This window comes from Ursus arctos, unplaced genomic scaffold (assembly GCF_023065955.2).
Source record: "Ursus arctos isolate Adak ecotype North America unplaced genomic scaffold, UrsArc2.0 scaffold_16, whole genome shotgun sequence".
Taxonomy (NCBI): domain Eukaryota; kingdom Metazoa; phylum Chordata; class Mammalia; order Carnivora; family Ursidae; genus Ursus; species Ursus arctos.
Window position 1 is genome coordinate 30,259,688 of NW_026622830.1, and position 142,489 is coordinate 30,402,176.

The 142,489-nt window shown below is 46.7% G+C and overlaps 3 protein-coding genes and 2 pseudogenes across 4 annotated transcripts; 3 read left to right on the forward strand and 2 right to left on the reverse strand.

Moving 5' to 3' along the window:
- Positions 1 to 1,792: 1,792 nt before the first annotated feature.
- On the reverse strand, positions 1,793 to 7,888 carry PCNA (proliferating cell nuclear antigen). Its single transcript, XM_044385699.3, has 6 exons — positions 7,442 to 7,888; positions 6,534 to 6,631; positions 6,305 to 6,372; positions 5,377 to 5,571; positions 3,159 to 3,282; positions 1,793 to 3,071 (listed from the first exon to the last, which is right to left on the reverse strand). The coding sequence occupies exons 1-6, from the start codon at positions 7,660 to 7,662 to the stop codon at positions 2,992 to 2,994; spliced, it is 786 nt and encodes a 261-aa protein (XP_044241634.2). The 5' UTR covers positions 7,663 to 7,888; the 3' UTR covers positions 1,793 to 2,991.
- Positions 7,889 to 15,369: 7,481 nt separating this feature from the next.
- Positions 15,370 to 77,004, forward strand: CDS2 (CDP-diacylglycerol synthase 2). 2 transcript variants are annotated; one of them, XM_026503060.4, is made up of 13 exons: positions 15,370 to 15,673; positions 55,395 to 55,531; positions 57,213 to 57,309; positions 58,067 to 58,164; positions 60,081 to 60,220; positions 61,721 to 61,779; positions 62,612 to 62,694; positions 64,611 to 64,698; positions 65,225 to 65,293; positions 66,212 to 66,364; positions 67,856 to 67,975; positions 68,952 to 69,055; positions 69,316 to 77,004. In XM_026503060.4, the coding sequence occupies exons 1-13, from the start codon at positions 15,617 to 15,619 to the stop codon at positions 69,446 to 69,448; spliced, it is 1,338 nt and encodes a 445-aa protein (XP_026358845.1). In that variant the 5' UTR covers positions 15,370 to 15,616; the 3' UTR covers positions 69,449 to 77,004. The 2 variants fall into 2 exon arrangements, with proteins under 2 accessions (XP_026358845.1, XP_026358846.1); XM_026503061.4 differs by having other exon boundaries at positions 15,385 to 15,673; positions 66,212 to 66,340.
- On the forward strand, positions 15,701 to 31,179 carry LOC130543787 (ATP synthase F(0) complex subunit C2, mitochondrial-like; annotated as a pseudogene).
- Positions 37,896 to 55,388, forward strand: LOC113258366 (glutathione peroxidase 1-like; annotated as a pseudogene).
- Positions 77,005 to 123,665: 46,661 nt separating the features above from the next.
- On the reverse strand, positions 123,666 to 130,600 carry PROKR2 (prokineticin receptor 2). The gene is made up of 2 exons (XM_026502844.4): positions 130,143 to 130,600; positions 123,666 to 124,587 (listed from the first exon to the last, which is right to left on the reverse strand). Exons 1-2 carry the CDS (start codon positions 130,598 to 130,600, stop codon positions 123,894 to 123,896), a joined length of 1,152 nt encoding a protein of 383 aa, XP_026358629.1. The 3' UTR covers positions 123,666 to 123,893.
- Between the last annotated feature and the right edge of the window lie 11,889 nt (positions 130,601 to 142,489).

Sequence of the window (142,489 nt, forward strand, 5' to 3'; positions counted from 1 at the left end):
ACTAGTTTAAGAGATAGTAGATAAGATTAAAAAACAATTGTAATTTGTGCACTTTTCCTCCATAAAATCACAAAGTTATATGAATAAAACAAGTAAATCTATTTTGATTGTGAAGCTATTTCTAAAGGTGAAGTAGATCTGTAAAAAGAGGAAATTATTCACAAGGGCAACATTAAAGAAAAAAAAACAGAAACCATAAAGACTTTGCCTTCCTCTGTTATGACACGTTGGAAATAACCATCATCATTATAATAATGTCAGTTAATAATTACCCAGTATTGGTTAGATACCAGGTACTATTCTAAGTGCTTTCTATATACTTTATCCCAATTATTAATGAACTAAAATAACTAGCATTTTGAATTGGTGCTAAATGCAAATGTCCTTTTTAAGCAATTATATACCAGTGCAGAAATCAAGTTCTGGATCCAGTACGCTTATTTATATGCTTTTCTGAAGTTAGCTCAAACTGCATCAAATACTAGGTTTTTAATGTTGCGACCCCTATTACATGATAACCTAAATTTAATTCTACAAAATTTAAAGTCCAAACTACCGGTATGTGGGGCTCTGGAGGGCATTTAATCACCTTTGATTTGTATCGTCTTTTTTTAAAAAGTTTACATACTCTGCCATTGCCTATTCATACACCTGCATCAAAACAAAAAAGCGCAGGATGTGAGGGAGAGGGGAGACGAATGCTTACTGGTGGCAAAGAATAATAATTCTGCAACAGAAAGGAAAAACGTAAATCGCGGTTTTCAGAGTACCAGTTCAAGTTCCCGAAAGGCTTTTTTTTTTTAAACGGTTCCACCGCAACCCCCAAACTCCCAGAGCACGCGAGGGTTCCAACACTTTAAAAGCATCAGTAAAACACTTAGCGCAGTGCCTGGCATTATGCGCCTCCACACTATCTTCCTACCCGTCTCCAGACCTAGCCAGGAAGACAAACACCGACGCGAATTTAGACGTAAACTAACAAAACCGGTTTCTGGGAAGAGGCCAGCCGTGGTCCGGACTGGCGAACGCTCGACACCCAGGACGCGAAGCTAGATTTCGGAAGGGAGCGCAGCCTCGGCCCCGCCGGGCGCCTGAGGGGGGCGCTTCTGTTCCCGCCCCGCCGCACGCAGGCCTTACCGGAGCGCCGCGCCAGGCCGCCCGCGCGCCGACAGCTCGCTCACGGTTGGCAGCAGAGGCGCCTGAGGCCTCATAGCACGCCTCACTTAACCGCCACCCAGCCCCACCCGCCCAGCTCGGCGCCGGAAGTAACGCGCCGAACGGCGGCGCGCCGGAAGTGGCGTCACCGGGAGCGGCGACCTCTCGCCACTCTCAACTTCCGGTTTTGGCCCTCCGCTAGTGGGAGCATCCTGCCCGCGGCGTCGATGGAGTCCCGCCCTGTGAGGTTGCGGGACTGGCTGCGGCCTGCGTTTGCTGCGGGACACTTCCGCTGGGTTGTATGGGTGGTCTAGGGTGACCGGCCACCTGGGTCACAGTCAGACTTCGGGTAAACCGGCCACTTGTTTCTTTGCCTGAGTGTTGGGAGCTCAGTGGTACCCACGGGAGACAGAAACCGAAACGGTGAAGCTGCATGACTGGAACGGCCAGGTCTCCTATTCACTGCCCAGGGCTGTAGGCCTTCCCCGCGGGCGCACCGCGGTTTCTGCTGGCCAACACCCCACCACCACTCTCGAGGGGCCCCACATTCTTGTGCTTCAGTTTCCCTCTCCTCACCTTCAGGCCTGACCCAGGTTAAGAGGCCCGCCCACAAGGGACATTTTGCAGCACATGAAGCTTTGTAAATGTCAGATTTATTTAAGTATAATTTACATACAATAAAGTACAATTGGATGAGTTTGACAAGTGCATACAGTCTTGGAACCATCACCAGTCTATATCAAAGTTACATCATTCCCAAAACTTCCACCAGGCCCTTTGCAACCAATATCCCTCCCACCCCCAGGCACACAGAAGGTAATGAACCTACTGGGTACAGTGAGTTCTACCATCTAGTAACTAGAACTCAGTCCAGGTACTGCAACAAAGAAACCAGTCATTTAAACCACCAAGTACAGAATACACCGGGATAAAGGACTTTAATGAAGTGATTCTCAATAGGTACTATGCCAGTTTGTGGCTTTGCAGCACAATTAGTAGGAACATTTGAACAGTCTGTTTCACAACTGCTAGGATTAAGTCCCCCAAAAGGCTACTTATACTAGAGAAGTGTTTACACAAACATATTGCTTGGGCCCTAGCACAGATCTACTAAATCTTTCAAGATTCTTTAAAAAGGCTCCCTAGACTAAAGAAACATTGCCCTATAGCAATGCTAGTCTTCTAAAGCCCAAACAGACTTTGAGTACATAAAGCCTCTCGGGAAAAAAAATGTTAGTTTTTGCTAACAAAATAACAATATATAGGACTTGGTCTAATCTATTCATTTCTTGAACTCAAGTTAGAAGAATACCAAAATAAGTTTCACAAATGAATTCCCAAAAATATCTTGTCATCTACTGTATTTGGGATACTTTTTTATTGCTATATCTAATGTATTTGTATCAGGCTGCTCTACACTAGAAAAATAAGCACATTTACATGAAATGGTAACCTGAACTGAATTTCCTAGGATACTTGCAACAGTCATGGTCCAAATGAAGGCACTGTCTTGTGATGTTTGAAATTCAAATAACTTTTATTTAAATTGAAAAAAAATTCTTAAAACTGCATTTAGAGTCAAAACCCTTTTGTTAGGAAAAATCACAAGTATTTTTAGGTAAGGCAGAAATATTTCTAGGTTAACAAGATCAGATTTGACTTTGGACTTTATTCTTTAAACAAACTGTAAAGAATGAAGGAAAAAATAGGTTATTTACAGAAAATATCTACATATGTACTCGGAGGTACAAATTTGGTGACAGACTTAAGTACTTGCTGGCATCTCAGAAGCAGTTCTTAAAAAGCTAACTTTATTTTCTTGGATTTTAAGAATACCTAAGATCCTTCTTCATCCTCAATCTTGGGAGCCAAGTAGTATTTTAAATGTCCCATGTCAGCAATTTTATACTCTACAACTGAAAGAAGACAGGAACATAATTAATTATTGAGAAGTACCACATATACCATCTACAAAACAAAATTCAACGAACCGATTATCTTACCGAGGGGTACATCTGCAGACATACTGAGTGTTACTGTAGGAGAGAGCGGAGTGGCTTTTGTAAAGAAGTTCAGGTATCTCAGTGCAAAAGTCAGCTGAACTGGCTCATTCATCTCTATGGTTACCTGAGAGAAAACAAAAGGTTAATCATAATGAAAGCCATCAAGTTGCAACTCATTAGTTTAGAATGTTTATTTTTAAAGATTTATTTATTAGAGAGAGTACAGGTGCACGCAAGAGAGTAAACGAGTTGGGGGAGAGGTAGAGGGAAAGAATCTTCAAGCAGACTCCAGGCTGAATGCAGAGCCCAAGCAGGGCTCGTTCCATGAGATCATGACCTGACCCGAAACCAAGAGTCAGACGCTTAACCAACTGAGCCACCCAGGCACCCTTGGAATATACATTTAAAAACAAAACAAAAAAACCCTTTATTGGTTACTTTGGAGAGTGATATGAAACTAATTTTGAGGACTCGTAAATAAAGCAAAAGAATTAAGTATTTAGTCTGCCTTTTCCCATGAGAGAAAATTCTTCATGGAAATGTTTCTAATAAACCAGCTAATATACGAAAAAATGAAATGTATTAATACATTACAACCCTAATGACCTAATGGTTCTAAATGATTATTATGGCTGCTAAGAAAATGTAGACACCTCATACCTATTAGAGGTACACATACCACCATCTGTAAAGTATTCTTGTTCTCTCACTTCCAAACCAAAACACTCTTGAGTATCACCAAGCCTCTAGAGTTGTAGCTACCAGTTTATAGGAAATACAGGTTAGAGGAGCATATTAATTGACATAAGGCATACAATGGGCAAAATCCAGACTTCCGGAAAACTCAACGACAAAGGACTTGCCTCAACAAATTGTAATGGTGGGGTGGGGGGAGAAATTGGAGACCCAAAGGATTAAAAGAATTTGAGGGCCTATCAATGAACTACAATGTATGGAGTTTATTAAAACCTTGATTGAAACAACTTCTGAAATAACCAAGGAAATAGGAAAACAGTGAAAAATTCCTTAACACTAAATAATGTCATAAAGCGCTCATACTTCAGATATAAAAATATTTATAGAAGAACTAATTTAAGATTAAAACAACAAAAAAAATCCAGAATGGCAGGGAAATTACAATGTGATTTAGCAGAGAGACAATACAGAATTAGCCCCTTTTGCTACTCATATTTTTAAGTCTTCATTTAAACTGACGGTTGAGTGCTCATGCAAGGGACTAGAATATCTAATATTTACTATAAACTTAAAATGCCAGACACTATGTTAGGCACTTTGCATGTTATATTTAATCCTAATAATTCTATGAGGTTAGAACCTTCAATTGTCCTTCATTTACAGAGTTAACTGATGTTTGTTCAAAGGCTAGCAAGGCTTTTTTTTACTAAAGATTTTATTTATCCATGTATTTGACAGAGAGAACAAGCAGGGGGGGCAGCAGAGGAAGAGGGAGAAGTGGGCTCCCTGGAAGCCCGATACAGGGCTCGATCCCAGGACCCTGGGATCATGACCTGAGCCGAAGGCCAACGCTTAACCAACTGAGCCACCCAGGCGTAGCAAGGCTTTTTAAAAATACAATTACAAAATATTAGTTTATAAATACTTTTCTAAAACAAAAACAAAAACAAAACCAAAAAGGCACTTGATTATATAGGAAAACCTTAATTTTAGGATATTTAGTAATTAAAGTGTTCTTTATTTTGTCCCTAAATGGGGGTACTCTAGGCCCCCTTTCTACCGTGTAGAAAGTTAATATAAAGATTACATACGAGCTGCTAAAAGGTAAATTTCTACCTCCAACTAGATCCTTCTGTTGAGTTGCAATTACCTTGCTATAGATTGTCTGCGTTCCCACAAAATTCATGTTAAAACCAAATACCCATGTGATGGTACTTGGAGGTAGGGCCTTTGGGAGGTGCTTAGTGCTAGTATCCTTCTAAAAGAGACCCCAAAGAGCTCCTTTCACCCTTCTATCAGGTGAGAAGCCCACTGTCTGTGAACCAAGAAGCAGGTCCTCACCAGACACTGAATCTGCCAGCTTCCCGGCCTCTAGAACTGTGAGAAATAAATTTCAGTTGTTTATAAGTCATTGTCTGTGGTATTTTGCTATAGCAGCCTGAAAAAAACTAAGGCAACCTAATGTTAAGAAGGGTTACAATTTTCTTCAAAGTATTTTCTGTTTACTTAAGAAACTACTTACAGCTTCCTCCTCTTTATCGACATTACTTGTTTGTGACAACTTAATATTTCCATTTCCTAGTTCTCCACTTGCAGAAAATTTCACTCCATCTTTTGCACAGGAAATTACAACAGCATCTCCAATATGGCTGAGATCTCGGCATATACGTGCAAACTCACCAGAAGGCATTTTTACTACACAGCTATACTCTTGTTCCTATTTAAGAAAATAAAATAAAGTTCAACTGCTGGAAATTAAAGATTTGGCATTCTCATTTTCTAAAGACTCTGCATCTAGACAAGAATTCAGAATTTAAGATATCCTGATTACTTTGAAATATCACTGTGTAGTTTCATAACATAATCTAACACTCAAAAAATAAATGTAGATATAAAACAAGTATGTCGTAAGAATAATCATACTAAGAAAACTAAAATTAGAGTTTAAACCTTTAAAAATAGATGCACTATTCAGGGTAAAGAGCCTCCCCCAATCACCCTCCAGGGCTAAATCGAGAGGACATTAGGGCATGGCATACTAACAATGATGGGTGTGCAAGCAGGCCCAACCGCTTACCAAAACAGAACAAGAAAATAAGATACTAAGGATTTTAAACATCTCAACATCTCTCCTTTTACGCTGATAAACCTAACCTTAATGAATTTCTGTTAATAGAGCTTTAAAGTCTACTCTTAAAAAAAAAAAAAAAAGCACGGAGGTTAATGCAAATATACATTTGGCAGCCATGAATTCAACCCGATTCATTTCAGTGTACTGTAGTTTAATGAAATTAACAAATGTCAGTCTAAATACTAAAACCCCACTTTGGAACATATATCAGCAGATATACAGAAGTTCCGTTAGGAATTGGGCTTTAAATTGTATTATTAAAATTATCTTATGTAACTATCATGACTTGTACAGTATACTCAGAAACTTTGATACTCACTGGAATTCCAAGCTGTTCAACATCTAAATCCATTAACTTCATTTCGTAATCTGAAACCTTTTCTTGATCTACCAAAAGAAAGCAGATTGAAGTAAAAGCATTTAAATTTATAACTATGATGTTAAGTTCTATGATCATCACAAACATTTTCTTAAATTTCTCACAACTTTGAGAAATACACTGCATTCAAATTTCCTCCAGTATAACTTAGTAGAAGGGTATGACTTACTTGGAGCTTCGAATACTAGTGCCAGGGTGTCGGCATTATCTTCAGCCCTTAGTGTAATGATGTCTTCATTGCCAGCACATTTTAGTATTTTGGACATGCTAGAACACAGAAGGCACAGGATTGAAAAATCGACACAATGTTCTCAAGATCGATTTCTGACGCAATTAAAACAAGGAGTTGCCATTTTTACCAGGGTCGTCTGAGGAATTGGGTGAGTTAGGGAAACTGATCCGGCCATTTTGTAATGCAATTTAGCAGTATTTATACTTCAAGCACACAGCCTACCACGAGCAATTTCACTTCTGGATAACAAAGGGCAGTATTTTATGAATTGCAAATCCCTTCGGTGGGTGAAGCAAATTATTGGGTTGTGACGATCATGAAAAATGATCTAGGATACTCATTAAAACACACTGCATTTAGTCGGCGTAAGTATTTCTCATAAGCCTTAAGATTTAAACATGTTTATGTACTAGACAAGTAGTGATCAAAAAGTTGAAGGCCACTGCCCTAGAGATATTTTAAGTCCACGAACTTAGGGTGACAGAACTAAGGCACATTATAAAGCGGTTAAAGTCAATCAAGCCAAAGGTTTCTCATCCAAGGCCGCCGACACTTAATGGCTAAAGAGGTGTGCAAGCCTTTTCCTGGCATTGCGAAGAAGCCCGTCATTTTCCCGCCACCACCCGCTTTGTGACTTTGGCGCGGAAAGAGCCGGTTCGCGCGGCTGCCAGCGCGCGCTTTCGGAACCGCGCGCTCTGCTAGATCCCGCCCCTCGGCGTCGCAGGCCAATGAGATGGCGCAGGCCGCCCATGTCAGCCAATGAGGGCCTAGCTCGGAGGCGCTCCCGCCAAGAGCAGGAGGTGGGGGGGCACTAGAGCCCGGCTCTCGACTATCCCAGGGCTCACCTGGTGAGGTTCACACCCATGGCCAAGTTGCGGTCGCAGCGGTACGTGTCAAAGCCCTCGGAACGCAGGGTGAGCTGCACCAGGGAGACGTGGGAGGAGTCCATGCTCTGCAGGTTTACGCCGCTCGAGCTTATGTCCCAGCAGGCCTCGTTGATGAGATCCTTAAGCGCCTCCAGCACCTTCTTCAGGATGGAGCCCTGGACCAGGCGCGCCTCGAACATGGTGGCAGAATCACAACGACGCAGCTACAGGCGGAGATAAAGAGGAAGTTGTAGCCGGCTTGGGCGTCACAGGATAAGAACGAGCCGGCGCACACAGGAGCGAAAGCCCAAGAGCCAGGAAGATCACAACCACCCCGCTGCGCCTGCAACCGTTTTAATAGCGCCGCGTCTGCGAGCGCGCGCTGTCCGCCTCTGCGCCGCGTGTGGATACGTCACCACGCTGCCCCGCCCATTGCCGGGCGGAGAGACTCCAGGGCCAATAGTGTCCCTGATCTGCATGTAGCCCGCCCTCCCTGAACATCCATTGGAGAGTTGGGTACAGGGGCGGGGCGCCTCCGACTCCTGTAGGACTCTGCCTTTTTTGCAGTGCTCTGGGAACCCGGTCGCTAAACAAGTCCGGGCTTGTGAGGGCCAGATCCAGGTTGCGGTTCGCGGAGTTAGAGTTTTGTGCTGCATGCTGAGCCTCCCGCTTCAGGAACAGAAAGATTTTAGCCACGAAAGAGTGAAACACAAATCCAACCTACCAGGAGGAAGACACCTTGTAGGAGTACAGCTGTTTTAAATGTGCGTTTTATTTTTGCTATTATAGAAGCGATGTGCTCCTAAAAGTCAAAACAGTTAAAGAGGTGTACAGTTATGATTACAAAATTATCTCGCCCCCTCCCCGCCCACAGGCACACCAAGCTCGTGTTATTTACTGCATACAACTTTCTAAGCCTTTTTTCTCTATACAAATACATTTTTAAAAAACAAAAATGGGCTCATACCAGAAACACTTCTGCAACGTACTTAATAAGGTATGTTTAATTTTATGTCACATACCACCTCTATATCAGCACTTCTTAAAACGAGGGAATAGTATCCCATGCATGTAACCAAATTTACCAATTTCTTGTAATTACAAACACCTTTGGCCACTTACTTGATTTTTGTGAGATTGACTCCTTGAAGTAGCATACACATTAAAGTTTTGATAAATGTTACTAAATTGACCGCTGAAAGATTGCAATTTACCGAAGACTGTGGTCTGCTCATTTCTCCATATTTTCATAACTATAGATATTAGCAGTCTTGCTTTAAAATCTATGCTTATTTGTGTGAAAATTCCAATTTGCATATTAAAAAATTGTTAGGGGGTCAGCTGGGTGGCTCAGTTGATTAATCGTCTGCCTTCTGCTCAGGTCATGATCTCAGGGTCCTGATATCCAGCCAGGGATTGGCTCCCTGCTCCCCGGGCCTCTCACTCGTTCTCTCTCTCTCTCTCTCTCCCTCTCTCTCTCAAATAAATAAATAAATAAAAATTGTTACAGGTTGGATAGCTTTCATATATTTATTTTCTTTCTTTCTTTTTTTTTTTTTTTAAAGATTCTTGACCATGGTATATTTGTATCTTTTCTATTAAACTTTTTTCCTGTTGATTTCAAGGAGCACTTTGGTAATCATTTCTCTATTACATATATTCTCTCTCCCCCCATTTTATTTTTCTTTTGCTTTGGTTATAGCATTTCCCTTTAGCTGTGTTTGCTATCTTATCTTGGTCTGTAGAATTAGTTTTTCTACTATGTATTTTGATGTGGATTTAGTTTTATTTATGCTGTCCAGGGAGTTCAGTGTTCCTAAATCAGAAGATTTATGTATTGCATCAAGTCTAGAATATTTTCCATTATTATGGTTTCAAATTTTTCCTTTCCATACTCTATTCTCTCCCTTTGGCAATCCTAATGGATGAATGTATTTAATTGAAAGTAAGATAACTTCTTATTAAGATGCACCATTGTTTTATGTAGCACAAGAAAAAAATGTCAAACCATCACACAATGTTTTATCGTTTAAAATTTCTACTTTGTAATTATTGAAAGAACTTTTAGATTATTTAAAATATTTGTATTGTATATTACTCTTTTGCATACATAAAAATATAATCAAAATGAGTTAAGGCATTCTTAATATTTCTCCACATTCAGTCTTTCACAGTTGCTGATACTGCTGTGTTTCCATATGCTAGCGTACTCATCTCAGGTGTTGATGCAGCATTCTCAAAAGTGCTACACTCTTGTCTCTGGAATCTTTTTCAACTCTGTGCCACCCATTTGTAAATTTAAAAAAAATTTTTTTTCAGTTTTTAAAGTCAATTCAAACAAACAAGAAAGCAGTTTCCCCATTTCTCCCACTCCCACCCCCCACCTCTGGTAACCACACTCTGTTCTCAATCCGTAAGCTCAGTTTTTTGTTTTTGTTTTTGTTTTAGGTTCCACATAGAGATCATGTGGTATTTGTCTTTCTCTATCTGATTTGTTCACTTAGCATAATGCCCTCAAGATTCAACCATATTGTTGCAAATGGCAAAATTCCATCCTTTTTTGTGGGTGAATAATATTCTGTGTGTGTATGTGTGTGTGTGTGTGTGTGTATCACAATTTCTGTATCCATTAATTCATTAATGGACACTAAGGTTGTCTGTACCTTGGCTAGTGTCAATAATCTGCAGTGAACATGCAGATATAGATAGATAGATAGATAGATAGATAGATAGATAGATAGATATATTCTCAAGTTAGTGTTCCTATTTTTTATTAATATCCAGAAGTAGAATTGCTGGATTACATGGTAGTTCTATTTTTAGTATTTTGAGGAACTTCCAGACTGTTTTCCATTGTGGCTGGGCCCATTTACACTCCCACCAACAGTGCACAAATGTTCCCTTTATTCATCTCCTTGCCAATACTTGTTATTTCTCCTCCTCCTCCTCCTTGACGATAGGTGTGAGGTGATATTTCATTGTTGTTTTGATTTGCATCTCCCTGATGGTTAATGATGTTCAGCATCTTTTTATATGCCTGTTGGCCATCTACATGTCTTTGGAAAAATGTCTACTCAAACTTTCTTGCCCAATTTTTTAATTGGATTGTTTGGTTTTTGTTATTGTGTAAGATTAGCTCCTTATCCTTTACATGATTTGCAATTATTTCCTCCCACTCAGTAGGTTGCCTTTTCATTTTGTTGATGGTTTCCCATTGGTAAATTTTGATACAGGCACCTTCTTGCTTCATGTATGGTCAACTATTCTTTGCATACATTTTAATATCAAAACATAATAGTGTTATCCATTTGTGAGTATTTTCCTTTCTTAGTTCTCTTAGAGTCTTCATTCCTTTGCAAAATGTGGAATCTGTTCACTCCAGGGAGGAACATTTGCTTCACTAACAACAAAAGTATACTTGGCTACTCTGTTTCTTTGCTTTTTGCTTACATAATAACATTTTGGTTTAATGCCAATCTAAGTGTAATCAGTTTGAAGACATTCTAGATGGCAATTAAACTCCACCCATGTGGCACCCATATTGCACACAATCAGTTGAAATGAGGGCATATGAATGGCAACGACCTGTGGTCGGAGAAGGCCTTCCAAGGTAGTAGAATTTTATCAGGAAAGCTAGCTGTTTGGAGAGTGGAAGAAAGTATTCTAGCCTGAAAGGGTAGTATGTAAAACAAGGATGGCATGTTTAGAAGATGTTCAGGTAGTAGTTTGTTTTACAATTCAAAGATTTTTTTATGGGTTATTTACCCCAGTTTTATTGAGATGTAATTGACATATAATAGAACTCAAAGATTGATATGCCTGGGACACATTGATAAAAGGGGAGACTGGTAAAAGGTGAGGTTGCAAAGGGAAGGAGGAGTGAGAGCTGGTAGGACCTTGCAAGTGCAAGGAGAAATTATCAGATCTTTGACATGATCTAATTTGTGTTATAAGCTAAACCTTATTCAGTTTCATGAGGCAACATGCAAAATGGAATTGGGAGTGCACTATGCGGAATTGTGATGCAAATCGTGCCCTCCCATAAACTTACAGACCTACTCAATCATTAGACAGTCCATCTAAATTATAATGTCAGTCTCCTTTTGGGGAAATTGCAGGTCTCACTTTTTCAAACCAATAGTCTACGTGGGGGTGCAGGTGGCTTTAAGCAAATATTCATCTATTGATCACACATGATGAAACAGTACTAATTATTGGTCTGCTTCTCCCTCTCCTTCTGCCCCTCCCCACTGCCCGTGCACGCGCTCTCTCTCTCTCAAACAAATAAAATCTTTATTTTTTTTAAAAAATATTTTATTTATTTATTTGACAGGAGAGAGCATGAGCAGGGGGAGCACCAGAGGGAGAGGGGGAAGTGGACTCTCCACCGAGTGGGGAGCCTGATGTGGGGCTCGATCCCTGGACCCCGGGATCACGACCAGAGCAGAAGGCAGACACCTAACTGACTGAGCCACCCAGGCACCCCTAAATAAAATCTTTATAAAAATAATGGGAACTAATCAAGGAATGCAATGAAAAGAAGTCATTGTAAACAAGATATGCCACAAGACTGAAAGAAATGACCCTAGAGGAAAGAGTTAATATGAGGAAAAGCAGAGAAAAATCAGGGGCGCCTGGGTGGCCCAGTCGTTAAGCGTCTGCCTTTGGCTCAGGGCATGATCCCAGTGTTCTGGGATCGAGCCCCACATCAGGCTCCTCCGCTAGGAGCGTGCTTCTTCCTCTCCCACTCCCCCTGCTTGTGTTCCCTCTCTCACTGGCTGTCTCTGTCAAATAAATAAATAAAATCTTCAAAAAAAAAAAAAAGAAGAGAAAAATCAGGGATAGAGGAGGAGGTGTAAGGTAATGTAAAGGATCTGGGGCAGCTGGGTGGCTCAGTCGGTTAAGCATCTTCCTTCAGCTCAGGTCATGATCCCATGGTCCTGGGGTGGAGCCCCACATAGGGCCCCCTGCTCAGTGGGGAGCCTGTTGTTCCCCCTGCTTGTGCCTATTTTTTTTTCTCTCTCTCTCAAATGAGTAACACCAAAAAAAAAAAAAAAAAAAAAAAAAGTAAAGGATCAAAATTTTTCTTTGGGCTGGAGATAGGGGAGATTTTTTAAAACAATTTTTATTATGTTAATCACCATACAGAACATCATTAGTTTTTGATGTAGTGTTCCGTGATTCATTGTTTGCGTATAACACCCACTGCTCCATGCAATACATGCCCTCCTTAATATCCATCGCTGGCCTATCCCAATCCCCCACCCCCCTCCCCTCTGAAACCCTCAGTTTGTTTCCCAGAGTCCATGGTCTCTCGTGGTTCATTCCCCCTTCTGTTTACCCCCCCCTTCATTCTTCCCTGCCTTCTCCTACCGATCTCCCTGCTATTCCTTATGTTCCATAAATGAGTGAAACCATATGATAATTGTCTTTCTCTGCTTGACTTATTTCACTTAGCATAATCTCCTCCAGTCCCGTGCATGTTGCTGCAAATGTTGGGTAATCATTCTTTCTGATGGCTGAGTAATATTCCATTGTATATACGGACCACATCTTCTTTATCCATTCATCCGTTGAAGGGCATCTCAGCTGATAGGGGAGATTTTTACTATTAATTTCTTTCTACAGTTTATATATAGAGAGAGACCCTAAAGCTTGCCTAAAGGCCTATTAGTATGTCTTTCAGGAGTCTGAATACCTGCTCCTTGTTCTCTACAGCACTGACTGCAGAAATGTACTTGGTTTAAGCTCAGCCTGGGGAAGCTGAGAGCAAGAGCTGAGAAGTTTGTTCAGGCCAAATTGTAGGGGCTTATCTACCCTAGTAATCATACTGTGCATTTGAAACTTTGATTTATATGCACTGCTCTACCAGCCTCCTTTATATCAGTCTGGGTTTGAAAGGCAACAGCTGAGCTGGGAGGACCGATGTGATGCTTCTTCAGTTGTGACTTTTCCCAATTACATACCCTAATGGGGAGGATGTGGATACTAACACCTCTCTCTCAGAGGATGACCTTGTGGCTTTCTCTGTGTTGACATCCTTCCTACAACTTTGAGATAGTAAACCTTGCTTAATTTACTCAAGAGGTGTCTGATTAAATGAAGAAGTAACCACTGACATTGGTCAAAATGGTGGTTCCAGACCTCAACAGATTAAACGAGCTTAAATCTACCATTACCATGCTATTTACTTTTTTTTTTTTTTTTGGTAAGATTTTATTTATTTATTTGACAGACAGCGAGAGAGGGGACACAAGCAGGGGGAGTGGGAGAGGAAGAAGCAAGCTCCCAGTGGAGGAGCCGGATGTGGGTATCCATACCAGAACTCTGGGATCACGCCCTGAGCCAAAGGCAGACGCTCAACAACTGAGCCACCAAGGCGCCTCCATGTTATTTATTTTAATAAGTAACATAGAAACAAAAGACAAAATACAAAAGCAAAGCTTTCTATAAATAAATTGTGGCTTGAAAGCAGTGGTCTGTTTCTCCCCCCACAAAAAACCTACTAAGTATTTGTGCAATGTTGTTGGTAGGAAACAAAGCACACCCAGGGTAGTTCAGTATTCCTCCACACCTAGTTTAGGGTCACTGTGAAGCACTGTTGCAGAAACTTGCGAATATACTTATCGAAATCAAGAGAATAAAATGCCTTTCTCAGAAATCTCACTACTTTACCCAGAACCCACAGCTAAGGTCAAAATTGCTAACACGAAATTGCAACTCCTATGTGTGCAAGTTTCTCTCCTTGTTAAATTACACTATGCTTACGGGAAGGACCCCATTTCATACTTTTTTTTACGCCACTCGCAAAGTAGAGAATAGGGACCGCTGAAGGCAATGTTTGAACAACACAGGTATTAACAATGAATTTAGGAAGGCAGGTAGTATGTACAATGGTTATCGTCGGCTTTGGTTACAGATCTGTGTTCTAATTCCTAGTGGTCACTTTGTAGCTATGAGTCCTTGGTTAAATAAGTTTCTTGTAGGATAATTTTTTTTTAAAGATTTTATTTATTTGAGAGAGAGTACGAGCGGGGGGAGGGGCAGAGGGAGAGGGAGAAGCGGACTCCCCACTGAGTAGGGAGCCAGACGGGGTTGGGGGGGGGAGGGCGGATCCTAGGACTCTGGGATCCTGACTTGAGCCGAAGGCAGACCCTTAACTGACTCAGCTACCCAGGTGCCCCTCCTTTACGAGAATTTTTACATCCATTCAAGGACTAAGGATATGTCAGGTACACAGGGGATCCACTGTGAACGAAGTAGGCAGCATTCCTGTCCAAGAAAAGGTTTTTCAACAGTCCAGAAGACAGAAAAGAAATTTGAAAAACCGTGGAAGATCTTATCTATAAAATAAAAATCGTATCTACTTCCCGGCAGATTAAATGAGATAAAGCGATTACTTAGTTCAATGGCTAGCATAATTAACAATAAGACTAGAGATGGTTTAGCAAAGCAAAGCCAAGTAAAGTTTGGGTTTCACTTCCTTATCACGTGAATCGCTCCTCTTACACGGGTGGGGTCCCAGGCTTTTCCACTTCAGGGCCTAACAGGTGTCTACTTGTATGTGTGAGGGACGAGCCCTGGCTACGGAGGACACGAAGCCAAGAGCAGCTAGTACCCGCCAGGATAGAGGTGGGAGGATGCCGTCTCTAGCCCCCAGCTACTCATTTTACCTCCTGGATCCAGGGCGCTAGCGCCAGCCGCCGCTGTCAGGCCGGATCTCCCATTGGCTAGTCTCCTTAGGAAACACACGCCTTTTCCCGCCTCCTCACGCAGCTAGTCCAATGCAAGCTTCCCCGTTCCGCTCCGCCCCGCCCCCACAACACCGCCTACCTGATGGATTCGCGCCATTGGTGGATCTCTGCGGCCGTGATGGCGGCGGTGCGCGTGCGCGCTTGCTCCGGGACGCTCTTCCCTAGTGGAGCGAGCGGGCCGTACTGTAGCAGGCCGACCGTGCTCCGCCCGGGTGAAAGGGCGGCGGCGGCGCTGGGCGGGGCCGAGTTCCACCGCCTGCTGCCGGGCTGTGGTGGGTCCTGAGAGCAGCTCAGGCGGGGCGGGGCCGGCCGAGTGGAGTCCGCGCGCACCCGCGCTGAGCTGCCCGCTCCGGCGGCTGCGCTGCTCGCCTCCCGCGACGTCGCGCCGGGGTCTCCAAGCATGACCGAGCTGAGACAGAGGGCGGTCCGCGAGCCAGACGCGCCGCCCGAGGACAAGGTAGCGGCGGCGTCGGGGTAGGCGCGGCCGGGCAGCGGCACCCCCCGGAGGTCCGCGAGGGCCGCGCGCAGAGGGGTCGTCTCGCTCTCTGACCCTTTGTCGCGGCCGACGGCGGCCCCGGGCAGCGCCGAGGGTCTTTGGGTGGAGGCCCCGGCGGAGCGCGCATGAGGGGGCCGTAGGTTGGAACCCCGGCTCTGGGGTCTGATTGGGGGTGGCATCTCCTGGGAGCAGGAAGGAGCGCGCTGGAGGTTGCGCGGGGCCACCTGCCTCGCAGGGTTGGTTGGGGTCCCCTTCCAGTTTCCTACCTCCCCGACGCCTTCCTGGTGGGGAGACATCGGGACCCCGCAAAGCCTTTTTTGGCAGGAGACTCATCTGAGCCAGTCTAAGGCTCTCTGCTCCCCTTTAAAAGGTTATTTGGGCGAGGAGGCGGCTATCAAGACAAGGCCATGGGATTTGCCTCTTAGGAGATTTAAATTCTTGAAAGTGAAATCTATTGGCTTTAAATTAAAAAAAAAATTACACGTCGTCAGTAGGTGTTGGAAGGTATACTCCCAGTATAGGTTTCCTGCTTCAAGTGTGGGCACTGATGGGGTAGAGCAGGAGGGTAAAAAAGAGGCCATCTTGGCGGGGACGCAGCTGGTTGGGGGGTGAGCGATGAGAGGGGTAGACACTTTTCACTGAAGTGAAAGATTTGTGTAGGGGAGTTGAGGGAGGTGGAGAGTGGTTGGTTCTGTGGACGTTGAATGACAGCGTTTAAGGGCTGGGACTTGGCGGTAGTATTTCAAGCTTCAGGAGCAGAGTATTCGGTAAATGCATCTGGCAATAATGTGTAGAATGGACTGAGGGAGCCTGGGCCAGGATGGAAGACAATGGTTAACTTGGGGGTTGCCAACGGGTGCCTTGCACATATTTTCTTTGGTTCACATGCTATTTTAAAAACCGGAAGGTTTCTCCTCTAACAGTCTGAATTTCAGGCCTGTGTGGATAACTGGAAGATCTGCCATCATAGTCCCACCTGATTAACATGGGGCTGGAGCTGAGGAACAGCTGTTGCCACCAATCCCTGTTGTCCTACACCAGGCCTACAGCCCCCACTTATGTGTGTAGCCTGCAGGTTTTGATAACTGGAGGAAAGGGACTTTAGGGAAACACCAGGAAGGAAGCAAGCACAAAATCTGGGGACAGGGTGTCAACAGAGCAGTTATTCTAGGAGGCATGTTTGGGGTGAAAGATAATAGGGTGTTAAACACGTTTTTTCTTACTGCTATTGACGGTGGATCATTCAAGAAGAACTCTTCATATTTTTAAAATAAATTTTGGGGAAAATTTCGGGTTTCAGCGCATGTTTAGGAGTCACTTGCGGAGAAACGGTACTTTGAAATCTCTTATCTTCCTATGAAATGTCCTGGTTGGGCCTGAAAGAACTCTGCCCTGTCCTGCATATACTAGCTGATGAATATTTAGTTGTTTAGAGGTTGTGTAACCCTGCTCAAGATTTAATATTAATGGACTTTGTGGCCTAAAAGGTGTGAAGAGAGGGAGACAAAAGAAGGCACGATAGCCAGTGGGCGATATTTTTTGAAAAGCTATTTGTAATAGTTAGACATACTTACTGGTGAAAACAAACACATACACCCCCCCCCCCCCCCCCCCCCGCCATGGGATTGTGAGGTGAAAGTTTTTACCCTCCCTGCTCAATTCCTTGGATCCATCTCCCAGAGAAAAAGTGCCAGTTGAGTCTTAATTACTTTCTCATTCCATGTTTAGGTAGGGAGAACATGAGGAGCTGTCCAGCTAAAGGTACCTTAAATTTTTAACTGCACTTGAAGCACTTACAGTGACAGAATGCCTGGGGTGGTGAGCTCCACTAAGTGCTTGTTCCCTAAAACAGAGCAGCTACTGCATTCGGTTAAAAACCTGATTGATGTAGTCCATTAGTCCAGAACGAGGCACTCAGCTCCTCCCCTGCCCCGTCACTGAGTATTTCTGAACAACCACGTGTGGTATTTTTAATAATAAAGATACATTTTAAGAACTGTGAAATGCTTTATGTACCTTTGATGAATTATAGAATCTTTAAAAATATTTATTCTGTTTCATAGTTTGAAAAACCTATTTCCATGATTCTGTCTTTGCTGATATTCTTGTGTTAAAACTTAAGAAAATTAGAATAAAACAAGGCTCTCTCTTTAAAGAAATAAGAAAGAGAACTTTCTTATTTCATAAAAGAATTCAGAAAATAATATCAGGTCAGTTCATTACAAGAACTGGAACAAATTTGAAAGATTCTTTTAACTGTTCCATTTGCTTAATGGTTGTGGCAAAATTGTTTTGTAAATAAGCAGACAATCATTAGTTTCAAAATAATCTGGAGAATGTGTTTATTAGGAGTCAGAAGGTATTTTGTTATATTTAGCATCCTCAAATGGAATTTTCAAAGCCAATTGCTAATAAAGGAAATGTTTTCCTCTGGGAACCGTGCTTATAATTTTAAAGTCCCAAAGCACAGTATTGTTGCCAAATTTAAGAAAGTTGGAATTTAAACTTTGAGAGTGATCCTCTTTCCGCCCAACCATGTTTTTCCAAAGGAGGTTAGGAAAGAAAAGGATGAAACATGGGCCAAAAGATTGGCATCTTAAAATTTATGTTTGGGTTGGCATTTCAGGAGACTTTGTTTTGGAGGTTAGAGTGAAGGCTCTGCTGTATTTAGGTGCAGGAGTGCTACTTAAATTAGAGCTTTACTTGTTTCAAGGCTTCCTTTGTAGATGGATGAAGCCAGCATGGGGAGGAAATAGTGACGTCATTTAGAAAGGGGAGTTTAAATTTTAACTGAAGACGGTCGTTAGGAGCAGGGACTGTGCCACTTACCAGCTGTGTAACTTTGAGCAGGGCGCTTGTAAAAGCCTCTGTTTGTCCATCCCTAAAATGGAGGTGATAAAGTAGCATGTGCCTCAGAGGATGTTCCTGTGGATGAAATGAATATTTGTGTTACATAGGTGGGGCAGGAATTGTCACACTGTGATAGTGTATTGGCTAAGGTTGTTTCTGGCTGAAACATAGTTTTATAGAAAAAAATAATATTCTCCTTCCACTCTTGTAAGATGATTAAATCATCAAGTTATGAGTGTTTGGAGTAGTTTTTCCCTATTCATCACTTTTTAAGGAAAGGGTTAGAGACAGGGCTTGGCCTTCTGTGACCTATCTTTTCAATTCATTTTCTTGCTGAATTTTTCGGTGCTCAGAATCACAGGCAGGCTTTAGCTGTAGAAGCAGCATTGCTGTATGCAATTATCTTCTCTTCGCTGCACCACCTATAATATATTTTAGGACAGTGGTGAGTAATTAAAAGTGTTTTTCTGATTTTTAAGAGTGAATTACGAAAATAATGAAATCTTAAGAGCTATAAAACTACAGATGTAGGAGAAATGCTCTATTTCAACTTCTTTTTTTAATTGAGAAATACTTTGGATATTGAAAAATCAGTAAACCTTGACTATTTTTTTTTTTTAAAGATTTTATTTATTTATTTGACAGAGAGACAGGCAGCGAGAGAGGGAACACAAGCAGGGGGGAGTGGGAGAGGAAGAAGCAGGCTCCTAGCGGAGGAGCCTGATGTGGGGCTCGATCCCAGAACGCCGGGATCATGCCCTGAGCTGAAGGCAGATGCTTAATGACTGCGCCACGCAGGCGCCTCTGACTGTTTTTTTGTTTAATTTTTATTTTATTTATTTTTGAGAGAGCAAGTGCATGAATGGGGCGGGAGGGGTAGAGGGAGAAGCAGGCTCCCTGCTGAGCAGGGAGCCTGATGTAGGACTTGGTCCCAGCACCCTGGGATCATGACTTGACCTGAAGCAGACGCTTAACCAACTGAGCCATCCAGACACCCTTTTTTTTTTTTAATTTTTATTTTATTTTATTTTTTTGATGTAAAGTTCAATGATTCATTAGTTGCGTATAACACCCAGTGCACCATGCAATATGTGTCCTCCTTACTACCCATCACCAGCCTATCCCATTCCCCCACCCCCCTCCCCTCTGAAGCCCTCAGTTTGTTTCTCAGAGTCCATAGTCTCTCATGCTTCATTCCCCCTTCTGATTACCCCCCCTTTCTTTATCCCTTTCTTCTCCTACCGATCTAGACACCCATCCAGACACCCTTGACTATGGTTCTTAAACAGGGAGAGAAGGTACAAGATTTGTCACATAACCCACCATTTTAAATTTCTTATTTATGTTGATCACAGTGTTTAAGTTTAAAAACTCAATTAGCTCCCATTTTGTGACTACTTAAAATTAGGTTTTTTTTTTAAATTAGTTTTTTTCAAAAGCTAATTTTGGGGGTACCTTGCTGGCTCAATTGGCAGAGCATACAACTCTTGATCTCAGCGTTGTAAGTTTGAGCCCCACGTTGTGTGTAGAGATTAAATTTTTTTTTTTAAAGAGCTGATTTTGTTTGAAATGTTTTGTGTTTGCACACATTTGTGATATTTCATTATGAGAATTTATATCTTTTAAAAATGTTAAATTGTTCTCATTTTCTAGAACTAGAAAAATCTTAGAGGTCATTATTTGATAGAAGAAGATACCATATCCCAGAGAGTTTACTTGTTCAAGGTCACACAGCTTGTTAGAGGCAGAATCGGTCATAGTATGAAGGTTTTCTTATTTCTGTTTTTTTCTCATTATGTTGCATAATGCTGCCAGCAAGGGTACAGAATTAATTTACAGATTTTAAAAACATGCCCGAGTAGCACCTATTTTTCTTATGTGGCTATAAAAATCAGAAAAATAAAAAATGAATCTTTCAAAATATATGTGTGTGTGTGTGTGTGTGTATATGTATATGCAAATTCTCAGTAAATGTGGAGATTCTGAGGGAAAAAAAATTGGCAGGAAAAGTTGATTAGGTCCAGTTTTCCCAGTTACTGGTGGTTTATATGTTTTGGAGTCATCCCTGGGAGCAGCCATTCGGGTATCTTTGAAAGGAACTCCCACTGTGGTGTGGGCTCCTCACACGGAGCTGCATATGAGGCTGCTTTCCGGATGATGACTTTTAGTATCAGAACTGTTTGTTCCAGCAATAATCAGTCACTCCGTATTCAACAGACCTTCTCCTTAGAACATTCACTGAATCCCGTGTCTGCTGTATACAGTCTCTGTTAGCTCCGAGGGAGGGCTGGTGTCTGTGTTCATGAAGAAAATGTTCAGGATTTTTGGCTCTAAATCTCCAAGTATTTCATTATTTCTCCATTGATATGAAGAAGTATAACTGAATGCACAAAAAGGAATCTTGTAACTAATTTCACAGTTGCAAAAGGATGCAAATAATCGTCCTTTAAACTGTTTGAAAGAATGTGAATGTCAATACAGTAACACCGCCCCCCCCCCCCCCCGCCCTTATCTGCAGGGGATATGTTCCAAGACTCCAGTGGATGCCTGCAACTGCACATTGTACCGAATCCTGTATCTACTGTGTTTTTGGCTATACATACGTACCTATGATAAAGCTTAATTTGCACATTAGCTCAGTGAGAGACCAAAATAGAGTACTTACAACCATATACTATAATAAAAGCTACGTGAATGTGTTCTTTCTCTCGGAATATTGTTCTGTACTCGCCCTTCTTGGCTGATGTGAGATGATGAAATGCCTATGTGATGAGATGAAGTGAGGTCAATGACGTAGGCACTGTGACTTAGAGGTTGGCTACTGTTGACCCTCTGACGATACCTCAGGAGGATCACCTGCTTCCAGACCCCTGTTGACTGCCAGTAACTGGGGCCTGGGAAGCCAAAACTGCAGTAAGGGGACTACTGTGTTTCTGATTTATGTGCTCTTCCATCTGCTCTAGGATCTACCCAGGTAGAGCAGATTGAACTCGTTGGTGTTTCCAGTAGGCTTGCAGAGTAACTCTCCTGCACACGTTTCATGTTCCCTGTGTCGTGATAGCCTCCCTGACTTTCGTGATCCGTGCTGGAGGCTGTTGGGTGTGAGACAGCACAGCCTTTCATGTGCTATACTGCCCTCTTGTTTGTGAAAGAGACATAGAGACCCTGACTCTTGATTAGTATTTTCGCCAGGGACGGCTTGGAAAAATACGAATTTGTTCCTGGCATTGGGCAGAGTTCTTGCCTTCCAAGCCTTGTGGCATGGTGTTGTGGTGCCAGCGATGGTAGGCTAGTTCCATTAGGCAGCTCACCCTGCCAGTTCCCAATCTTTGTTCTCATGCTGTTTGCCCCAACAATGGGGACAGCAGAACGCCCACAAAGTTGAGCGACCTTTTCAAGAAAGTTAAACTTTATTGTGTCATTTTGGCTGGGCAGTGCAGGGTTCAGAATTTGAAAGGTGCAAAGGGTGCCCTGTGAATTGCACCTTCCCTCCTCCCCCGTGCTCCGCAGAGGCAGCCTCTTGAGCCAAGTTGCAGTGCTCATGAGTGCCTGCTATTGGTGCAGAACCTGATATGTCCTTCCGAAGTCACATGTCCTTTTGTTACCTTTTGACAGCAAGTCCTTTGTATTAGGGTCACTGCAGGGCTAGGCTGGGGCTTCTCTGTAAAGACTCTGCTATGTTTTTGAAAGAGCTGTTGAGACATGGGATTTACTGGCAATACTCCCTCTCCTGGGTCCCTGGTGTTGAGAGGATTTCTGTCATTGACCCCAGATTCCTCAGTGGGCGATTCTCAGAGCCTCCTCTCCATAATCTGTGTTCTGCTAGTCCTGGTGGTTTCAGTGATATCCAGGACATTCCTTGGTGATATCCCTCAGTCAGTGACTATCTCAAATCTGACTTCACTTGTTCTAGACATTGACCCTCTTTGTCTCCTCTGCAAGTAGAATCAGATCTCTTAAGTTGCTCTAGGTTAAGTCCACTGGTCTCTGTGTCTTCTCCCTCACCCCTTCCAGGTCATGGGTTCTAACCAGGTGTTACCTGGATTCCTTACTTATTGCTCTTGCATATTTCACATAGTTCAGCACTATTGAGAACCCTTCTAATTGAGCTCCATCCCTTCAGGATTTTGTACTCAGTCACTTCTAGTCCATCTGTCCTTTCTATCCTCTAACAGCTTTGAAACTACCCTATAAATTATAGGGGAAAAAAGAAGAAATTCTGGCTATAGGAGACTATAAAGTCTTCTCTCTTACCCAGTCGCTCCTCTTGCTTGGCCCCTGTGATATCAATCTTGGCTCTTGCTGTTTCCATCTCCTGAATTGTGCTCTTTGTCACCTCTCTCCCTACCTCTACCTATTTAAATCTTATTTTCTCAAAATCTATTTTAGCTCTTCTCCATGTCATTACTTCATCAGGCATATAGTTATTGTAGAAACCACAGAAATGTGTACCTATGAGAATGAAATCCACCTACCATCCCATCATGCAGAGAAGCAACCATTGTTCAAATGCATGTGGTTGCACATGGCTGTAATAGTAGTTACCATGTATGATCTGATAGCTTGCCTTTTTATGCTGTCAGAAGTATTTTCCCACATTGTTAAGTTTCGTTAAATTCTTTATAAGCAGTATTTCAAACTTTTTCTTATTATGAAAGAAACAGATGAAAATAAAAGATATTCATTGTAGGGGCACCAAAAAGAAAAAGAAATCACCTTAAGCCTGCCATTGAGAGAGAACCACTGTTGTTGCTGTTTTGGTGCGTAGCCTTTCTTTTTATATGCACTGCACGTTCCTGTACGATGTATACTACTGTTTTAGAACTCATTTTTTTTTTAACTAAAGAATATACCCTAAACACTGTTCAAGTCTGTAAACATTTAACCAGCATCATTTTTAATGTCTATATGTCATTTCATTGTGTTTCTCCACCTTACCTTATTGAACCAATCAGGCGTTTAAGTTACTTAAATTTTTTGCTATTATAAACAAGCTGCAGGAAATACCCTTGTTGAAATAAAACAAAACACAAAAAACCCTTTCTGCACATGCATATCCTTAGATAAGTTCTATGTTTAGAACTGCTGATTTAAAAAGGGATGTACATTGTCTAAGCTTTTGATACAATTAATATATTTCCTTCCTGCAGTAAATTTGTAGCCACCCTAACTTCATGAGAGTGTCTATCTTTGTGGTCTCTCCTCCCCGACAAAGACATACTGAGTATTCACTTGTTTCCTGATCTTAGAAGAGGTATTATAGCCTAGTGGTTACAAGCACAGACTTCTAGGTGGACTGCTTGGTTTATAACCTGGCTCCCCCAATAATTTGCCTCAGTTTTCTCCTCTGAATAATGGAGCTTAGAATGAGGTTGTTCTGAGGCATTATCATGCTTTTCCCAAAGGAACTGTACCTTAGAGTAACCAAATAGTTGATTAGAAGTTTCTCTTTATAGAATAAATGGAAAAAGAGTGATAGAATATTAATATATTCAGCTCCCCCACTGAATTGATAGAATGAGACCATAACCATCAATGCTGCTACCATCAGACAACCAGATATTGTGTATCTCCTGATGGAAGTACAAATTAGAGGAGGAATCTTGTCCAAAAGTCATATCTGAGCCTGATCAATACTTTAGTTCTAAGTCCTAGTTTACAGGAAATTCAAGGGACAGGAGAGCACATTGAAAAACACCACTGGACAAATGACGTGGTTACTTTAGAAAATACATGGCAAGGAGACATCTTGCCCCATTTTAAGAGAAAGGGGGAGCAATAGATATGATAAAACCTACACATTAAAAGACTTAAGGCATATTAATGATTTTTGGACCTCATTTGGGTCCTGATTGAATCAAACTGCAATGAAAAGAAAAAAAATTGAAAATTTTGGGTGAATTTGAATATTGGAAATTTAATATAAAGGAATTGTTAATTTTTATAAGTGTGATAATGGTATAGTGATATTTAAAAGCCCCTAATTAGAAAAAAAAACACTATAAAAGAAACAGTTGGTAAATAGAGCTACATTAAAATTAAGAACTAAATGAAAAGGAAGTCTACAGATGAAAAGGAGGTCTACAGACGAAAAGGAGGTCTACAGATGAGAAGATATAAAAAATATATTTGACACAAGACTCATATCCAGAATCTATGAAAAGAATTCCTACAAAATGAATATATAAAAAGACAACTCAGTTAAATGGGCTCCTCAGGTGGTCAATAAATATATGAAAATGTGCCCAACATCTTTAGTTTTTAGGGAAGTGCAAATTAAAACCCACAGTGAGATTCCACTGCACACCCATCAGCACGGCTAAGATTAAGAGGACTGAAAATACTAAGGGATGCAAGTATGTGGAGTTCATATACTGTTTGTGGGAGTATAAACTGGTACAACCACTCTGGAAAACTGTTTGGCAAATATTTACTGAAGCCTATGTATAGGGTCATCTGGGTGTCTCAGTCAGTTGGGTGTCTAACTCTTGGTTTCAGTTCAGGTCATGATCTCAGGGGCGTGAGATTGAGCCCCGTGTTAGGCTGGGTTCCATGCTAAGCTTGGAGTCTGCTTGAGATTCTTTCTCTCTCCGTCTGCTCTTCTCCACCCCACTCATGTGCGTGCTCTCTCTCTCTCTCTCTCAAATAAATAAAATCTTAAAAACATAAAACGTACATATACACAAAATCTTTTTTTTTTTTTTAAGATTTTATTTATTTATTTGACAGAGAGGGAGACACAGCCAGCGAGAGAGGGAACACAAGCAGGGGGAGTGGGAGAGGAAGAAGCAGGCTCCCAGCGAGGAGCCTGATGCGGGGCTCGATCCCAGAACGCCAGGATCACGCCCTGAGCTGAAGGCAGATGCTTAACCACTGAGCCACCCAGGCGCCCCATATACACAAATTCTGTGAACATACATAGATGATTACCTGATAGAAATCTGTACATAATGTTCATAATGTTCACTAAAAGACAAGTTTTAGAATATTGAAAGCAGTGTTCTCTGCAGTAGCCCCAACCTGCAAACAACCCAAATTGTGAACAAAGCTGCCCTGAACATGGGTGTACAAATATTTGTTGGGATCTCTGCTTTCAGTTATTTTGGGTGTAGACCCCAAAGTGGAATTGCTGGATCATATGGTAGTTCTGTGTTTAGTTTCTTGCAGAAATGCCACAATTGTGTATTCTTGTATTTTGGCAATTTCTATTTTAATATCTAATAATGGCAAGTATTGATCAACATACCTTAGATAGACAACTATTAAGGTCCTCAGTAATTAAGAGTGTAAAGAGGGGGATGCCTGGGTGGCTCAGCCGGTTAAGCATCTGCCGTTGGCTCAGGTCATGATCCCAGGGTCCTGGGATCGAGCCCGCATTGGGCTCCCTGCTCATTAGGGAGCCTGCTTCTCCCTTTCCTTCTCCCTGCTGCTCTGCCTGCTTGTGCGTGCGCGCTGTCTCTCTGTCAAATAAATAAATAAAATCTTTTTTTAAAAAAGTGTAAAGAAGTCTTGAGATTAAAAAAAAAGGCAAGAACTGCAGCTTTAATGAACTGTATTACTCGCCAAGGAAGAGAAGGGTTGAAGCAGTCATTGCTAATGGGGGTGGATGAGGTGGGTGATACTCTCCTTTGCTCTGCAGTCTCCCAGTTTGGAGGATACCTTATACAGTCACCCTAATGATGGGATCCATTATCAGGTGGATCGTCAGACTGGGTAACCCAGTCACCTTTGCTTGGTGTTGTAGGAGAGCTTCCTGAACTGACAAGTTTTCATCTTCTTATAGACCATGCTTTAGAATGAAAAAACTACAGAATACGGCTTTATTACACCCCTGGTTGTTACATTTAACATCTCTTTGTATGGTATTCATAAGACATCAGGCCGTTTTTTTTTTCTTCTAAAAGAAAGCCTCTTATCATATATTCACAAAACATATGTTGCCAATGTGACTGCTCTCAAAATACCAGTAATTTTGAAGACCATACATTCCTTTTGAATTTTGACTAATGATTTGAAATCTGTCTAATGATTCTGACTTCCTTCCCCTGTTACTTGGAATATAACTAAAAAATTTCCCCATGTATTTTTTTGTTAAAAATGTCAAATGGGGGTGTCTGGGTGGTTCAGTCAGTTAAGTGTCTGACTCTTGGTTTTGGCTCAGGTCGTAATCGCAGGGTTGTGGGGTCCAGCCCCGTGTTGGGCTCCATGCTCAGTGGGGAGTCTCTTTGAGATTCTTCTTCTCCTTCTGCCCCTGCCCGCTGGCCCCCCCATGTTGTCTTTAACTCGCTCTCCCTAAAAATAAATAAGTCTGTAAAAAAAAAGGTCAAATGGATTTTTGAGACACAAATGTTTGTTTCCTGTATAAACGTTGACTGAAGACATCACGTTGAGGATCATGTGCATTGTACGCAGTTCGCATATTAACCATCTGTGCGTGTCTTCCCAGGAAAATGCTAACGGGGGAGGGCTTGCAGGGTGTGTTTGCTTGATGCAGCCTTTTCTTCTGGTCTGCAGAACACATCACTTCCTCCCAAGGCAGGCGGCACCAAGCCCATTCAGTTGCTAGTCCTTGGATGCAGCCTAGAGTTCTGTATCACAGTTTGACGTCCAGTAGTTTCACTGGGTCTGGCTACCATGCACTAAAGGTTGTCTTCCATCCCTCTCCCCTTCAAGGACAATTGTGGAAGAGGGTCAGAATGAAGGGGGCAGGATAACCCAAATAAGCGTTCCCATTTGGACAAGGAAAGAATGAGCGGCAATGTCTTGGCTCACCTTGCTCCTGACTGGGAATTTGTCTGAGACCCCTGTGTGCTTAGATGGGGCCTGTTGCTTGATAGGGTTCACTTTAGGTTGAGCAGATGGGGAGCCAAAGCTCCTAAATCTGATCCATCGTCCCATATGTCAGATCTCAGCCCACAACTTCTCCAAGGTAGCACAGGGCAGAGGGCTTCTACTTTCTCTGGAGCCTTTCTGAAGTATATCCTCTTGGCTACACTTTCTGTTTCATTTCCTCCATCTTAGTCCTTCAGTCTGCTTTGTTATCCAGAAATTTGTTGAAATCTCATGTATGTGGTTGGTCCCTGTCCCTTACTATCTCTGCCTAAAAGGGCATGGTTTTATTCCTCACTGTGCTTATCGACATTCATTCAGTGGGATATTGAGGTCGAAAGGCCTGCGCTCTGTCTGCTTTCATCAACAGGAAGTTTTCAGTTTTGAGAGAATGAGCTGATCTTACATTAGAAGGAGCCCGTTGCAACACTTTTGTTGTTCTATGTTTGGGGTGAAGGATAAACATGGTTCCTCTTGATTGATGGCACCTGTGAATTCTGGGCTTCTGCTCTTGACATTAAGAAGGGCAAGAGCTGACAAGTGATCATGGGAAATGCCTGTGTTTGATTGGAGTTGGCTGATGGAGGAGAGGACACTGGGTAGGAGACCAGGGAAGAGAAGGAGAGGATGGTGTGCTACCAGATCCTGAAAGAACAAGTTTTTGAGAAGAAAGAAAAGCTGTGTCAAGTACCATGGAGAGGTCAAGTAGAATGAGGTGCAGACAAGGTTTTAACCTTGCCAACATTTCGCACAATGGTTCAAAAATCCTTTCATGGAAGATGGTATCCCAGAAGGTGATAGGACCTAAGTTTTTCTGAACAGTAAACCTTTATACATTTCCATTTTATGGATTTTGCTAAGTTCTTGTGAGATTTTATTTATTTGACAGAGAGCGCTTGAGTACAAGCAGGGGGAGCGGCAGGCAGAGGGAGAAGCAGGCTCATCTGGGACTCGATCCCAGGACCCCGGGGATCATGACCTGAGCCGATGGCAGACAACTTAACTGAGCCACCCAGGCGCCCCAGTCTTATGATATTTTTAAGCCTCCGTTACCTTATGAAATAGCTAGTACTGTGTGTGTTTATAACCTGTTTCTTTAAACATTACAAAGTCTCAGGCTTCTGTACCAAAAAGTAGTTGCTGTCCTGTTAAGCTGCAAGTGACTGAAAACCACAAATAATAGTGGCTTAAACAAGATAGAAATATAAATACACTTCTTCCTCACATGTCAAGGATTCAGGTTCCTTCTCTTGACTGTTCCACTATCCTGAGTGTATGACTTCCACCCCTAGCACAGGATGGCCGCTGGAATTCCAGCCATCATGTCCATATTTCAGAAAACAAGAAGAAGGGAAGAAGAGAGAAAAGGCTTCTTCCTTTCCTGTAAGGACTCTTACTAGAAAATGCACTGTTTTTGCATCTACCCCATTGGTCAGAACTCTGTCACATGTCCTTGCTTGGCTGCAAGGGAAGCTGGGAAATGCCCTGTCTAGGTGGCCATGTGCTTGACTAAGCCTTGGGGTTCCTATTATAATGGAAGAAAAGGAGAATAGAGGTTGGGACAAACAGAGAACTTTGAGCACTTCCAAAGGCCTGAAGATGCCTGTGAAAAATTGTCAGGCATTCTACAAAGCAGTGCAGAAGCAAAGCTGTGGGAAGACAAGGACAGAGAGTAAAAGTGTCCAACTGTGGTGGCCAAGGGTCTCTTGTGGTGGTAGGCAGCCGGGTCACTGACATCCAGATAAGGAGAAAAGGGACTGTTTTGCAGGTGTGAGGGTGGGAAAGAAGGGCAGGGGTCAAGTACAGGTAGCTGCCTGTGGCTTAGAGGAAGAACCCTCAAGGCACAGGCCTTGGGGATCTGTTGGTGAGTGGTCCATAAATATCTGGCAAATGAAGGAATAATATCTAGAAAACTCCCTGCATCTCAGTAGATCCCAAGACCCTGAGATCATGACCTGAGCCAAAACCAAGAGTCGGACGCTTAACTTACTGAGCCACCCAGGCACCCTCCCTTCCTTAAAGTCATCCTTACCCCCAACATGAGGCTTAAACTCACAACCCCGAGATCAGGAGTTGCATGCTCTACTGACTGAGCCAGCCAGACACCCCTAAAAATCTTAATTCTTATGAAATTGTATGGAAATGACCTGTTAAAGACAACCAGCAATGGTGCTGCTTTAACTAGATGACTTCAGATAAAAATGATCACACATGCAGTCTCTTTCCACTGTTGCAATAGAAATGTACATTCCCTAGATGTTGGACCAGTCACTTGCTGGCGGGGTTGCAGGTCCTAGCAGGGCTCTCCTGCTGCCTGGAGGGCCTAACAAGGATGCCATGGTTAGGTTCTCAGTGTGATGTGGCACTTCTTTTTGGAGAAATGAATCAGTTACTGATTAATTCAGTCTTCAAAATAATAATAGTCTTCTAAATAAGAGGTCATTGGTGGAAAAATAATCAGTTGAGAAATGGTCCCATTATGTCACATATGGAAGTAGGCTCAGGGGGACTGAACAGCCAGCCCTCATTCTGATTGCCTTTAGCCAGTTTTTCCAGGGGCTTCCCTCTGAAGGCATAAATCATAAATCTTCTGTATTCCCTTCAACTGTAGGTGGATAGTGTCCCATCCTACTTTTTGAGTATGAGGGTAGTTTGTAGAAGCCCAAAGACCTCCTTCACTGGCTACGTTAAATAGACTCTCCCACTGCAGTCCGGTCTGTGCTGTCTTGAGGCTGATGTCTGTCACCCCCTATAGTTTTGGGACAGCCAGGGCCACATGGGCTTTGTTTTTTCACAGGATGTCAGCCAGACTCTCAGTTTTCTCTTGAACAGTTGCCATTTCTATCTTCTATCTGCTTCACAGAATTCTCTGTACAGAGAATTTTCAATTTTCACATAGTGGTCTGTTGAAAACACGCTACTGAGAGTAGCTATTTTGAGCACTTTGAAAAAGAACCATTTCTTCCAGAGATATCAGCTTTTCCTAGAGGCTTTTTATCAGAAAAGTGACATCTCATCGTTCTAGAGGGTCCGGCTTGAGTCCTAGGAGCTGTGGTTAGACATCCTCTTTCCTAGACTCTGGAAGAATTATCTGGATTACAGGGTTTGGTGTTCTAACATACAACCCTTATATTTCTCATTGGTCTTAAAATATCCAAAATATGAGCTCTCTGTCTTCTGTGCACTGGGAGCAGCTCTCCTGCCTCAGCCCCTCATCCCCTGAAAATGTATGTGCGAAGTTTCTCTCCACCCCCTTGCTGGGCGGAGCACCTCTCAGCTGTTGAGCCGGATCAATGTCTACAGTGGTGCTAAAACCACTGGAGACGCTGACAGATGAGAGCCTCCGTAGCTTGGCAGCCCTATGTCCCCTGACCTCACTTATTCCCAGCTGCAGCTGAACCAGAGCCATTTCAAGCGACATCGGCACAGTAGCCAAGTTCATTGGGGCTGGGGCTGCCATGGTAGGGTTGGCTGGCTCTGGGGCTGGAATTGGGACTCTTGGGGATTTTCATCATCGGTATGTCAGGAACCTGTCTCTGAAGCAACAACTCTCCTACACCATTCTGGGCTCTTCCCTCTCAGAGGCCGTGGAGGCTCTTTTGCCTGATGGTGGCCTTTCTCATCCTCTTCACTATGTGAAGACACTATGTGTCCATCTTTCTCCCGTGTCTCACCTGCCTTGTATGTTCCTTTTCTTATACCTCCCCAGGCAGCGTGGGGCAAGTGGTTGGCTCAGGGTTTGACAGAGGGAAGACAAATAAATACTGTATTAGTAAGAGAAAAGAAAATCTAAAATATAAGAATGAGCCATGAAGTTGAAAAACCAAAGACTTTGAGTATCCAGGGGATCAAAAAGGGGATGGAAAACCAGGATGGTTTGAGATTTTTCAGGGCCCCTTTTTTTCCAGGGAATTTGGCCCAGGATTTCCATCTTCATTCATCACAAATGTCTCTTGGCTTTGACAAGTTCGGTATAGATAATGTGGCTGGGGAAGCTGACCTCAGGGGCTGCTTGTTTTGGTTACTTTGAAGAATCTCATGTCGCTTCTTATGGTTATCCATGTGGGACTAGGGCTTGCTCATCATTCTGACTTACTTAGCACTGCTTGGGGAGGGGGCAGAGGAGGGGCTTGTGGAGTGGCGACATTTGAGCTGAGGGAGCAGGAATGTGTCTGGAAAGATGGACCAAGAATAAGTCAGGGGTCCCAGTGGGAAGGCCTGAGAGCCAGGCCAGAAAGTTTAGGGGGAAGCCAGTAAAGGTGTCAGCACGGAGGAGTTGAGCGGCTTAGATATATCCATTTGGTACTTTTTAAAAGTATGGAAACAATACTTGTTTGGTGGAAAATGTGGAGGTGTTGGGAAATTATTTAAAAATTTAAATTACCTTTAATTTTACTACCTAGAATATAGCTGCTGTTAACATTTTTCTTTTTTTTTAAGATTTTATTTATTTATTCGACAAAGATAGAGACAGCCAGCGAGAGAGGGAACACAAGCAGGGGGAGTGGGAGAGGAAGAAGCAGGCTCATAGCGGAAGAGCCTGATGTGGGGCTCGATCCCATAACGCCGGGATCACGCCCTGAGCCGAAGGCAGACGCTTAACTGCTGTGCCACCCAGGCGCCCCTGCTGTTAACATTTTTATTGGGCCCTGCTAATCTTTTTTTCTGTGGCCGCTTGGTGCTTTTCCCTATCTTTGTTAAGTAGATCATATAAGTTGTTTCTTCTTATAAGGGCATGATGGACATCCTCATGTAAATGCAGTATTTCTCTAGATACTCTCTTGGATATATTTCTCACCAAGGAATGACCAGATCAGAGGAGATGTGAACCATTTAAAGGTTCTTAATACATATTTCCAAATTGCCTTTCAGAAAGATGGTACTAATTTACATTTGCTTGAGTGCTGTATGAGTATACTGGTTTTCTCCAAGCCTGGTCCACTGTGAATGTTCTTTTTATCTATTCAGTCTGATGTGAGAAAATGGCTTCTATGGCCATTTTACTTTTGATGTCATTGATTATTAGTGAGGTTAAGTAAGTATACAGGTCATTTGTATTTGGCAAATTGTCTCTTGCTGACTTTTTCCTATTGGCATGGCCACATTTTATTGATTTGTAAGAGGTTTTTTGTTTTGTTTTTGTTTTTTTTTAAATAGTGAAGGAAGCTGAAAGATCTGATTTTTCACATAGACTTGCTACCTAGCGGGTGTTTGAGGGCCAGGGAGCGCTGTTCAGCAGGGCTGTGATATTACACATCCCGATCACGCATTGACCAGCTGGTGACTTGTATGTATATATATCTAGAGGCCGGCTTCCTGGATTATCAGAAGTATTGGCTCCTCTTTTACACGGATGAGCAAAAAGGCTAGAACTTCAAGTCAGAATTTGAACCCAGGTAGGCTGAATCTGAGTTCCATGCTCTTTGCTTTAGCCATTCTGCCCTTTCTGGCCTCCTGGTCTCCCTAGTCTTTTCCTTCCGTGGCTCGGCCAAAGAGCCCCTAACACAGGAGGATCTGTGAGCATCTCAGGGTTAGCCAACAGGACCGTGGGGGTGGGAGAGCACTTGCCTCACTCTGCACCTGTTTTGGAGAGAGGAGGTGGGCTAGTGGCCCCAGAGTTCTTTGGGTCCTGCATGCTGGAAGCAGGGGCCTCTCTGCACGGGCCCTGGAAGCTGCACCAATGTGAGGCCTTTGTGCATGGAGGCCTTACCCCCTGATGCTCACTTGAGCCCCAGCTTCTCCGTGGAACCCTCTCTGCTCCCGTACCCCATTTCTTCATCTTCCTTCTTTTTCCAGTCTTCTGTGGAAATTGACTGTTCAAGTTCTGGTTAGGTGCTGTCTCATCAGCAAATAAAGTCTCTGGAGTTGGGCTCCTTGTCTTAGAGTTCTGTAGCTCCCACGAGATTCAGTAAAGGATGCATGTTGATTTGTCATGATGGTTTCTGGCAGGGAGGCAAAACTGACTGTCGCTGGGAGAAGAAAGCTTGAAGGCACAGCCCTCCTGCGACTTGGTCATAAGCTCCTGGTTACTGTCAGACTTGGCTGTCCCTAGCACATATGGTTGTCAGAAGGTGGAGTGGTGCTAAGTCAGCTGTGAAGATTAGCAGCTGGCTGGGCAGTGAGAATGAGGCCTCTGGTTTCAGGAGGAATTTGTAGAGCTTAGTGACCAGAGTTGGAGAGCAAAAAGAAAATATTGGCATGTCAGTATTTATTTCTAGTACTGAAGTACCACATTATGTTAACATGATGTGTACCCCTTTCAGAAGTAGCCTGACTTCTGGCACCATATTTTATTTTATTTTTTGCTAGTGGTGATCCACTGAACTGATTTTAAGACCCGGTAGGTTTCAATCCACAGCTTGAAAAACACCAATACCCCTGAGATAGGAATTGTTTCTGTCTCTTAGATGAAAAAGCTAAGGCCCGGAAGGTGACACGATGTCTCCTAAGATCACACAGCTAGTACTGGTTCCCTCTTCCCCATTCTTCTGGGGTACTCATCTCCTTGAGATAGACTTGCTTCTTTGGAAAGTCGGTTGCATCCTTCTTCCTCCTCTTCTTCTTCTTCTTCTTCTTCTTCTTCTTCTTCTTCTTCTTCTTCTCCTCCTCCTCCTCCTCCTCCTCCTCCTCCTCCTTCTCCTTCTTCTTCTTCTTCCTTTTTTTTTGTCTAGTTTACCACTCCCTCTTACTCGTGTTTACGGGATTGATGTTCATTATTAATGTAGCTTTAGTACCGAGAATGTTTTTGAGATTATGAATAGTATACATTTGCTCATTGTTTGGGAAGTTTTGTGATTTGGAGGCTTTCATGGCATTCTTCCTCTGTGTCCCCCAATAGAATGAAACTCTACAGGTACATAGATGGCATGCAGGTGTGACAGATGGATCGGACTAGGTGTAAACAGCTCCCCACTGTCACTGGCAGCAAAGCATGCTGACTCGAATTTCCTTCTCTGTGTGTAGAAGCCTATGGATAGATTTCTTCTCACCCGATGTCTCCTCAGGCTGCAGAATACCTACCTTCAGGGCCTAAGTATTCTGTCGGTCCTGTTAATCTCAAGCCTTTCTGGGTGAGAGCTTATTGCTCACATCCAGGACCTCTTGGAATAAATGGCTCTGGAACAGCAGGGACTGATGTTTAACAAGGCATGCTTAGAAGCGCTTGATTGGGCACTGAGTCTGAGGACCCTCTCGGACTGCAAATTGCTCACTGGCTGTATCCATTCTTAGGTCAGGCCTGGTTCTAAGAGCCTGGGCCACCTGAGTTCCCCGTCCTTGATAGAGTTATCTGGGAGAGAGGCAGCTTGGAAACACTCTGAAGACAGGTCTGCAGATAGCCAGTGGCCTGAGAATGAGGGAGGAGGATCCTCTGGGATTCAGACTTGAGCACTGAAGCACTAAGTCTATGCCGTCGGGGCAGACAGCATCTTCATTCATTAGCGCCTGAGTCCTGCCCAGGCAGAGCAATAGAGATTCCAGGCTTTGAAAACAAGATAGCAGGCCCCAGATGGAGTCACTTATGCTAAGCTTTACATCACCAAACTGAAACTTAATTAGTTTCGGCTCTCCCAGAAATGGAATCTTTCAGAAGTCATCTGACAGCACCAGTTAGGTAATCTGCCTGATAGACCCCTATCATCCCCTAGAGGAAAATGACCTCACAGTAACCAGTCTGCTTTGGCCTACCATAACTTCCTTATTCCTACTCACTTCTGCCTATAAAAGCCTTTTATTTTGCACAGCTCCTCAGAGCGCCTTTCTGTCTGCTAGATGGGATGGTGTCCTATTCATGAATCATTGAATAAAGCCAATAAAATCTTTAAAATTTACTCAGCTAAATTTTGTTTTTTAACAAAGGAAACCTAGGATGATGTTGTTAAATAAGCGTCCTCATTGCAGAGGTGCATCATAATCTTTGCGTAGAAGATTTGCAACCCCGAACATCTATAAGCCATTTTTTTTTAATTGATGAAGTAGGTACATTTTGGTTATCTAGAAGTTTCACTGTGGATTAGTGGATTTTTCCTTAATACCGAGAACTGAGGTGTTAGAGTTTATTCTATTCACTAAACCTCAACTTCTCAGCTGAGATGGTGTTGGATGGGGACAACAGCCAGCCTGTCCACAGTGCGAAGACTGGAGTGGCCCCTACAGCTGTGGTTATTACGAAGATGGTGAGTAATTTTTTGGTTGATGTATCTGTCTGTCTTTGCATGGAGTGACAACCAGTTTGGCAGTGGCTTAGCTTCTGGAAGCCCAAGCTGCAGGAAGCAGGTATTTCCCTTTTGCAAGATTGCTGGACAGAAAAGCAGTCAGCAGCTGCTGGAGATTATCTTCTCATTCTACTACCCATCTTTATTCTGGATGTTTGATGTCTCATCCTTACAACGTTCTTAAGAATTTCTCATTCCTTCCACTTAACGGAATTTGCAAATCTGGGTGCATGCTGTGAGCTGGTGCCACTTTGTGCAGAGTGGCTGGCTATGTGAGAAATCATGCTTGCCCTTCTACAGACTCGGGAGTGGAGAACTCCTTAGTTGTTCCTTAACCTGTCACCTTCTCTCTCTTCCTCCCTTTGTGAAGAACTCTGTACTGGGGACCTCGTATATATCAGTCAATGTTGTAGGCCTTGAGGATATAGCAGTGAATAACCAAAGTGCCTTTGACGTATACTTTGTGTTCCAGTGGGGGAAATAAATGTGTAATAATTTCAGATGGTAGTGATGTTATGAAGAACAAAGCAGGTATTTTTTTCTTTTTTTAAGATTTTATTTGTCTGTTTGTCAGAGAGAGAGATCGAGAGAGAGAGAGAGAGCACACAAGCAGGGGGAGTGGTAAGCAGAGGCAGAAGGAGAAGCAGACTCCCCACTGAGCAAGGAACCAGATGTAGGACTCGATCCCAGGACCCTGGGATCATGTCCTGAGCTGAAGGCAGTTGCTTAACCGACTGAGCCACCCAGGCATCCCCAGCAGGTATTTTTTAATATGTGGGTAGCATTTTGAAGTGTTAGTGTTAGAAAGGCCCTTCCACTAATGAGTCTGATTGGCTCAAAGGACAGATGTGTTCTTACTCTTTCTGGAGCATTTTCCATTACTCAAGGGACATGTGCAGAGACGCATACCTTTTGTAGGGCAGAACTGAGCCATTTAGGGCTCTGAAAGGTTTTACTCTATTATTCCTGGCAACATTAGTTTTTGTCTGCAAATACAGCTCGTGGCTACTCTGGGTTTTATGGGTGCCCCTGGCGGTCTCCCTCAGCAGCCTCCCTGGCCCCAGTCATTTAACCCTTGGGAAAGGCTGAAAATGCAGCCCTTTTAGTCATCAGTCGGATTGGTATAGCTGTAGCTCTGGGATGGTCTTCCCCACACGAACGCTGACACACCATTATTCTAGGCTTTGTAGATAAAGGTTGATGAGTTTGATTAAAATTTAATGAATTTGGGGGCACCTGGGTGGCTCAGTCAGTTAAGTGTCTGACTCTTGATTTCAGCTCCGGTCATGATCTTGGGGTTGTGAGGTTGAGCCCCACCCGGTTGGGTTCCGCACTGGGTGTAGAGCCTGCTTAAGATTCTCTTTCCCTCCCTCTGCCCTTCCCCACTACTCCTGCATGCACACTCACTCTCTCTCTCTCAAAAAACAAAAAACAAAAAACAAAACAAAACAAAAACATTAAAATTCAATGAGTTTTAAAAAGACATTTAGCTTTTACCAGATTCAAGGCAAGGAGCATTCAAGATAAAGATGAATAATGCAGTCCTGACTTTGGATGAGCTCAAAATCAAATCAGATTATGGAAAGTTCCCTCTTAACATAAGTACAAATGGGCAACAAATGGTGTGAGAGAGGTATAAGTAACATCCTGTGGGATCTTTATTTGTAGAACATAAAGCTGGTGGGAAGGATAGTCTGTTACCTGGGGCTGTTCTAACAAACTACCAGGAACTAGGTGGTTTGAAACAACAGAAATTTATTCTCTCACTTCTGGAGGCTGGAAGGCTGAAATGAAAGTGTTGGCAGGCCTGCATTCCTTTCAGAGTCTCTAGGGGAGAATCCATGCCTCGCCTCTTCCCGGCTTATGGTGACTATTGGCATTCCTTGGCTTTTGGCCACATCTCTGTCTATGCTATCTTCACATTGCCTCTCCTCTGTGTGTCCAGTTTTTCTCTGCCTCCCTCTTATAAGGATACAAGTGATTGAATTTAGGGACCAACTGAATAATCCGGATACGCCTCCTTTCAGGACCCTTAATTCAAACACGTTGCCATATGAGGGAATATTTACTCTTTTGCCATGTAAGGTAATATTCACAGATTCCTACGTCAACTTATTTTGAGGGAGGAGCCGTTTTTTACTCCTGTCTGCCACAGATGGGAATCAGGAAAGATCTTCCTTGAGTCTTGCTGGCTTCTAAGATGGGACTTGAAGGATACTCAGGGTGGAGAAAAGGCAAGGGGCAAAGGGGGAGAAGAAGGGAGGGTGGGATGTAAGTGGGGCTAACGGGTAGTTAGTCGTACTTGGAGCATGTAGTGTGTGCAGGGTGTGAAGGGCCTGGAATGGAGGTAGTTTGTCTTTAATTCACTAGGCAAAAATGAGTGCAGAATGGGTGTGATCAGAGCTGTACTTTATGAAGATTAATCTGGGAGTGTGTGCAGAATAAATTAGAGAAGGGAGGAATTGGTGGAGAACCAATTGGGAGGCCAGTGTAGTAGAGAAAGGTTGACATGCAGACGTCAGCAAGGGTACTAGCAGTGGGAATGGGAGTAAGGAAAGACCCTGTAGTAAGAGGATCGCACAGTTTGAGAACTGATGAAGGGTTCGTGTGTGTGTGTGTGTGTGTGTGTGTGTGTGTGTGTGTTAACAATTGAACTAAGTAAATTTTAAAAGGATCTAATTGGCTTTTATTAAATGATCCATGAATTGGGCAGCATCCCATCTAGCAAGGAGAGGGGAGCTCTGAGGAGTTGTACAGAATGGAAGGTTTTTTGGGGGGCAGAGGGTGCAAGAAAGTTACTAGCAAAAGGCTTGTTCCAGGCTAGGGGAGAGAACCTGGCGGTCTTCTCATGCAGATTACCTTATCTTCCTTGGGGGGATAGAGAGGGTCCATGTGGCAGCCCTGCCAGCACTGATCAAAAATTCCTGACCAGCCAGTTAAGACTACATCTCTGGGGGGAGGTTGAAACTGCAATTAGATTTGGTGTTAAGCTTCGCTTTGGGAAGTTGGTGTAAGTGATGCCATTTGGGGCCTGTGGTTTTCAACAGGGGGTTGGAGACAGTGGTGAAGATCAGTATTCCCCATGGAGTGCGCCTCAGGTAAATTAAGGTCTTGAAGGAAAACAGAAGGAAGAGCTTGTGTGCGTTGGAAAGGAGGTGATAAATTTGGACCTATCGAGTTTGAGGTGCTGGTTGGACACTGAAGTGTCTTATTGGCAGGTTGAAATGTAGTACTGTAGCTTGGGAGAGAGGACATAGCTAGTGTTATGGAGGATGAGTCCATAGAAGAGACGCTGATGGATGGCAGTGGATCACTCACTGAGGATCTGTGTACAAACACAACCCGCATTTAGGAAGTGTGGAGAAGAACAGAAAAGATGTGACTGGAAAGGAAAAAAACTAAGACTGTTTTAGTTATAAACACAGGAAGCTGCTCAGATTTTATGAAAAAGGAATTTAGTGGCTCATGTAACTTGAAGACCAAGGGAATTCCAGCTTCAGGCCTAATTTAATCTAGAGGCTCAAAAAAAAAATCTAGGGGCTCGAATGTCACCAAGCCTTGGTCACTCGCTTTCACATTGCTTTTGTTTTCAGGCTTCACATGGTTTTAAGATTTTCCAGCAGGTGAAAGTCCCATGGACAAGATCATGCCTTCTTCCTGGGGGCTCCAGAAGTACAGAGAATTGCTGTGATAAGTTTGTGTGTCCAGTGGAAACATACAAACCATGACCCAAATGTATTTATCAATATTATCAAAACATATTGGTTCTTGAATGCTATCTCATTCTGTCAGTAGACTAATGGCTTAAGGCATGTAGAGTTGTAAGTAATGGGGATTTTAGAATTTCTGGTAGGTCTGGATTGTTATGTTGTCCAAACCAGTGTTCTCTTTGTATTGAGCCAACAATGATTAGATTTCCTATTGGTTTTCCCTCTCTGGGGCCAATTATTGGGTATCTCTGGTCAGTTTTTCCAAATTATCATTTGGGAGAACATCCTTTTGGAACATGACAGAAGTTAGGCTGTTGGTTTCCTTGAGAATGGTGTTTTTGGCAGAAATTTCAGCAAGGTGTTCAATTTGGCCTCCAGGGAGTTGAGTCTGGGATGCCTAGAAACCTTAATAGTAGCCAGAGCAGCCAACGAAAGTATATCATCTAATACATTTTGGACATAGGAGCCATATTTAATTTTGTCCCCATTGGAGATAGGGACACCTGGTTGTTTCCGTAACATTCCAAATCATGAGTTACCCCAAAGGCATAGCAGCTATCAGTATAAATATTTACTGTTTCACCCTGGGCTAAGCTCAAGTAAGGGTTTATAAAACTCTGTCTTTTGGGCGGAAAGAGCTAAAGGTAAAGGTGCTGCCTCAGTGACTTCAAAAGGAGTCACGCTAGCATACCCAGCATGATATTTACCATTTCATCCTATAAATAAGAATAGTCAGCAAACCATGAAAAATTTGCATTGGTTATAGGAGTTTCCTGTAAATTTCATTGGGAGCCAAAAGGTAATCTGTCAGCATTAAGCAGTCATGAGGAGTTTTGTCTGGATGCAGAAGTAGTCCTTGTTTCCAGATCAGATGCCCTAAGTATGGAACCTGAGTTTGAGCAAACTGGGGGGGGGGGGGGATATATATATAATTATATATATTATGTATATATGATCTATATAAATATATATTTTTATATATGGGGAGAGAGGGAGACTTTAAGTCCCTTTAAGGCCAAAAGTGTTTTTTATTTTTTAAAGATTTTTAAGTAATCTCTACACCCAGTATAGGGCTCCAACTCACAACCCCGAAATCAAGAGTCATATGCTCTACCCACTGAGCCAGTCAGGTGCCCCTTAAGGCCAAAGTTTTAACAGGTGAATGCTGTCTCCTGTGAAGAGGTTTGAGAAAGGGAGCAGAGAAGCAGATCATATACATATTGTAACCAACTAGAGCCTGCAGAAAACTATATCCTCCAAATCAGCTTTTAAGGTTTATAAAGAGTTAAGAAGGACGGCCTGTGTAACCTGGGGCATTACTGTCCTGGTTTATTATTGTTCTTCCCAAGTGAAAGCAAGAAGACCCTGACTGTCCTTATGAACTGGAGTAGTGAAAGTGCGCTATATACAACAATTATAGTGAAGCAGGATTTGCTTTCAGTGGGGACAGACGTCAGTGTATGGGGACAACACGGCGCCCAGGGATAATGTTATTTATTGCTCCGAGGTCCTGGACTAACCTCCATCCTTGGCCACTGGGTCTTCTCACAGGTAAAATAGGGCTCCCAGGGACTAGTGCAGGGGATGATAAGGCCCTGAGTCCTGTGGTCTCTTATTATGGGCTTGATGCCTTAAAGGGCTTCTTTATTTGGGGACATGTTGTGAGGGATCTGTTTGAATCTTGATGGGAGGCGTGCTGTGAATTCTACCAATATCAGTTGAGGAATCTGCCCATAAAGAGGGCGGTAGCTGACTTGATGGGGACAAATGAGCAGTGTCCCCAGACTCCCCTATCGTGCCATCAGAGATGGAACAAATAAAAGATGTTGAAGGGTCATTTAATCCACCTGGTTGGCAATTTTGATTCTAGAATTATTTCCATCTTTTGGGAGACATTCTGGCACGATACTTTTCTAAGAAATCTTGGCCGTTATGAATGGGACAGAGTGGACAGAGTGGACAGAGAGAGACACAGCGAGAGAGGGAACACCAGCAGGGGGAGTGGGAGAGGGAGAAGCATTGTGATGACTGGGATCCCATATCTTAGAGGTTTTTCTCTAGAGCAAGGAGAAAAATTCCTAAAAGCACAGTTTCAACAGGAAGAGACTGGTTCCAGAAGGAATCAGGCCGAAGGCCAGAACAGTTCCAATGGGAAGTCTGACTCTGAAAAGTAGTCAGACTGAAGGCCAAAAGAGTACTCTCATAAGAAACAAGGCCTTAAGATAGATTTCAAATAAAGCCTGGAGAGCTTGGACACAAAGTGGAGCTTGACATCCAGGAAAAAACTTACCTTCGCACTCCAGGGTTAGCGAGAAAGCAGTGAGCCCATTTGGCTCTGTGGGTACCAGCACCTGTTTGCCCACCAGGCTTGGAGTTTTGGGGGATCTTTCCTGGATCCCACTTCTTATCACAAGTAATGTTAACATTAAAAGTAAAAGTCATTTTACTGGCAAAAATGGTTTTGCTTGGGAATAACAGAGAGTTGCAATCTGAGACAAGAAAGCTACTGGCCAAACCATAGGCAGTTCACAGAACAAAGAAGAATGGTCTTTTATAGAGGAGAATGGGGGAAGGTGGCAAGGCTGTTACAAACAAAAAGTCCATGGGAGTAAACTGGGAGTTTGAAGTATAGTGAGTGGCTTTTCATTGACTGAGTTGGGACTGTCTCTTGGCTTGGCTGTTGCTGGGGAAGAAAAAGAACCTTTCTTCCTCCTGCTGAGATAGTAAAGTAGTTGTGACTTGACCTACTGACTTGAAAGGTAGTCTCTTCCTGTTGGGTCTGCACTTGACTTCCCCTGCTGGCCTCCTGACTTCATTGTGAACAAGGTGTCCTTTCATTAATTTTCACAAACTGATGCACATTTTAGAAAGATCATTGGCTGCGAGGAGAGGGAGGGTGGAAGGAGCAATTAGGAATCCATTGTAGATGAGAGATGATGGGGCTGGGATGAGCCTAATCACTGCTGAGATAAAAAGGATAGATTTGAGATATATTTTGGCTGCGGAATCAACAGACTTGGATTTGCAAATAATGTGCACATTTAGTTGCAAATAATCATGCAATTCATTGGCTTAAACCATTCTCTGTCCTCGCTTCTCTGTGCCTTTCAGGTGTTGGTCATCCTCAGGCTCTCATGGAGGTGCAAGCCAGTGCCGGTAGCACCTGATTTCCTTTTCCCTCAGGCTAGTGAGGAAGAGAGAGCTCAAGTGTCTCTCCCCGTGGCCGTCTTACCAGATTCTAGAGCTGTATTTCGATTGTACCATCTTAGGCCAAGTGCCTACTCTAAAACAGTCATGGCTTCAGCTGGGTATAAAAATGCCTCTTCAGGAACCTGTCACTGTGAAAAAGGGGATGGAGTTAAAATAATCAGTTTGCATAGGCTACTCTGTGTGCCATCTAGGAATGGATTTTTGGACGGAGCCACCTGCAGTGTCCTGTACCTGGGGGAAGATGAGGAGAGAGGAATTAAGCATCACTCCCAAGTTTCTGGCTTATACAGGATACAGATTGTAGCGTCAAACTTGTCAGCAGGATGAGGCCTCAGGATCACCAGTTTCGTGGGCAGCATGTGTAGTTCTATTTAGATTGTTATGTTTGAGATGCCTATGAGAACTTTCGGGCGGAGATGTCATTAAACAGTAGCTGCGTCTGGCACTGGCGGAGAGATTGAGGTTGGTGGAATTGGTAATTAAAACCAAGGGGTTGGATGATAATACTTAGGGAGAGAGTGTAGGGGGTCTAGAATCTGACCGGAACTGGCCCAACATTTAGAGGTCATGGAGAGGGAAAATAGCACAGAGACTGAGACAGAATAGTCAGTCAGGAAGAATGAGAACCTAGAAAGTATGTATCGTGGAAGCTAAGAGAGGAATGTTTCAAGGAGGAAATGGTCAACCAGATCTAATATTGCCAAGAGGTACAAGATGAAGACTGGAAAGTCCATCCAGTTAGCACTGAGGCTGTTTTATTTACCTCATGGGTTAGAAATTTCACATTTGTTTTAGTTCCCAGAGCCTGAGGCATCACACTGAGGCCATGTTGGTCTTTCTGTGCTGAGGTAGTGGGTATCTCAAAGTCACATGCAGTTCAACAGACCAGGCAGCTGCCCTCTCCCCCCACTTTTTTTCACCTCCTAACCTTTTTATTAAAGGAACTTTTCAAGCACAAAAGAGAATAGTTTAATCAATTTCCTCACACCCATTGTGTGGTAAGGGCACGATAAACACTCTTTCCTTTTAATTACTGATTTGCAAAAGATAATCTGGTGTCCTAGCAACCTTCAAAGATGGGCAGTGATCATCATGAACTCACAGATTTTTATATACTTGAGTTTAAATCACATTTAGGGGCGCCTGGGTGGCACAGCGGTTAAGTGTCTGCCTTCACGCTCAGGGCGTGATCCCAGCGTTATGGGATCGAGCCCCACATCAGGCTCCTCTGCTATGAGCCTGCTTCTTCCTCTCCCACTCCCCCTGCTTGTGTTCCCTCTCTCGCTGGCTGTCTCTGTCACATAAATAAATAAAAATCTTAAAAAAAAAAATCACATTTAGTCTTTATTTTAACACTCAAATTATTCCATCTTTGGTGATCAGAAGTCTTTTATTTCTTAAATGGCTTTCTCGTTTTCCTATTTCATCTTTTCCCAGGCATCCTTAATGATTTATCAAAAAAGCCATTTTACATTGTTGCTTTCATAATTTTATCTATAGCCAATACAACAATTTTGGGATTGAGAACACCGTTAGATTTTTTTCCCAATGGAGAAATATTGGAATCTATTTGATTGGCACATATTTCCATGACTATTTGTTATGAATCAGGAATACCAAAAAAATGACAATATTCTAATACTATAAAACAGCTCAGGGTGTTTGCCCACTTACAGGGGCAGGGAAGGTTGGGGCACAAGACACTGGGGACATCAGCTCTCATGTCCACTTACCTTGTCACCTTTGTAGTAAGCACTCTTGGAGATGGGGGACACTGAAGCAGGTACTGGATGGCAATTTATGATTTAGGGGCTCCTCGGATACGGAACTCAGCAGCTGGTCCTGGTTCCACTTTCTGGCAGAGATCTAAGGAGCACACTTGAGCCCACTTTTGGGATTGCAAATGTATCATTCTTTCTCATCTTACTAGATTTGGGGGTAATATTTGATAAATTCTCTCTGAAAGAGTCTTTTTCTAATAAAGAAGAAATTAAAAAAAAAATTGCTTTCTCCCTCAAGAAGGCTGAAGACTCGTTTTTCCTTAAATGTTAAATAAAGATCCGTGACTAGGGAACTGAAAGTAAGAGGACCTATCAGACTCCAGCAGGGCTTCTAGTATTTTGTGCTCTGACTCTATAAGACCATGGGAAAACAAGTGATCTCGTCAGGACAGAACCTTGAGCAGAGCCTCCTGGGAGACAGAGGCCATTTTTCCACCTTTGGTCGTCTCTGACCTGAATGAAATAACATCTTGTGATGATGGGTACTAGATTAGAGTTGTATGCTTGTTCTTTTAGTAAACAGGTGCATTTATTCCAGAGAGAGGTTTAGTGGGGAAGATGGGAGAGAGTGTTCGGAGAAAGAATTCTTGTTCATTCTCTGTCATCCAAACTCTTGGTTTAACATATGAGCTTGGCATTGTTGAGGAGGTTGGAACCCAGTTCTGTGGTGTGTGGATTTGAGAGCCTTGCATTCAGGCAGGCTTCCTCTTCTGTTACTGAACTGTTCTCAGAAACACCTCTGTTACAAATCCTGGGCTTTTTGAATCCCCCATAGCACTTAGGTTCCGTTTGGCCACAAATGACTGAAAACCCAGAATAACAGTGGCTTACCAAGATAGCAGTGCTCTTTCTCATGGAATAAGCAGTGTAGGCCCTTCTACTGTGTTTGACCTGCTGCACAGTTGTCCTCCATAGCTGTTTTGTCCTCATTGTCAACGCCTTCCATCTTGTTGCTTAGTCATTCGTAAGAGGTGGATTTCACCTCATAATCGGTTGCCGGAGCTCCAGCTAACGAGTCTGCATTCTAGTCAGCATGAAGGAAGCATGGTAGGATTACACACAACATCTCTGCTAATCATTCATTGGCCAGAATTGGAAAACGTAGTCTTGGTTCTAAGCCCAGCTAAAAATCAGGGCTTCTGTGACAATGTCTAAGAAAGAAGAGAAGACGGACAGTGGGACCATGGGCTACAACCCTGTGATGCCTCTTGTAGTACTTGTTTTGTTTTGTTTTAAAGGCTATGGACTCTGGGAAACAAACTGAGGGCTTCAGAGGGGAGGGGGGTGGGGGATTGGGATAGGCCCGGGATGGGTATTAAGGAGGGCACATATGGCATGGAGCACTGGGTGTTACATGCAAACAATGATTCATGGAACACTACATCAAAAACTAAGGACGTACTGTATGGTGACATAACATAACAAAAATTATTATTAAAAAAATAAAAAATAAAAAAATAAAGGTTTATTTGGGGCACTTGGGTGGCTCAGTTAAGCATCTGCCTTCAGCTCAGGTCTTGATCCCAGGGTTCTGGAATCAGCCTTAGGTCGGGCTCCCTGCTCATCAGGGGAGTCTGCTTCTCCCTTGCCCTCTGCCCCTCCCCTCACTGGTGCTCTTTCTCTCACTCACTCTCTCTCTTAAATAAATAAATAAAATCTTAAAAAAAATAAAGATTTACTTATTTGAGAGAGAGCACCTGGGCACTTGGGCACATGCACACTACTGGGGGGAGGGACAGAGAGAGAGAATCTTCAAGCAGATGCCCCGCTGAGCATGGAGCCCTACACGTGGCTCGGATCCCACAACCCTGAGATCACGACCCCAGCCAAAATCAAGAGTCAGACACTCAATTGACTGAGCCACCCAGCCGTCCCCCTCATATGTAGTACTTGTTAAGAGCACAGAAAATGAGTTGCTGAGTCACCCAGCTCTCTGCCAATTCAGCAAACCCTGGATCCTCTCTGAATGATTGGCTGTGGCACCTTAAGCAGATGTGGTAAGACCTACTTAACTTCTTCTCCGTTGTGGGCCCCATGCCCACAACAGCCCCATTGGGTGTACTGTGCTGAGGAAGTCAACAGCAGGAGACCATGCAGTGTGGTGTGTGCTCTTGAGAAATGTTAGGGGGGCCACTGGAGCACAGGGAGTTGGGAAAGGCTTGGAGAGAAAGAGATCTTTTTTTTTTTTTTGTAAAGATTTTATTCATTTGACAGAGAGACAGTGAGAGAGGGAACACAAGCAGGAGCAGAGGGAGAGGGAGAAGAAGCAGCCTTCCCGCTAAGCAGGGAGCCCGATATAGGGCTCGATCCCAGGCCCCTGGGATCATGACCTGAGCCGAAGGCAGATGCCTAACGACTGAGCCACCCAGGCACCCCGAGAAGGGGATCTCTTAGCCAAGATTCGAAGGGTAAATTAAAATTGACCAGTAAGAAGAGAGATGGGTGTCCGTAGAACTGATTTGCAAAGACTGTTCTAGGTAGGAACAAACAAAAGTCCTAAAGGTGAGAAAGGGCAACCTGTCCTAGGAGCTGACTGTACTTCAGAGTGGCTGTGAGGAATGAAGCTGGATGGGTAAATAAGACCCTGATCTCAAAGTGGCTGGTACACCGTTTAAAGAAGTGTAGACCTATTCTGTAGTTGTCTATCCTTTAGATTACCAGTGGAAAATTGCCTCCATTTAGCCTGGGGTGCTCCAGAAAGATTTCAGGACAGGGAGTGACATGATCAGATTTTCTTTCTGGAAAGGTCCCTCTTGGTGCAGTCTAAACAGTAGAGGGGAAGTAGGAGTGGACTTGAGACTGGAGGTGAGGTGGCCAGTTGGGCTGCTGCAGGTTCCCGGAGCAGAGATGGTGTTGGCTTGAATTAAGGGAGTTCCAGAGGTGACAGGAAGGAGTGGATGGAGTGGAAAGCTTTTTTGGAGCTTTTAATAGACTGCGGGATAGATAGTTTTAGGGGCTGAGGGAGGAGGCACCAAGGATGATGGTCACATTTCTCACTTGAGAATTCAGGGGAAAGCACATAATTTGGTTTTGGACACATGGAGGATTTTAGGTGTCTGAGGGACGTCTTAGGGGAGACATCTAGCACATTTGGATGAAGGGGTCTGAAGCCCAAGGAGAGACAGGTGGAGGCATCAGAGTGCATGAGATTACTTGGAGAGAGTGGGTAGTAAAGAGCAAGAGCCTCACAAGAGAGCCTGCGGAATCCCCAAATTAAGAGGCAGGAAGAGGAAGCTGCCAAGGAGAAGGCTAGCTAAAGAAGGCCCGGCCAGAGAGGCCTCTGGGAACGATGTGCTGCCTGGAAGCGAAGGAAGGGTGTGTCTTTTGCATTGCCTGTGTGGAGGGAGGAGCGGAGGACAGAGAATGCTGTGGATTTAGTGATTAGGCCATTGGTGAGGGGAGAGTGGTCCAGCAGAGTGGCTGGCCAGGCAGGTGGCTCGCTGTGGTTGAGGAATGATGCAGTCAGAGGGGGACGGGGTGTCCACAGCTCTTGCCAAAGATCACCTGTGAAGTAAGGAAGAAAGTGCATTGGGTGGATGAGCTGTCAAAAGCTTTTTATTGTTGAGCCTGCTTACCTGGTTATAAGTCAGGGCCTGTGATGAGGGGGAGGGGAGCACCCAAGAGGGAGGGAGAAAGATCAATGGTGTGAGGTCTTAGAGAAGGTGATAGCAAAGGGGATGGTGCACGCTTGGGCATGTATATCCCCGTGCAGCTGTCCTGAGAATGACTGTCCTTCTGAGGGAGCCCTGTCTGGGCCTGTGGCCATCAGTGGTATGTTCTCTGCAAAAGCGTCTGTAGCCCCCTTGTAATAGTGTTGTCTGGAGGTGAACTGGTTCATAGCCAGAGTCAGGTTTTTAAAAGCTGAGTCTCCCATGCATGCATCTTTTCATGTCCTTCCTCTGGAGCCCTTTGGTGTGGCGTGCAGTCCCCTGTGGAGGTACTCCAGGTAAAGCAGTCCATCTGGAGTAGCTGAACACATTTTCTGTAGGTCATATTGATATGATGCTTTTAGAGGACAGGGTATGGCTGTATTGGGGGATGATTGTGAACTTTCAGAGTAGGACTCCTTTCTTACTTGATCTTTTGTTTAGACAAGTGAACTTGTCAAATGGGATTAACATAAGAAAAAGCTAGAAATATTTGCTATTCCTAACACTACATACACACACACACACACCACTACTTCGCTAGTAAGAGGGACATGTAGGTCCCTGATACTCTTATTAAGAATAAACCTGTTTCTGGCAATTTCTCTCCTGGGGAGTGTGTCTGTAAGTGGGGGAGTGGATTTAAGAAGATGGCAAGCCCAATATTTAGCAGAAAGGTTAGGCTCAGCCTGATGACTTTCTTCCAGGATAAGGTTTGTGATTTGGATCTAAAGCTTCACAAAATATCGTTTGTGTGAATTATGGAGTCATGGAGTAAATGAAACTTACAAATTTGAATGCGTTGCCAGTGGAAAGGACAGAGTTGTTGGAAGGAGAACCAGCCAGTGCCCTGAGCACTACCTTTTAATGAAATTTCCCTGAAAATGAAAAAGAGAAGAAAGAGCCTAGTGGATGGTACCACCTATTTTCTTTCCCTAGTTTTTTGCCCCTCATGGGCAAATGTCAACAGAATATTCATGTTTTCTTTAGCAAGGTACAAAACTGAGTTGGCATCTGGTAAAGAAATGGGGGTGGGGTGGGGTGAGTAGCCTCTGCCCGGAGTCTGATGGATACAATGCCAAGGGCTCCTGTGTAGCCTGGCCAGCCACACTTTGTTTGGTGAAGCTCTGACCACCAACCATGTGTGGGTGTCACTGTGGAGTCTTGAGAAACAACAAGGTCAGAGGGTATACCCCAACACCAACTGATGACCAAAAGGGAGCCTCAAAAAGATGCTGCCTCTTAAGCTTTTGTAAGCCCAAGGCAGTCCTTCAGGAAACACTGGGAATTAGGAAGGAGCGGGAAGAGGTAGGGTTTTCTATCCAGAGAATAACAGTGAAAATGAGTTCCATGAGTGCGGGTCCCTCCCCAGGCCAGGAAAAGCCAGGCCTCAACCACAGGGAGCTTCCCTTCCCACCCTGCTGTTCCCCCAGCCCTCCTGCACTGCCTTCTCTTGCTTCCATTGAAGGAAGGCTTCTGTGCTGTGCTGTTTTGAGCCTCAGGTCAGGGCTGGGGTTGGCTTCTGGGCAGTCATGGGGATAGAGGGGCCCTGGAAGGCTGGTAGGGGAAGCCTTTCTGAGCAAGAGTTTCTCCAAAAACGTCAACATGTCTTAGCTGAGCCCTTGGTACCCAGGACATTCCCTCTGTTCATCATCAGTCAGATTTTCTGCTTTCCTTTCAGGGTCTAAGTGAACCAGGAGGGCCTAGGAGGGAGCTTTTTTCTTTCCTTTTGAAATTTCTTTTGTTTCCTGTTTACACCAGCAGCACAGCCCCTTGGGGAATGGCTAAGGGACTGTGGAGGATGGCTGTTGATTGAGATAGAATCTCAGAGATAGGCTATGCACCACTTAGCCTCTGATCTGGGCCTTTGGGTTGAAAAGGGAGGGCTGCCTGGGAGCTGGGCTGAGACCATTTAAAGCAGCAAAGCAGCTGTTCCCTGCTGCCCTCCCAGTAGGGAGGGGTCCGGAGTGGGACTGGACTAGTCTGGTCCCGGTGTGAGGGCCACTGGGGAGGCAGGGGCGTGGGTCCTGGCATGCGAGCTGGAAATCACAGTGGATTCTGTCATTCTCTCAATGCAGTCTGATGTTTTGGTCTGTGGTAGGCCAAGTAGAATTCTCATTAGCTCACTAGGGCAACAGGTCTTTGGGTGCCTGCTCTGTTCCAGGCATTGCTCAGCACAGTAGGAAACAAGGAGCCCATGGCCACTGAGACACCGCCAAGTCTGATGCGGATGTGATGAGCCACGTGCCCCAGCTTGCACGGACTTACTGAGTCATACACGTGTACTGGAAGGCCCATTATAAAGCATGCACAGGAAAGAAAATACAAAGGAGATAAATAGCAGTTAGTTGTAATATTTCTTCCTACACTTCAGTGGATGGTGTCGCACACACCCCGCTTCAGAGAGCACTAGCGTGTGCTGCTGCCTTTGTGTGTCAGGCCTCCCCGTTCCACAGTAGTTTTGGGAAGCGGATCATTTTTGAGTTGGGAGGCTGCCTGTTGGATGAATGGAAGGCATGAAAGAGGAAGCAGGTCAGGCCGATGCTGAGCTCACATAATTGGGGAGCACACGGGCCCCAGGAGGGCCTGATGGCCACCATTCTTCCTGCTCTGCCCTCCTTCGGAAGGGTGCCCAGGTTGCCCGGGGTGGGGGTTTAAGGTTCTTGTGCTGTCCTGTGTGCCAGGGTCAGGATATTGAGGGGTGGGGGTGGCGGTGTTGCTCTTCAGCCCCTTTATAATTTTCACAGACTTTCATTGGTGTGGCATTTGATCATTTCAACAGCCGTCCAAGATAAGGGATCCTTTCTGCACTGGGAGCACCAGAGATCCGAGGCCCACGGGGAGTGTAGTGAGCATCAGAGCTGGGCCCCGGGCCCTGCTCTCCCTGACTGGCCGCTGCCTCCTCCTGCAGCAGGTCATCCTCTACATCTGCCAGTCTTGCCTGGAGGAGCAAACCAGTGTACCTCTCAGCACCCCTGACTCTTGGTCTGGCATGTGTCACTTTTCTTCTGGGCAAGAACTTGGGCTCCAGGTCCCTGGCTCCTCGGCATCCCTGCCCACGAGGGAAGCTGTCACTAGCATTTGGCTTCTTTTACTCAGACGTAAGCAGCTGAAAAGGAAGTCCTAGCGTTTCAAACGAAAGGCCTTTTCCCATGGGGTGGAAAGGAGTCAGAATACCGTAAGCCTCCAAGTTCTCTTCACTTCCTGTTCCCTGGGCCTGTTCTCTTGTGACATCTACACCTAGGAGTTGGAGAGGGACTGGGGGTCAGGAGCCCAGCGAGCTGGCTGTCTTGCCTGCTCCCCGTCCATGTTTTCTGGGCTCTGCCCCTGCCTCTTGCACAGGGATTTGCCCTTCCTCCTTGTTGGGTCCTACTGCAGCTTGTGAGGGAGTGGCTGTCCAGGTAGGGTGGGTGCTGGTCTCCTCAGAGGGTGCCTCCAGGTAAGGGCTCTGGGATGTGTATTCAGTGACCTGGGGTTACTTGCTTAAGAGGCAGGTGAAACCTAGAAAGTTAATCTCTTTCAAGGCTTGTTCCTTTAGGGTGTTTACTTCATTTCTTAGTTGTTCATCTCAAGCTCTGACATCTTGGTAATAATAGTTATAGGTTTTGTTGTTGTTGTTCTTGTTTAAGATTTGAGAGAGAAAGAGAGGCAGAGGGAGAGGAAGAGGGAGAAAAGCTGACTCCCCATTGAGTGTGGAGCCCAACACAGGGTTCGATTCCAGGACCTCGAGATCATGACCTGAGCCGAAATCAAGAGTTGGCCGCTTATCTGACTGCGCCACCCAAGCACCCCTTAGCATCTACAACTCTAGATAGTTCTCTCTCTCTCGTGCTACTTTCTGCCTCAGGATACCTCTCTTCCCCTCATCCCTTCTAGCGAGGAAGGACAGGAGTCAGATAGGGTGATACTGCAGGACACAGTGCTGGGGTAACGCTCATAAAAGGATGTGGAAGGTCCAGAGAGACTCAGCACTGAGCTGGAGCTCTCTGCCCCTCCCCTGCAGGCGCTCTGCCTGGGCTCCTTCCTGCCCTTCCTCGCCTAGGGAAACCAGCAGCCTTTGTGAGTCTCCTTGACAACAGGATGGATAAGTTAAAAATAACCTTGTGCTGGGGCATGCTTGTGTGCGTGCGTGTGCGTGTGTGCACATGTGCTTGTGGCTGGGTACATGCCCTCTCCCCTGCTGGGCTCCAGCTCAGTCCCTGTGGCTTCCGGATGCTCCTGGTGAGCATCCGTGGGAGGCCTTGGCGGGGCCCAGGTGCTCACATGCTGAAGCTCCTGGGGTTAGGGGTCAGATCTAGATGACCCTGCAGCGTCGTTACTTCATACTGCTGATGGTTGCCGCTGGGCTGTGGGTGTTAATGTTGACATGAAGAATGGAATGCTTTTCCAAATGCCCTGGTCTTCATTCACTCTAACTGGAGAGCGATCATCCCAGAGGCACTGCTGTGTTTCACAACCTGTCAGGGTGCTGGAACAGGACATCTCTTCAGGGAAGGAGGACTGTTTCTGGGCCCGTTTTATAAGTGGAGGACTCTACAGTACAGAGGTACTTGCGTAACTTGTCCACAGCCCCCTGGCTGAGCTGTGGCAATATAAGGAGCAGTGACCCTGTCATCAGAAGCTAAGGCTCTTGCCTCACATCCTACTCCTGAGGTCATCTGAATAGGTCCTTTACCAGAGCCAGCTGCCTCTTATTAGCAGTCTTGCACTAGTCAAACTCTGTTTTGTGATGTTATCACAACCGTAAGTTAGAGAGAGCTATTTCCCTGAGGGCAGGGGCTGGGTAGCTCTTTACCACACCTGAAATTAATTCCTGGCTTCCTCTCTCCATCATTTTTCCATCCATTAGTAAGTATTTTGCTCTGTACCAGGCATGGGGAGGTTTTTATCAAGGGAATAAAAAGGTGTGGTCCTTCTTTTTCGGGAACACCAGAGAATTAGAAAAATCTCCCCGTCAGTCTGCATTGTGGCCAGTGCCCAGAGGGAGAGGGTCAGGAGAAGGAATGACTGGGAGAGGGGTGGGGTTAGAGAAGCCTGGGAGAACGTATGAGTGACACAGTGTACTTAGGGCTGGAATGTATGAGAGGCTCCCACAAATCCAAAGGCAGGCAGCAAACTCGGTAGAAGAATGGTCAGTGAGCTGGTAGACACTTGACAAAAGAAGATATCCAAACAACCAATAAACATGAAATGGTGCTCGATTTCATATACTGCTTAGGGAAATTCAAATTATTCAACTTAAAGAAATGTGACTGTGTTTTGTGTTCGCGCACATAGGTAACGAAATCTTTGACGGTGTGGTGAAACGTCTTTTTGCCATTTCTAGTTTACTTCATTCTGAATTTCTTACCGAAAAGTAAAATGGGGTCCCCGGCCTGAGCTCCACACTCCTGGGTTCAAGGCTGAGGCCCTGCACGCCCCCACTTCAGGTCTGCCCGCTCTGCGTGCGCTGGCCAATGGGGAGCCTGGGAGCCTGGGTGCCCCGCGGCTCCTTGCAGGCTAAGGTGCCACTCATCGAGAAGGTGGCGTCGCTCCGAGGCACAGTGGTCTGGAGCTACACCCAGATGAATGTGCTGCAGCAGCTTCTCTTGCCAGTAGTTCAGGCATCGAGAGAATGCCGGGGACAAAGACATCCTGAATTCTCCCCAGTGCCTCTGACCCAGGGGCGGGTTCGATCCCACCTTCGTCCTTTTTGAGAAGTGCAAGGTGAAGGGTGCTCAGGTGCACCTCCTTTTTACCTTCTTGCTCTGCCTGCCCCCAGTGACTATGCCACTGCGCTCATGACCGATCCCAAGTTCATCACCTGGTCTCCAGTTCGCCGCATGCCTGGAACTTGCTGGCGGGCCCAGACAGTGTGCCCGTGCGCAGTCTAGCCCCCGTGCAGTCTAGCCCCCGTTTTCCAGCCATCGACATCCGGCCTGACTTCGAAGCCCTGCTGTCCCAGGGGCCCAGCTGTGCTAGGGTGCCCCTCCTCTCTCTGCTGCCTGGCAGTCACAGCGCTGCCCTCTGCGGATTTCATCCATGAGGTGTTTCCTCGAAATCTACACGGAGGAGCGCCTGAGGTCCAGGAAAATCCCCTGAGATGGGCGCTTCTTGTCTACCCCAGCCCCACCCCTTCTCCAAACCAGGGCTCCTCCCTAATAAAGTGTCAGGTGTCAGAAAACCAGTGGATTCCAAGATGCTCAAGTAAAAGGAAACCTAGTGGTATGAACATCACGAAGTCAGAAGACCTGAATTAATAGGAGACTTGGGGCCCACCATTGAACTTCTCAGAGCCTCTGTCTCTTCATTTGTACATAGAGATCTTCCTTTATCCTTTCCCTTCCTTGCAGAACTTCTCTGAGGTTCACAATAGGTATGGGAAACATTCTTACGGCTGTTGAGAGCTCTGCAAATACAAAGCAGTACTATTCAACTCTAATTAGCAACTCTAATTAGCAACTCTAATTCAAAGTGATTTGATTTGTCTTCCATCTCTTCCCAACAGCAGTGGTTCTAAATTCCTGTAAGAGATAAATGCTCTAAGTAGTAAGGTCCCTAGTTTTCAGAGCAGCCTGCCCTGGTATTTTGGATAGAGGGCCTGTTGCTGGCATGACTCTGGTCCCCTCGTAGGGGCTGGCAAGCAGGGTGAATTTTTTCTGACATGGCCGGAGCCTGGATGGCAATTCTGTGAGTGATATCGCAGGGTCTGCTGGTGCCCGGGGCTGCGTGGCAGGGAAATGACTGGCACACCGGTCTTGGTGAAGCCTTGACTCTAGTAAGCAGTACTGTGTGGCTCCCACACTGCCTGGGCTGGCCTCCTCATGGGCTGCTCTTGTGGAGTCTGGAAGTAACACTGTGGACTCTGGGAAGTCCAGTGGGGGGCAACAGCCTGCACACCCAGCTTTTCTCTGAGAGCCTGGCCAGAGCCACAGGCCGCTCTGGGGGCACTGAGAGTCCACAACATGTTGTGGCAGAGCAGGGACTTTGCTGCATGATTTAGGTGTTGGTGGAGAGGGGTTTTTGGAGGTGGATGTGACTTTCTGGCTGCCAGCAGCCAAACCCTTTGAGGCACTAAGCCTGGCAGCAAGGGCTGGGTCAGGAATGAGGTCTTGATGAAATTTAGGCTTGCCTCCCCTTTTGCTTTGGATACAGAAGAGCCCCTTTCTCCCTCCTCTGGGACATTGTCCCCTCCTCTGCCCCCGGGAAGACAAGGGGATCGAGCAGATTGTGGCTGTTCCTCATTCCCCCGTGGTACAGATGCAGGCCTCGCTTCCAGCAGAGAGTTGGCCATCTTGGCACATGTCAGAACAGTGTCGGGATCGCTGTGAGTCCCATCTGCTCTGTCACCTGACTGTACTAGGTCCTCAAGCCTTGTTGCAGGTCTTTTCCCACAGATCTCTTATGACAGGCATGTACTTCTTATTTTTGACCCTTTCCTCATCTGTTTTTGTGCCATGTAGGAATCGGAGTCAGAAGCAAAGGTAGATGGAGAGACTGCATCGGACAGTGAGAGCCGAGCGGAAACTGCTCCTCTATCAGCCTCCGCAGATGATACCCCAGAGGTCCTCAACAGGGCCCTTTCCAACTTGTCTTCAAGGTAACCTGGCTTCATGGTACAGATGCTTGCAGGGGCCTTGCTCCAGGTCCAAGTGCCATGGAAGACCCCGAGTCCTCAGACAGCCTGTGGTCCTGTGGCATGAGCCCATCACTATTACAGTGTACAGGGTGGGCCTGCCCAGCGGCAGTGGCCACAGTCGTCCTGCTTCTGCTCAGGGCTCCACTGAATGTCATCTAGTGCTTAATGGCAACTCTGAGCACAGCCTAGAAGGATCTGGCCCTTGAAGGGTGCTGTCGGCTGGGCTGAGAGGTACAGTAGTCCGAGGACGAGGGGAGTCTGGACACAGGGGTGGTGGTGGGCAGGTTGCCGACGCAGCATGTGAAGGAGTTTGTGACTGATAGACAAGCTGCTTTGCACACAGGAGCCCAAGTTTTCAGGTCAAAGTTTGGTTTTCCCTCTCGCACACACATCCATTGTGGACATTCCTTAAATTCTCCCAGAAGAATTGAGAAATCTCAACTTGGGTGAATGCAGGGTTAAAATATTAGTCCCTTGAGGGGCGCCTGGGTAGCGCAGTCGTTAACGCGTCTGCCTTCGGCTCAGGGCGTGATCCCGGCGTTCCGGGATCGAGCCCCACATCGGGCTCCTCCGCTGGGAGCCTGCTTCTTCCTCTCTCACTCCCCCTGCTGTGTTCCCTCTCTCGCTGGCTGTCTCTCTGTCACATAAATAAATAAAATCTTTTAAAAAAAAAAAAAATTAGTCCCTTGAGACTCTGGTCCTTCAACACTGGCTATGTGTGCAGATTAAAAACGCAAACTTTAAGACCCTAGAACATTATCTGAAGGTGTTTCTCTGTGTGTCTCGCACACATGTCTCTTTGAAAGGTGGTATTGTGTAGTGGTGAAGGGCGTGGGTTCTGGAGCCAGACTCCCAGGATTCAAATCTCAGTTTGACCACATCACAGCTGTGTGATTTATGCATTCATTTCCTCATCTGTGAAGGTTGGTAGTGTTGAGGCTTAAATGCATTAATATATGCAGAGTCCTTGTAAAAATGCCAGATGCATCTTTGTGATTGTTATTATCGTTGGTTAATGTTGTTCTCACCATAAAGATGCAGGGGCAGAATGATACAGGATTCTGCTGCCGGAAAAATGTGCTTTGTTTTTTCTTTGAATAGAGAGCCATAGAAGCCATCCAAGTAGATACAGAAGTAGGCACCACATTTCCCTCAGGACTTTTGCCTGATTCCTTTGTTAAGATATAAACTGGGTGGGGGCGCCTGGGTGGCTCAGTTGGTTAGGGGACTGCCTTCGGCTCAGGTCATAATCCCAGAGTCCTGGGATGGAGTCCTGGGCTCCCTGCTCAGTGGGGGGCCTGCTTCTCCCTCTCCCTCTCCTTCTGTCATTCCCCCTGCTTATGCTCGCTTGCTCTCTGTCAAATAAATAAATAAAATCTTAAAAAAAAAAAAAAAGGATATAAGCTGGGTGTATTTTTTTGTAGGCTTGGCACGTCTGCTGAGTTTGGTGTGGGTGAGGTGATGGCTATGGCCCTGCTTCTGCCCGTATGTGGCTAGTACCTCCGTCAAGGTGAAGGAGATGCTTCTGGAAGGGATTGACCTCTCCTCCTAGGAGAGGCCTAGGAAAGAGCCATCCCCCTTGGGTTTGTGTTTGCTTCTTTCTGGGCTCCTAACATGTTTTCTTCTCCCCCTCTTCTCATAGATGGAAGAACTGGTGGGTGAGAGGCATCCTGACTTTGGCCATGATTGCATTTTTCTTCATCATCATTTACCTGGGACCAATGGTTTTAATGATCATTGTAAGTGCCATTTGCATGCTGTTTCAGTTTTGCCTTCAGTTTTTCCCACAGGATCCATCATTTTAAGTGTAGGGCTTTGGGTTGGTTCTGGGAATCAGTGGGAGTCCTGGCTCCTCAGACCACATCTGCCTTAGAATATCTGTGACTTTTCCCTTTCCAGGAGCCAGCTGAAGGGGTGTTGGCACTGGCCTGTTGTGTGTGGTTAAAGATATCTCTTCATTTTAAAAGTTGATATTATTTCAGCTGTTTGATTAGCCTGTGACCCCAGCCACGACTCTGTGTGACTCTCTGTTTTGTTTCTTGTTTCCCTGGGGCCTCACTGTGGGGCTTAGGACTTTGATTTAAAAAATCCCAGTCCTCAGCACTGCTCCCTTAGTCTTCCTGCTGTCATGGCCAGGGTCAGATGACTAGCGGCTGACTGCTGAGCAAAGCAGTTGGGGCTTTTCAGGTATTTCTATTCAAAGTCAAAAGGGGAAGAGATTGATTGAGTCCAGGGAGGTACAACAATAAAAAGTCAATTGAAGCTTCAGGGGTGCATATTTCTTGGATCTACTCTGTGTGACAGAAAGGACTGCACTGCCAAGGGGGTGCGGAGTGAGTGAGAAAGGAGGAGGAGAGCAGAGTCACTGTAGGACCGACATTCTTTAAATATGATAGTTTTTTTTTCGAGGCCCATGACCCTTGCGTGGGTTTCTGTTTCCGAAGATGGTAAGAACTGGGGAATTAGCAAGTACTCTGATTCTTTTGTGTCTTGCAGGTGATGTGTGTTCAGATTAAGTGTTTCCATGAGATTATCACTATTGGCTACAACGTCTACCACTCCTATGACCTGCCCTGGTTCAGAACCCTCAGCTGGTAAGCCCTCTAGCCCCACAGGGGCCCTTACTGGATTTGGGTGAAAAGTGTTCCATGGTAGATATTTACAGTCATGGTGGGAAGGGGGGTAGTGATGGCCACTGACTCAGACAACACCTTTAAGACCCACGTATTTTATGTGGCTGGCCTGTGAGGCATGTTTAGTAGTTGCCTGGGGTCTGGAATCTCCCACACTGACTGCATCTGTGAGCACGTTAGCCTTGGTATTTGGATTCATCAGACTTTGCACAGTGGCCCCCACTTCTAGACCAACATATTTTTTATGCTCTGTTATCCCAGCATCCCATGAGAGTCATCTGTAGGTTGTCAGTGCTGGTGTTGCTGTCTCTGGACCTTGGTTTCCTCGTCCTTGAGACAGATGGTTGAGACCCAGTCAGTTGGCTTTGGAGCCCTCGTTCCTCAGATGGAGGCACCTTAGGGGGCCAGAGTGGGCAGGAGTGAGCCTGAATGCAGAGGATCTGGACTCGTCAGAGAAGCTCTGTTCCCTCTGTCCTGGGAAAGGGCTCAGCTGCCTTCAGGCAGAAACAAAATCAAAACCTGTAGCACAGGTGATGTCTGAGATCCCTTCCTGATTGGAAACTCTGCTTTACTGGCCGCACTGTGCTCCGGGGACACATGAGCAGAGCTCTGCGTGGTGCCAAGAGGACTTGGGGCAAATGTGGGCCCTTCTCACCTTCTGTGCTGGGACTCAGGGATGGTTCCATGACTTAGCAGCCTGAGAGGGGTGTTTCAGGCCCCAGCAACTTGGTCATGGCCGAGGGAGCCGACGTGCTCACACTCAGGCTGGACACAGCCTTCCCGGAGATGCTTCCCCACCAGCCAGCCATACAAGCTGCCTCGTGGTCTACACATGGGCCTGTGCTTGCTCGCAGGATTAAAGTGTAGGTCTGTCTTGTGGCTGTTCTGTAGCTGGCAAGCAGTATCTTAAATTTTGTTAGCACGCTCAGGATGTCTGATCTTTGATTGTGGTCACTGACCAAAGGGAATGTTTTTCATGTAACAGAAAACAAATCCAATATGAGAGTTCTTGAACTTCCACAATTAAAAAAAAAAAGAAGAAGAAGAAAGAAAATGGAAGAGAGAAGCTCTCATTCTCTTTCCTCCCTCAGGATCCTGGTTGAGTATCGGGAGTAGGCTTGCTTGCTCCCACACTCCGAAGCACCACTAAGGCTGCAAAGGTCCATGAGCCCTGGCTTCTCCCTTCCCAGAGCTCCAGTGCAGGAGGCAGGTTATCAACAAATGAAGACTTAATGCTGGTGGAAGGTTTATGTGTCAGAGGCAGACTTCGGAGAGGGAGATACTCTGAGACTAAGCGTGATTAATTGCTTAGTGAAATGACCCAGTGTTACATGCTATAGGAATAAGCACGGGGGAGAGGCAGATACCATGTTAGGTTGTGCAAGGTTTTATGAAGACAATGGTATTTGAGCAACGAGTGACAAAATGGGTAAGCGAAGAGGATGTCCCAGGCTGGGGGAGACAGGAGCGAAGCAGTTGGTGACAAAGCCAGAGAAAACCACTCAGTAGGTGTGCGGGGTTCCTGGAAGAGAGGAAATAGGATGGGGAGGAAGGATGAGCCACGCTCTGGAAGGTCATCTTACAGTTGGAATGTTCTTAGATTAGGCGTGGTAACTTTACAAAAGGAGCAAAAACTGAGTCCCAAGTTTGTGATAAACGGAGCGTGAGTGAAAGCTGTCACAGATTTCCAGATAAACTTCTCAGCCACAGGGCCCCCAGTGAGCAGGGAACCGTGGTTGGCTTGTTCCTAGCAAGCCGCCGCGGGGGGGCATGGGGTCAGGTGGGCGCTGCTCTGATCCTCAGAGCTTCCTGACCGCCTCACTGTTAAGGAGAGGCCGCATGTGCCCCCCATGGCAGTGACCTGTCTTTATTTACAGGTACTTTCTACTGTGTGTAAATTACTTCTTCTATGGTGAGACAGTGACGGATTACTTCTTCACTCTGGTTCAGAGAGAGGAGCCTTTGCGGATTCTCAGTAAATACCACCGGTTCATTTCCTTCACTCTCTATCTAATAGGTAGGCATTCAGCAGTTCACCACTTCTTGTGTTTGTCTTGTTTTGTATGTCTGCTGAGTAGAAGTTGGGGAACTTCTTGGTGAATGCACAGTTTTGATGATGGTAAGTCTGACTGTTCAGGGCAGCAGAGCTGAGGGCTCTGCCTTTAATGTGGGTCATAGCAGCTCTTGACTAAGAGATGGGCGCAAGGGTCTTGCCGTGAGGACTGCAGTCTGTGCCACCTGTCCTTGTGTCCCAGCCTCCGTGGGAGGACAGCACAGCACGGTCCAGTCCTGACTCTCTTGTTGGCAGAGATTCTGTGGTGTGATCAAAATACAAACCACCCAGGAACTTGGTATAAAAACCAGCAGCTATCTTTAGGGAAGTCACCTGAGGGGCCGTATGAGGGACAGTGCAGTGTGGTGGAAATTTTACCCACCTGGGTTTAAAAGGACTCTGTGACTTCAGAGGAGCTGGGTGCGTAATCTTTGGGTCTCTTTTGTAATCTGGAGCTAAAACAGCAGAGGTACTGTGAGGATTTAATCAGATACATTAAAAGTTGACAAACAGTAAGGGGCTATATCAGTCCAAACTCAGTCCTACCTGAGTGTTAAGTGTTAATGCTAGTGTTTTTCATAGTTGCCCTCGAAGCCAGTTTGAGGCACAGGAGAAGTTTGTTCTGACCTAGATTTCAGTCTGACCTATTTTTGATCAGCTTGATAGCAATACTTGGCTCTGTGAATGACATCTGGCCATTAAAATAGAAAATCCACTGCCAAGGGGTCTGTTGCTGTGGAGCATAGTCAGAGTGTGTGCCTCGGACCCTGAGAGTAGCCCCCCACAGAGTGAGGCCAGGGGTCTGGAATAGCCACATGCTGTCTTCTGGGCAGGGCTGTGTTTGAGGGGCCCAGCCACTCCTGTGGGTAAAAGTCTCTTTCCTTCATGGTGGATGGGGGGGCCTGCAGGTTTTTATTTTTATTTTTATTTTGCCATTATGTGGGTCAATGTGAGAGATGCAAGGTAGATTCCCCCCCTTAGCCAAACCTGTAATTTAGGACAGGGGTCAGCAAACTTTTCCTTAAAGGTCTAGATAATCTTTTCGGCTTTGGAGGCCATAGGCTCTTTGTTGCAGCTCTTCTGTTCTTCCCTTGAGCATGAAAGAACCCCAGATAACATGTAAACAAACAGACATGGCTGTGTTTCAATAAAACTTTATTTGTAAAAACAGGTGGTTGGCCTGACCTTTGTTGGTCGAACCCTGCTCTAGGATCAAATTGTTCCTGTCTGGTGAACAGAGTTCTAAATTGAGTGCCTTCCTTTGATTGTCTTGAAGGAGTCCATTTTTGCTTCTGACTCTTACTGGAATAACTAGGTTTGTTCCCCTGGGCTTTGGAATTGTGCACTGCTTAACTGCTGTAAGGAAATTGGCCAAAAGACCATTTTAACACATCTAAAGGAAACGATTAGCACAAAAATAGTGCAGAGTGTGATTCGTTTTGCCCTTTGTCCTCCTCAAACTAGGATTCTGCATGTTTGTACTGAGTCTGGTCAAGAAGCATTATCGACTGCAGTTCTATATGGTAAGCGAGATGTATGTGTGTGCGTCACAATTCTTGGCTAGTTCTGCAGAAACTCAACAGGCCTCTGTGCTTCCTGTGACAAAGCAAAACGCTGGCATGCAGTCTGTTTTGTGTGCACAGAAGCTAGAGCACGAAGGGGTGTCCGCATTTAAGGTAGGCAGCTCTGCATCCACCTCGACCCAATCGCTGTTACTTAATTTACACCCAGGCGACCTCTCCACTGGGACCTGCAGGTGGCTTCCAAGTAAGGCTCACGGTGAAGCTTCAGGTGACGCCCACAGATATCCTACCTGCTACATCAGTCCCTCAACTTGAAAACAACCCCTCACTGAGTGTCCCAAGCACTCAACATTTTTAAAAACGATTTTATTTATTTACTTGAGAGAGAGAGAGAGAGAGAACAGAGGAAGAAGGAGAAGCAGACTCCCCACTGAACAGGGAGCCCGACGTGGGGCTCAATCCCAGGACCCTTGAAATCATGACCTGAGCCAAAGGCAGGCGCTTAACCGACTGAGCCACCCAGGCGCCCCAGCACTCAATTAACATTTATGGAGAAAATGAGATGTACCCAGGCCTTCAGAGCATAGAAGTACTTGCTCACTAATGGGCCCTGTGGGCCCTACTTTTGCTGGTAATTACAGCTGGAGGCAAAGTTAATCCCAAATGCCTGTTCTGTACTTTTTTACTTCCAATAAGACAGATACAGAAGCAGATGTCTTTTCTACCTGTTTTGTTTTTGTGTTTTAACAATTTTCTATTTGTTATTGGCTGTTATTTGAAGTTCCTTTCAAGGTAATAGGTAGGTCGAATGTATTCTTGATCTCTTTTGCAGTTTGGCTGGACCCATGTAACATTACTGATTGTTGTAACTCAGTCACATCTCGTCATCCACAACCTGTTCGAGGGAATGATCTGGTGAGTGAAGCGAGATTTCCCGAGTGAGGGAGATTTCCCTTTTATTTGGTGGGTTTTCTCGTGTCAGGTAGACCGAGAACTCCTGCTTCCCTTCTAAGCCGGAAGCTCTTACCTTGAGCTACGTCAGAACCCCCGCAGGGCCGGTTGCAGCACAGATCGCTGGGCCTCACTCATGAGTTTCTGCCTCAGTAGATTCATAATGAGAATTTGAATTTCTAGTACATTCCCAGACGATGCTGCTGCTGCTGGTCAGGACCTCTACTTTGAGAACCAAAGTTCTAGACTAACAAGTCCGTGGATAAAGACAGTGCAACTATATAGCAACAGGTTTGAAGAACTAAAGGAAAATGTCATGATCTGATAAAACATGAACTACCAACAATCATGAAGAAGGAAACTTGAGAAGATCCCTAACTGTGGAAGAACTTGGAAAATTGCCTAGGAATCCACACCTGGGAAAGAACAACCAGTGATAATAGCAGAGTTTGATCTCCTCCTTCATACTAAAGCTAACAAGCTTAGGGAAGTAGAAAGAAGAATGTTAAACTGATTTCTTTAATGATTACAGATAAACCATTGTAAATAAATTATTAGCAGAGAGAATCCGGCAATGTGTCGAAAGAATCATGTACTCATTACTTAGTAGATTTTATTCCAGAAATGCAGTGGTTTCAGTAGGAAATCTGTCAGCATTTAGGAAGTCAGCAGGCCGACTGAGGAAGCTGGATGATCTTGGTGAAAGGTGAAGGCATATCCTGGTTTATATTAAGAGGTGCTGAAGTGTTGTGTTTAAGACCCCAGACTGTGCCTCTGTGTCCAGATTTCTGACTGAGGGTATAATAATACCCACCTCCTGAGGAATAAATTAGTAAATACACATAAAGTGCTTAGAACAGAGACTAGCTCATGTAAATGTTGGCCTTGGGCATTATTATGTTTAAAACAATGATAATAACGGTCTGGGGAGGCCCACAATCTTTCCCTTTCTTTCAGTTTTTGTTAGGTAATTCTAAGAAATGGCGCATGGTAGGTCCTTCATCTTTAGGACCAAACATGCCATTTGGTTCTACAGTGAATCGTATTAAAATCTCTGGTTATTGGTTTTCATGCTCAACCTACAGGAATTGTAGGTGTAGAAAATAGGAAGAGCAGAGAATATATGCTAGAAGCCTTGACCAAGTAAATAATGTTGGCCGACGGGAGGATACAGATGCCCCCTTAACAAACAGAAAATCGTGCCTCTAGTTGATGGGCCAGGAAGTCAGAGATTTATGCATAGTGTGTTAAATACAGAACTTTAAATAGAGGACATTTTTAAAAGGTAATGGTCAGAGAGTAGAGAGCGAGGAGAGCAGAAGGATACAAGTGTGGAAATGGCCTCCTTTTTCATGGTGGGGATCAGCAGGCAGGGCATGGGGGGTCAAGAAGATAGCTAGCTGTGTGGGTTGTGGTTCTGCGCTCAGCCTAACCCTAGGGAGAGAGAGTGCTCGCGAGAGCTAGTCGTAAACCATTCACCAAAAAAGGAGGTAAATTATGAACTAGACATGAAGTCAGGAATGAGTAAAAGTAGTTATTTTGGGGGAATGGAGATAGGGAGGGGGAAACAAGGAAAACTTTCTCTTCCTTACAGTTCAAATTTGTATTACCACGTGCATATGTTACTTTATAACAAAAAAAAAGAAAAAATGGCATTTCATAGAACACCACCTTCGTTTATTGAGGAGCAATTCAGTAAACATTTGAATGTCTGCTGTGTGCCAGGTACTAGGTATGGCTTGTCTGGTATTTTATTTCTTTCTAGCTTATTCCTTCGTGAATAACAAGTACTTACGGGTTATTTTGGTATGGAATTGATGAATGGCATTCTTTTGTAGACATCTGAGGAGAGCTGATTTTTACTTTGGCTTATTCCCTAGGTTCATTGTCCCCATCTCTTGTGTGATCTGTAATGACATTATGGCCTATATGTTTGGTTTCTTCTTTGGTCGGACCCCACTCATTAAGGTAAATGGGTCACCCTAACATGAAATAGCACTGTGAGGGAAGGGTGGTACTTTCTCTACAAGTAGATCAGCTTGGGACAGAAGAAATCTAGCTTGTGTGAATGTCTTCATGTCATCCCAGAGAAAGTCTGGCAATAACTTAGTTTTAAGAGAAAAGCCAAAGGAAGACAACTATTCATAGAGAAAAAAAGAGCTAACAGAGAAAATATCTTTATAGACGATATAGGCACATTTTTGGGGCTTTGATCTGAATTTGAGTGTTTTCATTTAATTAGTATACTATTTTATAATATAATTAAACTATTTGAATGACTAATTGGAACAGAAAGGAAACTGAGGGGTTATCAGGCCAGGAACAAACAGACCAAGTATGGGGTTGTTTTAGAAGGGGAGGAGGCTAACAGAATGAGGTGGTGTTTTTTTTTGTTTTTTTTTTTTAATAGTAGGAAGGTTTTAAACAAGTAATCATTGTTCCCAAAGCCAGATGTCAAAATGCCCTTTGTTAAGAATTTGCTCTCCATCCATAGCTGTCCCCGAAGAAGACCTGGGAAGGCTTCATTGGGGGCTTCTTTGCTACTGTGGTGTTCGGTCTTCTGGTAGGTGGTGGTTCCCTGCTGGGTGGGGGAGTGGACAGAGACCTCACACCCCCCTTCAAAGCTCGTCCAGGGCTAGAGAGCTTGTTTCCCGAGGCCCAGGACTCTGTCTCACTGAATGGTAACCTTGCCCCCTGAGGGGCATGCGCATGGCATGCTCCATAACTGGCCCGGGTGGAGTCAGCTGTCCTTGATCTGCCGGTTTTCAAACAGGGTCTTGGCAGCTGAGGAGCAGGGCCCCTGTGCACCTGCACGCCCCACGTGCCGAGGCATGGCAGCGCTCAGCAGTAGTGTTCTTGACCGTGCATTTGGTATTTCAAGGTGGAGTGACTGGCAGCTGCGAGTAGGAGGTGAGGGGAGCTATGCCACTCTGGCCGAGATTCTTTCCCACATGTGCCCTGCGGGAGGAGGAAGATCTTCCTGCCCTTTCTGGAGCATTCCTTGCTTCTGACCATTAGGCCAGCCTCTCTCCTTTATCCGTGGTGCCAGCCATCCTCCAGTACTGATTCCCTTTCTTCACTGCTCTTCCACCGTCTTTCTCTGGGCTTGCTATCTCTCACTGTACCACTCCCTGACAAGTTGCCTCTAGTCCAAATTAAATTAAGAGGTCCTGAGAAAAAGGCACCATAGCTCCCCTAAATGGGGAGAATCTTCTTGTAGTTCTTTGACCAAATTCCTTCAGGTCTTTCCTGGATTTTGACCTGGGCGTTTGGGCAACTATGTGTAAAGCCTCAGTGGGCCATGAATCTCTTTTAAAATCCTTTTCCAAGTTCAGGCAAATACTCATGTCTGATTTAGCGCACAACTTGCAGTTAGCAGGGTGCTAGGCACTGGGAGGGACACAGCCAAACCCTGTGTGTGCCGCCCGGGCAGGATGGCTGGGCCTTGTCTCTTCTGCCTGACTCTGCTCTTCATCCTCAGCTGTCCTATGTGATGTCCGGGTACAGATGCTTTGTCTGCCCCGTGGAGTACAACAATGACACCAACAGCTTCACTGTGGACTGTGAGCCCTCGGACCTCTTTCGTCTGCAGGAGTACAACATTCCTGAGGTGATCCAGTCAGTCATTGGCGTGGTATGTGCCACTCACGTTGGGCAAGCTATCCCTGGCTAGGTAGTGACTACAGAGTCCACCGCCGCCACTCCTTCAGAAAACCCTAGCTTCCTCCCTCCACAATGCGCAGGCCCCAGGATAGAGGACACTTGTTCAAGTCAGGCAAGGGTGAGAGCAGAAGGAGACCTTTCATCTCACTTCACGTCGTTTAGATCGGTGGTTCTCAAACTGTGCTCTGGGGTTCCTTGGGGAACCCTGACGTCCTTTCAGGGGGCCTGTGAGGTCACAGTTACTTTCATAATAATACAATGACATTATTTGCCTTTTTTTACTTTGTCGACATTTGCTGTGAATGATGCAAAAGCAGTGGTGGGTGGGCTCGCTGATGCTGTAGCACGCGTGTGCGCAGTGGCCGCAAACTGGGACTGAGTCGTGGGATTCTTCATGCCACGCGCTTGCAGCAAGAACCAGCCAGCTCCTCGTAAGAGTGTCTTCGGTGAAACCGTAGCATGATTCATTTTGTTAAATCCTGACCCTCGAATACGTATCTGTCTATACTCGTATGCCCAAATGGAAAGTATGCCTAGAATGTTTCTGCTAAATATGGAAGTCCAGTGCTTACCTAAAGGAAAGTGGTGTGCACCTGTTTGAGTTATGAGCTGAACTAGCTGCTTTTTTATAGGGACATACCTTTTACTTGAAAAGAACTGACAAACTGTAGTTTTTCAGCCTTGTGTATTTGACAAACATTTTTCTTGAAAATGAACGAAGTGAACCTGTCACTTCAAGGAAGACACCTGACAGTGATTGTTACAGGTGATAGAATTTGGCTTCCAAGTGAAAATTAGTATTTTGGAAAGCGTCTACCTGCCGTCGGAGCTTGACAGCTTCCTAATACTTCAAAGCTTTGCGGATGAGAGCTGTGGTGATATTTGTGTGTGATGTTTTTATAGTGATTTTAACATATGATGTTTTGACATTGTGTATAGTAAACTGTGTCTGTACTTGTAAGATTTATATAACTTCGTGAACTGTCATTTTCTAAATGGCCAGTGCATGGTGTTACAACTGTCAGGTGTGGGTCAAAGATCCATTCAAAGTGCAAGATAGACCAACAGATTTTAATGTTAAGAGTACAAAAAGTTCATTTGTAGGATCTCAAGTTGCACACTGCACCAAATTTTTAAGAAGCTACCGCTTGTTAAGTTCTGATGTAGTATCAGAGAAAAATACCCATAATTATCTGAAAAAGAGAGTGCTAAAAAACTCATCCTTTTTTCAGCCACTTAATTTGTGTAAGGCTGGATTTTCTTCACATACTTCAACTAAAACGTCATATTGCAACAGACTGAATGCATGATACTGAATGTGCTCTATTAAGCTGAGCGTTAGAGATTTACAAACAATCCAGTTTTCTTACTAATTTTGTTTTTGGAGGGAAAATAGAGTTCATTGCATAAAGAGTTATTTATGTTACCAGGCATCTTGACTGATTGCATTTATTCTTCTCAGACAACAGTCTGGATGTACCCCTTCCAGATTCACAGCATCGCCCTCTCCACGTTTGCCTCACTCATCGGCCCCTTTGGAGGGTTCTTTGCAAGTGGATTCAAACGAGCCTTTAAAATCAAAGTAGGAAAACCCTCTTTTCTGTTCCTCTCATTGTCTTCCAGCCTGGTCTCCTCCTGTCCCGCCCCGTCAACCACCACCTCCTTCAAAATACCAAGCTTTAAATATCAAGCTATAAACCCTGACTATTAATAATGTGTGCTCTTCTTCACCCATGGGGGGATTTAAGCTGGTTAACTTAAAGTTTGTTTCCGGGGCACCTGGGTGGCTCAGTTGGTTCGGCATCCAACTCTTGATTTCAGCTTGGGTCATGATCACAGGGTCCTGAGATCAAGCCCCGAGTCAGTCTTGGCACTGGGCATGAAGCCTGCTTGATTCCCTCTCTCTCTGCTCCTCCTCGGAGCCACCGGCCCCCCATCCCACTCTCAGGCGCGCTCTCTTTGTCTCTAAAAAACAACAACAATAACAACATTGTTTCAGAGAAAATTCCGTATCGTTGACCCTTGAACAATGCGGGGATTAGAGGCACTGATCCCTCCCCACTGCCCCCGTCCTCCCATGTAGTAGAAAATTCACATATAACTGTTGATCGGAAGAATCACTGTTAACAGTTGATTAACACATACTTTGTATGTTATATGTATTATAGGCTGTATTCTTAAAATACAGTAAGCTAGAGGGAAAAAAATGTGATTAAGAAAATTAGAACGAAGAGAAAATACATTTACATCAGTGTACTGTATTTACTGAAAAAAATTCGCGTAGAGGTGGACCCGTGTAGTTCAAACCCCTGTTGTTCAAGGGTCAACTGTAATTGGATTTGCAGTTTATTTGTTCGTGTATCTTGCACCTTTCTTCAAAAGAAACATTTTATCATAAGATTGTGTCCTATTATACCCTCAGCATTTGAACCAATACTTCTTACTTTCTGCTGCCCTTAGCTTCTCAGGACAGTAGCTGGGCACTGAGGTGGGACTGTAGGACAGGGTTTGGGGTCGCCCTAGCCCAGGCTCACCAGTCCTGCCCCTGCCTCTAACAGGACTTTGCCAACACCATTCCTGGCCACGGAGGCATCATGGATCGCTTTGACTGCCAGTACCTGATGGCCACCTTTGTCAACGTGTACATTGCCAGTTTTATCAGGTATAGTGCCTTTCCATCTAAACCAAGTTGGTGAAATTTTGAATGTGGTCAAATTCTAGAAGGTTAGCTACAAATCACTGGGAGTGAAAAGCATCCCAAACGTGAATGCGGTTTGCAGTTGCTACTCTGTCTGGATTCTCTGAGGGTCACCCTGCCCTCCACGAGTAGGAACTCCAGAGGGAACAGCAGCCGTTTGGATAATCAGGCCCTAGAAGCTGCTGGACCCCCTCTCAGCGCTGCTTGCTCACATTCTCTTCCAGGGGCCCCAACCCAAGCAAGCTGATTCAGCAGTTCCTGACCTTGCGTCCAGATCAACAGCTGCACATCTTCAACACACTCAGATCTCACCTGGCAGACAAGGGGATGCTGACCGCCGCCACGGAGGATGAGTAGGGGCCCCGGGGCCGGGACAGCAGGAGCAAGCGGAGCGAGGGGCCGGGCTCCAAGGCAAAGCCCCACTGGTGTGACTCAGTCAATGACACGGCTTCAACTCACTTTTTTTTTTTTTTTTTTTTTTTTTTTTTGTCGGTAGAGTGTTTTTTATTTGTGGGTTTTCAAAGCACTCTGTATATACAGTCTTCGTGCTTATGATTTGGGTCGTGGGTAAACTACAGCTTTGAGTTGGAAAGAAGTCATGAGGGTCAGACCATTTGGGTTTTTTAAACAAAAGTTTTAACTTGGAAGACAGTGTTGCCCAGCGGGGTGCGTCTGCTTGGTGCTGCTTGCTCCCAAGCCAGAGCTTCTGTTGGTGGGCTCAATCAGAGAGTGGATGTTCGTCCGTGGCTGACCAGTTCAGGGGCCGCCCTGGCCTATCTTTGTGGCTGCCCCCCAGTGGGGAAGAGGTGCACAGCTTGGATGTCTTTGCTACTGGAGAGCTTTCACCTGGGCTTCTCGGGAATCCCTGCCCTGGAGCGATGGGACAGTTGCCTTTGTAGGCTGGAGCGACAAAGGCTGATTGATTAGATAAGCATTCTACCCGCAGAGTCCTGTGGAGCGTGAGCTCTGCTTTGTAATATGGGTTCACCTTACTTCATCACAGACTGAAAGAAGTCTTCGATATTTTTTTTCAGGAAGCACGAGTAATTATTTATAATAGTCGGAAACAATACACTGTAATATTTCAAGTGTATGCAGTAGAATGTTCTGTCACGAGCCCTTTCCCACAGGTTGTCGGCCCAAGTGGCTCCTCTCGGGCAGTCCAGCTAACTGTGTCTTTTCAGGGACGATACCGTTCACGTTTGTGCTGTAGACTTGTTGCTGCTGAATCCTTCCTGGGGGCTCTCCTGTTGGGCAGGGAGCAGGGGGCTTCCTGTTCACGCACCGTTTGCCTGACCGACCACCCTTGTAGCTGCTGTGTTGTGTATATACTACTTGTAAGGCAAGTGTGTATCTGTGTGTGTGTTTTAAAAATCACTTACTTCTTATAGTGATTTCAATTGTACCATGACTTCTTCACTGAAACCACAAAATCCTGCTTACAGCTCTGGAAACCTAACCCGATTAGAGGTGTGACTATTCTGAAGAGTACATGCACATTTTTTTAATATGTATATATAATGTGACCCGTTTTAACGTAGTTTGTATTTTATTGAGGGACCTTTTTTTCTTTTAAACTGTGATTTTTTTTTTCCCCTTGCTTGATGATAGGAGTGAGGTTGAATTCGGAGAGACAAGTTCTTTGTCAGGACAACAAGCCAGGGAGGGTAAGAGAGAGAGCTTGGTGCCCAGATGCGTTCGGTTATTCTGTGCCATGGTGGTTCTCCTTGCCAAATGGGGGTGTGGTGACTTGCTTCAGCACCTTGGTCTGCTATTGGTTCATTCTGTTTCTGTTTAAATCAGCCATCCTGCTTCCCTGAAAGCTCACAGGCAGCTCGGCGCTCGATGTCGCAGCTCACGGTGACTGCGTGGCTCTCCCCACGTGGTCGGCACGGAAGCAGCTTTCCCCCTCGGAGCTTCTACTTCCGTTCCAGCACGTGGCTTTTCTGGCTCAGGGCTGAGGGCCCCTTAAAAACAAAATGTGTTTTTGCGTGGGATTTCCATTCTGGTTGTGTGACCCTGGTCAGGACACATCCCTCTCTGGGTCCTCGTTTTCTGAGAACTCTTCTAATTCCAGTATTCCGTGATTCTGACTGAGCATGTTCACGTCACCAGAGGCTACCTGTGGGTATCGAGTCGTGTCCTGGGCACCCGAACAGCAAAAGCTTTCAGGCCGTTTCTAAATGCTTGTCCTCGAGATGAGTCAGTACCTCACCAACAAGTCTTAAACAGCGGAGGTCATTAGCAGCAAATCTAGTTTTCACATTGGAGAACGGACTTGGTTCCTGAGACCAGACACAGAAGGGGTTGTCTCTGTCACCTTATTGTGGCCATATGGCAGGGCCTTGGTGGCTGGGACCCAGCAGCCCTTGAATAGGGCAGCCTTTGGGCATCAGCGTGCCTGGCACAATCCTTTGTGGAAGGAAGCGGTCGCTGGGGCTTCTGGGCTCCTGGGAGACTGAAGCTGGATGCTCACGAGAGCTCTTAGCAAGAAGCCCAGAGGGTCAGCTTGGGTTTGATCTTCTATTTTTCCCACATGCTTTCTGGTCAAGGAGGAGGATTTCGTAGCCTGGTAGCCGGGAAAGCAAAGCCACTGCGTGTCTCTGTCTACATACAGTGTTTTTCTTTCTCCCATGTATTGAGATATTTCACCGTACAGACAAGATGCAAGAGACTATTTTAGCATACCCCTGTGCAGATCTTCACGAGTGGCATGGCTTGCTTCAGATCCATTTTTTTGTGTGTGAGAAATAAAACGTGACTGAAACTGTATGCTCTCCTTTGTTGTGACTTCCGTTTCTCCCTTCCACACGTGGTTCTCTGTTTTTCCCACTTGTTTTTGCATCATAAATATCGTGCAGTCCTGATTTAGAGACTTTTGGTTTCTGCTCTGAAGCTGCTACTTTCTCACTGCGGCCTTCGGAGGCCCTCAGGCAGGAGTCCCGGGCCCCTCACCGGTGAGGACGCCCAGGGCCGGGGCAGCGAGCGCGCTTCCTCAGGGCCACGCGGCAGAGGCAAGCCTCACTCCAGCTCGCGCTCTGCTCACCAGGACAGGGATCATCCCCAGCCCCGCTGGCTTTTGTGGAAGTGGCGTTACGTGTGCCGGGAATTCTGCGGCAGCCGGTTGTCAGGCCAAGGAGGCCCGACCTGTGCAGCAGGTTGGAGCTTACAGAGGGAGCTGATGAGCAGGGCCTCACGGAAGCCAGGGAGCGTCTGGGGGGTGGCTGGGCCTCAGCACCCTCCCTGGTGAGCCCTACTGGTGACTGCTCACGGGACACCTGAGTCTCTTCCCCTTTCGAGCGCTTGCCACTACCTGACGGCCCTCAGCATTGAGAAAGTGCACATGTATGTTTTGCTTCAGAGAGTGAAGCGCCCTAAGGCAGCGTGGGTCTTGTTTGTGTTTATTATTTTTTGCCTGTTTTATATTCTGATCATATTAGTAGCTAAGTAGTAGTATATTTAAAATATATTTACTCTTAGTGTTTTCTGTATTCTGTATTTCCAATTCTATAATGTATGTCCGAAGTTAGCATCTCTTTCACTTTTAGAAGGGGTGAAATGTAACATTTCAGCTTACACAGGTGGACTTTGGAGCCATTTTCATGGTATTTATTTTTTTTCCCACTGGGCTTTTTCTCCTGTGACTTGACTTATATTTTTGGAATCTTCCTGCATACTCTATTTTAAAGGAGATTAAACAAACCCTGATGGGAGTCTAAGCTAGTTGCTGAGTTGGCTGGAGGCTAATCCGAGCGGGTCTTTGAGTTCAGGTCTTCAGAGTGTCCATACGTCCCAAGCAGGCTCGGAGGCACCCCTGACGTTGACGGAGGTGGGCAGGGGAGGATGTGAATGACTCGGGGCAAGGTGCGTCACTGCTCAGAAAACTCAGCAATGGCCTTGCTCTGTAAGGCGCCTGCCCTAGGTCAATTTCTAAGCAAGTAGCTGTCATTACTCTGCCGGTTGTGATCCATCATTGCTGGAACCTCTTCCTATGTCCACAATATCTTCGGCACTGTCGCGGTCTTTCAGAGTAACTCGTGCTACCTTCCTTTCCCGTTGTGATGAGTAGCAGGTGGACTGGGGAGGGGGTGGTTTCACTTGGACCCAGGGTTCCTGTTCCTGTTCTTAGGGAGGGGGGAAGGGCTACGAGGAGGATGTCCAGGTGGCTGTCTAGACATCACAAGACGGTAAACCGTGGGCAGACTCACTGTGCTTGTCTGCAGCAGGGGCTCTGAAGGAGCAGCTGGAACAAACCATCAGCTTCCTACAGAGAGGGGCTAATTCTTGGGCAGTCTCATTATTCTGTCCTTGTCTTGGTCAAAACGAACTCTTTCCCTTGATCAGTCTCCACACGGTTGCCCAGTTTCCAGTTTTTGAAGACATTTGCCACTCCCACTGCCTGACTTGGTTTCCCTTGTTGGGTGAGGACCTGATGGCCTGATCCGCAGAGGGTGCTGCTGTTTGGACTGAGTGACGATGAGTGAAAGGTCTCTTCTAGGCCCACCTCCTCTTGGCCCTGGACTCTGCTCACCTACATCCTTGCAGAAGGCGGCCCTCTTCTCAGTGAGGAATGGAGTTCCAGCTGCTGACTGCTCGTACCACCGGACAGTGGCCCTGTCTTTCCGTGCCTCCTGGCTCTGCCCTGCCACCCTCCCCCTTTCAGGCCGACCAGCAGTGACTTTACTTACCTGGGCTCTCAGCTGGGTAGTGTCTCCTGACTGAGACTTTCACCTGTTTGTATGTGCACTGTTTTCAAGGGCGGAGAGATCGCAGCTGGGAGGGCGGTCTGGGAGGTGTACTTTGAGGTTTGGAGAACATGCGGGTGATTTATGAGCCTAGGGGGCAGACTCTGTGGCATCTAGGATCTTATGGCCAGTGGGTTTCAAATCTATTGGCCGTTTGAAGACCCTGTCCCATCTCTTCCCCCTCTCCACCAAATGCCTATCTGCTGAGGTTCCTTTCTATTCCTGAGCCAATAAGATACCAGTAGTGTGTTTATGAATAATAACTGCAATAATAGTCATAGTGCTTACTATGTGCCAGGGACAGTGCTAAGGGTTTACATACATTATCCCTTCTAATCCAGAAAACAACCTTTGACTGGCATTATTATCCCCATTTTATAGATAAGGAAACTGAGGCACCATGTCAGGCTGATCTCAGTGGTTAAGAAGAAAGACTTCGGGCTCAAAGAGCCGTAGGTTTGGGCCGGTTGCTAGATGTAACGCCAGCCTGGTGGGTCTGAGAGTAGCTCCCTCGCAGGCTTGTTGTGAGGGTTCTGTGGGATAGCGCCTGTAAACGTTTAGCACAGTGCCTGGCGCATAGTAAGCGCTCCATAAACGGTAGTTATTTTTGTCAGACTCCGCGAGTAATTTGAACCCAAGTTGGTGTGATGCCAGAGACTGGGTTCTTAGGCACCACACTGTCACCTGCCCTGCACGCAGCCTGGGTGTTCACAGTCCAGAAGATTTTGAGAGAAGCGATCCAACCTTAACACCCACCTACAGCATCGGGGTGCGTCATACTCCTTCCTTTTGTCGGGCTGGCCTTCTAAATGGACAGGAAGATGGTCAGAAATTCTTCACTCTTAGTTGGAATGGTTTCCTTGAGGTCTTGCCTCGTTCCTGTTGCTCCTGGTCTGGGCTTTCCTTGGAGAAGGAGGCCCTTGCCTCTTGCCTGAGGGTGCCTCCACTCCATGGGAAGGGAGGGCTTGTGACTCACTCTGGGCCCCATTTTCCTCTGCCTGAGGACTGTGCCCTTTGCACACAGCTCAGGGGCCTGCAGCCGTTCCCTGTGTAGGTGGGCCTTTCCGTGGGGGAAACAGAAGCCTGTGTGGCAGATTGTAGTACTGACAGAAAGCCTGCAGGCTCTGCTCACACCCTCACAACACAGTCAGGGGCCTTGTGTTTCGTGCTTTCTTAAAAGTATTAATGGACTAGAAGCAGGTGACCTCTTGAGGATAGATGGTGCGGGGTGTTCTGTTGGAGTCTGGGTTAGCTAGAATCGAGGTGAGTTTAAAGGATCAAATGGGTGTATGATGAATGAAGGGAGAACAGGCACTGGATTGTGTGAAAAATCTTTCACTTAGTTTTCCAAATGGAGATGGAGATTTGGGGAGGGCATGGGTGTGAGGTGGAGGGCTCTTTGCTTTGGAGGAATCTTGTTGATAGAGAATCCACGAAATTCTCAAGCCAAGAGAATAATAATAACAGAACTCCCGATTGATCATGGACAGTTTCCCGGGTGTTGTTGGGGAATGAAGACCAGACTCACAGTCCCATTGTATTTAAAGAATGGTTTCTCCCCTTCACTTAAATAACGAAGTACTGACTATGACAGAAATCAGGAGGAGGTCATGGAAGTGTTCAGTGAGCAGCTGCTGTGACAGGCTGATCCTAGGCTTGCCCTCGCCCTTCTGGACCCACGTTTGCCAGGCCTGGCACTTCTTCCCTTACTCTTGTGTCTGATGGACCCAGCCTGCTTTCGGTCTTTAGTGAGGTGGGCTCTCAACTGGGGACAAGGGCCCTCCGGTCATCGGGCTGCCGATGCCCTGTGTTGGTCTCCCAGGCATTGGGCAGGGCCTGGCTCCTTGCAGCCTTTACCTACATGTAGCCCTCAAGGGGTTTAGGTGGGCTCAGCCACCTGGCGATTCTGTTCCAAGTGGAATTGTGTCTGTGATATCATCCCTATCGCTGTTTTTGTCCTCGGCTCCTGGAACATGTCTGGTTCTCCCCTCCATTCCGTTCATGGCCTGGGCTTGCTGCCTGGGTGCCTAGAAACACCAGAACAGGAAGGGAGTTAAGAATATTTTCTAGTGGGTGGAATGTTTATACATGTCCTTCTAAGAGTGTCCTTAGCGTGCTGCTTCGTTTTCATACACAGAGCATTGTGTTGCTACCTTATGCCCCACTGGCTGGGTGTCTGGGAACTGGCTAGAAAGAGAAAGAGCTGAGCAGACATCAGGGCCAATGAAACCAAAGGACTTGGAGCCGAGAGAATGAGTCAGGACGGGACGGAGAGATGTGTTGTTTCCAGCCAGAGAACCGCCGGGGAGTCGTGGGGGCAAAGGAGAGGCCAGGAGTCCCGCAGCTGAGGACAGACGGACAGAGGCCAGCCCTGTGTTCTGTGGGTGCGGGGACCAGAAACAGGGCTCAGAAGCCTATCCAGAAAGATTCAAAACTCATGGATTATGGCCTATCTTCTGGGGCTGATGCTGATACCACATTTTAATTTTTATTGATGTTTAATACTTTCCAAAAGAGGAGGGGAAAACCAAAGTGGGCGAGGTAAGAGGCCCCTCTGTGGGAGCCCTGGGAGCTCTGTGTGGTTGGGTGAGTTGATCGCAGCTGTGGACCTGCTCAAGTCTGTGCTCTGAGGATCTGTTAAACGGAAAAGCTCCCCCACACAGACGTGGCCTCCCCGCCCCATTGGGGAGTGCCAGGAAGTCACCTGGAGCCCATCACTGCCTCTGTCTGCCACCCAGAGATTAGCCTGGATGTGCCCTGCCCCCCAAGGTCAGTTTCTCCGCCCCTCCCCTTGTGTGGTGCCATTCGGAAATCTCCCACGGATAAGCCGGGTACTGACCTTTGGTTTCCGGCCCTCAGACATGGGTGACCTTGGAGCAGCTCTTGGGTGTGTGTGGAGCCCACCGGACAGTCCCTAGGGCCTCCCCAGACAACTGTGTGTCCATGCGCTGCTGCTGTGCCCTTTAGCTGATGTGGGGGTTCACGGAGGCCACCTGTATTAGCCACAGCTGACCCTTCTCTGTGCGCTGTCTGATCTGTGTTGAACAGTACATGTAGATCCTTTCTCCGTGTAGTTCCAGAACATCATATATTGTACATTGGGAAATATTTACCTTATTTATATACCTGAATGTTCCTGTTACACAAATAAACATCTGCTAAATTCTGTATTGTTTGTGGTTTCTGCTGGGGGAGGGGTGCCTTTTGAAGGCCATGGGTGCATTCGGACTTGGCTAGAGATGGGGGGGTTGTGTGGAACCAGCGTCCTTTCCCAGAATGCTGCCAACCACTGCCTGCTTCTAGAGACACTGTGCCCTTGGCCTTCATGACCTGCTCTCTTGGCTTTCCTCCTGCTTCCCTAACTCTTCCTCCTCTGAGGAAGTACCTTTTTTTTTTTTTTAAGATTTTATTTTTATTTATTCGACAGAGAGAGAGACAGCCGTGAGAGAGGGAACACAAGCAGGGGGAGTGGGAGAGGAAGAAGCAGTCTCATAGCGGAGGAGCCTGATGTGGGGCTCGATCCCAGAACGCAGGGATCATGCCCTGAGCCGAAGGCAGACGCTTAACCGCTGTACCACCCAGGCGCCCCGATGAAGTACCTTTTTGAGTACCTTCTCTGAGTATCTTCTTTCACGCGTCCGTCCCTCAGACCGTGACACTCTGCCCGAGGCTCCCCCCGCCCCCCACTGAACTCTGTCCTGTGTTCTGACCCACTCCCAGGGCTCCGATGACCACACTCACCCACACGATTCCCAAGTCCACATCCCTAACCTGCGTGGGCTGTGAGGTCTCTTCCTGTGGACTTTGCATGACCAAACCCAGACCCGGGCCCTTAACCCACACATGCCCCAGTCCAGTGTTCTGTTCCAGAGTTCTGTTCCGCGGCCAGTAGCTAGGAGCAATCTCATCAGTAAACACAGCCTGCCCGTTCTGCCTTCATCCTGCCTGCCTGCCAGCTCTCCGCAGCCTGGCTAGCCCCGCCAACCCAACCCTTCCACTCCAGCTGGGGCAAGCTTTCTCTGCTGGGGGTCTTCCTGAGGCCTGAGGGCCAAGTCGAGGCTTGTTCGTGAGTTCCCCAGTCCGTACCCTCTGACCCCACACCCGGGCCCTGTTCTCTCACAGCCGTGCTCCGTGCATGTCCCTGCTTTGTCCCAGGCACTCTCACCTCCTTGCCTTGGTGCCGTTTCCTCTGTCAGATTTCTCTTCCCCTCTCCCCCGGCTTACCCCACCTGCCTAACTCCTGCTCACCTTACTGTCCCACCCCAAGACTCTGCCTTCCCAGCAAGACTGTGGGTCTAGCAGGAGGGTAGAGGACACCCTAAGTCTGCAGTCCTGGGATCCAGAGGGCCAGCCCCACCTGGGCTAGCATCTTGGGCCAGTGGGACCTTGAGTGTTTGCCTTTTGCAAGGGACCCTAAGGCAGGGGACTTCTGGAATGAATTGCTTCCCAATAGTCAAGGTGCAAAAAACGCTGCATATATTTCTCTTAATCCAACAAAATCTCCAAGCCATTGGTTTCCAAGGTTAATGAGAAACCCAACGTTGGTGGTTTTCCCTGGCTGCCTGCCCCCCTGTTGTTGTACTGGGAGTTACAGGCTCGTGTGGTGCTGGAGAAATGGTGGGGGCCCCTGTCTCCTGTCCTTGTGCTGAAGGCTTTTGTCGTCCCAGCCTGTGAGGTCCATGTGCTCACTCTGCAGAGGCCCCAGTAGGTGGCATCAGAGCCCACCTCCTGTGGGCCACCCTGCAGTCACTGCTTCTGGCGTTCTTCCGCCCCAGAGCCCCTGTGCTCGGGTCTGGATGATCTCCACGCATTCAGCACATGCTCCTGGAGTGTCTGCTCTGTGCTTGGCTCGATGGACGCGGAGAAGGCGGCAACCAAGTCCCTGTGCTCATGGAGTTCATTGTAGGAGAGCATGGCAGACACGTGAAAAAGGTAGTATGTTAGTTAGCTGGAGAAAACGTAGCCAGGAGAGGGGAATGCCGGTTGGGAGCGATTGTTTTAAATAGGGTGATTGGGGAAGACCTTGCTACCAAGGTGATATTTGGGCAACTGGACACGCCGAAGGGCGTGGGGAGGGTGTTTGGGCAGGTTCACAGCAAAACGCAACATGTCCTCAAGGAGCTGCAGTGATTGGTGGAGTAGGGTGGAAGGGGAGGGGCGGTGGTAGGAAATGAGGTCCCAGAGAAAGGGGGTTATCATGCAGGGCAAGGCCATTGGTTTTTACTTTGTGCGAGAGGAGAGCTGTTGGAGAGTTTGGAGCCAAGGAGTGACTTGATCTGATGTTTGTTTTCAAAGTCACCCCTCTAAAATCTTTCTTCGCACAGCAGCTGAGTGACTTTGACCTCATTTCCTACATCATCAGTATTTGCTGAAGGATTCTCCGTGGCATGGGAGAGGAGTGAAGGATGGCTATGGCGCTGTTGGCCCAGGCAACTGGAAGAATGGTGTCACCATTTCTTTGGGCTGAAGAGAGCTGAGGGAGAACAGAATTGGGGTGGGGCGTAGAGCAGAGAGGGAAGATCAGGAGTTTGGTTATGGACCCTCGGTCTGATGTGCCTGTGAAATATCCATGTGGGATGTCCAGTCCAGGGGAGTGGCCAGGATGTGGATGTTATCCTGCACCAGGAGACTGGATGAGACCATTGATGGGGAAGAGTTCAGGTCCAAAGCCAAGCCCTCTGTTCGTTGTTCTGGAGTTAGGGATCTGCTTCTTTTCAGGTAGGGCCCTTGCCTTCATCCCTTCAATGAGACGGTCTCCTTTCTCAGGGAGTCTCAGACAGTCCAGCTCTTGGGCCAGGACAAAGGTGTGGATGGGGTTTGTCTTCAGGTGGCCCCACTCCCACCTGACAGCAGAAGCGGCCTGGGGAAGGGGGCCGGAATTTTAGAGGCTTGGGTGCCCTTTTCTCGAGAAGGAGGGATGCCATGAACTTTTTGCTCTCTTGGGGGAAGGCGGCAGAGGGAAACAAATCAAGAGTGACTTCTGTACTCGGATATTCAGCGGACAGGCTGTTGGGGTAGAAAGCCCCAGGGGACGGACTGATGGCCTGACCGTGACATCATTACAAGCCATTACCTCCCCATAAAAGACATTGCTAGTTCCAAAATCAATCAAAGCCCAGGCTGTCAAATGGAATAAAATCATGTCGCCATCCCCTTACTGCCTCTTCTCAATTTTAACAAGAAAGCTCAGCACGTTTTCAGGGTCAAATGTACGTCCATCTGAGACTACGTTCGGGGTTAATTCTGATTTCTGTTTGAGGTGATTGAAGCTGTTACTCCTAGAGCAAAGATGGGCCCTCTGATCTTGGTCCTGTGGTCCTGATTTCTCTGAGATTCGAAGAGCCTCGGAGGTAGTGCTTTCTAAGCCAGTGATTCCCGAGCTTGGCTGTACGTTAGATCACCTGAGGAACTTGGAAAAGAATCTCAGTGTCCCGGCAGCACCTCAGACCGATGACCTCAGAATCCGGGTGTTTAAAAGAAATTCCCTGGGTGATTCCAGTGTGCGGCCAAGGTTGAGAGCCAGTGGTTGAAACTCCCTCCTGTGAGTATGTCCCCTCTCAGACACCCCCTCTCCCCCCGCAGGTGGTCAGCACCCTCTTGGGGGAGCATGTCCAGTGGAGAGCCCCAGGGCACCCTGAGGTGGGCCTTCTGGATTAATCACTGGAATGGTGTTGCACACCGCGGCCACAGTGTAGAAGGACGTGCCTCCCAGCACCTCCACCCAGAGCTCGTTCTGTCTTCTTGCGTCTCAGAGACTGGGTCTGCTTCTATTTTGCTTCACAAATACCCGTAGTATTTGCTGTGTGCCCCCAGGTAGCTCCCGTCCTTGCCCCCCAGCCTTGCCTTCCCAAGCTCCCCATCTCCTGCCCTTCTTTCTTCCGTATGAGAAATGCCTTCTGCCCCTTCAACTGCTGGCCAGTGTCTGGACGCCCACAGGCTTATCCTTTCTGAGGGTCCCCTCTCGTTGCCTGCACTTGTCAATATGTGTGTGCATTGGTGGGCGACACATGGGGTCCAATGGGAACTGAAGGCCTCGAGTAGCTACCGGCCAAGAGGTAGCTTCTTCCTCCCCTCATAAGGGGCCCGTACTCCGTACCTGCCTAGTGGTTCTGATGATCGTCATGGAGAGGAGCCCGGGAGGGAGCCCTGGGGATCGTACGTTTGTGGTCTCCTACGGACCCCATCAGTTGCCAGATACCGTCTCAGGAGAGCTGTGGTTGGTGCCTTCCTGGAGGTACAGTTATTTAACTTTTTATTTGAAATAATTTCAGACGTACAAAAAAGAATAGTGTAAAGAATTCCCTTCATACTTCACTCAAGTTCTACAAATGTTAACATTTTACCAATTTAATTATTCCCTCTCTCTCTACACACACACACATTTGCAAATTGTTTGAAATTATAGACATGATGCCCCTTTACTGTTATGTAACCTTATTCAAATTTCACCAAGTGTCCCAATAATGTTCTTCGTAGCAATATAATACATATAGTTTTGACTGATGCAATTTGCCATTGTCAGTGCCTCTGCCAGTGGCTTTGAGAATGAGAAATACCATTCCTGACCCCCCATTCCCCTCCCCCCACCCCACCACTGCCACCACTTCCTGGTCAGGTGGAATCACTGGGAGGTGTAGGTAACCCATGGTGCCCAGCTCAGCGGGGCAGTGCTGTCATGGGTCCAGCAGAGGGCAGCAGTGGGTCACAAGTGAGGCACAGGGCTTTGGTGTAAGACACCTCTGGGTGGAATCCTGGTCCAGTGGCCACCAGCTTTGTGACTTGAAGGAAACGCTCAACCACTCAGCTTCCTCCTCTACAAAATGGAGATAGCTGAGCAAATCTGCAAGCACTTGTCCAGCACCTAGCCCCTACTACTCACCCATCAGAAACTTATTTGTGATGCTACCGCCTTGGTCTTAGCGTGAGTTTCTGGGGGATGCAGGGGAAGGAGCTGGCACCCGGACTCCAGCAAGGACAGGAGCAGGGCCCGACACCGAGGCTGGTGCACAGAGCAGGCAGGAGGGTCTCGGGAAGGATGGCAGGGGGAACTGAAGTGATCACAGCAGCTGAATTACTGACCGTGGGCACCCCAAGGTCAGTTAGATCTGAAATTCTCCCTGGGGTGCTGGCTGAGCATGTCAGGGCATCGCGTCGATTTCACGTGGTGCTGCAACCCCTCTCCAGGGGGGCCTTCACAAATGCACGAAGGAGGCATGGCTGGTCTTCTCCACTGTGGCTGGGAGGGTGACTGACTTTGTCTCCTGACTCCACCATTTCCTGGTGTGACCTGATGTGACTTAGGGGTTTCAGGCAAGTTCTTTAACCTTTCTGTGCTTGTTTCCTCATCTATGAAATGGGGGTAATGAGAGCCCCTGCCCCACGGTATTGTTGTGAGGGTGACATGAGACCTTTGACTAGCTTCTGGCACACAGTGCATTTTCATGAACATTAGCTATTATCATTTCAGGGTTTCCCTCCCTCTTTCTCTTCCTGATCTGTGTGCTTGGCCTTTTAGTATCACCCTGGAGATGGCCCCATGGGGGTGAAGGAGTTAGTGGGGTGGGGTTGGCCCTCCCGAGCTTGAACCTATCTGTTGTCCATAGCAGCTGCTAGCACTGAATTCCCCGTAGCTGCCAGTCAGCCTTGTGGGATTTTAAGCTGACCAAGGGCTCCCCACCTGCCCATTAGCTATTGCTGCAAACGTACCAGAGAGCAAGGGAGCTATAAAAAACAACGGGGCCAGAGCAAGAAGAAGAGGCTACCAAAGATGGGACACTCTGGACATCAATAAGAATAATAGGTGCGGTTGATTGAAACCTATCAATTATGTTTAAATACGTGACTTCAGGAGGGTACTTACACTCAGGGGATCACCACTGAAGATTCTCGTCAAGGAGATCTATTTCCAGAGCTTGTAAACCAAGGGGCAGAATCAAGCATTGATCCTGCCTTTTCTAACTAAACTGTACCAATGGAATCAGATACCTGCTGCATGTCGGTGAACCAGTTAGCAATCTAGGTCCTCATTTTGAAATTGGTAACTAAAGTGAAAGAATTAAGAGCAAGGAAACAGTGCAGTGGGGAAAGGACAGTCTTTCCCATCCTGTGGACCGGGTGCCACTGTTTCCTGCTTAGCACAGGACAGAGGTGGCTATGAGAGGGGGAGAGAGACCCGAGGAAGTGGGCACATAACTGGGTAAAGGGTGTGAGGGAGGTTTCGGAGGAGAAACACCGAGACATCTCCCGCTTCCCCTCTCCTCACGTGGCAGATCGGAACTTCTCGTAGTGAAGTCGCGCTCCTCTGGGAGCTGAGAGCACCAGCCAGGGCTGACTGCTTGGGCGCGTTTGTTCCTGTTATCTCTGTTGTGACAGCCTCTCTCTTTCTGGCATTCGGTGGGCGGCAGCATAATTAGCTTTGCAGAAATAACAGTGCTGCTTATTCTGCCCACTGAGTGCGATTGATTGGACTGTCGTTTCGTAAGTTCAATTCCTCTGTGAAAACGGCTCCCCGTCTACACTGGAGCCTGAAGAGCCAGAAGGGCTGAGGGGAGAACCAACGTGGCCAGCCCTTTAAGCAGCTGCTTTAGCTTGGGCTTCTCCAGGAGCAGACCCCGAGACGGGGCGGTTACTGGGAAGTGCGTTCTGGGCAACCCTGCAGCGGTGTGGGAAGCGGACAGCGGAGGGCGGATTAACGACCAGGTCCTGCCAGGGGGGTGGCTGGGGCTTGATCCCGCTGCAGGAACTCACCAGATGGCAAACAGCACCTTCCTCAGAGCTGGCACCACCAAGAGGGGAGGAAGTTCCTCCAACCTGCTTTGCCACTGGTTGAGGACAGCTTCTCGGGCCATCGAACCCTCCAGCACACCGTACCCCCTGCACAGTGCGCTAAGAACATTTCCGCAGCCGGAGGAAGCTCGCAGGCCATGAGTTGCCAGGTCTTGCATAGGAAGCCATTGCATGCTGGGAAAGGCGAGGGCCCAGGGGATAGGGATGGGACCCTGGTGTCCTCCGCTACAACAGCTTTCAGGGAAGACCTGAGCTGCTGGACCTCAGGCCGTGGCTCAGACAGCAGTCAAGACAGTCTTTCCAGGCATGACCCAAAGGGTGCCATTGTTGCCTGTGGCAGCTTTGTGGTTTGGGATCCTCACAACCGATTATAAGCAATAGCAAAATAATTTCCATGACAGTTCCATCTCAAAATATCTCACTCATTTTTGATATTTCATTCAACTCTTTTGTTCTTTAAAATAGCAGCTTGGATGGAGCCCTTGCAACTCTTGCAGAAAGTACGGGCTGGGTGTGGCAGATCTTTTCCAGGAATTCATGCATGCAATATCGAGATAATTCGCTGGCTTTAATTTATTGATACCTGACTCCCGTGGGCTGGGTCTCCCGGATACTTGAGAGCAGACCACATGTCGCACAAGGATGCTGGGGGATGGGGGTCGAAAGGCAGAACAGCTACACTCACCTAGTCTCCACCATCCACAAGGAGTTGCTTCCAGTCTGGACACATCTGGACACCAGGAATCTACAACCTGTCTGGAGGATGTATCTCTTTCTAATTTGTCCCAAGTTACCATATGAGTTAGTGGAAGCACTATATAGGAGAAGTGAGTTTAGAAAAGAATGATTTATATCCACAGTATGTCATTAAGTCAACTGTTGGGCATCACGAAGGCACTGTCCTGGTTGGTGTTCAGTGTGGACATGAAGATGGGTCCTAACTGGTCCTGGGAGCTGCCATGTTTCTTCCCACATCAGTCCAAACGACCCTGATTCTTCTGAGGACACTTAACCACTAACTTGAGAAGGAATGGAAAGGAGTGGAAAGTCACACCAGCTGTCTTTAAGAACACCTGTTACTTCAAAACAATAATAATAACAAATACCAAATAACCACCCACCCCCACTTACAAAGAAGGGCGAGAGAGACACAGGAGCCTACCAGTGTGGGCCTCTGAGAATCCACAGTCTTAACCAGCTTCAGGAGGGGTGTGGAAGTCACAAGTCCATGCTGACGTCAGAGTCCCCTGCAGTTGAAGATCCAGTGACAAGGGTGAGTTCGTTGCCTTACATAATGTAACGGGAAAGTTGCAGTCTGAACTCCCACTTTGGGCAACGTATGGAATGGACCTTCCATGGGGAAACTAGTGAAAGTTCAGAAAGGGTCTTTGCCATGAGGAAAGGAACGAGGAGGAAGGCGGGAGGCACTAGCCGAATGAATGGACAGCACCCCTCACCTCTCTGAGCCCACAGCTCACACAGGCAGGGTCCACATCCGCCTCTCTTCTAGCCATGTAGGTTTTTACGGCCTGGGCAGCTACGACATCACTTCCGGCACAAATGCATATTTTACTTATACTTTCTCTTAAAAATGTTGTACTTTGCATCCATTCTTTTCTTGCCCCTTGCTATAACCTTGGAATGAGCCACCCTCCTAACTGATCTCCCTTTCTCTGTCCCTTTCTTCACTCTAGTATCAAAGCAGCTGCTAGAGTGACCCAGTCCACTCAGATCCTGTCCCTCCTCTGCCCAGAACCCTACACGAGCTTTCTTCTCACCCAGTAAAAGCCAGAGTCCTTACAATGCCTGTGTGATCTGGCTTCATTTCCTCCTTGTGTCCCCTGTAGTTACTCTGTACCAGTCATACTGGAATAGCATGCCCCGCCTCAGGGCCTTTGCACTTGCCGTTTCCTCTGTCAGATTGCCCTTACCCCAGATGTCCACATGGCTCCTTCAGATCTTTATGCCAATGTCTCCTCCTTACTGGGCTTCATCAGGCCACCCGTCTAGCAGCGCACACACCTACACCCCAGATCACCCCTGTCCTCTTGCCTAATTTATTTTTTTTCCATAGTGCTTGTCACAACCTAACATACTACATATTTTACTTAGTTGTTTATTATCTCTCTCTCCCTCTCGAGGATGAGATTCCTGAGGGCAAAGATTTTGCCTGCTTTGTTCACTGTCCTGTCCTAATCTCCTGGAACAGTGCTGGGCCATAGGCAGTGCCCTGCAAAAGAGATGGGATGTGAACAATGGGAACCTAGTGGTGTTCATTCTGAGAACTTAGCAGCAGCCATCCCAACTGGCCCCTGGGATCACTGCCCTCCTGGATTCCCAGGTGTGTGAAAGGTTAGATGTTTTGGCCTCTCCTTCCTAATCCCATTTCTATCTGGCTGTATGGACTAGAGATGCCATGAAATCCTCTGGGGTATGGTTTCCTATAAAATAATGGGTTTGAACTGGACAATCGTGGGGCTCCTAAATCCTAAATTTAGTCTCCTAATTCTTAGACTTTTTTTTTTTTTCCATTTCTACCTTCATGGGGCCAACCTTCAACAAAGCGTACTATCAGGGTAATTCATGATTCCTTCTGGTGAGTCCCAGTCTTGGCTGCCTACAGTAGACCCCACCAGTGACTGGCCCAACTCTTGGCACTCACCATTCCAGGACACACTGACTGCGTTCCACTGCAAGCCCCTGCACCTTTCTGCATAAGGCTTTTGTTTCCACTTGAGGAGGCTGGAAGTTCGGGGGAGTAAGCGTCCCCTGGAGTGACCACCACCTGATGATGTATAAGAGTTGGGAGATCAACGATCCAGCCCCTTTGCCCTGCTGGTGGGCTAACTCTGAGGCGTGTCTTGTGCAGTCTCCCAGAGCTGCCCAATTCTGAGCCCCAGTTGCCCAGAGGGGTGTCCTGCTTGTTGCCACTTCCTATATCTCTAAGTCTCTATATCTCTCACCCTACTCCCCTTACCAGCGTTTCAGGGGATCACCTCCCCAATCATCTACTTGCACTTAAATCCTATCTCAGGTCAGCTTCTGGGGAACCCCCTAAGATACTGCTCCCTGACTTCTGCTCAGTCACTCAATGTGCCTGCTGCCTCCATGGGTCCTCCCTTCTCTGGGATTGATGGCGGCACTGGCCTCATCATCCCATCTATGGTCCCTTCCTTCCACCATATACTAGGCCTCCCCTGGTCCCACTTCCCTGCCACAGTCTCCACCCTTTTTTCCAGGCCTCAGCAAGCAAATCCCAAATTATTATGCAGTGATCTAACTGTTTTTTATCTGTATCTCTCTCACCTAAGCTATGCCCACAGGGATCTTTACTTCTCTACCAACCCTACCTATCAAGATGCTTGGCTAAGCAAAACAGGAAGTCTCACCCAGCACGTTTTGCTTACTTCTCTGAGCGTTAGCTGTTGCTCACACTGCAAACAGTTTAAAAACTATATTTTCCTCATTCCATCTGGCACTGTGAGAAAAAGTGAGCTCAAGGTACACCAAGGAGACTTAAAGCCACAGCTGGAAAGTTCTGTTTGTTCACAGTGTTCAGGGTAAGACATACTCTCTGTTGGTCACATGAATGTCAAGCAGAGATACAAATTGTACAAGAAGATAATGTTCCTTCTTCCTGGAATCTCTCTAAAAGAGGAATGATGAGGACTCTGGGTATTATTTTTTGAAAAATTGGCATATAGCCTCAAATTGCCAATCACCCTCAAGCATACACTTGAGCCTATAACTTTTCCTGAATGTCTAGCATACAAACATTAGCCTCCATGTCCTTAACTAGACTAGCAGCGTGGACATGGGAGAAATACTGAATTGCCCGCCTGGAGGCGAGGTGGACTTGAAAATAAATAATGCATTCCACAGTCCCACGCAACATCATGCTCCGAGGAGCCTTAGAGATGTAATGTGCTACCACCACTCTGTGCTCCCCCAAGCATTTCTAATTAACTCAAGGACCGTGGGCCCCTGCGTGGGATTGTGGGAGAAGGAGGCGTGGGGAGAGATCACAGACCAGAGAGCTTTTTGCCTTCCTTCTCATCCTTAGCTCCATTTGGCCACCCTCGACCTCTTTGCCTCAATGATAAGGGGCAAAACAAAACAAAACCCCAACCTCAACTCATTGCAAATCTGTCCATCTAAACACCCAACTCTGGGATTCAGCCAGATGATCAAGGTGTGACCATATGTCATACCCCTTACAGTCATGGTGTAGAGAATATTGATATACATGCGTAAACGCTCACAATAGATCGCAAGCTGCAAGACAGGATGTACAGGAAGTCTTCATTTTGATAAATATACAGGCGAATAAAAATTATACAGATATTTGTAAATTACTCCCATACGCATGATACATATTTATATTACATATGTAAATTACTTACACATGTAAATTACATATACAAAAACACGGGGACAGTGGCTACGACCATATTCATAATGGGTACATTGGAGGGAGGGGTGATTTGGAATTTTGGGGAAGATACTATTGGTGTGTTTTCACAGGGTTTGAAATTGACCATATCCTTTTTGTAAATAGAAAAATACATCAAGAAAAAGAATATTGTCTTTACTTCTGTTGACGCAGATAGTTTGAGCAAAACTACTCCTTCTCCTAGTTGCCTCTCTTTCGTCCCCAGATGTGGCTCTGTCATCCGTACTAACATAGTTTATGTAGGCTGGGGTGCCGGTCAAGGTCCGCAGACCTGAGAGCAGGCTCCTCACCCATGGGGCCTCTATTCCCATGAAGAAACAGCAGTGTGCCCTCTAAGACTTGTCAGAACACATCACTGGCCGTGGTTATATGGTCTTCATTGTTCTGCGTTGTCAGCTTCGACAGCAGGGAAATTGCTTTTCGTGCAGAGATGACCCCAGCTAACTACAGAGATGGAACCACCTACTGCTTCAACAAGGTCTCTGCCTGTTTATAATGACCCTGTTACATTGAGGTAACACTTGCTTCGGCACCAGAAAAATCTGGATTTAACTCCTAGGTTAGGGTTTCCACCCTATGTGCTGTGTGACTTGGGGGAAGTTGCTTAACTTCTCTGAGCATCACTTTACCATCCGTAAAATAGGATCCATGCGAGGACTGTTGTGAGGATTAAGAAAGTCCATAGCCCAGTGCCTGACCGCTGGTGGCCAGTCAACACACGATGCACATTATTATGGTCTGCTTCTGTCACTTACTACCTTTTGATCTTAGGCTAGAACTCTGTCTTTCTGAGACTCAAGGTTTGCATTTATAAAGTAAAAACAGAAACAACAAAACCCAGGGGCGCCTGGGTGGCACAGCGGTTAAGCGTCTGCCTTCAGCTCAGGGCGTGATCCTGGCGTTATGGGATCGAGCCCCACATCAGGCTCCTCCGCTATGAGCCTACTTCTTCCTCTCCCACTCCCCCTGCTTGTGTTCCCTCTCTCGCTGGCTGTCTCTATCTCTGTCAAATAAATAAATAAAATCTTAAAAAAAAAAAAAAAAAAAGAAACAACAAAACCCAAACTTGCTTGGCCAACCCACATGGGATTGGAAGGTGAAAGTAAGGTGAAAATGAGAAATGGTTCTTAACCAAAACCAATGGGAAGAATTCAATATTTGGTCGCGGAGAGGAACCAGAACAAAAGATTAACGAGTCACTATCCTTATTGCAAAATAGCTCCACTTCTTCCTCTCCTTGTTATTTACGCCCCTTGGCAACGTGGCTTTATAGCTCCTCCCATCAAGAGGCGGAGTTTATTTCTTACTCCAGGTTATGGAACTGGGCCACGTGACTTGCACTGCGTTGCAAACCGAGGCTTCAAAAGCCCTTGCACGATGGAGCTTGCCTTTTCAGGGTGCTCTTGGGAACCCTACTGCCACTGCTGTGTGAATGAGCCCACTGCCGGATGAGCAACACATGCTCTGATAAACAGACTTTTATCGCCCCTGCCGACAGTCAGACACCCGGCAGACCGCAGACGTGCGAGTGAGCTCATCGACCCAGAGCTGACTGCGGTGCGGGTGGGAGTCCGGCCAGCACCTCGGGGAGCAGCCGTCCCACTGGCCCAGCCCGTCTATCACACACAGCCTTCCTCCAAATCTACAAGTGAAATCACTCCCTGTATTATTGCCCTTATGAGTTACCAAGCTGCAGTTTAAAACTTTATCCTGCTCGTTTCACGTGTTTGAAAGCAAGTGGTACAGTTGCAGGCTTAGACAAGGCACGTGCTGAGTGTTTATAGAGCGACTGAGAGCTACATAGATGGATGGTGTAGGTCACGGCGGGGTACAAGGCTGGAGTCGGGGGTTCCCGTGAAGAGTAGTTACAGCAGGGTTTCTCAGACCTAGCACTGTCGACATTTTGGTCCAGATCATTCTTTGGGGGGTGTGTGTGTGTGTGTGTGCACGTGTGTTGGGGGGGCTGTCCTGTGCATCTCCCCCATCCCCACAGAGGTCGGGGAGAAGATTCTGAGCAGCCATTGGGGTTACATCTGGGTAGTGGCGAGCCGCTGTCTCAGATCAAAGGCTTCATCCAAGGATCCGTGAGCAGCACTGAGCGCTCAGGAGGGCTGGCTGGGGCTTCTGGGGCTAAATGCCAGAGTCCTTGAGCCACTGGCCGTTATGGAGCTCTGAAGCTCAGGTCTAGGGTTAAATGAGAATTGAAATTGCACGATCCAGTCTGTAATACACATCGCTCTCTCCTGCCTGCTCGAGCCTGCCACCTTACCTCTTCGTTGGTATTTCTACCGGTCAGCGGCCAGAGGAAATAAAGACTGAAGAAACTCTAGGGAGCCAACATTGTTGTTTGCTTTAAGGCTGTGGGGAAGGGAGAGGAAAGGAACCCAGATTGCCTTTGTGGGAATTTCAGTTTCCTTGGCCTTCATCCCCATTATGGAAAAGGTAATTAAGAAGTAGCTTTAGGGGTGCCTGGGTGGCTCAGTCAGTTAAGCGTCTGACTCTTGGTTTCCGCTCAGGTCATGATCTCCAGGTCGTGCCTGCGTTGGGCTTCACACACAGTGGGGGAGTCTGCTTGGGATTCTCTTTCTCCCTCTGCCCCTCCCCCACCCCATGTTCCCTCCCTCCCTCCCCCTCTCTCTAAAATAAATGTCTTTTTTTTTTTTAAGATTATTTATTTATTTATTTATTTGACAGAGAGAGAGACAGCCAGCTGAGAGAGGGAACACAAGCAGGGGGAGTGGGAGAGGAAGAAGCAGGCTCCCAGCGGAGGAGCCTGATGTGGGGCTTGATCCCAGGACTCCAGGATCATGCCCTGAGCCAAAGGCAGACGCTTAACGACTGAGCCACCCAGGCACCCCTAAAATAAATAAGTCTTTAAAAAAAAGCTTTATTTCCAAATAGTGACATAGGTCCAAACAGACAGCAATCCTCACCAAAAAACAACTGATTGGCCGTTGTTCAGGAGAAGACGGTAAAAATCACAGCACTAAATGTTTTTCCCCAGGCAGCACAGCAGAGATCAACAGCTACTTGAGTACTTCTCCATCGTAATCCAGCCACCCACAAAGCTCTGGTTAGATGGTGTTGTTACAAAGCCCTTGTCCACCGATGATGTTTTAATATCCCCTAACACCATTACAGAGCAAAGCTGTCCTATAAACAGCAGACAGCAAGCACGCCTGGGCTAATAGCCTTTCTCTCCCTGTTACTCAAACCGCCCTAATGCAGAAGCTTTCTCGTTTGTAATTCTCAGCAAAACAAAGCCTGCTTCCCGTCGCTACCAGCCGCCGGTATGGGTGTGCGAAAACACACGGGCAAGATGCCTGATGTACGTGTGTCTCCACAGAGCAGAGAGTTAGATGAATTTGTTTTCTTTCGTGGCCCCTGGGCACTGGGGATAACGAAACACTATGGTCAGGGGTTTTCTAGCAGGATGGGACACGAGATTTCCAAGTGAGCCAAACACCCTGGCCTTGCGAGAGCTCAGGAATATCAGCGACTTCTTGCCACATTAGACGATTAGTTTGCCATAACAAAGTACCACAGGCTGGGTGGCTTAACCACCAGAAATTTATTTTTTTCACAGTTCTGGAGGCTAGAAGTCCAAGATCAAAATGTCGGCGGAGTTTCTTCTGAGGCCTCTGTCCCCGACTTGCAGACTGCCGTCTTCTCCCTGTGTTTTCACATGGCCTTCCCTCTGTGTGTGTCTGTGTCCAAATTCCTCTTATAAGAGGATTAAGGCCTACCCAGTCACCTCATTTAACCTTAATTACCTTTTTATTTATTTATTTTTGTTTTTTTTTTTAAAGATTTATTTATTTGAGAGAGAGAGAGCACAGCAGGAGGGGCAGGGAGAGGGAGAGAGAATCCCAAGCAGACTCCATGCTGAGCGCGGAGCCTGACGTGAGACTCGATCTCATGACCTTGAGATCATGACCTGAGCCAAAACCGAGAGTCTGATGCTTAGCTGACTGTGCCACCCAGGTGCCCCTTAATTACCTTTGTATTTATTTTTATTTTTTGAAAAAGATTTTTATTTACTTATTTGACAGAGAGAGGTGGGAAGAGAGGGAGAGAGAGCACAGGCAGGGGGAGTGGCAGGCAGAGGGAGAGGGACCCTGGGATCATGACCTTAGCTGGAGTCAGACACTTAACCAACTGTGCCACCAGGGGCCCCTCAATTACCTTTTGAAAGCCCCTATCTCCAAAATACAGTTACATTCTGAGGTGCTGGAGCCTAGAACCTCAACATACAAATTTGGTGGTGGTGATGGTGGGAACACAGCTCAGCCCACAACAGTGACTGCAGCCAGGCACACATCCTCTCTCTTCCCAATCCACGTGGCACCAAGTGCACAGAAGTGCCAGGCCCCCTCTACCAGCCAGCGTACCCAGCTCTCCCTTGCTGTGACTGTCGGCAGCGAGGGGCTCACAGTTGCCCCTCTCTGTGAAGAAGATTCCCTGTCCAGGAACTTCCTCGGGAGAAGCTCTGCCCCCTCTCTGGTGGCCCACAGCTAATGATGACTGGTATGGGGGGACAAAGGGCCAGCCTCCTTGCCTTAAGGTGGGACTGACCGTGGGGTGCAGTTCACACTCTCCAGCTCCCTGTGGACCAGCCTGACGCTAGACTCCAGCCGAGACCACATCCCCGCTCAGCTCCTTCTCCTGCCCCCTCCCACTTCTCTCACTCCCCTTCTCCAGGGAGCCCCCTCATCGATAAATTGTGCACCTGAATCCTGTCTCAGTCTCCCCCCTCCTTTTTAAAGATTTAATTTATGTATTTGAGACAGACAGAGAGAGAGAGCATCAGCAGGAGAAGAGCAGAGGGAGAGAGCGAAGCAAACTCCCCACTGAGCAGGGAGCTGGACTCGATCCCAGGACCCTGAGACCATGACCTGAGCCCAAGACAGACTCTTCACTGACTGAGCCACTCAGGCGCCCCATCAGCCTCTGCTTTTAAGGGACTTACCTTGAGACTGGATCTCAAAGAAAGCACTCAAATGCATTTAACAGGAACATTCTTCAGAAGACAATGTAGTTGTTCTTGGATGATTCAGAAGAGAGTCCCTGACGTGCAGTGTCACTGGGCCCTTATTAAGAATATCAGTTATTTCTACAGGTGGGAGGAAACAGCCCCACACAGAGCACTGCTCCGGCTAGAGGGCGCCATGACACATTTTGATTTAACAGCAGCCAGGACCCAGTCCCCCTAGCTCCAAATAAAGCCAAATCTGACAGCAGAGCCAGAGATCAGAAGGATATCCCTGGCTGACCTCGTCTGCACCAACCGTCACAAAGCCTAGCCATGGTGATCTCCCCTGTGTCGCTCCTCGCTCGGACAACACTTCCCATTGTTCATTTCTTTTCTAGATACGCAGGACATTAGTGTGGGGAGGGTCTGCTGTCCTTCCTCTAACAACTATTTAGAGCTCTGTGATGGGTTGGATGGTGTCCCCCCAAAGATATGTTGAAGTCATACCCCTGGAACCTCAGAAGATGGCCTTACTCGGAAATAGGGTCGTTGCAGATGTAATTAGGATGAAGTAACACTGGAGTAGAGGGGACCCTCATCCCAAACGCTCTACTTTTTCATTGTTTTGTTTTTTGAAATCATGGGAAACGGGATTCAGAACTTGACAGAATTCTATGAAACTTCTTGGCAAATAGCCTCTTGTAATATTTCCTATTTAAGAGTTTAAACATGGAAGCCTCCACAGCATTGTATAAAACGTCTCATCCTCCTGGAATAAAAACGATTGAAAGAATATATGAAAACAGTCTGGTAGCAAAATTAAAATGCAGTCCTTGGTCAGAAAATATGTAGAGGACTCCTGGAGATTTGGAAAAGGTTAAATGACCCAGGTGGGACGTTTGTAGTGCGTTCGACGTACAGAGAGCTGTGGCTTATGTGTCCCAGGGTATCGCGCTTGTTGGATGCAGTCAGCGATAACATGCAAAAGGTGCTTTTTGAATGAGGCATGAAAGGAAAGGTGAACTAGACAAATGTCTCGGCAGTAATGACTTTTCAAATTAAACCAGCGTTGGATGAAAAGGAAAGCCCCCAAACCCGTAGCCACCCAGGACCATCTACTTTGATGGGAGGAGGGGAAGAGAAAGCGTCTCGGTGTGAGGGTCCCGGACATCCCATAAAAGATGCATCCCCCGTTGTTTCAGAGGCCGGGTGTTGCAGTGGGAGGTGGAAATCAGACGTGCTTCGTGGACGTCGCTTGCCGAATAAGGCCTGTTTGAGAGGGTGAGCGTGAGAAGCACTTGACAACCTGAGAATTCATGAGGTTCCTGGTGGCAAAGTTTGTTAAAGAGACTCTCACTTAAAGATAAAGTACACAGTTTTCCTTGAAAACAAGACAAATGTTTCAAATTTGGGAGCCTATTCCGGGAGGACACGTAACTATCAACAGAATTGACAAATGACCTGGGAGGGCTCAGCCTGGCCGAAAGCCAGGAAACCCTCACGGACGGGTAAATCGGCAAGGCTCGCTCATCACACGCTGGGGAACAGAGTCGTATGGTCAGAATTCACTGCAAAGAGATCAGGAACATTAACTGAGCCACACGGAGGTGAACACTTGTGCACTAAATCTCCCAGAGCTACATCAGGTCTGATGACAAAATCCGATCAAGTAAGGATTCCAACAGACCTTCTGGAAGCCTGTCTCTTTGGCTCCAGACTTACACAGTAAATTTTGCACCGGAGCCAGAAGCACTTCATCACTCTTGGAGTTTATGATATGAAATATTATTATAGGTCCCAGTACCCTCAGCCACGAACACAGCCTTCTGTGTCCCTTTGCCTCCCCAGGCTAACCGCCTTGTCCAGACACCTTCCCGAACTCACTGCTGTCCAGTTGTCTTTGGATTAAGAAGGACTTGAGAGGCCGACCAACCAAATGCAATGTGTGGTCCTTGTGTGGATCTTGGCTGAGATGAACCAACTGCAAAAGAGGTTAGGGCGACAATTGGAGAAATCTGAATATGGATTGGGTACCAGGTGACATAAAAGAATTATTCATATTCTTAGGTATGGTAATATAGGTTTATGTAGGAAAGTCCTTAGTTTTAGAGATGCCTATATGAGAATTATGAGGGGAAATGTCACAGTCGGTAGTTTATTACCAATACGTTGGCAAAAAGTATGCAAATCTGGCAAAATGTTAACAATGGTTAAGCTTAGGTACTGCATATATAGAAGTTCATTACACTGTTTTTTCCTATTTTTGCATATGGCTGAAAATGTTTTTAATGAACAATTTATAATAAACAAAATTAATTTAAAAAAACAAATAATCTGTACCATCAAGGTGAAAATGATGGTTCGGCATTGAGAAAGAAAGCAAATATTTTTTTGGAATAAAATATATGGAGAGGGGGCGCCTGGGTGGCACAGCGGTTAAGCGTCTGCCTTCGGCTCAGGGCGTGATCCCGGTGTTATGGGATCGAGCCCCACATCAGGCTCCTCCGCTGGGAGCCTGCTTCTTCCTCTCCCACTCCCCCTGCTTGTGTTCCCTCTCTCGCTGGCTGTCTCTATCTCTGTTGAATAAATAAATAAAATCTTTAAAATATATATATATATATATATATATATATATATATATATATATATGGAGAGGACATTTTGGAAGTTTATATTTTATTGATAAAAGAAAAACAAGTGGGTGACCAACCTCCTGCCTTACTTTAAAAAATTTTGGGAAAAACAATGAACAACCCAAAAAGGAAATTAAGAAAATAATTTCATTTATAGTAGTAATAAAAAGAGAAAATACTTAAGAATCAACTTAACCAAGGAGGTGAAAGATTCCTGTCCTGAAAACTACAAAACATTATTACAAAACTACAAAGAAATTAAAGGAGACAAATAAATGGAAAGAGATCTTGTATCACAGATAAGAAGACTTAATAGTGTTTGGTCAATTCTAGGGGCGCCTGAGTGGCACAGTTGCTTAAGCTTATGACTCTTGGTTGCGGCTCAGGTCGTGATCTCACAATTGTGAGTTCAAGCCCTGTGTTGGCCTCTGAGCTCAGCACAGAGTCTGCTTGGGATTCTCTCTCCCTCTCCCTCTGCCACTCCTGCTTGTGTTGTCTCTCGCTCTAAAAGTGAATAAATATGGGGCGCCTGGGTGGCGCAGTCGTTAAGCGTCTGCCTTCGGCTCAGGGCGTGATCCCGGCATTCTGGAATCGAGCCCCACATCAGGCTCCTCCGCTAGGAGCCTGCTTCTTCCTCTCCTACTCCCCCTGCTTGTGTTCCCTCTCTCGCTGGCTATCTCTGTCAAATAAATAAATAAAATCTTTAAAAAAAATAAAAGTGAATAAATAAATCTTAAAAAAAGATATCGATTCTACCCAAAGCAATCTACAAATTCAGGGCACTCCCTATCAAAATCCAAAGACATTTTTCATAGAAATAGAAAAATATATTCTAAATTCATATAGAACCTTAAGGAACCCTCACTAGCCAAAACAATTTTGGAAAAGAAAACAGTTGGAGGGCTCACACTTCTTGATATGAAAATATATTACAAAGCCACAATAATCAAAATAGTATGGCATTGGCATAAACACAAATAAAACAATGGAATAGGCTAGAAAGCCCAGAAACAAACCTTTGTATATATGGTCAAATGATGTTTGACACAGATGCTAAGACTCCTCGATGAGGACAGGACAATCTTCTGAACAAATAGGGCTGGAAAAACTGGATATCCACATGCAAAAGAATGAAGCTGGACCTTTATCTTACATCAGATATGAAAATTAACTCAAAATTGATTAAAGATCTAAACTTAAGACTTAAAACTGTAAAAATCCTAGAAGAAAACTTAGAGGAAAAGCTCATGACATTGGCAATGATTTCTTGGGTATGACACCAAAAGCAGGGACACCAAAAGCAAACATAGACAAATGGGACTACATCAAACTTAAAAACTTGTACATCAAGGGACACAATCAACAGAGTGAAAAGGTGAGCTACGGAATGGGAGAAAATATCTGCAAATCATATATCCAATAAGGGGGATATATCCAGAATATATAAACACACCTTCTAACTCAACAACAAAAATTCAAATAACCCAATTTAAAAGTGGGCAAAGAACTTGAATAGATATTTCTCTAAAGATGATGCAGAGATGGCCAGCAGATATGCTAAAAGACACTCAACATCATGACTCATCAGAGAAAGTGAATCGAAACCACGAGGAAGGGGCACCTGGGTGGCTCATTCCGTTGAGCGTCTGTCTGACTCTTGGTTTCAGCTCAGGTCATGATCTCAGGGGTTGTGGGATGGAGCCCCATGTTGGGCTCCACACTCAGTGGGGAGTCTGCTTGAGATTCTCGCCCTCTGCCCCTCCCCCCACTTGCACGCACATGCTTTCTCTCTCAAACAAATAAATCTTTAAAAAAAACCCATAATGAAATATCGCCTCACACTCATTAGAATGGCTACTATGGAAAACAACAACAGTAGAAAACAGTAAGTGTTGGTGAGGATGTGGAAGAATTAGAACCCTAGTGCACGGTTGGTGGGATTGTAAACTGGTGCAATTGCTCTGGAAAACAATATGGATGTTCCTCCAAAAATTAAAAATAGAACTAACATATGATGCAGCAATCCCATTTCTGAGTGTGGATCTAAAATAATTGAAGTCGGAATCTTGAAGAGGTATTTGTACAATCGTGTTCACCGCAGCACCGTTCACAATAGCCAAGAGACGGAAGCAACCCAAGCAACGAACAGTTGAATGCAAAAACAACACACATTATTCACACACACACATTATTCAGCCTTCAAAAGGAAAGAAATCCTATCACAAGCTACGACATGAATGAACCTTGAGGACTTTATTCTAGGTGAAACCAGCAAGCCCCACGTAGACAAGTATTCATGATTTCACTTACATGGGGCATCTAAAGTAGTCAAATTCAGAGACAGAGAGTAGAAAGGTGGTGCCTGAGAGCAGGAGAGAGGGAAAAGGGGAGTTAATGGCGATAGAATTATTTACAAGATAAAAAAATTCTGGAGATCCATTTGCAACAATGTGAATATACTTAACACTACTGAACTGTACACTTCATATGGTTAAGATGGTAAATTTTATGTTATTTTTTTTTACACAATAAAAAGTGGGGGGTGGAAACTTGGGAACAGAATGGTTGAGCTGTTTAAAAACTTCCAAATGAAGTACTTTGGTAGGTTTTTTTTTTTTTAAGATTTTATTTATTTATTTATCAGAGACAGAGAGAGCACAGCAGGGGGAGCAGCAGACAGGGGGAGAAGCAGGCTCCCCGATGAGCAAGGAGCCCAATGCGGGGCTCGATCCCAGGACTCTGGGATCATGACCTGAGCCGAAGGCAGACGCTTAACGGACTGAGCCACGCAGGCGCCCTTTCAGTAGGTTTTGAACTGAAACAGTTCGTTAATATATAAGAACATGGTACCCTCTCATTAGTCCGCAAGAACCTCAGGGAACAGGGTGATTTACTTGCCACGTGAGTAAGAGTTTTCGCATAATTGGTGGTGGAAGACAGAAAAATGAGCATCGCAATTTAGGAGAGCACATCCGATGATGTCCTTTCCACACTCACTTCTAGCGAGGACACTTTTTCGGTTACAACAGATACCAAAGGCAAGTGTTCAAAGAAACAGACCTCCCTTCAAATTATAGCACACAATATGTTAAGTCAACATTTAAAAAAAATGAAGGTGAATTGAGTTATGTTTAATTCAAAATACTAATAATAAACATATTTTAATGAGAACCATTGGCCTATTAATGCATCTCTAAAAGTATTTATTATTTATTTCCTGTTTAGTTCATTCTTTTAAAATTTCTTTTGGTTACAGCTCCAGTATTTTCATTGACATATAACAACTTTGGGGTCATTGCTGGAAAGTTTATTCACACTCACAAACCCTAGAGAATCCTGTCCAATCTCTTCCAGGAATTCTGAACCCGATGCAAGAGGAAGCTGTGGGAGAAAAGGAGGGAGGGAGGGAGGAGGAGAGGAGTCTGGGAGGAGAGAGAAAGACTTTTATTTTAACTTGCTTTTCAAATTCTTCCAATTACCAAGAACAGCTATACCGCAGAGCTTTCTGTGATGAAAAGAATGTTCTGTATCTGTGCTGTCTGATACAATAGCCACTGGTCACATGGGGCTACTGAGCACTTAAAATGTTGCTATTGTGACCGAGGAATTGCACTTTCAAGTTTGTTTAATTTAAATTAATGAAAATTTAAGTAGTCACATGTGGCTAATGGCTACTGTATGGGACATTGCAGTGCTAGAAAGAATCTGCAGCCAAACACGCCGAAAGTGTTTAGGGACCGAAGGGAAATGAGAAATGTGTGAGCCTGTCGGTGGAGAGCTGCACATGGCTCAGCCTGGAGAAGTAAGCTGGGGCGGGGATGTAGAGATGGGATAATCCGAATGATGTAGGTGGCTGGGTTATGCCAAGGTGCTCTTACATTTTCTCTTTCACCTTGCGGAAAGATTTCTAATTTCTGCGCTGTTACAGAACGGAAACATAACTTAGGTGTCACAACTTACCACCTACAAAAGTTGTATGTAATAAGCTTTTTGTCAGTTTAATCATATTTCGTAGTTTCAAATGATTTTTCCTTTGTGAAGTGGCAGGCAGGGGGATACGCACCCCCCCTTTTTTAATCTCATACTCCAGGCTTATCATTTCATTGCTGCAAGCAGGGCAACTTCAGTCTTTTTCTCTTCAGGGCTGTATATGGCCTGTAGATTTCAAATTCTCTCTTTCCCTTTGTTAAACCCCTTCCTCCAAAAAATGTCTCCTTACATGCTGACATGAAATTCCTTTAACAGGGGCGCCTGGGTGGCTCCGTCGGTTAAGCGTCTGACTTCAGCTCAGGTCATGATCTTGGGGTCCTGGGATTCAGCCCCACGTGGGGCTCCCTACTCAGCGGGGACTCTGTCCCTCTGCCCCTCCCCCGTTTGTGTTTTTCCTTTCTCTCTCTCTCTGTTTCTTTCTCAAATAAATAAGTAAAATCTAAAAAAAAATTCCTTTAATAGGAATGAAGTCTTTTTTTTTTTTTTAAAGATTTTATTTATTTATTTGACAGAGATAGAGACAGCCAGCGAGAGAGGGAACACAAGCAGGGGGAGTGGGAGAGGAGGAAGCAGGCTCATAGCGGAGGAGCCTGATGTGGGGCTCGATCCCATAACGCTGGGATCACGCCCTAAGCCGAAGGCAGACGCTTAACCACTGTGCCACCCAGGCGCCCCGTGAATGAAGTCTTTTGTTCCCCAATTAGAGATAGAGGTTTATGATAGAAATATTACCTGACATCATACAAGAAAGACACACGCTAAGAAAAAACTTCAGTCAGTGAATTAAGAAGGCCGTCGGCTCCTGCTCTATGAAGAGGAGGTAGTTTGAAAAGGGAAGCCAGTGGTTCCATTTTTTTTTTTATGTATTATTGTGGGGATAGAGAACCGTATTTTCAGGCATCATCATCACTTTGTCTTCGGCCAAATGGGGAGCACAAACTGAAATCAGTGTTTGGGATGCTTGAAGCTCTGGGCTGTGGAGTTTCGAACAACTCAGAGGTGACTTGTCTCTATAGGGACATTGTAAATTCTGGGAGGACAGGGACCAACTACAATACATTTCCCACCTGTGTCCTGGTTGCTTCCAACGTGGTGCCACGCACAGGGAGGATAAGTGTCTGCTGGAAAAGTGAAAGGATATAACTTTTGAAAACCTATTTAAATCCTGGAGCAGTACCTAAGCACTGTCCCCCTTGAACAAGTGGATGAGAAAATGAACTAACTGAAAGCCTCCTGGGGAGGCCGTTCCCTCCCAGCCTCTGCTTCTCACTGATGAGAACTCCGACTGAAGAGCTCTTCTCGAACTTCTTCAGCAGTGCCAATTTACTGATGAAAATCAGTGTTAACTATACGAGCATTTTGGAAATTAAGACAAGGAGGCTTTCCGTATAAACTCCGATTTTTCATTTGTCAAAGCAAGATTTATTATGGGAAAGATGATAAGATTTTATTGAAAGATGTTACGGAATATTTAAATAATTGCATAGAAATGCCGTGTTTGTGACTAGGGAGATGCGATGCATTTGTGTGTCAATTTCCCCAGAACTGAGCTATAAACACAACGTAATTAAAAAAAAAGAAACAGATTTGAAAATCTACATAGAGGAGTAAAGAGCCAAGAATAGTCAAGACAGTCTAGACAGAGGAGCACAAGGTCCTGCTCTACTACGTATCGAGACTTGCTGAAAGTTCAGAGTTCAGTGTGATGTTGTCACAGGAGGGACAACTGGCGTGATGAAGCCTAATAGAAGAGCCAGGCACAGAAACACAGGTCCGTGGAAACTGAAGCTGTGTCACCGGGGGCCGCTGCAAAAGGAGGGAGGGAGGGATTGGTTGATACAAGGCTCCATGGCCCCATGGAAGACTTGCTGCTCTATGATTTCACTTACACTCGTAAAACAGCCTCCAACCCATCTTGCGGGTTAACTTGCCTCGAGCGAATGCTCTCCCTGCTTGTTGACCTAAGTCCCTTGATCTGTAGCAGAACTAACTTACTTTGAGATTTGCAAACCAGTGGCCTTGAGGAGGGAAGGACCAGACTTTCCCAGAAGATAAGGCCTGACCACGTTCGAAAACAGCTGCCCCGGCGGCCAGCAACCTGCTCAGGGTCATGTCAACATAGGACTAACTGCCAGGCTCCTGCTTCTCTTGCACGTAGCTCCTCTCCCGTTCCCCACGCCTTCCCCTTTAAAACCCTCCGGCTCCCCCTGGGTGAGGAAGATGGTCTTTGAGATCTTCGTCCACCGCCTTCCCTGGTTGCTGGCTTCATGAATAAAGCAGCCTTTCCTTGCCCACTATCACTTGTTTCTCAAGTGTTGATTTTCAAGCTGCGAACAGGTGAACCTTTGTTTGGGACAGGTTCTCTGTCTGGTAACACACTCATCCATCACTCTGGTTGATCATTGCTTTGTTCTCTCTCTCTCTTTTAAGATTTATTCATTTTAGAGAGAGGGAGGGAAGGGGGGAAGGAGAGGCAGAGAGAATCCCAAGCTGACTCTGCGCTGAATCTGGAGCCTGAACTTGGGGCTCGATCCCATGACCCTGAGGTCATGACTGGAGCTGAAACGAAGAGTCAGATGCCTAACTGACTGCACCACCCAGGCGCCCCACTGCTTTGTTCCCTTACTGTCTCTTCCACAAACTTGTCAACACTGAGAGCGTCTTAGGCCCCCTCTTTGCATCACCTAACGCAATGTCCAGCACATAGAAGAATCTCCCCAAGATTCGGTTCTATCTTTTATGAAAATTTGGCGTTTACTCCGTGGGATCACTGTGAGAATCAAGAAGTAATTTAAGGAAATCTTCAAGAGCCATGCTTTGCATAAAGTAAGCAGCCTAAAATGGTCGTCCTCATAATGGTTAACTTTTATTGAGTCCTACTATGTGCCATGCACTGTGCTAAACTCTTCATAAGAATCATCCCAGTTTACCCCTTGCAACAATCCCATGAGCCACGGGGAAATGGAGACACGGACAAGTTAAGTACTTTGTCCAATAGGCTAGAAGGTGGGAACTGAGGCTTTAAGCAGCCTGGCTTCCTCTGGCCTTCCAGCGTAATCTTAACCCTTTCATTAGACTATGCTCTATATTTGTGCCTTAGTTTTGTATAAAAGACCACAAAAAATATTTGTGGCATGAATGAGCACATGAGTGATCCCGAGTCCTCAATAAGATGTTTAGAGGCAGGGAAATGTGTAACACGTCTTTGGGATTTCCATTTTATTTAATCTTGAAGGAGCACTCTTGTGAGCTGGAAGCATAATAAGTGTGACCCACGTCATCTCCAAGTATGCAGGAGAAGGGAGGTGTTGAAGAATGACAACACTCCCCATCCCGCCCAGAGTCCCCAGGAGAGACAGGACAGGCACCTGTAATTCCTGGCCACAGGGCTGTATAGAGCACAGCGTGTCTCTGGCCTGAGCGGGGGACTCTGTGTGAGTGCTGGGCTGCGTGGGGAGGCTGGCTGCGTGATGGAGACTTGTGAGCCCATGACAGCCTGGGCTCCCTAGTCCCACATGATGCCTAAACCACAGCGAGATACCCCTACACACCTATTAGAATACCTCAATTGTGATAGCACAAAATACTAGTGAGAATTCAGAAAGCTTAGGTCATTCAGACACTGTGGCTGGCAGTGTAAAATGGTGTGGCCATTCTGGAAAACAGTTTGGCAGTTTCTTAAAATGCAAAGATGCGGGGCGCCCGGGTGGCTCAGTCTGTTAAGAGTCCGACTCTTGATCTCAGTTCAGGTCTTGATCTCAGGGGTGTGAGTTCAAGTCCCGTGTTGGACTCCACACTGGGCATGGGTAGAGCTTACTTAAAAAAGAGAAGGGAAAAAATGTAAATGTGCAATTACTGTCTGACCCAGCAATTGCACTCCTGGGCATTTATCTCAGAGAAACGAAAACGTGTTCACGCAAGAGTCTGCACACAAATGTTCCCGGCAGCTGTTTTTGTAATACTCTGAAAATGGAACAACCCAGATGTCCTTCAAAGGTTGAGCGGAGCTTGGTGTATCCGAACCATAGACTACTCCTCAGCACCAAAAAGGGGGTGCTAGGCAATGCAGACAGCAAGCTGGATGGGTGTCCCAGAATCACGCCAAGTGAAAAAAGCCAATCTAAAGTGTTACACGCTATATTCTTGAAATGATGAAATTATAGAAATGGAAAGGAGGTTAGTGGTTGCCAGGCACCGAAGAAGGGGTAAGGATGGGAGGGAAGTGGGTGTGACTCTAAAAGGTTAACATCCTGTGGTGATGAGAATGTTCTGTGTCTTGACTGTATCAATGTCAATATCCTGGTTGTGATATTTTACTATAGTTTTGCAAAATGTTATTACCGGGGTAAACAGGATAAAGGGTGTATTGAATCTCTGTCTAGTTTCTTGCATCTGCACGTGAACCTACAATGATCTCAGATAAAAAGCTGAAGCAGCCTCATTATATCTTTTAAACATATTTTTACCTTTCTATTTAATTTCTTTGAACTTATACATAATTTTATATAAATACACAGGGTTTATTTCAAAAGCAGTCTTTTCTTGTTTTCCTTTTTACTTGTCCCTTCCCTCTTCCTTCTCATGTCTTTATCTACTACCCCACCCCCACCCCTTAACTGTTGTTAACAGGCTTCTACGGAAAAAAAGGATCATAGAGAATGTTAGTAGATAAATGATAGATTGGGAAAAAATATCAATAATGCAGATGACACAGTTAAAATCATTAATATTCAAAGAGGCTTTACAAATTCGCAAGAATAAGATCAAACACCCAAGAGAAAAAAAAATGATTGAAAGAGATGTTCACGAAACAGCAAATTCAAATGGCCAGCTTACACTTGACAAGATGCTGAAACTCACCAGCAGCCAGGGAAATACAAATTAAGGTAACAAGTATCACTCTGTACCCATCAGTCTGGAAAAAACTTCGGGAGGGATGTGAGGGCCAAAGGCACTTTCCCTCATTGCTGTGGCCATGTGAATTATAAACAGCAATCTGGCAACATCTATTACAATTTAAAATATTTATCCTTTAAAAATTCATGGAGTCATGCACTCAAGAACTGTGCACTTTACTGAAATACATCTACTTTTGCCCAGGAACACTCTCCTAGAAGTCTACCCCGTGAACCGAAACCACCAGTCCATACAAAACAGAGCTGTGTATCACAACATTGTCCGTTGTGCGAAAAGAAACTGGGAATAAAGAAAATGGGCACACATGGACACGTGCTTGAATATGGTGTAGTCGTGCTGGGGAGTATCGTGCCGTCCTTAAAAGGAGTCTATCAGCGTTACGCAGATGGCTTGGAAGTGCTTTCCCAAGGTGCTGTCGAATGAGAAAAACTAGGTGTAGGAAAGCATGTATAAGGTGATCCCGTTTTAATAAAGTAAATGCCAAGGATCCTTGTATACATGCACGTGTGTCTGTTTGTGTATGCATATCCTTGTATATGTTCTTGAGTTTCCTTTCCCACGCTTAGTATTTTTACAATTGAGAGGGTTACCAAGTTGCAAATGTGCCCAACCTCGCTCCCATTCCCTAGACTGGGCATCCAGCCCCACTGACCTGCCAGGGAGCTCTCCAGGCTTTCCGGATCGCAAAGCAGGGAGACGTCCTTGGCAGAGCATGAATGGCATTAACACTACCCACTTCCTGGTGGATCAAATGCGGCAGTTTCACTGACTTGATGTCACCCACAGCAGCAGAGGACGCTGGAATGGAATCATGTTGCTAAATTGTCTACCTGGCACTTTCTCCCGATGGCATCTGTTTTCACTGCCTCTTTATGGAGCTGCTTAAACTACATTGAGTTTCTATTTAAAGATGTTTCCAAATGTTTTGGAAAGTTCTGGGATAATAATATAATCGTGATACTGAACATCTGTTGAGTCTGGTGTATGGCAACTGTTCTATAAATGTCAGCCTCTGGGTGGCAGCCGGAGGAGGAGGGAAGGGCAGAAGGGAGGGTGAGGCCAAGAGGTGGAACCCGTTGCCCTGCGGGAAGGGGACGCCTCCTGCCCTCACCCGGAACCCCTCAAGCTTACGGTGCCCTTCTTATGTTTAATTCTTTCGTGGAGGACAGAAGCCAGCTTTGTCCCTCACTTACGGGGGTGATGTTGAATGTCAAGAGACATTTAAACATTTTAAAATTACAGTCACAATTAAATTTAAAATTACTATAAAATTAACTGAAATGCAATGGCACGACTATTAGAATGGCCCAAATCCAGAACGCCGGCCGCAGGAAATGCTGGCAAGGTGTGGAGCGACAAGAACTCTCGTTTCTTTGCCGGCGGAAATGTAAAATGGTACGGCCACTTTGGAAGACAGCGTGGCATTTTCCTACAAAACCAAACATACGCTTCCCATACAATCCAGCCATCGTGCTTCTTGGCATTTCCCCAAAGATGCTGAGAACTGGCGTCCATGCAAAAATCCCCACGTGGTTGTTCGTGGCAGCTTTATTCACGTATTCATCGCCAAAACTTGGAAGCAACCAAGGTGTCCTTTAGTAGGTGAGAGGTTTGACTGTGGTCCACCCAGACAACGGGATCTTACTGAAATGAGCTGTCAAGCCAGGAAAAGTCATGGTGGGGGGGAGACACTAAATGCGTATTATGAGGTGAAAGAAGCCAATCTGAAAAGATCACAGTTTGTAGGATTCCAACTACAGGACCTCCTGGAAAAGGCGAAACTCTGGAGACTGTAAAGGATCAGTAGCTGCCAGGGATTGGGGGGAGGGAGAGATGAGTAAACAGAGCACAGAGGCTTTTTAGGTCAGTGAAACTATCCTGTGGTGGTGGGTCCATGTCATGAAACATTTGTCTAAACCCACAGAATATGCATCAAGAGTGAACCCTAATATAAACTGTGCGCTTCGGATGGCGATGATGTGTCAAGATGGGTTCATCAGCTATCTCCAATGTCCCAGTCTGGTGAGGGATTGATCATGGGGGAGGCTGTTCACATGGGGTGGGGGGGACGGGAGGTGTATGGGGACTTGGTACTTTCTGCTGATGTGAACCTGAAACTAGATCCAAGGCCACGGAACTCGGGAGTAGTGCAAAATTGAAATTTTCTTTGTTTTCTAATGATGAACTCAGTCATCTTGAGCCTCTGTAGCAGATGCTGTTGATGGCCCCCCATGTCACCTCGCATTCATTGTTCCAGTGCCAGTTAACCCTGTGGCTTCCTGCTGCCCCTCCTCCCCTGGGGATGTTCTCTGGCTACTTCTGTCGGACAGCGCGGGCTGGAAGAACCAAGGAGCTGGCCTGGGGGCCAGACTTAACCACTGACTCGCCCACCTTCCTCATTCCCATTGACGACGGGCAACAACTCCAAGGGGAGCTCTACGCAGGCTCCAGATGTCTCCTGGCTTGAGCCCCAGGGGTCCACAGCAGTAATCTGCTCACCAACACAGTCTTTGTGGGCCCCCTTCTCTTCGCTGTCTCACTTCCCCACTCCCCTACGGGTAGTCTTCTGGCACCATCCCCTGAATAAGCCACTTGCACTTCAATCCTTCACCCCGGGGTCTGCTGCTAGAGTAGGCCGAACCAAGACGGTCTCACTTTCCGCCTGAATACATAAAACTCGATCCAGTCATTTTCACGTAGATATAGTTACTTGAACATTTTGGATCATTTCAGATTTTCAGTCAGTTCAGGATTCCCTCCCTCACCCCTACGAGCCACCTCATGTTTCTCCTACTGTGTACATCTGGGTTCCTGGGGCTGGCAGGGGTGAGGATGAGGCCGAGGCGTCACAGCACTGTCCCGGGCCAGCCACAGACCACAAGTACCATGGAGGGAAAGGGGCAGGCGGAATTACTGTCCCGCCATATGCCTACAGAAGGAATGGCTGTCTTTCCGCATCTGAAGGCCATGCCAGGGCCCTGAACACAGCGTGAAAGACCCGGGAGAAATAAATACCCCAAGAGTGGAATTCTGCATGAAACCCCTGGCTCGTGTTTGGGAACAGAGCTGAACTCTGTCATGTGAAGGTGCCAGGTGCTCCTTTAACCAGCTGGCTTCAAGCGCTGGCCTCTCTAGGCTCTTCCCGTTTGTGGCCGGAGGGGCTAAGTCCCGGACATTGGTGGTGAGAGAGTTCCCAAAGCCACATCGGGTAGAAACACAAGTGCGGAGTCAGACCCGGAAAGTTACACTTCTTCCAGGCGGAGGAACTCACCGGGGAGTGGCGTAGGTGAAATGTATGTCCCTTTGTGACTTACTTCTTTTAGTCAGTGTTGATTCTGAGATCTGCCCAGTGATCCTACACATAGCTGAGCTCCAATTCTCTTCCTGCTGTGTATCTCAAAATATAAATTCAACAAAAAAATGTAAGATCCTTGCCCTATAGTATTCCCTTTGATGAATATAACCACAATTGATTGATCCATTCTCCTGCCAATGGACGCTCAGATTGTATCTAGCCTCTCCCCTTCGTAAAATTAGAAATAATTTTGCTTTAAATATTCTATTTACACCCTCTAAGGCACATGTATAGGAGGAATGGAATTGCCATAGACATTTTATTTTATATATGTATATATATATAATATTATATATTTAATTTATACTGCACATTGATATAAATAATATATTGTAATATACAATATATTTATATACATTATATATATATGTGTGTGTGTATACATATATATCCCTTCTTGGTCACTTCTTCTAATTATTATTTCTGTGTCTGTCCATGGCTTTCCTCAGATATTGGGTTGTCTGCTCACCTTGAAAGTACATGTCGCTAAGAATGATGAGAGTCTGTGCTCGTGGGTGGCACTTGTTGACCTTTGTGTCTCCCCGTAGAGTGATGTGGCTGGGCCATCTGATTAGGGAAATTCCATGTCGATATCTTTAGGTGTTTCCTCTTTGGGCTGGCTGGGCCAATTTCCAGAGAAGAAAATGTCTCTGCCCACTTCCAGGGATGTGACCCTGGTTGCCAGAATTCAGGGAATAAATGGAGGAAGAGGGTTAGGGTGTAAAGTCAGTGTGTAAACGTATTTTTGCCAGTGTTCCCGTTTCCAATATGGTACTTGTTGCCCTCTGCTGTGCCTGGTGTTTCCACTTTGTTCTCTCCGGGAGGGGGTGGGGGCAGGATCCTCTCGTCTTTGGATGGTACCAAGGAGGAGAATCTGGATGTCTTTTTGCTTTGCCATTAGACTCTCAACCTCATCCTGTTTCTAGCATTGCCCTTAACCCTGCCCCCCATAACGCCTGAAACTTCTGAGGGTTCTGCGGAGCAAAGCGGGTTGCTTCTTGGATTTTCCCACTGTTGACTTTCAATTCTCAGTTCTACTAACTCAGTTGCCACACATCCTACTGCTGCCCGGCTTCCAAAACGTGGTACCTGTCATTTCCTCTCCTCCTGCCTTTACTTTTGTGGTTGAAGCCTTTTTTTTTTTTTTTTAAGATTTCATTTATTTATTTGACAGAGACAGCCAGCGAGAGAGGAAACACAAGCCGGGGGAGTGGGAGACGAAGAAGCAGGCTCCCAGTGGAGCAGGGAACCCGATGTGGGGCTCGATCCCAGGACTCTGGGATCACTCCCTGAGCCGAAGGCAGATGCTTAACGACTGAGCCACCCAGGCGCCCCAGTGGTTGAAGCCTTTTAAAAAGCATTTTTGTTGTTTTTCAGGGAGGAGTTAAGGAGGATTAGGATATCATTCGTATGATCAGTTCCTTTTTTTAAATTTAATTTTTTAACTTTTTTTAAAAAGTCAGCTCCACACCCAACATGGGGCTTGAACTCGTGACCCGGAGATCAAGAGTCACATGCTCTATCGACTGAGCCAGCCAGGCACCCTAGTCCCCTATTTTAAGTTAGAACACCCCAACTTACTTCTCACCAAATATTTCGTAGAACTGTCCCAGCTGGGAGTCGGCAATGGCCGTGGTGTGGCCCCCAGCCCGCGGAGCGCTTGCTCTCCGTCCTGACTGGCCCTTCCGAGTCACCTGTGGAGCTCACGGAAACACACGAACCCCCAGGCTTCACTCCAGAGGCCCTGATTTCTGGCCTGGAAGGGGGCCCAGGAATCTGTATCTTAACATGGTCTACAAACGCCGTCCGAAGCCCATTGCGGTAGAGAAAGTCCCTGGCAGACGGTGCAGCGGGTCATAGTTTACACCCTCACCTGCACACTGGGCAAATGATCAAGGGACTGAATATTAGAAAGTGACTTAATATACACAACTTAACCCTGCGTCCCGGGGAATCTTCTGTCATTGTTTGCAGTTTGACTCTTTGAGGCTGCTGCCCCCGTGCCTGGTTACTTTGCCAATATTGCAGACACCTACTGTTTTCATGTGTCCCTTTGGCCTCCTCTTTTCTTGGGCGAACTCCCCTACCCCTTCTTCACCATCCCGTGCAGCCGCGTCTGCAACCAACTCTAGTTTGTCAATATCCTTCAAGGAAATGTGGTGATCCGAAGGGAACCTAGTACTGAGTGTGTGAGTGCAGGGGGCAGGCTGGTTGTTATGACTCCACATATGTTATTGTGGCCACTGATTACACTGTTTTGCTTCATTTTGCTTTTAAAGCCCATTCTTACTGATGGTTTGCTGGGGTCTTGGAACCACATGGCTTCTCCCAGTGAGATCTTCCATCTGGATTCCTTCTGTCGGGTTTCCCTCTGCCACCCCCAAACCTGGACTCTAACAACATGTTGAATTAAAATAGATGAAGGAGGGGCGCCTGGGTGCCACAGCGGTTAAGCGTCTGCCTTCGGCTCAGGGCGTGATCCCGGCGTTATGGGATCGAGCCCCACATCAGGCTCTTCCGCTATGAGCCTGCTTCTTCCTCTCCCGCTCCCCCTGCTTGTGTTCCCTCTCTTGCTGGCTGTCTCTGTTTCTGTCGAATAAATAAATAAAATCTTTTAAAAAAAATAGATGAAGGAGCGAATGAATAAATGGACTTCCACAGGAAGTTGAAAGGGCTTTTCCTGATATTATGGAATTTGGGTGAATCCTGGTAGGTGAGCATAGTAGGTGAAAGTTACCTTCACTTCCCAAAGAGAGGTACTAGAATGAACGATGTAAGATGTATTTACCTGCATTCCAAGAGAGGCACTAGACATAAATATTAGAATAAGCTCAATGGCCATCAACTCCTTCCTACCTCTAGTCTTTATGAGAAAACTCTCTATTTGAGATTTATGTGAAGCATATTGGAGTCCATGACTTAGCAGGTTATGCTAAAGGTGGAATGTTCGTTGGCCCTGATTGATGGCAGGGCTAGGAGCAAAGGCATCAATAGGCAGATAGCACTCTTCATCTCGAGAAGCAAGGATAGGTGAATGGATACTATGGACGGTCACCAGGCTTAAGCAGTCTTGATGGGAGCCTGCCCAAGAGGTGAGGGGATTCCAGCAGGAAGAAATTATAGGATGAAGTGGTTGGGCAAGAATCGGCAAAGAGGAGGCATGTGGGTTATGCAGAGGGTACACTGCCCACATCAGAGAACTATAGAGTGTCGAGGCTCGTGCACAGATACTTCCAAAGGACTCCGCAGTGTACCCCATCAGGAGCAGGGTTGAGGGCCTTCCACATACAGAAGATCTTTACAGTCAAAGCACAGCCACAAACAGCGCTGGCTAAGTACATTGATGCTTCCCTATTTTCACTAATCCCTCCTTCTCCTGCTTTGTCCCACTGGAGGGAGGAAGTGGAGGAAAGCAAGGACAGCTGACAGCGCCCTTCCTCATTACACGGCCTTGAGCCACAGTTTAGGAATGGGCTACAAGGAAACTTGATGCTTGGAATTGTACATGAGACTGGAGTTTTGATTTGCAATGGACTGGACTTGGCTTTCAATAGCTAAACAGTGAGTCAGTATCAAAATGAGCCTGTTCTTATTGTTGAAAATGGTCAATTAGCCTGAGATATTTTCTAAGAGTGGGAGCTGAGCAATTTTGAAGGAAAATGGATAAATGAAGCTATTTCCTGTTTAGACCTCAACAAGCTCAGCGTATTTAGTATTGAATGAGTGGATTCAGGGTTGGTGATAATGGACTCCCACTGTTGTGCACTCCAAATCCTAGAGAGTTACTAGTTTCTTGGACTCTTGAGGTCCTTGTGGTCAGATTTGCCATTCATTCATTCATTCATTCATTCATTCATTCAACATTTAATTGGCTTCATGCTTTATGCCTAACATTGAGATAGGCCCTTGGGGTCTTGGGTGAGTGAGCTAGACCCCTGACATCCAGGAGCTCCTTAGAAGAAGGAGCTCTTAGAGAAGGGGGGATTCCACTGAGCCCTGAAAGATAGCTCAGGCCTGGGTTCATTCGTTCATTCATTCATTCATTCATTCAAGAAATATGTGGGGGAGCATCTGCTTAATTTCAGGGTCATCTGCTCAGCCTCTTTCTTAGAGTGGCATGATATGTCTGTTCTTCACTCTCTGAGAAACTCGGAAAAGCAAAGAGGTAGCATCGGTTAAATGTTTTAGAATATGTATTTTCTGACTTTCCCAGTTAACACTCCGACGTTTCCAGGTGCTTCCAAGTGCTCTGTTGACTTGACCAGAACCAAAGCTAGACAGGGCAGATCCGATGTGCTGTAGTCAGAGCGCTGACGGTCTCAGGGAGAAGAGGAAGGGCCTGTGGCAGTTGTGGTGTTCCTGCCCCTCCATCCAAACCTTGGGAATAGGGTTGCCAGGTAGAGTTGCAATATGTGAACACACTTATTCCAAAACATTATTCGTGTCTTATCTGAAATTCAAATTTACCCCGACGTCCTGTATTTTAATTTGTGAATCTGGCAGCCCAACCTGGGAAGGGCCCTCTCTGCCCTGAGAAAGATCGCGAGACTCATTCCTCACTTTTCAAGAGCCTCTTTGCCTACAAACCTTCCCCCCACGCCAGCGGGCTGGCGCAGCTGGAGGCTGCTGTGAACTCTCACAACGAGTCCTCATGCAAGGAAGGGAGTAGGGATGAGCCAATGAGAACACCCTAGACTTGGGACCAGACCTGCGGTCTAGATCATGGTCTGCCCCCGACAGGTTCTGTGACTTTGCAGAGGACAGTTTGCCCTTCTGGACCTGATTTCCCTCTTAAGAAGGTGAGAGGGCTGGGGGTCCTATGGGCCAATCGGGCATCACACACAAGCTTCCGAGGACGAGCCGGACAGGCACCTGTGGTCATTTGTGCCCCCTGCACCCAGCCAGGGCTGTGTGTGTGTGCGTGCGTGTGTGTGCACATGTGTGTGCTGAGGGATGAATGAGAGATCCTAACCTGGCCTAGATAATGCAGGAAATGGCTTGTTAAGTGCTAACAGCCATGCTTTTTCAATTTCGTGCTGTAGCTGCGAGTCCTGTGCTGACAGATGGTGGGTGGTGAGCCGTTAGAGGTCCTGCCCCATTTCTGTCTTAATTTACTCTCTCAGAATGACCTCACCTCCATCCCTCCAAACTCCCTGAAGAAAACAAAAGTTCCTTTTCCTGTGCCTGGAACAAAAGGGAACAAAGACACAATGGCAGACTATTGAGTTGAGCTTGGAAAGGCCCAACCACAGGAGCCCAGGTCCCCCCAGAGCTACCTAGGGCTCGGGTCGCCCCATCTGGGAGGCTGCCTCTGACAGCCCTGGCTCTTCATTCAATCAGTCCTGCTCTGAAACCTAAGGTAGGGACGAGGAGTGGATGTGCACAGCACCTGTGGGGAAGCCAGAAAAACAGCCGCGGTAAGAGGAGAGAAGGGAGCCTCCCTTCAAAATGCTGCTTTAATCCGTCATCCTTGGATCACGGACATTCGGCGACACAGAGAACTAACTGAGTGGGGTTGGACAAAGCTCACGCTAAGGCTGGAAATTCGACCAGTGCGTCCTCAGAACAGCCTGGACAACAGAGCAATGGTGGCAGGAGGGCGGAGCTGCCTGTCACCCTGGAGGAGGACAGTACTGGCTCTCGGTTTTAGGAGAGGAGCTGGTGTGTGTCGTGGACACTGTTGCTGTCCAGCCCGGATCCCCTGAGGTCCCTCTGCCCAGCTCTTCACATGCGTCCCCAGCGGCCATGGGCTTTGCTATGAATGCTGGTCCCTGTGGCTTTGGGAAGACCAGCTTGGGCAGTGACAAGAGCTAGAGGGGCCTGAGGGTTCCACGACCTTCCCCCCCTCCCGCCCCCAAATCCTCCCTTCCTAGCCAAGGACAAGTGTAGCGGTACAGAGCTCAGCAACCCGGGGTAGACAAAGTCCAAGGTAATATATGTTCCAGACCTCCCCATGGGAGCAGGCTGAGCCTGGGGCCCCACCAGAAATGCTCCCCTCCTGGGCTTCCTCCCCTTCCATATCCTGCTTCCCCCACTCTCTTACTGGGTTCTCCTTAATTCATTAATTATCTGACTCCTTAAGGAACTTATTTTGTCATTGACCACTCACACCTGAACTCCAGTCTCAGGGTCAGATTCTGATCTGATCACAATGTGGGGGATGGGCAGCCCGTGTTTGAACCCCAGGAGGACATGTTCGTTAACACTCCAGGTTCTCAGGAAGGAAGAGAGCCAGGGGAGCGTTAGCTTTAGCCAGCCTTGGGCCAGAAGCAGAATTCTCATTTAGAAAAGCTCCTGGGAGGGCAGGGGCAGGTGCTAGGAGCAGGCGCTCCTGGAGGAGGGCGTCAAAATCTCTCTCATGTTTGTGTCTTCAATTCAGGGTCCTTGGAATGATTACTAGAGGAGACTTAATTTACTGGTTCAGAGTGTGTGTTTTAAAGCCGGACAGATCTGGGTTCCTGTCCCCCTTCTGGCACTCACTGGCAGCATGACCTGGGGCAAGCTGCTCAACCTCTCTGGGCCTTAGTTTTCTCATCTATACAATGGGAGTGATACCGGTTTGTACCTAACAGGGTAGTCGAAGGGTTAAATGAGCTAGTGTGTGTGTGCGCCTGCCAGCGGTGAATGTGTTGGTTCTCCCTCCTCAATCTCAATGTTAACATAAAATAGAAGCCCACACCCTCTGTTTTGCCAGGATGTCGTTTCGAGGTGGGACATGCCGACTGCTAAATAATGCAGCCAGCCCGTGATTTTTGCAAGTGTTGTTATGGCAACCATATTTTTTAAAGTCACTAAAAGTTGGCAAAGAACGTGGAACTGGGACTAGGTGACAACACAAAGTGATGGGATGACATAAATAAATCTAGAAAGAAGGGAGAGGAAGGAGCTAGGAGTACGAGATGCAGGTAGGAAAATGTGCACTAAGTCAGAGCAGACAACGGGGTCCGAGTGGGGGCTGGGAACTTGTGCCTGGTCTGGACAGAACAAAGGGCGGGAACTTGGAAAGGGCACTACTACATGGTCCGTAGCCCTCCCAATCAGGGCTGCCTGAGCCATTCTGCCCCTTGTTGGGCACCCCCTGGCAGGAGAGAAGGGACCGTCTCCCTTGGGTGTGCCAAGCGATTGGACCAAAGGGTCCTGGCTTGAACTTTGCAGTTCTGTGGTCTTCCTCCCTTTTGCTTCTGTCCCACCTGCTGCCTTTCCACTGGGAGCTCCCTGGTGGGAGCTACACCCTCCCTGTCCTCTCTCTGGAAGTTCACAGTCACTCCTGGCATAGGAGAAGTACCTGAGACCCTCCACCCCCAGGAGTGGGAGGAAGTCAGAGTCATGGTCTCACTCATAGCTGAGGAGCTGGACTAACATCATGGGAGCCATAATGCCTTGGCCACGGCCAGGTGGACACCTCTCGAAGGACTTAAGAGAAGCCCCCTTCTCTAGAGGCCAGGAGAGCCCACGTGGTAGAGCAGAAGCTCTCATGGTTGCAGGAGAAATGAAGGACCTACCATAAGAGGTAGGATGCTTGTGCTGTTTGACCACTCCAGACTCATTTTCTGCCCTTCTCTGCTCTGCTCTGTGCTTGGAGACTGACCCTAGGGGTGCATTTTGAGGGCTCACATGCCAGCTGGATTCTTGCTGGGTTTGACCAATGGGAGGCATCTGAGTCTGGAAGGCAGCAGGAGAGAGAGCTCGGAGTGTATTATCCCTGCCCCTGCTTTGACGCTGGCTCCGAACCTCCAGGAACGGCCCCTCAACAGCCTGCAGCTCTCTCCCAGCTCCTGTGTCCCCATTTCCTTCCCTTGCTCTCCAGTCCTAAAGGCAGTAAAGCTGCCCTCTGCTGCTGTTGTCTGGGAGCCCCATCACCTCTTGTTGGTTCCCTTAGCCCCGCCCACACTTCTGTAAATAGTCCCTCCATTGAAGTCTTCTCATTTGAACGCTCTGACTGGTGCATGGAGAAAGAGTAAAGGCTCCAAGGGTCCCAGTCTGTGTGGCACTGATTTTCTGAGGCAGCAGCGGTGCGTGTTAGGGGGAGAAGGAGATAGAATAAACGTGGGGGGTATGGAGCAGGGTCCAGGAATTGTTACAGGTCTGTGCTGGAGCTAACGCGGGGGAGGCATTCTCTGGTGAGGGCCAGTGGCAGGGGTCTTGGGCAGTGGAGATTCACTTGGGGATGCAGTTTGCTCTGGGAAATCCTTCTGCGTCTAAAACTGCTCTGTCCCAATGGGGTGGGCAGCCTAGACCTGAGCATGATGCAGCCAACAGTCGGAGAGTCACGAGAAAGAGCCAGGTCCACCAGAGAAACTAGAGTAGGTAGGATGAAGGCAGGGAGGCTGAGGGTTATCGTCGTGGTGTTAGAGGAGTCTGAGTAGGGATGAGACCAGGGGCAGGCAGGAAAGGACACATGAAACAGAAGCCCACACCCTCTGGTTTACATGGTGATACATGTATGGTGGCAGAATCATAGCTCTTGATGATGCAGCTTTGGCTTACTCTTATTGACAGTAGGCGGAAAGAAAGGGGTATTATAAAAATGGGCAAAGACACTGGAACACTGTCTCTGGCACATGAAGGGAGATTACAGGATGTTTAGGAAGGGAGTTGCTGGTGTGTTACCCATAATAGAGGAATTCGGTTGGTGATATATGGTAGTGACTGGGCTTGGGTGGAGTCATCCAGGGACCAGCCTCCCAGCCTCCCGGCCTCATGTCAGGGGAGTTTCTCTTCAGTCCTGCATGAGGTTGTCTACCGGGCAGTAGCCAGGGCATCATGGCTCCATCTCCACCACTGCTCACTTTGCTGCTAGTGACCCAACAATACCTGACATACGCCCCCCATGATCCAATTACCTCTATCCAGGCATTCACACAGGGCTGAAGGGGGCAGACTGCATTTCCCTTTCCTCTCTGGTCCCCTTATCCCTTTCAGCACCTCCACAATAGAGTATGAGAGGAGGCTGGACGTGTAAATTCTTGGTAAAAAAAAGTCAAGTGTATAAAAGTCTCACTTTATGTCTCTGTAACAGATTAAATTAGTTCTTGAGTCTTGCCTTGCACATTTTGGAGAAAATTTGATTTTTTTTTTTTTTTTTGCCAATCCCATATATAAATGCATCTGTATCTGTCTCTGGGGCATTATATTCTATTTCCTTGGCCTATTTAATGACTACAGCTTCATAATAAATATTGGTCTCTGGTAGAATAAGTCTCTTCTTCAAAAAGGTGACTTGGCTTGAATTTTGGAATAAGTTTGTCAAGTTCACTACTGATTTTTGTTTCCAGATCTTATAGCCAACTATCTTGTTGTACTTTTTTATTAGTTCTATTAGTTTTTAGTAGATTCTTTTGGTTTTTCTATGTAGAAAATTATATTATCTGCAAATAAGGGCAACGGCCTTTTATAATTCTTACATATTTTTTCTTATCTTATTATGTTGACTTCAACTACAGGTTGAATGGAAGGGATGAAAACAGACACTTTTTTAAATCTTGTTCTTGCTTTAAAAGGGAGCACCGACTTCTCTTTCATTCTTTTTTTTTTTTTTAGGTTTTATTTTATTCTTAAAAAATTTCGAGAGCGTGTGTGCTCACACACACACGAGTTGGAGAGGGGGGCAGAGGGAGAGCAAGAGAGTGAATCTTAAGCAGGCTCCACGCCCAGCCCAGTGCAGAGCCTGACATGGGAGTCCATTGCAGGACCCTGAATCATGACCTGAGCCAAAATCAAGAGTCCACACTTAACCGACTGAGCTACCCAGGCGCCCCCTCTTTCATTCTTATCATGGGACTCCCACTCACTTTGTTAGAAACTCCGTGTCTACACAGAGGATTTGCCTCACCCAGGATCCATCCCTCTCCCCTTGGCAGGACTTTCTCTGGTGCTGAGAAACTCCATCTATGAGAATGCCTTGGGGGCTCCTGAAGGCAGTTCAAGGCTTTTGACATTCCAGGTCCCACAGAGGAGGACCTCTTCCAGAAGTCCCCATCTGCAAATTTTGTAAGCATACCTCTTCGCCCTTCACGTGTTCCAGCGAGCTGCTGTTTAATCAGGTGGAAAGCCATGTGACTATGTGTTCTCTCTCTTGGTTTCTCCCTCCCTCCTTCTCTTTCTTTCTCCAAGGAAAGTGAACATTTTTTCTTAAAGATTTTTATTTATTTATTTGAGAGAGAGAGAGCACACATGAGTGGAGGGAGGGGCAGAGGGAGAAGGAAAAGCAGATTCCCCACTGAGCAGGGAGCCTGATGTGGGGCTCGACCCCAGGACCCAGAGATCACCACCTGAGCAGAAGTCAGCCGCTTAGTGACTGAGGCACCCAGGCGTCCTGAGATAACTTATTTTTTGAATTACGCCTGGATGAGGTTAGGTGCCTTGTTCTCCCAACAGCTATTCACAAGGGAGCCCTGATAACAACTCACATTTCACTTTGCCCACTGATCTCACTCCTACATCAAGGACTTCCAGGTGGGGTGGGGGGGATTTAACCATCTTTAAATGATGAAGTGAGATGACATAGAGGCTTAAACATGCTACCACATGTCAAGAGAATCTCACAGAACCTGGCAACCAAGATGGTGGCCCCTTCCACTGCCGGTTCACAATCTCTCTGGGTCATAGGCAGGACTCTTCTTAGAGGCTCTTGAGGAAGAGTGAGCTTGGGGAAGCATTCCATTAGAGCCTCTCTACTTCTTGACCCTAAGCTTCCCTATAACATAGATGCTTCTATTGCATTCCCGCCTCCACCACCTAGATTTAGGCTTTAAAGGAGAAAGCAAGGACAAATACCTCTGGTGTTCAATTAATATTTTTTCTTTCTTTCCTAATCTCATAGGGACTGGAGGAGTTGTCTTTGTTTTTGTCTTCCTCTATAGAAAGGACTTCCCCGACATCATAGTCTCCTTCCTGAAGGTCATTATTAAACTTCCTGGCTTGGGCTTAACAGTGGAAGGGCATCCTCACAGTACGGAAAAAAATCCTGTGGTTTGAGCTGGCCTGGTATGGTTAGGAGTCCAAGATGACTAGAGACTCGAAAGCACAGAAAATAAAAACACTCTGGTTTGATAACCTCAAAATATTATATCCATTATACATGACACAATGTTCTGGATTCATCTAGAAGAAATTCTGTTCCTACAATTAATCATTCTAAAAATAATAGATAATATCTATTGACTGCTTGATGTACTAGGCATTTTTCTAAGATATATATTTGTCCATGTATCATCCTATGATGGAGGTACTTTTATTACCCCCATTTAATACACAAGGAACGAAGGCCTGGATAAGGGGTCAGGTATCTTCCAAATGCACACAGTTAAGCAGGAATGCTTGAAGCTGATTCTGTATGATTGTGCAGCCCAGGCTCTTTCAGGCCATCCCCACCCCCTAGCCTCTTTCTCCATCCTGCTCTTCAGCTTGCTGCCCAAGTCTGTTCTCCCCTTAAACACTCTGCATTCTTTGTGCCAACCAAACAATTAATCGTTCCATGTGTATCCCATCTCATTTCCCCTCTTCTACATCTTTGTTCATTCTGACCGTTTTGCCTGGGATGCCCTCCCCCAACTGTTCACTATGGTCCAGGGCTCTGCCTAACTACCCTGCCACCCCAACCTTTTCTGATCCCCATGGCCGGAGGGAATGTCTTCTGAATTCCTTCCATTTCTGTGTTTACAGTATCTCCATTTCAACACAGAATTAGCTACATATATTTTTTAAGATTTTATTTAATTATTTGGGAGGGAGAGAGAGAGAGAGAGAGAGCATGAGCAGGGGGAGGGGCAGAAGGAGAGGGAGAAGCAAGCTCCTTGTTGAGCAGGGAGCCTGACGTGGGGCTCGATGACCTGAGCCGAAGGCAGACGCGTAACCGACTGAGCCACCCAGGCGTCCCCAAGCCACATATTATTTCAAGAGTCAGCTCAGGCTTCAGGCTTGCGTCTCCATCACCGCCGTCCCTCCCCAGCAGTCAGCGCAGACACTGGAGGAGTGGGTGGAAGACCCTTTTTTGCACACAGTTGGCCGTCCCTAAAGCAGAGTTCAGCCAAAGGACTGTGTTGGATCCAGAGCTGGGATTAACGTGATTAAACAAGATTAAACAAGATTCTGGAAACTACCACTTACTTTCCTATCAGCCTGTGACTCATCTGTGGAAATTCAGTATAAGAGTCAGTAAAAGGAAAAAAAAAAGAAGAGTCAGTAAAAGGATGCAAGGGCCTGTGTCCACGTGGCCTTCTGTTCCAAGCGCTGACCTTCCTGCTTCTGGGAGACAAACCTCCCACCTATTGCCCTGTCCAGCGAGGACTTATTCTTTCTAAGTTCCAATGAACCCTCGCCTGTCACCAGTGTTCAGTCGGAAGAGAGCGCCAACAACATTTTTTCTCGTATCATATTTGGAGCTCTTTGAACGTCGGTACTGGAGGAGGTGGTGCGAGCGACTCCAGGAGGTAATGTGTCCGATGGACGTACCTCAGGAGGTTGGCCCCCCTGGTGACTGGAAGGCATCTGGTTCTTGGCAAGCATGAAGAATGACCCCCGCTCGGGGCCAGCTGCTAGTGACTCGGGCAAAGATTGCACGCTCTGTCTTGGGTGGCCCCAAACTCGCTTTGTCTTTGAATATGAACCCTTTCTCCCGTTATCTGCTCTTCCCCGGGTCAGGGTCACCTCTCATCACGACCAGCTTTCCCTCGTGCTCTAGCATTATTTCCAAATAGCTCCATATACCTTCAAATCAATGTGTTCAGACCTTCATCTCTCATGGGGAAAAGAAACACAGGAGCACTAGAGAGGCCCTGGCACAATTCTCTTTGGTTTCTCTGGAATCTTGGAGTCGGGGTTATGAAGGCACATGGATATACTCTTTGCTTGCTAGAGGGAGGGTAGCTATCTTTCGAGGGATGTAAGATTCTCCCAGGAAGTTGGAAACCAGTTTCAATGGCCCTTTAAACGTTCTGAGAGAAGGTCATCCTCCTTTGGGCTCTGGAATACAGTGACTGAGTGCAGGTCACACGACCAGAGTTAGACCTTGGGGCAATGTTTTGCTCCAACAGGCGTTCTGCTGTGTGTCCTTAAGCAAATCTTTTCATCATTTGGAATTTAGATCTCCTCACCTAAGCAAGGAGTAAGTTGAATCATAGACCCTTAAAAGGCCATTTCCTGCTTTGGTGTGTGTGTGTGTGTATGTGTGTGTGTGTGTGTGTGTGTCTTCTTGAGCCCGAGGGAGAATAATGGTTAAATTGAAGAGATACATTTCAAAGCCATCATTTCCCCCTAGAAACAGAACTTTTTAAAGTTTTCTAATCACCTCCCACATGTCACATTCTCCCTCATAAGTCTGGAATTGGTTTTTATGTCTGAGAACCCAAAGCCATCTTTCAATTTCTTTAGTTTGAGAATCAACTTATCTGGATATCAGATGTTGAAAGAAACACCTCTAACAGCCTCATCACAGGCCATCTTTTCTCTTATTCTGGCCAAAGAGATGGACCTGGTTGCCAAATGAGATTAAATTTTCAACATATGACAGTAGGTACAAATGCGGACACAGCTGAAGTCATTAAAAGTATCTTAAACTTATCATCAACTAGTCTTGAGAAGAACAGAGTAAACACAAATGCAATTAACTTACTATTTATTACTTGAACACCAGTTAGGTGAATGGACAGTCTCCATGCAAACAGCAGTATTCATTACACAAACGAGACGATTTTAGAACGAAGGGGTAACACAAGCACAGGGTAGTTTTTGCATGCATGTAACCGACAGGCTGGGCGCTGGCGTGAGCTGCCACTGTTCTGAATACGCCTTCGACAAGTTTCCTCTCTGTTTCAGGGTTGAACTGTTTAGGTTTATATCTAAACACACTGTTTATATCTAAATATACTAACATAGATAAAAGATCAGTGGGGAAAACATTTGAACACTGTGGTTAACATTCCATATGTTAATTATGTAATTGGATAACAATATAACACTTACTCACTGGAAAATCACAAATACGCACCGATATTTACAAAAGCTGTTTCAGGTGAATTTAAATTAAAGGAGGGTGGTCCATTTTAGGATAAAAAGGAAAAAGGGTCTGAATTCTTTTGTCAGACACAATTGGTGTCCAGTCTACTCTTAAAGAATCTTCTAATTAGGAGAAGAGTCAGGATGGGGGTAATAAATAAAAGCACAGTTATATTTGTAAAAAAGCAGGTAATCCCAAATACTTAGTTGCTTGGCTTTAAAAAATGCATTGTGTCATTTTTGTAAACACAGAACTTACCAACCATTTGGCTTAAGCTAATATTAAAGTGAGTTTGCACTTTCTGAGGTACAGTGATTGGGCTGAAGGTGAGTGTGCTGGGTGGTGACAGAAGAAAATGTTGGTTGAAGCTTCCCTGTTGGGTAAACAAACCAACAATTAATTAAAAAACAAACAAGCAAATAACCCCATAACCCTTTTTCTAGAGAAAAGCAGGAGTTATCCCAATGTGGGTGGGTCAGTCCCAACCCAGGTACCATTTGTAGTCTCTTGCTTCAAAAGGAACAAGGGAGAAAGAAGACATATGCATAATCACCCAGATGTGTAATACAAACATTATGCAGCCCTGGGCTGTGCTGCTTGTCAACATGCAGGGAAGATTGTCAACACTTCTGAAGACGTTGGGGGCGGAGAGGGGGCAAGTGTCACTGAAATTCTGAGGTTAAATCTTCCTCATTATAACCCAGGACAGGGGTTCCTTTCTTGTCTGGGGGATAGGCTGCATTTTGAAGAGTTCAGGGGTCTCTGGTCCAAAAAACAGGAATGAAAAAGTGGGAGTGTTTCTTCACATTAAGTTACAGTGGATGGGGTTTCCCTTATCCAAACTGTTCAATATCACTGATTCGTTCTTATCACTGATAGGGTAAAAAATTACTTTCACCAGCTATGGCCTCCATGGGCTCTCCCAAGAGTCCTGTAAGGTAGACAGAAGAGGTGTTCTCAACATCCTTGTTTCCCTGAAGCAAAACCGAGAAGCAGAGGGAGTAAGCAGCCAGGTGATGTGAATCTTAGAATTAAGGCTTGAACCCAGGCCTTTCCTTTCCAAGTAGAGCTCATTTCGTTTGTTCTCAAAAGAGGATTTGTCCTAGAAAATGATGCAGACCTTTGATCACTAAGCCACTTAGACCTTAGGCACATAGGCTGTGTTAGTCGCCAGTGGCAAGCTCCACCCCTTACTGTATCCCCTTCCTCCCTGACCTCACAACCCCCCAAATCCTTTACACTAAGGTGTCAGGAACTGGGTGTGTTCCTTATTTCGGGACAGCACATCTTCACCCAAAAGAACCATGAGCTTTCAAGCATCAGTGGAAAAGAGATTTTTTTTTTTTTCAGTCCTTTCCTTTGAAATTACACCATTGTAGATAACCTAATGGCCTGGTTATGAGAAAACTGTTTTTCTCACAGCCAGAATCCTAGAGAATATCTTTAGGGAGGCAGTAGGAGCCGAGTGGGAAAGTTCAACGGGATGGCATGAACCCTCTTCCCATGAGGCTGTAAACCCCGCACTCTGATGAACTTATCCTTGTGTTTCCCCGTCATGTCTAACTGGCTTATTCTAACGCCTGTTGCTGTTCCTGCCCTGACGAGCTACAGAATGCGGGTAGGGAGATGGAGACTGAATGCAGATCACCATCTGAGGCCCCTGACTGCCCCTCGCTTGGTGATTCCAACAGCTTCTGCCATTTTGTCTTGTTATGGAATTTTTGCCCATAGTACGTAATGGCTGAACGTCAGCTCTCGGAGCCTTGTTGGATCTCCTTGGTACGGCCAGCACACAGTAGGTGTTCAGGCAGTCTCAGTGGCTGTCACCTGTCCCGAGTCTGAGCCCCTTGAGGCCCGGGATGTGTGCAACACGGCTGTCCTTCCCCGGGCAGCCCGGTGTGGATTATACGTGGAGCACCGGCTTTCGGGTTTTCGGGCCATGGGGCGCCGGCGGGTTATTTCAGCCTGATACAGTCCACCTCTTCCGTGGCTGGCACACCGCTGGTTTTGAGGTCCAGGTCGGCGCTGGACTTGCTCCCATGGTGCGAGGGCCGCCCGTGCAGCAGCAGCTTCTTGAAGTACTTGATCGGGTTGTTCTTGACCGTCACGAAGCACACGGTGTTGATCACGCTGTTGCTCATGGCGAGGCACTCGACCACGTAGAAGGCCGTGAGGTAGTGCTTCTCCTTGACGAACACGGCGGGGAAGAAGTCGCGCACGATGGTGAAGCCGTAGAAGGGCGCCCAGCACAGTACGTAGGCCGTGAGGATCCCCATGAGCACCAGCACCGTCTTCCGGCGGCAGCGCAGCCGCTTCCGGATCTGCTCCGTCTGGAAGCCCGGCACCGCCTTGAACCACAGCTCGCGGGACACCCGGGCGTAGCACAGGGTCATGGTCACCACGGGGCCCACGAACTCCACGCCGAAGATGAACAGGAAGTAGGACTTGTAGTAGAGCTGCTGGTCCACCGGCCAGATCTGGCCGCAGAAGATCTTCTCCTGGCTCTTGACGATGAACAGGACGGTCTCCGTGGTGAAGTAGGCCGACGGGATGGCGATGAGGACGGACACCACCCACACCAAAGCGATCAGGAAGGAGGCCGTTTGATAATTCATCCGGGGTTTCAAGGGGTGAACGATGGCGAGATATCTGGGGGGACGGGGCGGGGGCGGGGGGGGGAGAGGAAAGCCATCAGGACTAACGAGGTGTGCTGGGAAACATTCATCTGAAACTGGGCACAAACACGACGCAGAAGCAGACAGAGTGGCACAACGAGTCCCCAGTGTAATTATCCAGCTTCAACAAGCTTCATCTTATTTTAGCAACATCATTTGGCATTTGGAGGAGTGCCGTGGTTTAGTGGAAATTGCACCAGTTTTGGTCAAACAAGTGGAAAAGATCCCAGCTTCCCCCCCCCCATTGGCTTTGGGTTCTGGAGTGAATCACTCAGCCTTTCTGAGATCTGTTTCTTCAAATGCAACATGGGATAAAATGACACCTACCTTGCGGGGCTGCTGTAAATATTCAATATGATAATGTTTGTAAAATGCTTCGCATGGACTAGGTGTTCAATGAATACAGGTGGCGTTATTACTCTTAGTCCTATGGATACCACCTTGGCTTACGGTCTTGCCATTCTGCCCAAGAACCTAATATTTTCAAAACTCTTCATTCCAAATACCTCATGGGTGGGAGGTGAAAGAAGGGCTCTGGAGCTCAGAGAGAGGTGGGGACCTTCTCAGGGCAGTAGCCTAGGGCTCTCCTCCCTGCCCCCCAGGGTGTCATCCGGCATTACCGAGCAGGAAGGAGAGTAGGGGGTGGGCTTGGCGTGGAATCTAAGGAATCTGTCTAATGAGAGAAGGAAATGACGTGACCAGCCTCACTTCGTGCTGGGGCCAGAATCCAGGCTCCTGATACAAAGCTTTCACCCCCACTCCCTGGGCTGTCTCAAGCTCAGACGACGTGTGTGAGCTGCCTTGACGTCATAAGGCAGCATCAGGGCATGAGGCTTTATCCTGCTCTATCCAGTGAGCAGCACTGCCTGGGAAAGAGGCTGGACCCTTTGTGGGGTGGGCGTGGGAAGGCCGTCAGTACAGCCTGTGTTACTGAGCGAGGCTTCGCTGGAGGCGGCTGATGCTTGTTCCTGCCGAGGAGCCCCTGGAGCAGATGGGGTTCACCCCGGAGGGGGAGGAAGCCGGGATATTGATACACCAACTGTTGTAAGTCGTTGGCGAGGGAGCCAGAGAAGGCCTTCAGACGAAGAAAGGCAGGCGTTGGCAAGTGGGAGTGGACAGGTGTGCATGAAGTGACAGCAACAAGGGGAGACAAGGGGGGCATCGATCATATCTGCTACAACAGCTGTGTGCCCAACCTACGTACATGGACACGACGTAGAAGAGGACACAGTCCTTGACCTCAGAGAGCTTCTCTTCCATCCCAAAACTAGAATAATTAAGTGATGGGTTAAGAACAACTTGAAGGAAGACACGGTCACTATGTCAGTGACGTGGTCTGGGAATGCTTCACGAAGATATTGAGATTCTGACCACCTCCTCTTCACCCTGTTGCTGAAGGCAGGGTCCTCCTGACCTAACCAGTACGAGATGAATGACCACGCAGCACCCGACCCTGGGCAGGTGGGATCAACAGCCGTTAACTAGTCACATATACTCACAGCCCAGGGAGAGGGACACTGCCCGCGCTGCAGGGCCACGTGGGAGTTGCACTCAGGGATGGAATGAACCAGCAGGGGCTGTGGGCAGCAGGCTTTAGAGCGACAAGAGGGGAAGTGACCCTTGATTCCCATGGGGGGATGCGATTGGCTTGTTTGAATAATTTTGCCAGCTGGTGGGGAGGGGAAACCCATCAGGTTGAGGACTGGGGGTGCAGCTGGTCCAGGAGAAACAGGAAGAGCAGGTCAGGAGCCTTTCCTGCTGGGTGGACAAGAACAGAGGACCTCATGGCTAGGGACCTTGGGGGCCCTGTGGGGCCCGAAGATGTCAAAGCAGCACATGGAATCTCAGGCTGTACGAAATGAGAGCCTAATAAAAAGCACTCAGGTTTCTAAACCAACTGAAAGGTAAGGCAAAATGACAAGAAAGATAGATGGCCAAACTCTCACTTTGCATAGGGACCACTGCACACTCAATTAGATAAACCTCCAAGCCCGACACAGGTGGGTGTGAGAGACACAGGCCTCCCTGTGCACTTGCCTGTCCTACTATGTAGAAATAGCAGAAGGGCTATCTACTAGCACTTCTGGATGCCGCAGCCAGAAGAAGAGCGAGGTTCATGTGCAGAGGACCTGGTTTCATAGAGACCTCTCATAGAGACCCTAGGAGAGTGCAGATCTCCGGACACACACAGCCAAGCAGACAGATGGTAAAAAAGACCTTCCGGATGTCCCTCTTGCCAATGGACAAGTCGTGGAAAACGATCGGTTTTAACAAAGACCTATAGCCTCCAACATGCTTCATGTCTGTTTACCTTCTCTGAACCTGACAAGAAGCTGGAGAGGTTGTCAGCAAAGTTATTATTACGTCCATTTCACAGATGAAGAAACTTAAGTCCCAGGAGCATAAGGGATTTATCTAAGTGCACAACTTGGAACCCAGATGTTCTGAGTAACTCCTAGGCCAGTGTTCTTTCCTTTCTGATTTATTTGATGGCAACTCTGCACTTCAGAACATCTTTTATAATGAGGAAGGTGTTACGGGACAAGAAAATATTGGAATTTAAGAGCTGACGACCGCATAGGTAGGAATGTAGAAATTCTCTCTGGCATTGGTTACCGAGATACTTTTCATGCTGGAACTGTACTGGGGGGGGGGGAGAGGGAAAGAGAGAAAGAGAAAGAGAGAGAGGGTCCTAAATTAGTTCTGCTTCCAGAGTCCTCTTGGCTAGCTGCACAGCATTTCCAGAACACCCCACACCTTTGCATCTCAGGCTCTGCTTCCCGCACTCCAGTGAACAGCTACGTGCAAAAGAATGAAACTAGACCACTTTCTTATACCATACACAAAAATAAATTTAAAATGGACTGAAGACCTAAGTGTGAGCCCTGAAACCGTAAAAACTCCTAGAAGAGAGCACAGGCAATAATCTCTCTGACATCGGCCGTAGCAACGTTTTTCTAGATAGGTCTCCTGAGGCAAGGGAAACAAAAGCAAAAATAAACTATTGGGTCTATATCAAAATAAAAAAACTTTTACACAGCAAAGGAAACAATCAACAAAACTAAAAGGCATCTTCTGGAACAGGAGAAGATATCTGCAAATGACATCACTAATAAAGGGTTAGTATCCAGAACACGTAAAGAACTTACCAACTCAACCGGAAACAACAAATAATCCAATCAAAAAATGGGCAGAAGACATGAGCAGACATTTCTCCAAAGAAGACCTACAAATAGCCAACAAACACATGAAAAGATGCCCAACGTCACTCATCATCAGGGAAACACAAAGCAAAACCACAATGAGTTACCACCTCACACCTGTCAAAAGGGCTAAAATTAAAAACACAAGAAACAACAGGTGTTGGTGAAGATGTGGAGAAAAAGGAACTCTTGTGCACCGTTGGTGAAATGTAAACTGGTTCAGCCACTGTGAAAAATAGTATGGAGACTCCTCAAGAAGTTAAAGATAGAATTATCCTACGATCCAGCAATCCCACTACTGGGTATTTACCCAAAGAATACACAAACACTAATTCAAAGGGATACACACACCCCTATATTTAGAGCAGCATTATCTACAACAGCCAAGTGATGGAAACAGCCCGAGTGTTCATCAGTTGATGAATGGGTAAAGAAGATTATATATATATATGGAATATTATTCACATATACACACTGGAATATTATTCAGTCATAAAAAAAGAATGAAATCTTGCCATTTCCAATGACGTGGATGGAGCTAGAGAGTATACTGCTAAGTGAAATAAGTCAGAGTAAGACAAATACCATATGATTTGACTTATGTGTGGAATGTAAGAAACAAATGAGTAAAGGGGGGAAAAGAGAGAGAGACTCAAACTGAGAAACAGAATCTTAACAATGAGGAACAAACGGGCGGTTACCAGAGGGGAGGCGGGTGGGGGGATGGGAGAAACAGGTGGTGGGGCTTAGGGAGGGCACGGATCGTGATGAGCACCAGGTGTGGTATGGAAGTGTTGAATCACTATATTGTACACCAGAAACTACTATTACACTGTATGTTAACTAACTGGAATTCAAATAAAAACTTAAAAAAAAAATGATGGTAATGTTCCAGCCTAGGTGACCGGTGAACTGGAGCCGGGAAGCTGGTTTGGGATGAAAAAGGAACCACTCTTTGTGTTGTAACTGGACAGTTGCTTCCTAAGAAACTCCTATGTTGCCCCAAACCCCCAACTTGATAAAGACAAAGGTTTCAATGGGACCAAGAGGATGAGAACAGTGATAACTCTCCCCGAGTGAGCATCAGAATCCCTCAGGGAATTGAGTAAAAACGGGGATCCCTGGGACAAGCTCAAGGGATTCTCATTCAGTGGGGCTGGGGTGGGGCCGAGGGATCTGACTTTGTATCATTGGCCCTGGGCAATTTTGTACCTCTGCTTGACAGTTACATTTTATAAACACCGGTTTTACGGGTGAAGAGCCTCAGAGCTGTAAAAACCAAATGGTTTTTCCTGCAGGAATTATGTTCCCAAAAAAAGATGGCTCTTCTACCTCGGTGTGCATTTCCTTATGGAAAATATTCAACTGGCTGATTAAAAGGAATCACAAACCTAAATAGTACCAAGAACAAGGAAAAAACGGATGAGCTCAAAGGAGACCAAAAAGAAAAAACGTGTTTAAAAAACCACATCATTTGAGTGTCAGCACTCCGAGGCCCCAGAGGATGGCAGCAACCGCCCCCATGGAACAGAGCCACTGGTGGTCTGACGCTGGCCTGTAGCTGTTTCCATAATTAAAACACATGTAAGATTTGTCATAAGCTGCTACTAGAAATTTTATAAATTGTATAAATTTATAATAGAGCAAGGACTTCCAGAACATCTCATGCAAATGTATGCAAATGAGCACATGGATATATGCAAGAAAACAAAGGGAAGGATGTCCTTCCCCCTTTTCTACAAATAAGCCATTACCTCATTTTAAACTCAGCTCTACAACAAAGCGGCCAGGAACACGGGTACATTACTGTAAGATTCCGTTTTTATGAAGTTAAAGAACAGGCAAAACTAAACTGTGCTGAGCGAAATCAGACTGCTGGGGCGGGAGGACTGACTGGTACGGGGCATAAGGGAGTTGGAAATGTTCTAGATCTTGATTTGGAGAATGGGGGCAGGAAAAACCTGGTACATGTGATCTTGACCGGAAGCTGCCCTGCTGAGGTCTCCAGTGGTTTCCACGGAGTAAGCTGCCCAGGCTTTCTGCTCTTGCGTTTGCGTTTGAGGCTACTCACGGTCAGGTGGCATGCCGATCTGCGGCAGATGTGGGATCTGCAGGCGTGGCCCAGAGCTGGGGGGCTCGGGTGCCTCGCTCTTGCCCATGTTTGGGGGGAACCTGAGCCCCAGGTGGAGAAGCCGGGTCTCCTCCTGCCCCGGACAGGTGAGCCGGCACGTAGATCCGCGGCAGCGCCAACCTGTCAGAGCTGAAGGGAGGGAAGGGGCAGCCCGGCCCTGCCCCTGTCTCTACCCCCGGCCGACACCAGCCTCACCTGTCGATAGCGATGGCCAGCAGGGCATTGGTGGAGACGTAGAGTGAGACGGTCCGCAGGTAGTTGACAGCGGCACAGAGCACATGGCCGTGCTCCCAGGACAGCTGGCGCACCACGTAGTAGTCCATCTCGAAGGGGCAGCAGATGACGGCCACCAGGAAGTCCGAGATGGCCAGGTTGGCGATGAGCAGGTTGGTGAGGCTACGCAGCTTCTTGTAGCGGGCCAGGGCCACGATGAAGACGAAGTTGCCAATGCCGCAGACCAGCATGATGCCTGCCAGGGCCACGCCGATGACGATCTTGGCAGCGAAGAAGGTCCGGGTCTTGGTCATGTCCTCGTCCTCATCCAGAGGGAGGTCGTAGTCACCGTAGCTGAAGTTGAAGGGGAAGGGGGAGGTATGGTCTTGAGCTGGCTCGAAGCTGGGGGCAAAGCTAGTGTTTCCATTCTGGGCTGCCATGGTGATGACTGCAGGTGGAGTGGTGTGGGGGTCTGAACGCGCTGAGCTGGGGGTCCAGACCTTCGGCTGTCGCCACTCACCGAGCCTGGCGCCCTGCGCACATCCCCGAGGAGAGTCAACACAACATCCCGGACCCTGGAAGGAGACACAGCCAGTGGGAACCGTGCAGGAGAATGCCTTTTAGTATTCTCCCAGAGTTCCCCAAGAATAGGCCAACCAGACCCAGTGACTTCCCTCAGACAGAACTTCCCGGGGTACAGGGGAGAGGAGACATGAGATCTGGAAATTGGGAAATCTTCCACCGGCTGTCAGGCGGTACTGGGATAGGATGAATTGGACCCTCCAAAGACATCCAAGAAGGACCTGCATCTTTGCTCTTCTCCCAGGGGCCAGGACCAGGATGACTCCCTGGTCACGCTCCCCTCCCCACCAACACCGGCTCCCACAGGGTCTTCTCGAAGTTTTACAAGCCTGCTCCAGGCCGCTGGCCCAGGCTTCCCCAGCAGTCACAAAGTTGCGCCATCTGTTGGTCAAGGACAACGAAGCCAGAGGACTGGGACGCCTCAGGGTCTTTCCTCCAAAGCAGGGCACTGCTCCCTATGTCCTGGCCAAACCCTGGACGTGGGAATCACCAAATCCATGTTCACATGAACAGGATGACTCATCTCGGGCCAGTGATTTATACTGTCTGAGTCCCGATCTTCCTGTAAACCAAATTCCTGCTGCCTAGCCCAGGGCCCCGCATGTCGTAGGGGCAGGCCAGGAGTCTGCGGGATCAACGAATGAGGATCCGCCCAGGATTCCATAGGTGAAGGGGACTGTGGATGGGAGGGACTTCTGCTGCCTCTCCCCTGTGCTAAAAAGAAGTGCTTTGTCTGCTTCTCCCTGCTCCCACTCTTCTGATCAGCTCCCTGTCCCCTTCACCAGACGCCCACCCAGTTCCCCACCAGAACCAGCCCTGACTGGGAGGCACCACATCTTGTCACCAAGGTCTCTGTCCTCTGAAAGTGGTGGCTGCTCCACTTTAACCGAACACAGTCCCCAAGAATGGGGGGGGGGGAAGGTGGTGTCAGCGAGGACCCGGGAGGGCCCCAGGGCTGAACTGTCCCTCCTTGCCTGAGTCCTTTATGTTCTCAGTACCTCAGGATGCCCACGGCAAAGGAAAACGAACTCTCTGAAGTACTGAGTCCTCAGGGCAGGGGACAGCATTGGGTTCAAGGCGTCCGAGGGCCTCAGAACTCAGCCCCCCGCTCCCCAAACCCGCAGAATGAGGACCCCAGCCATCAAGCTGTGACCCGCCTCTCCCCGCTTAACACCACCGGAAACGACCCCAGGTGTGGGGGCCACGAGATGCAAGAAGTGGATCAAACCGGACAGGGGGTTTGGCTAGGCCCTGTCAGAGGAGGCGGAGAGCGAGGGACAGGAACCGTCGCAGCAGGAACAGCAGTAGCAGGGTGGCCGGGCCACTCCAACCTGCGGAGCGTCCGCCCGCTGCGTACCCGAGGTAAAGACCTCCGACAGATGAGGTGCCAGCGGCGTCCGCGGCCAGAGGTGTCCTCCGTGCGGGTGGCGTCTCCCTCTCCCGCGAAGCCCCAATCCCCGCAGACGGCTCTCCGCCCGAGACGGGGAAGCGGGACTCGTGTCCTCTCGCCCGCCGCGGCTCTCCAGTCCCCAGACCCCGGAGGAGAGCGCGTGAACCCGGGTGGCGCACGTTCCGGCCCCATTTTTCGCGGGATGCACTCCCTGCCCCCGACCAACCCGCTCCGGGAGCCCTCTCCTCTCCCCTCCCCTGCCCTCCCTTACTCACCCCCGGCGCGGCAGCGCGGTCCCGAAGGTGCCGCCCAACAAGGGCGGGAATCGAGTCAGAAATGCAGGCTCAAAAAGCGAAGCGTGCGGGGCCTCCGGACGAGAAGAAAACTGGGGGTAGGGGCAGGATCCGGTGAGCGGGAATTCTCCAGGAGAGGCTTCCCTTTTGAGCCCACCTTTCAACAAGATGCCTCCCGCCCATGCCCTCCCCTGCAGTTCGGCGCTCGCCAGCCAGCCCAGCGCCCGCCAGCCCAGCGCCCGCCGGCCCGGCCCCCTCCGCCCGCGCCCCCGCGCCCCAGTCCCGGCTTCCCGTCGCCCGGTCCTGGCGGGCCCTGGCGGACTCTCCCGGCCCAACCTCCTCCACTTGGAGCCAGCCCGAGCACCTCCCGAAAGGTGCGGGAGGCAAAGCCGCCGGAATCCCCCCGAGAAAGAAGTAGGCGTTCAGCACCCCCAGCCTGGGAGACGCCCCCCACCGCACCAAGGGAGACCCTGAACTGCGCAAAGCTCAGCACCTACGTGCCTGGGCGCCTCCTCCCGGCTCGCTCGGCTGCCCTGGCCGCTCGGTTTGGTCCTGGGGGACCCCGACTTGCGCGTGCCGTGGGGCTGCGTACGGGGTGTCCTTCTTTCTTCCTCGCTCCAGCGCGCTTCCCCCGCGCGTGGCGGTCTCTGTCTTCCCGCTGGAGTTGGCGCTCCGCCCCTGCTGTTCAGCACTGCGCCTCGGACCCGGCGCGGTGCGCCCCGCCCGCCCCGCGCTCGACTCCGCCCTGGGGTCCCTAGCCGGCCTCCCTCTGTTCAGTGGCACAGGGTGGGCGCTGCGCTCCTGCACCTGGTGTGCCCCCCGGCGCGGGGCGCGCTGAGTGCTGGCTGCGTTGGCACGGATCCCCAGTCCGCCGGGTTGGCCGCTCGCAGGGGCTTCTGCGTCCTCGCACCCGAGTGTGAATGGGACTTCAGCAGCTGGGGTTGGGGGTGCGGATTCCGAGGAACCCGCAAGGCCCTCAGTTCCCCGCCGAGACGCCTCGCGGGAGCCGCCAAGCCGAGTGTCCGGTCTTTGGCAGGAGCCCGGTGCTAGCGTCCGCTCCCGCACAAGGCGACTCCTTCAGGAGGAGGCTGGGTTACATTCCGTTGTGCCCGAGAGCTGGTGCTGGGGAGACTTTGGGGTGCAGAATGGGCCCTTTGGGGTGGGTGGTGGTGGAGAAGGAGGCCCCCGGGTTGCCCTGCTGAAATCTCCCACCCTGAAGTCCTCACCCAAACCCTGCCATACCCTGCGATACCCGTATCCACCACTGCAAGATTCCTCGGCCTTTCAAAGACCATCCCAGCTGGACCTCCGCCTGTCTGTCTGGAGCCCTGTTTCCAGAGCCCTCCACCCTGCTTCCGCCAGGCTCTGATTTTAGGCAATTTCTATTACCTCTCTGGCCCTTGGCTTTCTTACACAGATCGGGCAAATTCTTTATTCGGATTGGGAAGAAAGAAATCAAATGGTCTGTGTGGCAGATGGCCTGATGTCTGCAGAAAATCCGAAGGTATTGACAAAAAAACTTCCTGGAACTAATGAATGATTATAACAAAGTTTCGGGATACAAGGTTAATATATAAAAGTCAAATGCTTTGAGGGCGTGGGTGGCTCTGTGGTTAAATGCTAGACTCTTGATTTCGGCTCAGATCATGATCTCAGGGTTGTGAGATGGAGCCCCCTTGGGGTTGGACGTGGAGCCTGCTTAAGATTCTCTCCCTTTCCCTCTGCCCCTCCCCCCAAAAGTCAAATGCTTTTCTAGATATCAGGGATGAACAAGTGGAACTTGAAATTAAAAATACAATACTACTCACATCAGTAGCCGCCACAACACAATACATAGGTATAAATCTAACAAAATATGTACAAGGTCCATATGAGGAAAACGGCATAACCCTAATGACAGAAATCAAAGAAGGACTAAATAAATGGAGAGATATTTCATGTCCACGGATAGGAAGACTCAATATTGTCAAGATGTCCGTTTTCCCCAACTTGACCCATAGAGTCAATAAAATCCTGATCAAAATCCAGCAAGTTATTTTGTGGATTTCCGCAAACAGATTCCAAAGATTATACGAAGATTCAGAATAGCTAATACAACACTGAAGAAGTCAAAGTTGGAGGACTGACATTAACCAATATCAAGACTTACTATTAAGCTACAGTAATCGAGGCAGTGTGGTATGGGTGAAAGAATAGACAAATAGATCAATGGAAGAGAACAGAGAGCCCAGAAATAGATCCACATAAAGATAGTCTTTTAATTTTTGACAAAGGAGAAAAGGCAGTACAATGGAGAAAAAGTCTTTTCAACAAATAGTTCTGGAATAATTAGACATCCACATGTAAAAAAATCAATCTAGACACAGACTTTATAGCTGTCACAGAAATTAACTCAAAAGGGATCACAGACTCAACTGTAAAATGTAAAACTATAAAACTCCTAGTAGATAACATAGGAGGAAATCTAGATGACCTTGGATTTGGTGATGGCTTTTTATTTATTTATTTTTAAGATTTTTTAAATTTATTTATTCGACAGAGATAGAGACAGCCAGAGAGAGAGGGAACACAAGCAGGGGGAGTGGGAGAGGAAGAAGCAGGCTCCTAGCGGAGGAGCCTGATGTGGGGCTCGATCCCATAACGCCGGGATCACGCCCTCAGCCGAAGGCAGACGCTTAACCGCTGTGTCACCCAGGCGCCCCTGGTGATGGCTTTTTAGATAAAACAACAAAGGCAGGATCATAAAAGAAAGAATTAAGAAGCTGGACTTCATTAAGATTAAAAATGTCAGTTCTGCAAGAGACACTGTCAAGAGAAATTAAAAGGCAAACCACAGAGTGGGAGAAAATATTTGCAAAAGACACATCTGATAAAGGACTTTTACCCCCAATACGCAAAGAACTCTTAAAGCTCATCAATAAGAAAATAAACAAACGAATTAAAATTTGGCCAAACACCTTCACTGACACCTCACAATAAGATATACAGATGGTAAGTAAACATCTATCATCAGGGAAATGCAAATTAAAACATCAATGAGATACCACTACCTACTTATTAGAATGGCCAATGTCCAGAACATCACCACACTCTGGTGAGGACTTGGAGACTCAGGAACTCTCATTCATTTGTGCTGGGAATGCAAAATGGTACAGCCACTTGGGAGTTTTGGTGGGTCTTTACAAAACTAAACATATTCTTACCATAAGATATAGCAATCACATTGCTTGGTATTTACCCAGAGCAGTTTAAAATTTACCCAAAAACCTGCACATGGGCGTTTATAGCAGTTTTATTCATAATCACCAAAATTTGGAAGCAACCAAGATGTCCTTCAGTAGTTGAATGGATCAATAAACCAGAGTACACCCAGATGATAGAATATCATCCAGTGCTACAAAGAAATGAGCGATCCATCAAGTCGTGAAAAGACTCGGGAGAACCTTAAATGCGTTATTACCGAGTGAAAGAAGCCCATCTAAAAGCCCACCCGCTGTGTGATTCTACTCTAGAAGATCCTGGAAAAGGCAAAGTCATGGGGACAGTAAAAAGATCAGTGATTGCCAGAGGTTAGCAAGAGGAGTCGGAGCACGGACGATTTTTAGGGCAGTGAAACTACTTTATTTGATACCATGATGGTGGATACATGTCAATTACACGATCGTTCAAACCGGTAGAATGTCTCACAGCAGGAGTGAAGCCTAATGTGAATTATGGGTTTTGGGTGATAATAATGCATCAGTGTAGGTTCATCGATTCCAACAATCGTAGCACTCTGGCGTGGGATGTTGGTAATTAATGGGGGAGGCTATGCCTGCGTGGGAGCAGGGGTTGTATGAGAAATATCTGTACCTTCAGCTACATTTTGCTGTGCACCTAAATCTCTCTAAAGAATAAAATCTGTTTTCAAAAGTAGCTACAGATTTTCCGGAGCTTGACTTGTTAATACATATAAAAAGCCTTGGACATTTTACATCCTTTAATGCAGAAATTATATTTTAAGGTTTTTTTCCTGTGGAAATAATGAATGGAGCAGTTGAAGATTTCACTACAAAGACGTTGAGAGCAGCCTTGTTTAGTATAACAAGGAACTGGAAACAAACAACCTGAACTTCCCTACTTCCACTCGATTAAAATGTGATTAAAAATGTCTTTTATGGGGCGCTTGGGTGGCACAGCGGTTAAGCGTCTGCCTTCAGCTCAGGGCGTAATCCCGGCGTTATGGGATCGAGCCCCACATCAGGCTCCTCCGCTATGAGCCTGCTTCTTCCTCTCCCACTCCCCCTGCTTGTGTTCCCTCTCTCGCTGGCTGTCTCTATCTCTGTCGAATAAATAAATAAAATCTTCTAAAAAAATGTCTTTTATCCAATACCACATTATCATTAACATTTCTTTGAATCAATGAAAATTCACATGATTCAAAAATCAAAACATATACAAAATGATACATTGAGAAGCATCCCTCTTACCCCTGTCCCCCTCTATTATTTCCCCTTGCCTGCTTTGTTTCCTATCTATTCTTCCAGTGTTTCTTTTGGCAAATTCAATGATATATTCTCATTTATTCCCCTCAAAGAAGTTTCCATATCAAAATACGGAGGGTTACTTCATTCTTTTATAGTTGTAGTCTGTTACAAAAAACTACAGGGTTTTTTTTAAGTTCCCTATTGCCAGACACATTGGCTTAATAGTTTTAAACTACGTTAAATTACAAATTGGGTTATTTCCCAATTTTTGGCTAATATAGTGCTATCCGTAATGCCATAATATAAAATTACCAGGGCTTTGGTAAATAACTTTGTATGTCACATCTACTTGTATGTGTGCAAACGATAATAAATTGGGTAGTAAATTCCTAAAAGTGGTATTGCTGAAAGCAATAATAATACATAATAATAATAAAAATAAAAATAAATAATAATAAAATAATAAAATAAAAAAAATAATTTGGGTAGATATTGCCATGTTCAAGTCCATAGGGGTCTCGCCATTTTGCACTTGCCTGGTAAGTGGTCTTTGGTGGAAGTGAGCGCCAGGGGGGCTGCACCAGGATCAATAAGCAAATATCTGTCGAAGCCCTAAGAACGCAATCACCAAAAGCAGGATTTCTCAGCGATGCTGGTCTCTCACACTTGACCTCGGTTCTGAATGCAGGGTGTCCTCTCAGTCATCCCGTGTGGTAGGGAGGGCACTGTTCCCGAGAAGGTCACCTCAAGTTATTTTTCTGTGTCTCTGTGTGTCTCTCATGGAGTAATTAATCATCAAATTAAGAAGCTGCCCTTGTTATCAACTGTAGACACATTTTTAGGTAAACTTTTAAATTACTTTGCAAGCAACTGTAATCAAGCTTTCCGAATTATTGTTGGGAAAGGTGGGATATAATTAATGGTTCAAGGTGCGTTGGCACTGGCTTCTGCCCTTCATTCCATCTACCCAGTTTTCACAGCATTCTGGAAGGAGTGGCTCTGTAAGACATGCTGGTTGACTCACCTGACCCAGGTAGGGTATTTTTCTCTGTCTGGTTTCCATCTGCTTCCCGGGCAGTGCTAGGAAGATGAAAGTCGGGAGTGAGGTGAGGCATCAGGCTCAGGAGACACAATAATATGCTAGGTTGGGGCGCCTGGGTGGCTCAGTCGATAAAGCGTCTGCCTTGGGCTCAAGTCATGATCCCAGGGTCCTGGGATCGAGTCCTGCATCGGGCTCTTTGCTCAGCGGGGAGTCTGCTTCTCCTTCTCCCTCTCCCTCTGCCTGCCGCTCCCCCTGGTTGCACTCTCTCTCTCTCTCTCTCACTATCTCTTTCTCTGTCAAATAAATTAATTAAAAAATCTTTAAAAAAAGAAAGAACATGGTAGTTTGCATGAAAGTTAGATTTTTGGTTAGAAATTTGTGACTGCTTTTAAAACTGCTTCCAGATGTTTTCAGAGCCCTCAGAAAGAGACAGTGGTAGGGACAGAGTGGGTTGAGAGAGCAAAGTCCCCAAGAAGCAGGTCATCAAGGTCTCAGTAAAGGCAAGTTTAGTTAATACAACCCTCTGGGTGGGAATGGCATTGTTCTCTGGAAGGATGGATAAGTAAGAGGACTACAACATAGATTATCAGAAAGACTGAGGACTTTCAAGCCAAGAGCCATGTTTGGCTGGGTTTGGAAAGGGCTTAGTTTTATAAGGAGGTACTTGGGTGTTGATTTTGTGTTCCTCCTGGGCTTCTCCCTTGGGGTGAAGGCCCACGTGCTCACATGCTGTCTCTCCCCGAGCTCAGGGAAGGACATAAACTCCTTCCTCACGTATGTCACCTGAGGCAGAATTTGGGGGCCAACATGGGGAACAAATTCACATAACGTAGAAAGTCAAAGGTCAAATGCCTCCTCTGTCCCTTCTCCGCAACCCAGCCCCTTAGAAGTGATCCCTGTTATCTGGCCTTTATTATTTACATTCAAATGCCAACCACCCTAAACTCTGGGGATGCTTGAGCTCACATGGGAGGAGTCAGGGGAGGAAGGAAAGCCGTTTTCTCTATGGGCAACATAGGTCTCTGAGATATTTAACTTGAATCGTAAAAGGAATGTGACTTGGTTCATGCCCCCACGGTGAAAGTAGGCTGTCTGAGTTTGGGTTCCCCTAAAAGCAAATCCTGAGATAAAGATTTGAGGGCACCAAGTTTACTGGGGAGGTGATCCCAAGAAATGACGTTAGGGGAGTAGAAAAGTGGGACAGGGAAGGGATAGCAGCCAACAAAATGGTTCGAAACCATGCCAGTTACCCCTGTGGGCAAAGGGAACTTAACTGCACTGGGGAAACTCTGGGAGGAAGCATGGAACAGGCGCCCCAGAGTTCTACCAGCAGAGGGGGTGCGGGAGCTCGCAGTCAACTCCCGAGGACAGTTCTGGCGGGAGGGGTGTTAATTCCCCAGTCTGCTCAGTGCGCCTGGCCCAAGGACAGCAGAATCTTGGGATCAGAGAGTCCTCCAGCAAAGAGATGTCATTGCTGTCATTTGGAAGGCATGCACAGAAATCGTGAGAGAGTGTGTGCGTGTGTGTGTGTGTGTGTGTGTGTGTGTGTGTGTGTGAACATTGGCCATGGGGCGTTACTTTGCATGGTTGTGCTGCAGTTCTTGGTGGGCCCTCTAGCAGGTTCATCTGAGCGTGTCCTCGTGGTGGGGGCAGAGGTGAAGAAGCAAGCAAGTCCCAATATTCCGAGCCTCTCCTGCAGCGCGTCCGCTAACATCCCATTGGCTGAAGCAAGTCACGTAGCAGAGCGTCCCAGTTGGGAGCAGGTCACCCTCCTTACTACGGGAGGGTACCGCGAAGTTACATTGCAAAGGGCACGTAGGCAAGGAGGAGTGAGGAATCGCAACACAATCTACCACAATTTGCTCCCGCCTCTTGGATCCCAGGGCTGCCTGACTCCATGCACCAGCCTGCGGGCTCCTTAACTACCCTTTTGGGCTTAAGTTATCCGGGATTAGATACGGTTGCTTGCTGTCAAGAACCCTATCAGATCCAGGTATTCTCATGCAGGAGAGAATAGGCTTAGGGAGGTTAGTAAGTTCCAGAGGTCCCATAGCTAGTGGGTGGCGGAGGTGAGATTCAAACCAGCTCCCAATTTCAGACTCTTTCTGTCGTGCTAACTTGAGAATTGTGGTTTCCCTAGTGCCAGGGCAACAGGCGGAGGTCAGGATTCCTCACTCAGGCTCTTGCTCTGGTCCACTCTGCCTGCAGGGGTGGGGGTGGGGAGGTGGGGAGCATGGCATCGCAGCAAATGCCATGGACAAAGCAGGAGAAGAACGGATGAGATCCCCAAGACCCGTGCTGGACAGCAGGGACGATGAGCATTCCAACCCGGACTGGACTGACCACATGGCAGTTCTCAAATCGGAACGTGTGTTAAGACCTTTCTCAAAATACACATGCCTACGCCCCAAGCTGGTGGATTCTCATCCCATATACCAATAAGATTGTCCTGCTGTTGTTTGTTTGGTTTTTTTTTCAAGTATTTATTCTTATCCAGGGTTCCCATTTAAAAAAAAAAATGGCGTGGAAACTAAGAATACCTTGATGGAAAACATTGACTCTGAGACGTGGACCTCAGTGAATTCTGATGCAAAACGGTCGAGCATCTTCCCAGCAGAACAGCATTTTGCTGTCTTGCTTGCAATCTCTTGTAACAGCCACGGCTGTGTGAATACCCTTTTTCCTTAAGTAAAAAAGCAGTGTTGAGCTTTCCCCCTATATTTAATTCAGCGTGGACATTTTTGAACCTCTAGTAGTTGGAAATGCCACTTAAAGAACACACAGGGCCCAGGAACAGCAAGTTAAGACCAGGAACAAATCAACAGGCTGTTCGAGGCGGGGCTCTCCGGAACATGCTTTGCTAGTCAGTGTGAGGTTTTCCATGCAGCTTGGAGCGCAGCTGTGCTGGGGCCAAGCTGGGGAAGGTGAGAGGTACCGGCTTATACAAAGGCACAGCTTGTTTAGGGAACGGGAAATGGCTTTTGAGAAACTCTATACCCCATAAGTGTTTGAATCATGCACAGGTGTGTCTTTTTAAATAGCAACTGACATATAAGTTCAGAGATGCTTCCATAGGGATGAGAGTCATGAGGTGCTGGGGTGGCTCCCAGCTCAGGAGTTCACACAGTCCAGCTGGAGGCACGTTTTTCACGTTGCTATCACTTCGGCGTAAGCTGACAATAGAGAAGACTGTAACTCCCAAACCTTACTGCTCGCATCACAGACATACTCAGTAGAAGAGATGAAAGATCTCTTTAAACAAAGGCATCCAAGGGCATGGAACATGGGTGCCCTTGCCCCTGACTTGGAGGAAACGGTAGGTGGGAGATGGGGGTGGGGGTTGTACTGGTCCGAATGGTACGCTTGCTTCCAGCGGCGTCTTAGGATACCTGCACTCTCTCCTCCACTCAGAGCTGTCCTTGTCCCCCAAGGGGCTCTCTGTAAGGAATGGTGAGGACGAGGGTGTGGGCAGGACGAGCAGGGGCCACGGGGCTTCCCCATGGCAAAAACAGGGTTAGAAGCTGAAAGAGGCCGTACACAGACACATAGTGTTTACTGAAACCCGGCCTCCTAACCGAGAGTGCCCCCCAGCTGGAGATGAGGCTGGAGTAAGAGAAAGGAAAAAGGAGACGCATGGGTGGCTAAGTAGGTTAAGCGTCTGCCTTCGGCTCAGGTCATGATCCTGGGGTCCTGGGATCAAGTCCTGCGTCAGGTTCCTTGCTCAGCGGGGAGTCTGCTTCTCCCTCTGCCTTCCACTCCTGCTTGTGTGCTTGCTCTCTCTCTCTGACAAATAAATAAATGAAATCTTAAAGAGAAAAAAAAAACAGGAAAAAGGCAGACAGGATACTGCTAAGATGTGATATTGCAAATATTCATGTTTATACTTACCCTGGAAGGTAAGAGGAGAAGGAGCGAGCCCCACATTGCCTTGACTGTCTGAAGACCCAGAGGTGACCTTGCTCTCTCCCAGTTCCAACCCCACCCCTGCACCCACCTTTTTTTTCAAGGCAAAATGGCCTTCCTTGATATGCATTGCTTTCCTCTGGCTGTGTCTGATTCCCATAGAATGCCCCCCGCTTTGTGCTCTGCAGAGCTGGAGTTCAGACTGCGATGCTGCTGTTCTTTAAGGCAGGCTAATTCAATTGAGTCCCTGGATATCGAATTGCAGGGAGTCCTGAAGTTGCCCAGCTTCCCCTTGACTTCCGCACACCTTCCAAAGTCGGTTCCCGCCCGTGACCTTTCTGAAGCCCAGCTGGTGGGTTTGAGTTTCCCAGAGCTAGAGTCTGGCTTCTAGGTTATGCCTTGAATTGATTGTTGCTGTTTTTCTGAAAGTAGAAAGCTCTTGGTGGGACGGCTGCTCTTTTCTACTTCTTTGCAGGCAGCGCTTAACTCTAAGGGGAGGTCATCTTGCTTTTGGACGGGCTCAGACAAAAGTCTGGCAACCCCCAACTAGTAACTAATAATCTGTCTTCTTTAATATATACATCTTTTCTGTAGTGCGAAACATATAACATGAGGTTTACCATTTTAACCATTTTTAAGCATGCAGTTCAGTA

What these genes read in the sequence shown, in the direction of transcription:
- PCNA (XM_044385699.3), bottom strand. Translation starts at nt 7,662, where the DNA reads ATGTTCGAGGCGCGCCTGGTCCAGGGCTCCATCCTGAAGAAGGTGCTG. An exon ending in ATGGGTGTGAACCTCACCAG is followed by an intron (nt 6,632 to 7,441) that starts GTGAGCCCTGGG and finishes TCTGTGTTCTAG; the next exon opens with CATGTCCAAAATACTAAAAT. An exon ending in TTGAACAGCTTGGAATTCCA is followed by an intron (nt 5,572 to 6,304) that starts GTGAGTATCAAA and finishes TTTCTTAAATAG; the next exon opens with GAACAAGAGTATAGCTGTGT.
- CDS2 (XM_026503060.4), top strand. Translation starts at nt 15,617, where the DNA reads ATGACCGAGCTGAGACAGAGGGCGGTCCGCGAGCCAGACGCGCCGCCC. An exon ending in ACGCGCCGCCCGAGGACAAG is followed by an intron (nt 15,674 to 55,394) that starts GTAGCGGCGGCG and finishes TGTGCCATGTAG; the next exon opens with GAATCGGAGTCAGAAGCAAA. An exon ending in CTGTTCGAGGGAATGATCTG is followed by an intron (nt 62,695 to 64,610) that starts GTGAGTGAAGCG and finishes CTTATTCCCTAG; the next exon opens with GTTCATTGTCCCCATCTCTT.
- PROKR2 (XM_026502844.4), bottom strand. Translation starts at nt 130,600, where the DNA reads ATGGCAGCCCAGAATGGAAACACTAGCTTTGCCCCCAGCTTCGAGCCA. An exon ending in CTGGCCATCGCTATCGACAG is followed by an intron (nt 124,588 to 130,142) that starts GTGAGGCTGGTG and finishes CCGTCCCCCCAG; the next exon opens with ATATCTCGCCATCGTTCACC.